Here is a 144,179-nt window from a genome sequence, read left to right as displayed (position 1 = left end):
TAAATATTTAAAGTGTATAAGATGGAGACGATAATTGGAAGATAATTGTTTAGTCTGATTGCAGCAATAGAGCCAGTCGGCTTGGGAAATGTCCTCACTAAGATCCTCACCCAAAGCCATCCTCACCCGAAGGCGCGATCGGTGGAAATGGAGGAGGGCAACAGAGTGATTGCATATAGTTTAGTCACCAGCTTCTGGGGGATCGGGGAGGAATAAATGAAGTCGAGAGTGGGCCTTGACGTAGGAGACTGGGGAAATGTGGAGTGTAACTCTCTGCAGATCGCCCGCAACTGATAAAAGAGCAAAGTATCCAGAGGGCCAGAGGAAGCTGGAAGAGAATAGAAAATATTTCCAGGATATAGATCTGCCAGTGTCGCCAGTCCCAGATGGGCGGCGTGCTTAGACATGCCAGATGGTTGTAGAGGAGGGAACGTAGGGTAGCGTACAATCGGCATAGCATTAACTGATAGCATAGGGAAATTGGAGAGGCAACGCAGTCCTAGCCAGGCCCAGTGCAGTGTCTCGACCAGGTCCACCTCTGCTCGTGGGCGAACAGCCGGGGGGAAAAGGGCAGTGTTCAGTGGCCAAGGCGCCGCGATGTCAGCCTCGACCACGAGATGCGGCTGATAAGGGGAGGGGTGAATCCAAAAGTACAAGAAGCTGACCTGGGCGCATAAGGCATAAAGTTTAAAATTGGGAGCGCCCATGCCACCAACCGACATGGGGAGAGTAAGAATGACATAGACAATCCTTGGTTGCTTGCTATCCCAGACGAGAGATATGATCAAGGAGCGGAGTTTGCGAAAAAAGTGAGCAGTTAGTGGTAAAGGGATATTCACAAAGAGATAAAGGAATTTCAGGAGGACCACCATCTTGGAGATTGCTATACCACCAGCCAGAGACAGGGGGAGTCGATTCCATTGAGGTATTTTAGACTCAAGCCAATCCACTGTGCGTCCGAAGTTGGCCCACCATAGGTCATCTAAATCTCTGCTCAGCCAAATACCCAGATAGAGAGTTGGGCCGGAGGCCCATACGAAAGGAAAGTCTGGAGTAAATGGCTTGGTGGCATCTGTGAGCGGGAACAGAACTGACTTGCTCAAGTTCACCTTTATGCTGGAAAGATCACCAAACCATATTATCTCGCGCACTAGGGGGCTGAGATTTTCTCGGGGATGGCGGACATACAGTGTAATATTGTCCGCATACATAGAGACCAAGGGGGCACAGGTCAAGAAACTGATTGCCCTCTGAGTATGGTGTTGCCGGAGCCGGGCAGTGAGGGGCTCCATAGCAATAGCGAAGAGAATAGAGGAGAGCGGGCACCCCTGCCGAGTTCCGCGCCCCAATCGAAAAAAAATTGGAAATCTGACCTTTAATCTGAAGGCAGCTGGAAGGGCTGGTGTAGAGGAGTGATATCTTGCAAATAAAGACGTTGCTGAAGCCTAGGCGCAGTAGAAGAAAGAATAAAAAAAAGCCACTTAAGAGTGTCGAATGCCTTAGTGGCATCCAGTAAAGCAGCAACTGCGGGAAGGCTAGGATTAATCTGATGAAGGACGAGAAAATTGTCCAGAGATTGTGGGATGTGGACCGGCCTGGGAAGAAACCGACTGGTCCGGAAGAGCGTTGGTGGGCATGAGGAGGAGTCGGGAGGCCAGTAACTTTGCGAAGATTTTGTTATCAATATTAATTAAAGAGAGGGGGCGATATGAATCGCAGCAATCAGTTGGTTTGTCCGGCTCAAGTAAAAGCGTTATCATTGCCTCACAAAGTGATTGCGGGAGGAGGATATTGTCAAAAGAGTCATTATACATGGCGGCCAGATGCGTATCAAGAAGTGATTCAATGGTCTTATAGAATGGGGCGGGGAGACCATCTGATCCAGGGGCCTTGTCACTGGGTAAACTATTTATGGCAGCAAGTATTTCTTCCTTAGAGAAGTAAAATGTATGATGGCAATTCTCATGCCAAACCAATTCGATTGTATCGAAGTATTGGTTAAAATCCTCACGCGAGGGGGTGGAGCCCGCGGTATAGAGTTGCGAGTAGTAGTCCGTAAATCGACCCTTAATTTCCTCAGGGGAGGTGGTTCTGGTGGGGCTACCGTTCGGAGGGCAGTGATGTACGACGCACCATGAGGGAGATGAAGGAGGTTGGCCAGGGTCCTGCCAGGCCGATTGCCCTCAACAAAACAGCGAGCCCGGGCTTTCCTGCCAAGGAAAGACGGTTCCGGTAGCCTCCTCAGTGAATTCTGTACATTTTTCGTGCAGCCGAGTGAGAGTCTCAGGGCTTGGGTGTGTTGCACGAGCAGCGTCCAAAGCCTGAATCTCAGATTCAAGCTTGTTTAAAGTGGAACGGATGGAGCGAAGGACACCAGCTTGTTTAGAGATACACTCGCCGCAGATCACAGTCTTGAAGCCTTCCCCCAAAGTGAATGCGGAATCTACAGAGCCGACATTCAAGTCAAAATAGTTAGAGATTGCGGTTTGAATCTCGTCACAGAATATGGAATCACGGAGGAAGCTGCCAAGTGAAGGCACGCTGAGGAAAATGGGGAAGGCGGAAACGAAGCTGGGCTGGCGCATAATCAGAAAGAGTACGTGCCATGTTGTCAGCAGAGGTTAGCCAAGTGAGAATATATGGGGAGGTGATCCGAAGATGGATACGAGACCAGCAGCAGCGGGCACCGGTGACCCAAGTGCCCTCTCTGGCCACAGGCCGCATGTGAAGCCATGCATCATATAACGAGTTGTCGGTGAGTATTGACTGAAGGAGAGCGGTGGAGCGAGGGTGGGATAAGTAGGGGCCAGAGCGGTCCAAGACTGCTGAAAGTGTGACGTTAAATTCTCCCCCCAAAGAAGGGCCGCGAGACCCAAGGATGAAATTAGGTGCCATATGTTAGTAAAGACCAATACTAACAAAGGGGATTGATTCAGTTAAGGACTGGACAGAGGCTGGAATCAAAGTACATATGTGCCCAATGATGGGTATGGTTGTTTTGCAAATTGAATAAGAAAAAAGAAAAAATATAAATGCATATATCCCAACGGTAATTAAAAAAATCGGATGGGCAATGAGATGTTTGTCTAATTGATGGTGTCAGAGGTATCCCGTTGTTGCACATATGTGAGTAAAGATGTCAGGGTCCTCCGAGTTAGGGCCGCACACAGCAGATATCATCATAGGTTGGGACAACAGGGAGCCATGCAAAATGACATAGTGTCCTTCAGGATCAGTAAAAACCTGAGTTGTATTCCATGGGATCCCCCTTCTTATCAAGATGGAAACTCCCGGGAATAGGTGGAATAAAAAGAGAAGTGTGATTCCCGCTAGTAACACGATTGCAGTCTAGTAGAAGTCGCTGGGAGCAGGTGGGTTTCCTGTGATAGGTAGTAGGTGAGAGTGAATGAGCCTGGCTTTGAAATGGTCATTAAGACCGAGGATGTTCCAGGTCCAACATATGGTGTCAGTCATACTACGCTAGACCTGGGTAAAATGGGGTGCACGGCCGCGAGTTCAGTCCGCGACCGTAAAGTGGTGTGTGTAACGGGGCAAGCATACCTGGAGGAACAATGGACAGGACAGTTGCAGAAAACGTACTATGGAGTCAACCAGTACCTGCAAGTGTGAATGGTCAAGCTATGATGAAAATCACTAATAAGGAGAGCTGGGAGAGGCGGTCACTACCGGTCCAAAGAGTGCCAACCTATGAAAGGGTGAGGTGTATTGTGCAAACACAGTACAGTGATCAAGCATAGCAGTGTAGTGATGCATACTGAAGAGATACAGAAAATACAAACAAGAATACTTGAACCACCCCCTCCCCAACCCACTCTATCCCACCACGCAAGATGCAGTGCAGGAACCCAAGAAGGGGGCAACAATTCCCTAACAAACCCCAGTCCCATCTGCCCCACCCCCACAACCAAAAAACATTACTGAAAGGCCCTCCACCCCCGCACCCACTCCAACCCCCAATAATGCTGAGATACCACCCATTCCCACCCCACGAGCCCGCAACTTGGAAGAGGGAAAACCATGTTGAGTAAGGGAATTATTCAGTGAGGGCATAGCAGAGCTCGGCAAACTCCCCCACAATAAAGCAGGGTGGCAAAACTACAAGAGCTACAGACAACGATCAGAAAATAGTAAGCCAATAGAACACAACCAGTCAATCATTGTCACTGAGGTGGTCAGGTGCAGCAGTTTGAGAGCTAGATGGTTAGGCACGATGTGATTTAAACGTTTTTGCCTGTCGGACTCTCAGTTTGCTGGGTACGCCAATGAATAAGTGACTTCACGTTTTTGAAGGATACGTTTTGCTGGAAGGAATTCACGTTGAGCTGCCTGGACTGCAATAGTGTAGTCTGGGTAAAATGAGAGTGAATTGCCTTGGTGATTTATTTTGCCCCTGTCTCGTACTGCGCGGAGGATGGCGTCGTGGTCTCTAAAATTTAGAATTTTTGCAATGATGGGGTGAACCGGTAATCCGGGGCCAGGGCTTGGGCCGAGAGAGCGATGTGCCTGCTCGACAATAAAGACGGAGTAAAGGATGTCACCAAAGAGTTCCCTGAGGAGCTGCTCCACGAAGTCCTCCATGCGGGAAACATTGGTGGATTCGGGCACTCCTGTGATGCGAATGTTGCTCCACCGGGAACGGGCCTCCAAATCCTCATTTTTATTCCGAATAATGTCCAGTATTTTGTCCATCTGTTGTAGCTTATGGAGGTCCTGAGTTGCGGCATCCTCAGCGTCAGAAACCCGGGATTCAACGTGCAGGAGGCGGGAGGCGTGAGAGTCCACACGGGCCTAACCGAATCCAGGTGGGGGGACAGTTGGTCCAGTTGGGCCACGATACCGGTGACAGTAAACTTAACGTCAAGCATAATCGCCTTCAGGTCATCGTCGCGAGCTGGGGAAGCCTCCATGATGGTCGCGGGGTCGCAGCTATCCGATTTCTCATCTTCCTGGCGTGTAGATCTGCGCTGGTCAAAGGTGATTTAGGGCTGCTTAGGGTCAGTCCTCCCCATGGCGGTCGGAATCCGAAGAAGGTATCGCCAGGGAACAGAAGAAAGAAATTGTGCCCAATAGGAACAGCGATAAAGAGCCCTGTAGGTGGGGCGCGGCCACACAACAGTTTCAGGCTGAACAGGAGAGATGGCAGGGTCACCAGCACTAGGGGGTGGCAGCTAGTGGTGGGCGTGGTAATGCCGCAGTAATTAACTGCAGAGGCGGACTCAAACGTTCCAGGATGGCGGACCCTGGGCCTTACAGGGCTGCACACCAGCAGAGTCCCAGTGGACCTCGGGGCTGACGAAGGCCCGATCTGGGAAGGAGAGGAGCAGGCCCAAGGTGAGGTGTGATAGATAGATAGATATTGCAACAGAAGAATTGAAAAAACTAAACAGAGAAATTTCTGATTTAGAAAAACAAATCACAGACAAAAATACCACCCCTGAAGCAAAAAACTTTTGGATCAACTACAAAAAACTGTTGAGGATTTTCATAAAATTGAACTCAACAAAAAGACTACAAAAGTTAGAAAAGACATAAAAGGCTTTTTTCAGGAAAGAGTGTACCAGTACCTCGCTAAAGACTACTATACGAACCGCTCCTACAGTGGCCCACAACACCAGAGGCCTTGGGGCAGGTACAACAAAAAACAAAATGTTGTGGGGTTCACTGACAGCTCGGCTGACTCATCAGATAATTCTGATCAACACGATAGCCCAGGTCCCTCACACAGGAATTTTTTAGGAAGGGGACGAGGCCAACCGGACCTCACAGGGTCGGCAAGAGGCAAATAACCATCGAGATGGCCCAACCCCCCGGGCGAGCGGTTCACTCGTCGGCAGCACTACCGCTGGTAGTAGCATCTGATCCTACAGAAAACTATAAAACACCGGACGTAGAAGAAGGTCTTTTACCAATTTTTAATCTCACCCAACATTCTTTATCGGCTGATGTAGTCTCACTGCTCAATAAAGGCCTATCATTTGTGCCTACAATACGCCCAAATTTTTGGGATGCTCAGACCGAACTTCTAAGATTCTTTAGAAAAGTATGTCTACATAGTTTTTTCATTCTAAATCCCTCTCCAACTAAACACTACAATACCCCTTTTAAACCACCGTCTAAATTCTCCCCCACTGCAGGCATGATACCTCCTGAAATCCCCACTTTTGAAAAATTAGTCTTAAAAGACCTTGCAGACCTTGAAAATAAGAGATCATTTGTGCCTTATAACATTACCATCCATGAGAAAAATGCCTTGTGCACCCTAAAAAAACAACCATTCCCTCGTCATTAAACCGGCGGATAAGGGAGGGGGGATCGTCATACAAGATCTTGAGCTATCCAAAAAAGAAATCCTACGGCAACTCAGTAATACTGAGCATTATTGTAAATTACCTCGCAACCCGACCAGTGAGCTTCAGAAACTTATTTCTCAAGTCACCACGGAAGCCCTGGAGTTAGGTTGCCTATAAAAAAAAGAATACAAATACCTTAACACTAAGGCCCCACGCATTCCAGTAATCTACTGTCTCCCCAAGATTCATAAGAACTCAGAATCCCCACCCGGCAGCCCCATCGTCTCGGGGTGTGGTTCCGTCCTGTGACCCCTTGGACACGACATAGACTACTTTATCAAACAATTTGTCCCTGGGACCATCTGTTACATAAAAGACAGTATGGACATGATTAATCTGATTGAGGACCTCCCATGTGATCCCACATCCAGCACCATGTGCACGCTGGATGTGGAATCACTATATACCAACATTCCTCAATATGAATCCCTCCGTGTCATTGAGAAAGTGTTGGAAACACGTCCACACCCACATAATGTTCCCTCTGTTTTTATTCTCCAACTATTGGAGATATGTCTGACAAAGATCTTTTTCCTTTTTGAAGGGCAACTACGGCCAAGTGCGTGGCACATCAATGGGAGCGATTTTTGCTCCCAATCTGGCCATTCTCTATATGGACCACCTTGAGACAACTTGTATCCTTGACACGTCTAACCCTTTCCACAATGGCATTGCCTTGTGGAAACGGTACATATATGATATTTTCCTACTGTGGACTGATTCCTCTGATGGCCTGAAACAATTCCATCACTGGCTCAACAACAATAGTGGAGGCCTAAACTACACACTCTCCACTAGCAAAGAATCACTTCCCTTCTTCGATCTAGTGAGAAAACACACGGAGGGCCGTCTTACCACCTGTCTACATCGCAAACCGACTGAGCGGAACATTCTACTTAACTATAGTAGTCACCACCCACGCGCATTGAGAGATTCTCTCCCTTTTTCCCAGTTCCTTCGCATAAGGAGGAATTGTTACTTTAAAGAGGACTACTTCAGCGAGGCCAAGACGCTTAGCAATAAGCTCAGAGCAAGAGGCTATCCCCGCAAACTCGTGCGACGCTCACTTAAACGCGCATGGTACTGCCCAAGAGAAACTCTTCTAGAACCCCACCCAAAAAAATGCATGAGCGTCTCATTTGTGTTACTCCAGCATCCAATGCAATAGGAAAGAGTGTAGTAAAGCATTGGCCTGTGCTGAATGCAGGACAACTGAACCTTGAAAATCCGCTGTTCTCCTTTAAACGGGCTAAAAACATAAAAGATCATCTTGTCCGGGCATCTCTCCCTCAATCAACCTTGAAAACCACACTTAATGATGCATGGGGCTTACCAACCTTGACAGGGTATGCTAAATGTGGCAGCTGCGTATGTTGTGATTACACTGTTAAAGGAAAAACCTTCGAGTATGGAACCATCAAATTTGAGAGAAAGTATTTTTCAAATTGTAACTCAGCAAATGTAGTGTACGCTATTTTTTGCCCTTGCATGATGATTTACGTAGGTCAAACAAGCCAGAAAATTAAACTCAGGATCGGACAGCATCGCAGCAGGATTTGCTGCAAAACTGCTAATGCCCCCCTTGTGGATCACTTTACAGACAAAGGACACACTGAGAATGACCTCAAATGGACAATAATAACATTGATCAAACCGCCTCCACGAGGGGCTGACATATCGCAACTTCTTAACAAAGAGGAACTACACTGGATTTTAAGGACCAACAGCATTCACAGTGGCCTCAACCGTCTTGAGGACTGGACCTCCTTATTATAAAATGTGTTCTGTAATTTGTACTATAACATGTAATTAAGTCACATGCTGTGTCGCATTGCATGCTTTCGCCCCTGCATTTTTACCTCACCCCTCTGCACTGACAAGACTATTCCCACACCACCTTAAGATGGCTGCCGTTTTTCCATATTAACCCCTTCACTTGAGACTCCTTAGTCCTCCATCGCTCTCTGGTGATAGTGCTGCCTTGAGATTTCTTAGTCCTTCATCGCTCTCTGGTGATAGTGCTGCCTTGAGATTTCTTAGTCCTTCAACGCTTTCTGGCGATAGTGCTGCCTTGAACTATATACTGAGCCCGTAATCGGCAATTGCCAGTCTCTCGGGTTACACGGAAGTAGATGAAGCAATCTGGCTCACCACTACCACAGTAAGTGCTCACGCCTAAACTCTTACATCCCCAGCTAGCCGCTGTCACAGCCTGGCCCTCCAGCCTAAACCCTATTCACAATTTTGTTCTCAGATAATGCGATTGTGCATTTCCCACTGACTGGCGTCCAACATACGCGATTGCGCAGGGATGATCTGAGACTAAAAAGTGGAACTGGTAAATATGTGTTCTGTTTTTATTCCACCCACCACTGTACTCCAACATAGACTCCTTGTAACTTTGGAATTTCGCCCACCCAGATATCCTGACTGCTGGCCGAGCAACCCTTACTAACTCAATTGTGAAGGCCTGCGCGCCTCACAGAATGACGTGAGACTCGTTTATCACTCCTGCCATAGGTAAATCCCCGTTCACACTGCACTTTTATTTATTAGTATGCACTGCGCCGTTTTTAAACCACACGCGGTCTAAATGATTACGCGGTTTCCCAATCACCCCTCACTATGTACTGCGCCGTTTTTAAATTTTGTATAAGCATGTGATTATGATGAAACCCGTCCTCACTAGCCTAGTCCGGACCAACCCGCTTAACCTACAGGACTGGGTCACGCGCTTTATACTTGAGAAAACTATGTATAACCACCTATATAGCCCTTACTTGGTTCTGACATGATTCTCATATCTCTATCACCCGAGCATGAAATTGCCACAGCAATAACCATAAAAATCGCCGGTTTATTCACAAATGTCACTGATTTTATGCTGATAACATGCCTAGCTTATTTTTCTAAATATGCTTTACACTTTTTTCCCTCTTTTCTCCTTGTGTGTATCTTACCTTTTTCCCATGTCCTTTTAGAATGTAAAGTAACATAAAAAGGCACAGTATATAACTGTCAAGACTACAATGTATAATTCTATTGTCCTGAAGATGATGCCTGATATTTAATAGGGGCATCAAAACGTCGTCGACACTGAGACACCTTATGCACTAAGATTAAGCTGTATTAGAATGTGCAATGGTGTTTAAAAGTTGATATATGTCTGTGTAAACTGAGTACAAGTATACAGACCCATTTTGGCTTGCCTTTTGGGCAATCCCTTTCGTTGTTCTGTCTTGTGTTTTGTGGGTCACGGCTGTGCCCACTTGTTATTGATTGTTTCTTATACGCTACCTATTGAAATATGTTATGAAAATAAATTCTTGTCCGGCTGGACAAAAGTCATACTTTCTATCTAGTGTATGATTATCTCCCCTTGTTTATTATTTTTTTAGAATAGGGACCACTGTTCTCTATAATACCAAGGTGAGGTGTAGCAGCGGCAGAAGTGCAGAGCCAGGCACACCCAAGAGTGGGAGTCGCACCAGACACTTGAGGCAAAGGCCATAAAGGAAGGGTGTGTTAGGCCACGGAAGGAGGCAGCAGGGGTGGGTGCAGGCTCAGGGCCAACCGCACAGCAACCCAAAGCAAAGGACAGGTCCGGTTCAGGTCCGGTCCGCAGCAGAGGGCAGCAAGCCCGACACAGGAGACAGCCACAGCTGAGGGGCCCGGGGTGAGCAGAAATGGCACCCATCAGCAGGTACCAGGGGTGGTGTGGCCGAGACATAGTGGGCCGCAAGAGGAGACAGCAGAGGTGGGTGTGGGTTTAGAGCTTCCCACACAGCTCAGCGGGAATGTTGCCGGGAGCACGCGCCAGTCAGGGTCGGTCGTGGCGGGGAGAAACGGGGGCACACCGCTCACGTCACTAGGCTCGGGCGCTTGGAGCCGATGGCGTAGGTGCCAGTAAGAGCAGAACATGGTGCCAGAATCACACAGGGCCCTGGCCGGGCGGTACAGCTTGTGGGCCCCCTACCCTGCCTCAGAGAGCCCCCAGCGGCAGCTGCACTTCCCGGGTAAAACAGTCCGGGATCCTCTGCAATTCTTCAGGCGGCGCAGGGCACCAGGCAGCTCAGCCAGATAGCAGCGGAAGTAGGGCTGGGCCTCGCCGACTCGTGAGGCTCAAGCCTGGTGCCGCGAATGGACGGCAGCTCTCAGCCCTCACAAGACTCCAGGGAGCAGGAGCAGCACTGGACAATGCCTCAGGCACTTGCGGAGCAGGAAACGCTGGTTGCAGAAAGTAGATTTGCCGTTCTCTGCAGGATTCTGATGGATACTTGGCTTGAATGGGAGAGCCCACTTAGAGTGCGGCCATCTTGCAGCTGGCCAAGCCATGCCCCCATACTCCCACATTCCCAGATACCTTGCGCAAAAACTTGAAGTATCCTGTGGTTTAAGATCCTCAAGAAGCGCCACTACCTTCCTCAAGAAACCACTCATCCTTAGCAAAAAAAGAACATGTCACCGAGCCTTCTCCGGCGCTGCACCAAAGATTTGGAACTCTCTTCCACCAGAAGTATGCAGAATCTCTTCAATGAAGGCTTTCAAATTGGAAGCCAAACGATTCCTTATGAACAAATTCTTACCCTAAGAGGGATATGCTCACTTGCTCCGATGTTGATATTGCATTTATGTTATTCCTCCCATCATATTGTAAAGCACTCTGATATCCTTAGGGATCTTGTTCGCGCAATATAAAACTTTGTACATAAATAAAATAAAACAATCTTTAAGTACTTTCGGAGATGTAATTTTGCAAAGTTCGATAAATATGTAACGTCTATGCGTAAATACGCACCATAGCAAACAATGGGAAAAGGCAGAAAAATGCACAGAAATTAAGGCAATGCTGTCATAAAGTTCACCTTCTTGTTTTAGGTCAATGTCAGGACCAGGTCCAAAGTTCCAGCAGAAGGAGTTTCGGAGCATCCTGGATCAGCCGGGAGCAGAGTGCTGATCTCTTGGAAACTGGTGCACAAAGATGAAGGGGAGTACTTGAAAATGCACTGCACAGTTGGACTTAAAGGTAAGTAAACGGAGGACGTTGCAAGGGCCTGGGGACCATGGGAGCTGAGCTGGTTGGTCAGTGCTGGGGTCTCTGGGGCCACGTGCAAAGCGAACAGGTCACTGGAAATCATGCGTCTTGGGGTCCTTGCGGTCACAAGCATGCAACTTGTGGAGGTGATCTTGGGACACCTGGTACGCTTAGGAAGGTGGCCTCTGGTCAGTGGGTGCTTCTAGTGCTTTGGGAGTCCAGAGTGGACTCTTCTTCTCAGTGTTTGCAGTTGGAGATTTGTTAGCCAAGGTATTGGTACTCCGCCGTACAACCTCTACAGTCCACCACTAAAATAAATCAAACAATAACTATTACATAAATATACTAAAATAGTACATATACAATACAATATACTATTAATAAATAATGTAAATAATGGATAAAATTGTGTTAAAATTAAGATAAAAAATTATTTTAATAACCCGATCCACCCAATTCTCCTACAAAACCAACAGTCCACTCCTAAAATATTTAAAAATGTACCTAACAAAACATGCAAAAAAACTTGGATCAATTCTAAAACTACTATAATATTGAAAGACATACTGTTCGTTCAATTATACTTTTAGCACCAATATTAAAAAGAACACTAAAAAACAATATTCTTAACTGAAATATTCATGACCAAGATTGGTTTGTTATAATGGCAACAATATTCTTTTAAAATGATATTTACAACTTGAAATTCTAGTAATACAGTGTCTCATGTACTTACATGTCAGTATGTGGTAGTTCTGTCTCATGAACCAAGCTAAATAGGAATGGAATCCTGTACATTGTCAAAGACAAGCATAAAGTAAATGAGAGATAGGAGAACTAGCTGGGCTGTGGACCATTAATGCATTATGACTAGTGTTCTTTAAACACATGCATCTTCAATAATTTCCTGAACTGGAGAAGCATGTAGCAGTACTGATCAATATGGGATGTTGTTCCAGATCGTAGATGTATAAATGGAAAATCCTATTCCCTTGTTTTTCCTTATCACACTTTATTTGCATTTTGGTAGTGTTCTGGCTGCAGACTGCCAGAGATTGCAAACTTGTCCGCAAGATCAGCAGGGATGCTGATCATGATGGCATTGTAAATGATACAGCTATTTTTTTAGGAATGGTGCAGGCAGTAAGGGGAGCCAATGGATTTCCATCAGGCTGGGTATAAAGTGATCATCATATATAGAATTTATATTGGAGTCTGAAGCATACTGTCACACAATTAAATGAACTGAGGGCCTAATTATGAGTTCAGTGGTCCATCGGACAGCCGAACCCGTGTTGGTGGTCCCTGAACCACCAGATTGGTGACTTACCCGCTGTATTACAAATACGTAATTCATGTGGGATCACGTGGGATCATGGATCCCGCGGCAGTGGCATGGCGGTCAGAGGCCCTTATATGCTGGTGTGCCGCTGCAGTACCGCCAAGCATATTATGAGTTTCCTCACCGCTGCAGTTTTTGAGGTGGTGAGGCCGCCATGAAAACTGTGGTGGTGAGGAAACAAAGGGGGCCCTACAGGGTACCCTTCTGCCTCCGGGCCAAGCGGTGCCTGCAGAGTGGCACATGTTGTGCCCCCCTGTGTGCAGTCACCCATATCCTGCATTGGCATGGACTTTACAGTTCATGCCGTGCAGGTACAGGCTTTGGTGTTTCCATTGCAGGGCCTTTTTAATAGACACTGCCGGGAGAACGCCAAAGGATCGCCCACCAGACCACAAGATTACTCGTATTCTGACGGGTGGCCAGCAGTCAAGCTTGGCAGTCTTGGAGCAGGGCGCTGGCCTTGTGGCCCGCTCCAGAAGCGCCAAACTTGTAATCAGGTCCTGAGTCCCTTTGGTTGCAAAAAACAATGCCTTGTTTTTTCATTTATCTCCATGAATTTCAGACAGCTCTAATTGGCTCTCTGAGAGCCTGTCAGCTCAGCTGTGGGTCTCTACTTCCATAGAAAGCAGAGCTCACAGATTTGGGAAGAAGGGTAGAGAGAAACAGGAAGTCACATCTCTGGTTTCCTGCCAAAACCATCTTAAAAAGAAAAGGCGAAGCAAAACAACTTCATTTTGCATCATAGTGACATCTCTAGCTTCCCGTCAAACTGTCTTTAAAAGAAAAAGGCAAGAAAGAGGCCTTCATTTTTCATCACCCATCTGCACAGGAAGTGACATCACTGGATTTCTCATCATCCATCTGCACAGGAAGTGACACTACTAGATTTATCTCCTTTCACCTGCACAGGAAGTGACATCTCTTGCTTCCCACCATAACTGTCTTTAAAACAAGAAGCCAAGAAATAGGACTTAATTTCAAATCATCCATGTGGACAGGAAGTAACATCACTGTATTTCCCATTATCTATCTGCACAGGAATTGACAGCAATAGTTTCTCACCAAAAATGTCTTTAAAAGAAAAAGCCTAGCAAGAGGATTTTGTTTCCTATCACCCATCCACACAGGAAGTTACATCATCAGATTTTGCTTCATACATCTGCACAGGAAGTTACATCTGGTTTTTCATCAAAACCATCTTTAAAAGAAGAAGCCAGGTAGGAGGACTTCATTCCCCATCATCCATCTGCACAGGCAGTGACATCATTGGATTTCCCATCATCCATCTGCACAGGAAGTGACATCTCTAGTTTCCCATTAAAGCTGTTTCTAAAAGAAGAAGCCAAGCAAGAGGTCTTGATTTCATATTGCCCATCTGGACAGGAAGTGACATCACTGGTTTGCCACCCATAGCACCCTGTGCTCCTTCCCCCTCGCAGAAGCTACTCAATGGCAAACGCAGCGAAGGCACGCCAAAGGAAAGCATGTCTGTGCCCATCTGCATCTGAACAGTGCCCAGCGTCCAGACTTGGCAAGCACCCCACCCACTGCTAACCTGCTGCACTCCTCCATGCTCTCAACCCCAGTTGCCACTCGCTACACTGCTGTCACACCACGCAACACAGAAGGAGCTTTCAATTGCGCTTCCTGCAAGATCTCATGCATTCTTGCACACCCTGCACCCACCACTCCTGCACTAACAGCATCCCATCCACTCGTACTCCCACAAAACAGCCTCCTGCTCATATTCATACAGATCGAAAACCCGCACACAACATGTCACAGTCACATGCCTGCTCAGCACCCACTCGCTCATCACACACATCATGGAAATAAGGGACCTTCTCCGCGACCACACTCCAGTACTGCTCTTCATCACCGAAGCATGACTAAACTAAACCTCTCATCAGTCATCGCTACCTGCATCCCTGCCGGTTACAAGATCACCAAGCAAGACCGTCAGCACAAGCTCAGAGGTGGAGACACCATCAGATTAAAAAATACCATCAGCTGCACCACCGACATGGACACCCTCACCAGCTACATTGAACACCTAATGTTTAAGATATGAATCACATCCCACTTGTCAAAGGGCGAGACCTTCATGTACAGACCACCAAGCCTGCACTAGTTTCACCAGTGACACCTTAGACTTTGTCAGACCCTTCATCAGTGCCAGAACCTTCCTCCTCCTCAAAGACCTTAATTTTCACCTGGAAGACAGCACTGACCAAACTTTATGGCCCTGCTAGAAAACCTTGGAAACCTGTGCCTCAATCAGCATTTACCAATAACCCAGCCATGCTGGAAACCTATTGGATCCAATTTTCCCCTCTATCAGCAATATCAGTCAACAAACCAGCAACCATGACCTAGACAGGCCAAGCCCTCATCAATTTCAATATACCCAGTCTGCGACATCACCGACCTACTACCACTGAAACCACCTACATTAGCTGAAAAATCATAATAAAACAGGAGGGGGACTCCTCCCTCTCTGAGCACCGGCCTGAGCACACAAGTACTTGCCAAAAGCCATCAAGAACCTCAACGGCTGGATCACCCCCTGCACCTACACCTTGACTCGCTTCAAGCACAATGCAATGGCAAGAGCCCGACCACAGGTAAGTTGTACATAGAGAAACTCTGGCTGACGTAGCACCACTGCAAGTAACTGCAATACAAATGGAGAACAAGTTAAGAACCACAGATAAATATTTCTTCAAATCAGCCCTAATACGCTACCATCAGCAGATACAGAACATTATGCTCATAACTCTTGCAGATTGCATAGACACGAACACTAAAAGCAGAAAAAAATCTTCACCATCATCAAAGATTTCACTGCATATCCTGCTGCCTCTAGCAACATCACCCTCTCACAAGACCTCTGTGAGAAGCTCTCGAAATTCTGTAACAAAATCACCTCTCTAAGTGAAAAATGGAGCTGGTTGCTGTTATATTGCCCTCATCTGCTCCACACAATAATACAGCAATTTTTTGTAGAAAACAAACATAATAATACAGGACAACGTCAGGTACTGCTAAGCCACCCCTTCAGTTGGGAGTGACATAAATCTCATGGCTCTATGAGGTTTCCCTGGGGCCCATAAGAATTTGGAGCAAAGTGCCTGTAATTTCTGCAATTGGGCTGGCGAAATTTCTAGCGGTATTGCTCTAAATAGGTATAATACCCACGGTAAAATATTCATTTTTAAAATATTCGCTCGCCCAATCAAAGTAAAATGCAACCTCCATCATCTCTCCAGGGAGTCTGCAATATTACTACATAATGATCCCCAATTTGCATCCACTACTGCCGCCACTGAGGCCCTAATCTTCACACCCAAATATGTAGCTTCAGACACAACTCTTGGGTCATTTAATACCACAGTGTCAGTTAATACAAGCTGCGTCTTAGTAACATTCAACTTGTATCCCGACATCTGACTAACTTTCCCAGCCAACCGTTCAATCTCCAATATTGCAGTAGCCGGGTCCTCTAATGTGATCGCAATATCATCCGCATATGCGAATACTGTATAGGGGATACTACATACCACAAAAGGCTTAATTAACTGACTTCTGGAGAGCATTACTATAAAGGGGTTAATATATAAAGCAAAAAATAAAGGAGAACATGGGCACCCATGTCTCGTTCCTCTAGTAATCCGCACTATTTCTGAGGTTGATCCCATTATCGCTATTCTCGCTTCAGGTGAAGCATATAGAACTTGCAATGCTGTCATGAAGCCTTTCCGAAATCCGACGCTTTCCATTAATGACCATAAGTACTGCCATTCTACACGGTCAAATGCTTTTTCTGCGTCAAGCAAAATCAGCCCCAGTTTTCGCCTCTCTACCTCTGCTATGTCAAACAGGGTAAATACTTTGTTAATGTGTGACACCGTCCCCCGGCCGGGTATGAAGCCATGTTGATCTTGAGATACCAGGGAGGATATTACTTTGGAAAGACGGTTGGCTAACATTTTTGAATATATTTTTCCATCACAATTTAAGAGTGAAATAGGGAGGTATGAGCCAGGTAGCGCCACATCTTTGCGCTTTTTGCTAAAAACTACAATTGGAGCTTCATCCCACGACTTTGGTGCTGACCCTGTTTGAGCCGCCCTAAATGTAGCCAACATCGTCTCTTTCAACTGGTCAAAAAAAGTTTATATATCTCTCCAGGTAGCAGATCAGGGCCCGCTGCCTTCACTGCATTTGTTAATTCTTCCAACGTTATCGGGGCATGCAACATATCCGCCGCCTCTGAGTCTAATTTGAGGAGCTCCCTGAACAAAGACGGTATTATTTCCACAACCCCCCCTTGTTGGCTAGTATAAAGATTAGTATAGAATTGTTAAAAAATGGCTAAGATCTCTTTTGGGTCAGACCTTGAAACCCCTGCATTGTCTTTTAATGCAACAATATTTCGACTAGCTTCGTTCATACGCAATTTAAGGGCTAAGCATCTTCCCACTGATTCCCCATATTCATGACATAATTTCCTCTGGGTCATATACTTTCTTGCAATCTCCTTATCCCAAACCCCCATTATTTTGGCTCTTTTTCTGGCGACCTCATCCTCAAATTTGGCTATATTGATTAGCAATACCTTGAGTCAATGCCTCCTCAGCCTTCTGTAACTCAAAATAATACCTCTCCATCTCTCTTGCTGAAGAAGCCCAAAGCTTAAAGCCTCCCCCCGAAACAAGCTTTAAAGTTATCCCAAGCAATACTAATGCTAGCTGAATCCCTGTTGTTATCAAAAAATTCCTTTAGCCACCCGGACATATGTTCTATAAAATTATAATTCACACACAACTTCCGGTCAAAGGAGAATTTTTTAAGTATTCCCATTTCCCCCCAACCAGAAAGTATTAATACGACAGGAGAATGATCAGATGCAATTTTGGGGTAAATCGCCATTCTAACACTGGCCAAATAAGCGATACCCCAAAAAAAATAGTCCAACCGCACTTTCTTTTTATGGGGAAGGAATAAAAAGTATATCCGTGGTCTGTTGAAAATAGTGTATCTAATACATCTACCAGGCCATGGTCCTTTAAAATATTGGATAGAACTTTAAACACCTGTGGTTTTTGGCCTTTATAATTTTTTGGCCCTCCCACAAAATCATGACTAGTTAGACTAATGTTCATGTCGCTGCTAATAATTAAAGGGGTGGGCCATGTTGCAAGTTCTATATGCAGTTCTTCCAGAATTGCTGGCTCATCTATATTAAACCTGTAGATATTACATAAAGTAAAGGTCCTGAGCCGCCCAACACATTCTACTATAGCCTATCGGCCAAATGTATCTGCTAATTTTCGACGAGCAATAAACATATCCGTTTTTGCTAAAATGGCAACCCCCCGAGTCGTAACTGATTGTTGCGAAGCGACAAGAATAAAAAATCCCAACTCTGCTTACAGATGATGTTTACTCCATGGCTAATGTGTCTCTTGACTACAGACAAAGTCCGGATGAATATAGCGCAGCTCAGCGGCTACCCTCTTTCTATTATTGATATTATTTAAACCAGAAACATTTAGAGAACATGACCGAATATCTCTAGAGGCCATCACACCCCAAGTCAGATTCCCAATGAAATTGCACAAAGCTAAACAGTTCCTTTGCCCCACACCAACATTTTTGTTGCATTTGATGCTTTTTTGTTAACTCTCTTTTTTTAGCTGAAACTGTGGATTTGTTCCCCACTTTTACCCCACCACCGAAAACTCCCCTACCTCCGCTACCTCCCCGATACCCAAAAACCCAGACCCCCCTCCTCCCCTCCCTTCCCTTTAACCAGGCTTTGGGACTTATGGTCCTACAGATACCGTCTGGCAGCTTTCCTACCCTCACCCACAAGCCTTCAACAAACTATCCTCATTCTTATAAAGGAGAACTAAATCTATGAACAAATAGTGATCATCAACCATAATATCTTGTCTCCAGACATTAGGAAGTAAAAGAAACGACAAGAGAGAGTACCAAGTCTGACAAACAACATTACATAAATTGTATAGTCCGGGTTCAGATTTCAATCGATTGACAGGTGCTTTACTAAATACTATTAAAAAATTCTTTAGCAGGTCCAGCTGTCGTGAAAAATTGTGTGCATTCCTAATATATTATCTACAATTTTGCAGGGTTCATTAAATAAACTTGCGCCCCTTTAGCCTGAATCAGTGTGATTAATTGGCGAAGTTGCCAATGCTTTTCCATAGTATATCTACAGAAATCAGGTCTAACGAAGAACTCAAAACCTGGGCCAATTCTCCGCTTGTCTGCGCGAGCCAGTTTAAAAACATGCTCGCAGGCCAAAAAACTATTGAAAGAGATTAGCAGTGCCCTGGGTCTGTCCATGTTTTGTCCACCCGAACCACCAATGGTTTGACCTGTGCGTGCTCGAATATTGAAAGGGAAACGATGCGCTCTTTCAATTTCCCTGTCCCAATCCCATTTACTTAGCTCTGGAAAAGTGTTCTTAAATAAATCCACTATAAATTCATGAGCATCTTGACCCTCTTTTCCTTCTGGTACTTGTAGAACCCTCAAGTTGTTTCTGCGTGCTCTGTTTTCAAAGTCCGCTAACTTCCATTGCGTATCCTCCCTTATTGCCTGAAGTGACTCTGTCGCTACTTTCTGTTGCCCGACTACATCTTCTAGATTTGAAATGCGGGTCTCAGCCTCATTAAACCTAGATGCAAAGTCCGCCAATGATTTTGCTAATCTGAGTTTGAACCCTCTGGCTTTCTACCCTTGTCTCGTCGCGCAGGGACATTATAGATTCATAAATCAATGCTAACGATACACCCCCGTCCGATACCTCGGGGGAACCATCCTGGGATTGATGCTGGGTGCCATGTTCACCCTTATTGTCTGTCATTTTTTCTACATTTTTACACACTGTAGATGGACTATCTTCAACTATATTCACTGAATCATTCAAGCATATACTGCTACAAGGACTAGCCCCTCCATACTCATATGCTGAGTGTATTGTGAAACTAAATCCTCACAGGATGAAGGTAGTGATTGTTCCGACAAGGAATAAAAGTCTCCAGATTCCGCGTCCTGTTGTGTATTTTGATCTTCCCCCCCGCCTCCAGGTATCTGGGATTCATTATCATCAGAGTGTACAGCATCCCAAATGTGTTCATTAGGTTGAATGTCTGAGTTGATGATTGTATGTGGGGAAGAATTTACAGCAACCATCCCAGCCGCTTTCGAGCATACCGGACCTTTTGCAGCATTTGAAACTTTGTTACAATATAAACTGTTGTCTGCTAGAGCTGATACATCCATTCCTGCATTTATACCAGTTAGCCACATTTCTGCTCACCTCTGAGAGGGCTCCATTCTCCCCTTGCTCCTTTAGGCAGCATGACTCCTAGGCGCGCCTCGGCTCAAGTCCTGTATTACTTCTCACAGGCGAGAATGAAGAGAGCCGAGAGGGCAGTTAGAGCGGTCAGAGACTTCACCCCTCCGCAGCTACAACCCGCTCCTACCTCGCCAAATCACCGCCCAGCTGCACCGCCTGTGTTCAAACTCTCCGCAGCGATACGCTCCACAGCTGCAGAAGCCGACGGAAAAACCCACAGCGTCCTCCACCGCCAACCGCAGCCAGCAACGCTGTCGCCTCCACCGATACCACGACTTTTACTGGTAAATGCTTGCGAAGAGATTAACCCTCCAAACCCGGCAATCTTCCTCTCTTGCGTCCACGCTTTACTCCCTAAGTCGTAGATTGGCTTGTAGGTGAAGCAGGGAGCGGTCAGCCTACACGTTCACTCGCGTGGGCGCCATCTTGCCCTCGGTGCAATATTTTTTCCTATGTATGCATGCACGTATGTATGTGGTATTTGTCTAGAGCTTGAACCTAGCCAAAGAGCCTCAGATTGCTGTATGTCGACCAATTTTTGAAATGTTAACTGAATGTACTGAATGTACTCATTAACCGCATCGCTGCGGCGGCTATTCCGCCGCAGCGCTAAGGGGGCGAGGCGGCTGCGCGGCGGCCGCATGCTGGTGACGGAACCGCTCCGTCATCAGCCGCGGTTGGGCTGTGCTCATGACGGAGCGGCCTCAATAGAACGCGCCGCGCAGGCGCGAAATCAGCGCCGCGCAGGCACGGCGGCCGGGCCATGACGGAACCGCTCCGTCATCAGCACAGCGCGACCGCAGCTGATGACGGAGCGGTTCCGTCATCAGCATAGAAAGGGTTAATGCCCTTCAAGGTGTTATTTGTGGGCATAAGCATGAAGTCAGAGAGATTATCTATGATGGCATGGTTAATGTGATTAGTGATGTCAATTGCAATGCCTTGCATGATGTTGTGATGGACTTATTTTGAGCAGCAGGTGGTGGATTTCACTTGTCTAGTTCTCTTACATTTTTAATATTTATTTAAGGTTAATTTTTAAATTGCAGCTAATGAGTCTTTTGACACAATAGACAACTACTCCTTAAAATTTGTGATGTCAGTGCATAAAATGCTTTTATGAATTTGAATTCATCACAAGAGCCTTTACAAGATGTATCCATTTAGATTGCATTCTAGTTATGCTTATTTGATGAAAGAAAGCTAAATCCTTGGTTTGCAATTACTCTTCAACAAGGGAGAGACAAAACATATTGGTGCAGCAGAGACATTCGATCGCAGTGCGAAGATTATAAGAACATTATTTTAGTTGTTGTAGACGGTGCAGATCAAAGGAAGAACATGTTTATTAATTCAAAGGATATCGCTGTGAGAAAAAACACCTCTGAACTATATTTGATGCACATTGTGGTTAATTACTTAATCCCTGTGCGGTTCTGTAAAACAATCTATTATTTAATTGTAACAAATCTCTTTTTTCATTTATTGAGAGGCAGACAGTTTAGCTCAGCAATATATTGACATACGACTATTAGGGCTTAACGTCAAGGAAGTGCAGCTTCTAACTGAAACAAGCATTTACAAAGCAAATAGTTCTAATTTTTAAATGGCCATGGTATTGACTTTGCCAATGCTGTTGACATTGGCATGCCAACTCATGCGTCCGTCACACCACCGGCCCACACATGTCCAGCAACGTTAGTATAATTTATCTATTAAAGGAGGAGGGACATTGATGCTCATGCTTTCCCTGTCCTGCGTACGCACATATGTTTCACGATACATGCAGAGGTGTTCTTCATGACACAAATGCATCATTACACACGTTCATACATTCACTAGAACACATTCTTATGCATTTGTGGCATATGGCAGCCATTTTTAATGGACCGTTCTACCATGGCGGACGTCCAAGTTAGAATGATAAATGTTTTTTTTCTTCTGAAAAATAGAAAAGAAGCTCATGTAATGCATGGAAAGGAGGGCAAGAGACCCGTGACACGTCGCAGCTGCTGGGCCATCATTAAAAAGAAAATTAAAACATTGAGGGCCAGATGTAGGTAATTCTATTTTACCAATTCATAAATACCGAATTTTACCGATTCGGTATTTATGAATCGGTAAAATAGAAGGAGGGAGATTTAGGTAAAATCGGTAATTGAATTACCGATTCTGTAAAAATTGGTATTTACCGAATTGGTAAATACCGATTCGGTATTGCCCATTGATTCCTATGGGCCTTGAAGCCCATAGGAATCAATGGGCAATACCGATTCGGTAAATACCGAATCCAGCAAGGGTGCAGGGGGTGTAACTTTGACACCCTCTAGCACCCCGAATACAGGCATGTGTGCCATGTGGCACACAGACATGCCATAAGGGCATGTCTGTCTGTCACATGGCATAGGTGTGCATGCACACATGTGCATGCACACCTGGATTCGGTATTTTACCACCCAATTGGATTGGGTGGTAAAATACCGAATCTGAAAGGCCTTTGGGACTCAGAAGAGTCCCACCTACACCTGGAATTTGGGCTCCTACATCTGGCCCTGAATATGTAAATAATAACAAAGAGAGGATAGTGGAAGCAAAAAGATAGCCCAGGAAGTTAGGGGTTAAAAAAAGGATGGGTGTGCAAAGAGCTGGAAAGAAAAAAACGGGGCTTCTTAGCAATTGCCACTGCCAGCTGCCAGGCCCTCGTAAAAAAATAAAAAAATAAAAAAGCAAAAATAGCATATAAGAAGGGGCTATGGTGAATGGGGTCAAGAGTGAGAAAAGTGTGTATAGGGAGAGCGTATAAACAGGGCGAGAGGACGGATACTCGAGCTCAAAAAATACATATATAGTCCACTCAAGTATGTCGATGAAGGATACAACTCATCCAGTCAGAACACTGTGGACCAAACTGCACCTGGGCAGGACAAACACAAGAATAGTGAAGAAAGCCTTTAGATATCATAGTCATTCAATTATGAGCAAGAGCCTGACCCAAACTACACTCTAGGTAGAAAAACAAATATGGACTTATGGAAAAGCAGATTTAACGATCATGCCAATAAATTGCAAGATAATAATTCTTATCAAGGTACCACAACTCCACCTAAGTTTCTACCTTCACTATTCATAGACTCTAATAATATGCTTTGTTACCTGCCAGAAACACTTCATCCAGAATTGTAACTACAAAATCAACTCCTCTAATTCGGTGAACATGAATGTAGCAGATCCCCGGAATAAAACTAAAAACCCACTATTTGTAGTCTGCCTTACTTGAGCCAAGGGTTCAATCAAGAATCTGGGTTATTTTCTGCCCACATCTCTGTGTGCCCTATATGAGTTCAGTAGCCCACATGTACTGGATACTCTGCAAAACGACGTGTACTGATGTGCATGCCTTGTAATCATGTGGTTCGGATGGGATGCATGCCTTAAAATGTACTGTATCTTGTCTTCAATACATCACTCAAAGAATGAGGAATAGATGGTCAGGCATGTGGTCGTGCAGTAGGTCCCATATCTCCGTAGTTTACCTGCTGAGCAAGTGGATTGTGAGGATCACGCATGTGAGTGAGGAGTGGTGTGTGTGTGGTGGCTTGTTTGTATTTATGGAGATAGTGCTAGGTGTTGTGCAAGAGGGAGCGTTGATTGTGGAATGAGGTACGGTGCAGAAGAATCTACAGGAGGTGAAGGCATCTAATGGGTGGTGAGGTGCAGTGTGGCAGCAGTTCGGTGAATGGTAGCTAGCCATTGAATCACAGGTCCTGTCTCTGGGAGCAATCTAAGTGTAAATATGTGAGGAAGGGCTTATCTTCGGAACGCCTTTGGCACACCAGTGGTGCATCTGCCCTGCAGCTGCCATTATGTAGATCCTGGGAGGAGGGAGGAGGTCAGTCAGTGGTGGGTGTTGGGCAGGGTTTAGGAGGGGCTTCCATAAATCCTGGCCAGCTCCATCCCATCACATTTCTACGTTAAGCCATTTAATATTATCATTGAACCATGAATGTTTGATTATTTAAGAAGGGCAACCTGATGTAGTGTTCACTTAATATAAACAAATACTCATTGATGTTCTGAGGATAATCTGGAATACTACTCTCATTGTAGGTTTGTGCTTACCCATAGTAAGCAATATCTTGGCTGTTAAAGGTTTCTGTTCAGTAATAGTATTAAACGCTAGCATGCAGTATGCTGGACTGCAAATCTGTGAGATTATGGACAATATTCATATGTAAGACATGACTATTATTAAGGGTCATCCCTGGCTGACTGAAGGAAATAAAAATATGAAGATTGTCCTCATTATGACAAGTCATATGAATCACTGACAGAATATCGACGTCAAAAATATCGACGTCAAAAATATCGGAGGCGAAATATCGATGTCAAGAATATCGAAGTCCTATCTACATTATGGTAAGTACAAAAATATTGAAAAAACGTAACGTTAAAAATATCATTTTTAAATTAAAAAAATAATAATAATGTAAAATAAAATAAATAATACATCTATTTAAAATAAACATAGTTAAAAATATGTTTAAAATTCTAAGTAATATATATAATGTAAAAACAAATTTATACATATAAAATATAATATATATATACTTACTTAATAATATTTACAATTAATTATTATAATAAATTATAAATTGATAAAAACATTTTATAAATTATAAATACATACATACACATACAACAATAATAGGAATCAACATATAAAAACTATATATAACAAATACGAAAATAGTTTTTAGATGAATTATACACCACATTAACTAAAACAGTAAATATTGGCTAGCGTAGGGGTAAAAATTACTATTCCCTCTCCAGCGAGTGCAAAAGTAGGCAAAGTGTTGGATAGCATAGGGGTAAAAATTACTATTCCAACTCCAGAGGGTGGAACAGTAGGGAAAGTGTTGGATAGCGTAGGGGTTAAAATTACTATTCCAACTCCAGAGGGTGCAACAGTAGGGAAAGTGTTGGATAGCGTAGGGTAAAAATTACTATTCTAACTCCAGAGAGTGCAATAGTAGGGAAGGTATTGAATAGCGTAGGGGTTAAAATTACTATTCCAACTCTAGAGGGTGCAACAGTAGGGAAAGTGTTGGATAGCGTAGGAGTTAAAATTACTATTCCAACTCCAGAAAGTCCAACAGTAGGGAAAGTGTTGGATAGCGTAGGGGTTAAAATTACTATTCCAACTCCAGAGAGTGCAACAGTAGGGAAAGTGTTGGATAGCGTAGGGATTAAAATAACTTACTAATAATTAAAATATTCTAAAAAAAAATAATAATTTAATTATTAAATAACAATACATTAATTAACAATAGCAATAAATAATTACTTACAAATAATTACCAATTAATAATTAAATAACAATTGATGATCAATACAATTAAATAATAATCACCAAATTATAATTACATAAAAAATAATTACTTTTCAATACCAAAACACAATATTTATTAAAACATATTTAGCAATTAATAATTAATTAACAATAAATTATTGATAAATACCAATAAATTATAAATAATCAAATTTAATTACCAATTATAAATTAATGAGCAATACATTTATTCCCCAAACGATTATTAATTATTAAAAAGTTATTACCAATTAATCATTAATTACTAATACATTAATTTTCAATACTCAACAATAAAATAAATGATTACTTAATTATAATTTAATTACTTCCCACCCTATTTCCCTATAACCTCACAAAACACTTCAATAATAAATTAATACACTTAATATAATTACCAATTAACTACCAATTAATAAAAATGAATTCCCTATTAATAATTATTTAACACAAATTAATGATCAACACCAATAAATAAAAATACATAATTACTTAATTACAATTAAATTACTTTCCACCCTATTCTCCTACAACCCCTCAACCCGCTACAGAACTAAAACACAAAATGTATTTAAAAATATTTACTAATTCCTAATTTTTTAAAATTAATTTACTATAATTAAATTACTTCCCACCCTATTCCCCTAAATATCCACAACCTGCTACGGTAGTAAAACGCATAATTTACTGAAAAAAATATTACTAACTTCTAAAAATCTCATACACATATCCTAAAACTAGTACAATAATTAACAAAAAATATAAATACAAACATATAAAATACATACCAGTACTATTAATATCGATATTAGTAACATTGATATTTTTGCTATCGATATTACTAACTTCTATATTAACAAAAACAATATTTCTTACCTTCAGCTCGATATTCTGGTCGTCGATATTCTTGATTTCCATATTGTGTCCGTACGATATTTCCAACTTGATATTCTTTTAGGTCGAAATTAAAAACTTGATATTTAGAGTGTTTATAAAGTCATATATCATTAAAACTTTGATATCATAGGTACCACCAAGCACAAGTATGGACTGTGCAATGTGTTTGATGTTTTCCATTTTAAAAATGTATCCCAGAAACATCAAATCAAAATTATTGAAAAGCATTTACTCGCTGATGGGCACAATTTTGCTATTAGGGCTTCTAAAAATGTAACATTACTTAGTGCCATTCTACAAATTCAGAATGATTTACAAAGCATCTTCCTTGATTATCATGTTGGAGCAGAAATGTTTTTAACGTTATTTTTTGCAGTATTGTGCAGTGTAAGGAATTCTTGAGGGAAGCCGAGTGGAATGGCAGTCCTAATGCTATATGCAGCCAAATTTATTTTATCACATTTAAATAAAAAGTGTATTGTTTTGCGAGGTTAACAATATCAGTGGGTTGTCACTATAACAAAGGGCAATTTATTCAAGTCAGGGTCAGCAACGGGGATATCAGTTGCCACTCTCTGAGTGGGACATGTGAGCATGAGCACAGCTGGAATTAAAGGCTGGACATGAAATGCGGAAAAGATGATGCCTCACTGTTAATATCATCATTGATGGCTGGGCAGGAGTTATCATGTGGTAGCCTGATCACAGGTGTCTCCTGGCCCTTTGTTCTTCGGTGTACAACAACCTTGCTTTTAGAAACTACTTCCGTACCATCAGACCATGATCCATTGTCAAAGACCTCATGAGGATTGTTTAAAGCAATGCACCAGTAACCTAGAAAAGACTTATTCATGGACATCAGTTATGAGTATTCAGAGGTAGCAATACTACTCCCGGATTGGCCTTTGGTTCCAGTGACACTGCCCTTTCTGCTTTGGGTCACATGGATCATGAAGGCTGCAAACTAATAGAAAATAAACAGGAATCTAATCACCATCTTTATAAAATGGAAGTACTGGTCATCAGCAACAAGACCTCCCCATGGGATTCCACCTGGTGGCCTTCAGAGCTAGGACTAACACCCACAGACCACTGGGAAATCTAGGGATCATCCTAAACAACAATCTCAACATGAAGGTTCAAGTCAACAAAGGGTGCACCTCTGACTTCCACATCCTTTGCATGCTATGAGCGATCTTCAAATGGTTGCTTCAGAACACCAGAAGGACCATCTTGCAAGTACTCATCAACAGCAGGCTGGACTAGGGCAACACTCTCCATGCCAGGAATCTCCAGACAACTCCGAAACAGACTCCAGACAATCCAGAACACTGAAGTTAGACTCATACTCATACTCCCAGGCTGCACACACATCACACTGCATGTCATGAAGCTTCCCTGGCTTCACATTCACCTTTGCAGCCAATTCATACTTCTGACATGTACATACAAATACCTACACAACACAGGACCAGAATACCTGAACAGCCACATACACTTTCCCCAACGCACCAGACACCTATGCTCTGCCACACTCTCATTTGCACACACTACCCGCATCCAGAAAAACAAAACTTGAGCTTGCTCTTTCTCCTACATTGCACATGAAATGACCTCCCTCAACACATCAAAACCTTCTCCTCATTTTCTATATTAAGCAAGAAGCTGAAGACCTAGCTCTTCATATAAGCACATTGGGACCACACACCTACACACCTTGTCCCACCACCTGGGTACCCTCTTGGGTGATTAGTGCGCTATGCAAATCAACACAACATAACATGACATGACATACAATGACATGAAATTACATGACATTTAACATAACATAACCTTGTGCTGTTTTCACACCACACCCTTCCCCAGACCTATTATGAGCAAATAGAAACAAGTCTGTTGAAGGGCTAGGCCCGGGTCAAGGACTGAACACTTTAATTTCAGGGGTGGCGGGTCAAATTATGCACAATGTCACTTGCTCAACTCCTAGCATTTTTTATAAATTGAAATCCATATGTCTATCTTGGTTTACAAAACTGCCCATCAAATAAATCTAAATATTTGTTGCTTGTCTCCAAGTCTTAGAAATAAATGCCTCCTCGTGGACCAGGGGGTGTAGTCACATCTGATAATGACTTCCACACCCTGGCTGGTGAATCTGCAGAAGATGTGGTTCTAGAAAAATTCCCTAAGTCTCAAAATGGCATAATTGTGCCTGACAAGTCCACTAGTGTGTGATTGTTTTCACCCACTTCTGGGTGAACCAGTGCAGGAGCCCCAGACTAAAAATTGAGAACTTTGTGTGGCAGCACTGTCACCCTTTGACATGGGGCCGCTGGACTGCAGAAGGCTGTAACATGATTTAGCATCTAAGCTTAAATAGTAGTATGTAATATGTTAGAGATGTAACATGTAGTGATTTTCTTATTGGTAAAATTGGTATTCTACTCTAGAATGTAAATTGTTTGTGTTCAAGAGTGGGTCAGTTGGAGTAATGCTCCAGGGCCTTGTACACATACTTACTTTATGTGTTGTTCATTATAATAAAAGCATCATAGAAGAAATCCTGCTTGTTCCAGACATATATCTTCACCTGTTTGGCAAAGAGTATGGGATTATTAAAACTGTGGATGCCACGTAATGTCTCTCCCCAGTTGTTCTGGTCAATATAAAGACAAAGTAGTTGCCCTTAGATGTCTTAATAGTAATATTTGTGTACAGAATTTTGAACTTCCTAGCATCAAGGTCGTATTAACATTGGTAAGTCAATCTAAATGGCTTACTAAACTATTTCTATGTGCAGCTAATCACCAGATATAATTAGAAAGGGGCTCATGTCATCTCACTGCATTCAGAAAGTCATTTGGATTGGTCTCTGCAGCATCAGTATTTCAGGAAGTTATGACCAAAATGTTACATGAAAATCAAAATGTGGTGGTGTTTCAAAATGATGTATTGGTATTCGCTGAGAAGCTATAGAAACATGATGTTGTGCTCAATGATATTCAACATACTGTAATCGATAGTGGTATATTTGCAGTCAATTAAGTGGAGTACTTGTAGCAGCATGTGTTGACTGCTGGTGGAATCAAATGTGCAAACTCTATTCTAAATTTATGAAAGCGATACCAGCCTGCCTGAATGTTACAGAAACTTGTTGAAAAGAAATATTGATTTTATTTGCTCACAAATATGTCAGGAAAACTTTGAATTGATCAAACAGATGGTTATTTTGGCTCCTGCTTTACAAACTTATTCTGAAAGTCGAAAAACATATTTGACTGTAGATGCCAATATGTATAGTATGGGCTATTCTGTCTCAAAGGGATGGGTTAAAAGGAGAGACAGTTGAATTTGCATCCAAACGATTGAGAGGGATAGAAACTAGGTATTTTTTTCATGATAGAAAAAGAGATGCTGGTGTGCTCATAGGATGGGGAGACATTCAAATCAATATGGAGGGTATGAGCATTCTGTTTTCATACTGATCATCGTTTCCTAGTTGACATATTATCATGTGGTAAAAATGAGAAGACCACAGTCCGGTTGTCTGGGTTGTCAAGAAAATTGTTAAAATACAATTCTGAAGTGGCGCACATTCTTGGTGGAAAGAATATTAAGGTGGATTATTTTTTAAGACTGCCAGTAGATGAACATCATACATCTCTGGAGAAAGCGGTTGAAGAGTGGATTATTGCTAAATAGGACGATTGAGTTGCGTTGACCAGTATGGTGGAATGGTGCAAAGAGTTTGAATTCCATGAGAACTGAAGGAGGTGCTGTCATTTGTTATTGGAGGATCGCCAAAAGAAACAAATGTTGTCAGTAACTTTCCCGGCCTTCTGCAGAGTAGGTGATGTATTTCAGTAGAACGCTATCTTTCAGTAAGAGGTGACAAACTCATCCTGCCACAATGTTTTAGACAACATGTTTTAGGAACTGTTCATCTGGGTCAACTGAGTATGAAAGCAACTAAATGCATGTTATGTTATAGTTTGTGGTGGCCTGGTTTGAATGGGGTGGAGGAAGAGATAGGAGTTGGGTATAATGTTCTGGTAGGGGAAAGCATCTGGTCATGGCTGTTCCTAAACCTATATTATCTCCATGTCTTACCAAGGTGTGGCAGAAGGTAGCTGTTGATTTTCCTTGACTTTTTCATGTTTTCCTCGATACACTAAACTATTTTGTTGTGCCAACTGACCATTTTTCTTCTTGGTTTGAGATTAAGGGTGTGTGTGAACCCACCACTTGTAGTGTCATTGTTTTTTTTCTAGGAAATGCTTGTGAAGGAAGTGGTGCTAGGTGAGATTCCTATCGATAATGGACTTCAGTCACCTTTGTGCCCATGAAGAATTTCCATCACATATGTGGTACTAAGAAGTCTCACACACCTCTTTAGTACCGTCAAGTTACTGGCAAATTGGAAAGAGTCAATGAGGTACTAGTTGAGGAATTTCAGAGTAGGCCTTGGTGTAGTTCACGGAGTTGCGCTATGCGGAACTCTGCAAAGTCTCGAAAAAACTCTGCCGTACAACGAAGAGTTCCACTGGTGGTCGTAGTTTGTCTGTGCACCCATTTGCATTGCAATGGGAACGTGGAGTGTGTTCTTGCGTTACAAATCGTGCGTGAAACACATCACATGGTTCTCATGTGTGTTCTTGCTTTCCACATCATGTATGAACTGCACCACGCGGTCCTCATAGGGCAGACATGTTGTTTTTCTGCTCATGTTTTTTGTGTCTTTTTGTTTATTTCCCCTTACTTCCTTATTTATTTCTTCTTTTCTTTCTCTTTTTTTAATTTTTCAAACCCACTTACCACCATGGCAGAGGCAGGCCGGCTACGTTGCGGGCTGTGCCGCCACCCAGGATTGCAGCCCCAGGCAATCTTTGGTGAGGAGGAGGTGTCAGCATTGTTTTTGTGTGCAGTGCCATCTCCCCTCCATGCTGGTAGCAGGCAGCATGCCCTGTAGTAAATACCTTTTGCGGGAGCATCAGCGGCGCTGGAGGATGGTGCTCTAGTGTGTGCAGCACACCAGCCAGGTTCAGCACACTGTCCAGCAGCTAACACATCGCTGAGTGGATATTCTGGACTGGGAACAAGACCTGCTCGAACTGCTAGGTGTTGAGATTCCAGGGCTCAGTAAGCATTATTAGTTTATTTGTTGTGTTTGTGTTCTACAATGCTAACTTTTTTCCTGAATAGCATGCTGCTCACACTCAGAGGTAAGTTATGTTTACTTTACATTGGAATATTATGTTGTGTGATCCTGTTTCTGCTAGGTAGGCGCTCAGATCTGCCTAATTGTACTCTTTAATGGCGCTCGCTTTGGCTGATTAATTAAAAAGCCATTGCAGACTGTTCTCCGGTCACTATAGTGAATCAGTGATATCACTGAGTTCTATTTCTAGATCCAGACCAGCCCCAGAACAGACCTACGTATCACCCTTGCCTACAGACCTCCTGGACCACGAACTGTGTTCACCACAACCATGACTGACCTCATCCCACCCCACGCCATCGCCTCTATGGTCTACGCACTCTCTGAGACCTCAACTTCCATCCCGACTACCTCAGCGACCTCAATTCCTCCATCCTACTGGACAACCTTGCCAACATCGGACTGAAACAGCTCATCACCACCCCCTCCCAAAAGGCAGGATACACCCTTGAACCCATCTTCGCAGGAGGTAACAACATCCACTTCAGCCACACCACACAAACCCCCTGGACAGACCACCACTGTGTACACTTCTCCTTCGACAAAGCCATCGCTCACAAACCTAAACCACGCACTCTGCAAAGGAACTGGAGCAAGGTCATCGAGGAGCACCTAAACTCCACTCTCAATTACGACCCCCCTCCCATCTCGACCAACGCCAACTCTGCAACCAACGAATTACATATATGGATGACCAACTGCGCAGACAAGCTCGCCCCCCTCTGCAACCCCAACAAACATCGCCCCATGGAAGCCACCTGGTTCACCACTGACCTCAAAGAATCTAAACGCACCTGCAGACATCTCCAGAAGCTATGGAGGAAACAGCAAAACCACAGAAGATCGGAACACCTACAAGAACGCCATGACAGACCTCATCGGATCCACCAAAAGTACCTTCATCCAGAACAAAATCCTCGCCAACTCCAGCAACTCAAGGGAACTCTTCAGCATCATTTAGGAATTCACCAAACCCCGCAGTGAAGCCAGGGATGTCACACCCTCCCACGACCTTTGCAACAAACTTGGCTTCTACTTCCATCTGAAAATCAAGTCCCTCTACGACAACTTTAATGAACAGACATTGAAACCGCTCCTTCCTCCAGCAACAACAGCCAGCTTACCATCTTCACCTGGACCCGGGCCACCACCAAAGACACTCCCACAACCATGAAAAGCATTCACTCAGGAGCCCACACTGACCCCTGCCCACCACACGTCTTCCACAGAACCGCTGAGACGACAGCACCCGAGCTACAACGCACCATCAATGCCACCTACGAATCCGGCACATTCCCTGATGACTGGAAACACACAGAAGTCAAGCCCCTCCTCAAGGCGCCCTCTTCAGACCCGACGGACCTAAAAAACTACCGACCCATCTCTCTCCTCCCTTTTGCGGCCAAAGTCACAGAGAAGATCGTCAACGTCTAGCGAACAAACTCCATAGAAGACAACTCCATCCTCGACTCTTCCCAATCTGGATTCCGCAGCAACCACAGCACCAAGACAGCCCTCCTCACTGCCACAGATGACATCCTCACTCTTCTCAACCAGGGCCACACCGCTGCCCTCATCCTACTAGATCTCTCTGCAGCCTTTGACACCATCTCCCACCACACTCTCACCACCAGACTCCATGACACTGGCATGGAGGTAACCACCCCCAACTAGATCTGCTCCTTCCTTAATGACAAAACCCAAAGGATCAGTCTCCTGCCCTTCCTCCCTGAACTCACAGAGATCAACTGCAGAGTACCCCAAGGATCATCGCTCAGCCCCACGCTCTTCAACATCTACGGGGCCCCCCTCGCCGCCATCGTCAGACAACATGGACTCAGCATAGTATCCTATGCCGATGACACTCAGCTCATCCTCTCCCTCATCAAGGATCCCCACACTATCAGGAAGGAATGAAAGACATCATGTCCTGGGTGAGCAGCAGCTGACTGAAGCTCAACTTGGAGAAGACAGAAGTTCTCGTCCTTGAACCCACCCCCTCAGCATGGGAAAACACCTGGTGGCCCACTGCCCTTGGCAACCCCCACACTCTCAAGGACCACGACCGGAACTTCAGCAGCATACTCAATGTAGGAGAGTAGGGTCCACTTCCTATGGCCACCCCCACTTTTTGCTGTGATTCTCTGGTTTTTCGACTTCAGTATGGCTGTGGGCCTACTAATCAGACCCACAGCTCAGCTGTTCTCTCTCTAAATTGATACCATGTACTTTAGGTACATACCAGAGTGGTTACTGGGCCACCCTTGTGAGCCCCTGTATAGAGTACCACAGGTACCCAGGGCATAGGTGCACCCTAGGCCTACCAGGGGCTGCAGCATGTATTGTGCTACCCCTGGTTTGCCTTCCAAACTGACAACACAGGTCTGTTCACACAGCCTGGGTAAGGTGGTGTAATCACCCCTTACTTAAATATAGTATACCTATATCTACCTTTATATATAGACATATATACACCTATAAGCCACACCTATGGTAGACCTCGACATTCCTGGAGGCAGAGTGCTTGGTTTTATGTGAGAGGGTGCCCTAGCAAGAGCTGAGCCCCTCCGAAGATTTCGGAACCATCTCCTTATAGCTGTTCTATGATACAGCCATACCATATACTCCTAAGTGCATTATAATCCTCGTGGTTAATGCTAACTTTGGTTTGGATTTATCAAAACATGTCATGTAAGGTGTCAAACACTTTGGAATACTACCCCCCTCCCCGTCAGTCCTGGCGGTGGGGGTGCATTCCACCCATCTAGAGGGAGAAGACATGTAGTTACTGCTTTAACCCGGTTAAAGTTAAACAGAGCCTCAACATCACAAAATGGATGCTGCTGCCGTAGGCACGAGTCTGACCTTCTGCTGCTGGACGAAACTCCAGGAGGGGAGGCTTGGACAATAGGTTTCGTGTCCAGGGAGGTGACAGCACCTCCCCAGACAGGGTTTTGTGTATTGGGGCAGGGAGGGCTGCATCAGCAGATGCATTTTCAGACACTGCCTGGGGCACAGAAGGTGCTCCATGCATAGCCCGGTTCAAACCAGTTGCTGGGGCACTCAGGCCCAGCTCTGGCGCAAAACTGGACAAAGGGAAAGGGGTGTAACCACCTCCTTCTCAGGTCCACCCATAGGAGGGACCTTGTCATGCCCCGAGATTCTCGATGTACTGTCCCTTTAAGGGAAACCACTATAAATGTTAAATGAGCCCTGGGAGCGACGCTTTACGTTCTTGCGACTAGCTCCGTTGTTTACAGTTCCGTCTTGTTCCTGTGTGCCTGATTTCCTGGTTGATCTATTCGCCTGGTGTCTGAAGTCGCCTGGTGTCTGAAGTCGGAAGTCCTCTGTCCTTCGTGTTTTTGCGCATTGTACACGGCTTCCCCTTAGACTCTTGCCTTGTGCTCTGATACTCGTCTCCCTTCTGCTGCACCACCTGTCGGTCGGGCTTGTTCTCCGCCGTCCGGCCGGGCACTATTTCACTGCACCCAATCCTGTCTGCTGCTCCGCCCAACGGCCGGGCTTGGTCTCCGCCGTCCGGCAGGGCAATACATCCCTGCACTCTTCCATCTCCCGTCTGCTGCTCCGCCCGACGACCGGGCTTGGACTCCGCCATCCGGCCGGGCAAGATCTTCCTGTATTCTTCCCTATCCCATTTGCTACTCCGCCCGACGGCCGGGCTTGGTCTCCGCCGTCCGGCCGGGTGGTGTGTGTGTTGCCCCTTTCTATTTAGGTATTTAGGTTTTGTTTTGCATACCACCTGTATGGCTTGTTCTCCGCAATCCGGCTAAGTCCCATTGATTGTCCCTTCATTCCGTTACTTGGCTGTCTTACGGCTAGCCCCTTCATCATTCATTTCCGGGGCAGCATCCATTCGTATTTGGAGATACTTGCGTGGACTCGATTGGGGTGCAAGATTCCAGTTACACATCTAAGAATCACGGTAACAGCGCTGTGCGCTGCATTTTTGTTTATCTAAAGTATTAGACAGTTATAGATTTCTAATACATGTGTTTTGTATTATAGATTCCTTGCACAGTATTGGTGTTGGCATCGAATTATTGTCCAGTTTAATTTTGATTACCACATCCATCCTGATAGTCTTGTACAACAAACCAAGTGAGAGCAGTGTACTTTAGATGCCTAAAATTACATGTTCTTAGTCAGAGGAAAGTTGTCATTATTCTTTGTTCTATCACTCCAGTTATAGCTCAAGATGAATTCCCACACCTCCTACACATCTGTCCTGAGGCTTAGACAAAACATTGGTGGTATGTAATGTTTATATACAGAAACATAGAGACATATGTGTATTAGAAACTGTTGTTAGATAACTTGTATATTTCTTGCAGCCCCATGTCTACCAGAAATCCTTACAGTGTTGTTACACCTTCACGCAGAAGATTACAGTCAAGCTTTATTTTTTCCTTCCCAACCTTTCCTTGTTTTGTCTCCCTGTTTTCCCCTGGTGAGCCTCTCGATTCTCTAGTGTTTGATAGAGTCGGAAGGCCGTAGGGGAAGGCAGTGGATTTATCTTCGGATTCCTGACGCTCCTACGGAACCTGCCTGGAAATCATTACAGACCTTTTCAGTTAATCCAGCCCCCATTCTTAGTATAAGTATAGGAGCTGTGTCCCCAGGACTTTAGAGTATCCTGGATGAAGCTTTGAAAGACATATCTTGGACCTTCGATGTTCCATTCTGACTGGAAGACGGAAGACATCTCCCTTGTGGTCAAGGAGTGAACACCCTGTGCAAATAGGCACCAACAGCATCTTTGCCGGTCTGCAGTTTCAAGGCTCCAGCCGGAACCTGAAGACTCTGTGACACAAAAACTAAACTTCCAAACTTTTCTGACACCGACCCACATCCACAGCAAAGCTGAGACACATGGCAGACACGAGAGACGTGGGACTGGACATCTTGGACATCCTGCATTTTGCTACCTGCACTCCTTTCCTGAAGCCTCAGTAAGTTGTGCATTGGGGTACAAGAAGCCACAGCCACGAGCACCTTTTGCACTGAAGCCCAGGCCCCCACACTCCACGAGTGTATCGTGGGCCCCACCTTTGCATTTGAACTTGATGCATCTTTCTGGTTCCTAGTCTGTTGGCTAGTGAGCCCCCTGAAGACTCCATTTTAAATTTAACTTGTTTTCCTGCTTGCTCCAGACTTGCTCCAGCTTCCATGAAAAGGAGAAGCACCACAATCTTTGCTGGTCTGCAACAGAGTCAATCTTGACATCCTGCATGGGTTGCAGTTGCCAAGGTTTGTTGGGTCCAATCCGGATACCTACAATGCAGTCATCTAGATCCATTGTGGGACAGCTCGAATCCAGCACCTGGTCATCGTTGATGACTCCTGGACCTCGTGGCTGAAGAGACAAGTTTGACTTCTTCACCTTCAAGCACCCGACATCGCCTGGTTCCTTCATGGTACCTTCCTGGTCACTGGCTTGTGACCCAGACTCTGTCCCCTCTGCTTTCAAGTTCTTCACATCTCCAATCCACCCTTGGATCCACCTGGACACTTTTCCTCTGGTCGCCTGCAGCACTTCTTTGCAGCTCTCCATAGAAAACGATGACAAAACCCGACACGAAAAGACACCTATGCAGCCGGCTTCCCTGGTTGAGGTAACATGAGTACTCCGTTGCTCCCGTGGGTCTTGACTCTCGAAGTGTCCTAGTTTAAAACGGTTCCATCCCAGTCCACCTGGAGTGTCCTTAAATTGGGTATTTGTAACTTCTTCGTTTCCCTTAGAAAGTCAATGGTAACCCGCGTCTGTGTTTAGACACTGCACGCGTCTCCCGTGGGCCTCCTCCTTCCTATCCTTTGGTTGAGTAGAGTAGCCCCAGTGATTCCACAGGCCCCAGTCCTGCTTTCTAACTCTCACGTGGTACTTATACCAATTTCTTAGTATATGGTTTGTGAGGCCCCTAGGGCATAACTTATACTGTGCAACTTATCGTATATTAACGGTGTGACTTTTATTGTATTTTTACCTCTGACCTCATAAAGAGTGCAGAGGGGTTGTGTTTAGATTAAATACATACATATTTGATATATACCTTGTGTGGTGTCCTTTCATTTGGTATTCAAGGGATTATATATGGTAAAGGAACTTGCTTAACTCGCCTACTGAAGTCTAAGCCTGAAGACTGCTGGTTCATGTTACCACTAGGATAGCTTTCTATAAGGTTGACTTTACAACCACCATCAATAAGGGTCGGTTAGACTGGTGCAAGGTGCCCACTAGAACTAGTGGACATCATATGCCAGGCTAACTTCTCACATTGGTGTGCAGTGGTTGGGATAAGAGCTTGCAATTTGTTTTACCAAATAATCTTGAGATATCATCTGAAAGATCATTTCAAGGTACCTGTAGGTACATATAACTCAAGTTTTATATATACATAAGTTCTACTCAACTTAGTAGTCGTAGGTGGTAAGGGCTTAGCACACCCTGACTACAACTCCTATAGAGGTTCTAGTAGGAAACCAAATAGTGTAGGTATGTGCACACACCACACCTCACTAGAAATGTCCTTGGAAGCAGGGCCTAGTGGGCATCTGCCAGAAGACAACCCAAGGTTGCCTTCTAAATATGACACATTCACTTTCCAAGAACTGAGAAGTTTGTGTTCAGTCAGTAGACTGGGACAAGGACAACCTTTACCCACCTGGTAGATATCTTAGTGGCTCATGATGTAGAGAATGCATCAGACCCAGGTAACCAAGGTAGTAGAGAGGGGGGCCATCCCTCTACAGAAGAGAATAATACTGGGGAGGATCCAGTGGTCTCTGATGAGGAAGTGGATGCTGACCAGGATGAGGTTAATGAACCTGACCTGGGCAACACAGGACTATCTGGAGGTGGAGAGGGTCATGGTAGGCCCCCCTCTAACCTTCCAAATAGGCCTAACAGTGGAAACAGAAGGTGCAGATCACTGTCCAGTGGTTCTGATCATTCAGATTCTTCAGTAGGGTCCAATGCCTCTGCTCTGAGGAGGATGTCTTCCCCTCAGAGAAGAGAGCAAACAGCTAGGATGAGAGAGGCCAAGCTTAGCATCAAGAGGCAAGAAGTTGCCCTTGCGAAAGAGACCCTTGCTCTTGAAAGAGAGAAGAAATTGTGTGGGCTAGAGCCCATTGTTGCAGCATAATTCCTAGAGATAGGGAAAGGTCTCAGTTCAGTTCAAAGAGCTTTACATTGATAAAAAAATATCTTAAAAGCATAAATACATCTCGACAATTTTAGAACCATAAAAACAGTTTGTCAAAACAACCTTAATGACTATTACAGGATTAAAACAGTTAGAAAACTATTAGGAGGTGCCCATAATCCATTCTACAATCTCTACAAATAGTCAAGTACAGAAAGCTCGTGGTCTCCATTCATTATAACAGTATTAAAAACGTATATTAAACAATAGTCTTTAGCCTTTGAGATCTGATGGACCAAGCCCAACTTAAAAACTTTGCGATACCGCATACATAAAGTGAACGAGTATCGGATTTAAGAATACGGAGTGCCACAGAATATTGCCTAGTGCCTAATTCTTTACAGAGAGGCTTGAGCCAGCACTTCCTTGGTAATTGGTACAATGGGCACGCAAACAAAAAATGGGCCATTGACTCTACCTTCGTAATGCAGAAGGGACAGTTAGGTGTAGACTGGCAGGCGGACTTCCATCGAGCAGTAAATTCGCAGATTGGTAAAGTGCCAATCCTAAATTTAAAATACAGTGCCCGGTCGAAAGGTTTTCGGATGGTATCCAGATAGGGTTCACAATATGCAGCATCTTTGATCCCCATAAAACTTTCAGTAAGTCTGCCCAGGTTTGGGTCGGAACATTGTTTGGACGCTACCCAGTTCCAATAGATTCTCTTCAATACTAGCTTAGGGGGGGCAGATTTATTTGTCCAAGCGTCCTTAAGGCCCAAGTCACATAAGAGTGTTTTAACGGAAAGGTCTCATGACCAGAGAAACATGAACAAGATTGTCCCTCCCTATCAGATTGGGGGGACATCCACAAATAGATAACTGCTTTGGAGAGGGCTTGCAAAGTACAGCAGGTACCCCAAAGTCAGTGGGCTGCAATCTTGTGGCTCTTCCTTTCAGATAAGGCAGAGATAAGCTCCTAACAGTTAATGAACAGGATGCTGACAACTACTATGTCCTGAAGAGTGCTCTGATAGATGGGTTTGGCCTAACCACTAAACAGTACAGGTTGCGGTTCAGAGATACCCAAAAGACACAGACTCAGGACAGGACTGCTTTTGTAGATTGTGCTACTAAGGCTCTGGAAGGCTAGTTACTGGGCAGTAAAGTAAGTGACTATACACGATTGTATAACCTTATTATGAAAGAACACATTCTTGACAACTGTCAAAACCAGTTATTGCATCAGCACCTGGTTGACTCTGATCTGACCTCTCCCCAAGAAATGGGAAAGAAGGCAGACAAATGGGTCAGAACCAGGGTGAAGCAGAAGGTATAGAACTAAGGTGGTGATCAGAAGAAGCAAGACCAAAAGGGTGGGGAGAAAGCAAAAGACCCGAAGTCTTCTCAAGGTCCCCAAAAAGCTTCTAATGGGGGTTCCCAACAATCTAAGAAGAAAGAAGGCCCAAAGAAACCATGGCGCAAAGTTTGTAAAGTAAATACTCACTGGACTAGTGATTGCACCAAGAAGGAGGCAGCTACAGCCACCATTGCCCCTAAGGCAACTGTTCCCCCTAGTTCAGTTCCAAGTGGTGGTTCTCAACAGAAGGGTGTAGTAGGGTTAACCCTGGGAACTGAGATGGATTCTGGCCTAGTCAGAATACCAACTCAAGCTGTTTTGATCTGTGACGGGGACACCATTCTGTCCTCTACTGTGAGTCCCAATAACTTGGGCAAGTACAGACTAACTCTACAGGGACACATGTGCTAGTGTCACAATGGTGACGCCTGGCTTTGTGGACCCTGGACAGATCATACTAGGTGAAAATTACCCAGTGACCAATGCTAGCAATGTCATTACCACTCACAGTATGGCATTTGTTAAATTCTCCTGGGGAGGGGTAACTGGCCTCAAAAATATTGTGGTTAGCTCAGACCTCCCTGTAGAATGTTTGCTTGGAAATGACCTGGAGACTTCAGCTTGGGCTGAAGTCGAGTATAGGACCCATGAAGAAATGTTAGGGATATCAGCACATGTCCTTGCTGTGACTAGGTCACAGGTCAGAAATTTCAACACTGAACAAGCACTGGATTCTGGAACAATGGACCAGTTGCCTACCAGGAAGAGAAGCAGTAGGGTTAAGGCAGTGCCTTCCTCCTTGCCTTAGGAAGAGGATCAGCCTTCTCAGGAAGCTGATTGTGAGACCCAGGAGGAAACTGTCCTAGAAGAGCTTGAGCCTGACCAGGTTGTGTTTCTTGGGACAGGGGGACCCTCCGGGGCAGATCTGAGGCAGGCGCAGTTGGACTGCCCTTCTTTTGAACCCCTCAGACAGCAAGCTGCTGCTGCGGCTTCAGGGAATGCCAGTGGGACTCACAAAGTTTACTGGGATGATGGGCTCCTGTATTCAGAGGCTAGAGACCCCAAGTCTGGAGTTTCCAGGAGGTTGGTCATACCTTTGGCATTCAGGGGCTTCCTTCTCACACCAGCCCATGATATTCCCCTTGCAGGACATCTTGGCCAGAACAAGACTTGGGACAGGCTTGTCCCTCACTTTCACTGGCCTCATATGTCAGAGGATACCAAGGAGTTTTGTCGCTTCTGTGTCACCTGCCAAGCCAGTGGCAAATCATGTAGCACCACAAAAGGCCCCCTTATACCACTACCTGTGGTGGGGTTTCCCTTTGAACGTGTAGGGATTGACATTGTTGGACCAATGGATCCCCAAACAGCCTCTGGGCACAGATTTATTCTGGTGGTAGTGGATCATGCCACCAGATACCCAGAAGCCATTCCCCTAAGGACCACAACAGCACCTGTTGTGGCAAGAGCCCTCCTGGGAGTTTTCTCAAGAGTGGGATTTCTGAAGGAGGTTGTCTCAGACAGAGGTGCAAACTTTATGTCTGGATATCTGACTGCAATGTAGAAGGAGTGTGGAGTGAACAACAAGTTCACCACACCCTATCATCCACAGTGCAATGGTCTAGTTGAGAGATTCAACAAGACCTTAAAGGGCATGATTAAGGGTCTCCCTGAAAAGCTTAGGCAGAGATGGGACATCCTGCTGCCCTGCCTTTTGTTTGCTCACAGAAATATCCCACAGAAGGGGGTTGGCTACAGCCCTTTTGAATTTCTGTTTGGGCATCCTGTAAGAGGGACCCCTGTGTCTGGTGTAGGAGGGATGGGAGTTACCTCTAAAACCTCCCAAACAAGACATTGTGGATTATGTACTTGTTCTCCGCTCCAGGATGGCTGAGTACATGAAAAAGGCATCCAAAAACCTTGAGGCTAGTCAGGAATTGTAAAAGGCCTGGCATGACCAAAAGGCTGTGCTGACTGTTTACCAGCCGGGACAGAAAGTGTGTGTGTTGGAGCCTGTGGCCCCAGCAGCTCTCCAAGACAAGTGGAGTGGACCCCACACTATTGTTGAACAGAAGGGAGAAGTCACCTATTTGGTTGACCTTGGAACTCCCAGGAGCCCCCACAGGGTGCTTCATGTCAACAGATTGAAATCATATGTTGACCGGGCAGACATGGGCTTGCTCATGGCTACAGATGAGGGACAGGAGGAAGAGAGTGACCCTCTCCCAGACCTGCTCTCTCAGAACCCTGATGATGGTTCAGTTGATGATGTAGCCTTGGCAGGCAACCTCACTGACCAACAGCAGCAGGACTTCAGACAAGTTCTACAGTCTTACAGACATATGTTTTCTCTGACTCCAAGTCAGACTACATGGTGCACTCATGAAGTGGACACTGGGGACAGTCTGCCTGTTAAAAGTAAGATTTACAGGCAACCTGATCATGTCAGGGACTGTATCAGGACAGAGGTCCAAAAGATGTTGGATTTGGGAGTCATTGAGCCCTCAGAGAGCTCTTGGGCCAGTCCAGTAGTCCTGGTGCCTAAACCTCACACCCAAGATGATAAGAGAGAGATTAGGTTTTGTGTGGATTACAGAGGCATCAATGCTGTCACTAGGACAAATGCCCATACAATACCGAGGGCAGATGAACTCATTGACAGATTGGCATCTGCCAAGTGTTTGAGTACATTTGACCTGACAGCTGGCTACTGGCAGATCAGACTAGCTGATGATGTAAAGCCAAAGACAGCATTTCCAACCCCTGGTGGGCATTATCAATTTGTGATGATGCCCTTTGGTCTGAAAAATGCACCTGCCACATTCCAAAGGTTGGTGAACTAAGTCATCCCCGGTCTGGATGATGACTGTGCAGCTTATTTAGATGATATTGCTGTCTTTAGCTCCACTTTGGAAGATCACCTGATCCACCTGAAGAATGTTTTGGAGGCTCTGCAAAAGGCAGGCCTAACTAGCATGGCTACCAAGTGCCAGATAGGGCAGAGTCAGGTTGTATACCTGGGCCACCTTGTAGGTGGAGGCCAGGTTCAACCATTGCAGAGCAAGATCCAGACCATAATGGACTGGACTGCTCCAACCACCCAGACTCAGGTCAGAGCTTTCTTGGGCCTGACTGGGTACTACAGGAAATTTGTCAAGGGATATGGTTCCATAGTGACACCCCTTAATGACTTAACTTTCAAGAAAATGCCAAAGAAAGTTCAGTGGACAGTCAGCTGTCAAAAGGCATTTGATGACCTGAAGCAGGCCAAGTGCACTGCTCCTATTCTGCAAAGTCCAGACTACTCCAAAGAATTCATTGTCCAAACAGATGCTTCTGAGTTGGGGGTAGGTGTAGTGCTTTCACAACTGAATAAAGATGGTCAAGACCAGCCAGTAGCTTTTATTAGCAGAAGGCTAACCCCTAGAGAGAAACGTTGGTCAGCTATTAAGAGGGAGGCCTTTGCTGTGGTTTGGGCCCTGAAGAAGTTGAGGCCATCCTTCGACCCGAATCCCCAGTGGCCCCCCTTATTTGTGTTTTGGTTTACCGCCCCCCCCCAGCCCATGCCCAACTTCCCGTCAATGTTTGGTGACATGCTCTCTCAGTTGGTCATAAATAACTCAAAAATCCTGATCATAGGGGATTTTAACTACTGGCCTTCCGATGAAAGAGAGAGCATTTGTTCATCTACCTTTTCAGATTTTTTAGCTGGTATGAATTGCTCCCAGCATATTCACTCTGCAACCCATGTCAAGGGTCATATCCTTGACCAGGTCTGGACATCCCATTTGGATATCTCCACCCCCCTTATCCTTCCCTGCCCCTGGTCGGACCATTTTCTTATCACTTTTACCTTTGTTGTCTCCTCTCATGCTGGTCGCTCCCTTGAGAGCAACCTCTCAGCTAGGAACTGGAACAGGGTTGACCTTGGTAACTTTGTCACCCTACTTAAGGCTACCCTCCCCTTGAGTATGACTTTTTAGACCCCTTAGACACCCAGGCACTCGGCCTAAAGCACTGGCTTGAATCAGTCAGTGATATAGTAGCCCCCCTCAAACATGTCAAGCTAAAACGCCCTCACGACGCACAAAGATGGTTCTCAGAGGAACTTAAAGCCATGAAGCTTAAACTCAGACAGGCGGAGCGTTGTTGGTAGCAAGACTATGCCCCCGCCAAGAAGCTGGTCTTTGCAGCCGCGCTTAAAGAATACAAACAAGCCATCCTGCAAGCCAAAACCCTCTACTTCTCTAAGAAAATTGTAGACTCAGCCTCTAAGGCAAAAGATATCTTCTCCATCGTGGAAGAACTCTCACATCCAGACAGGGTTACCCTCAAACCTCTTCCCTCTCAGCCTCTTTGCGATTCCCTTAATTTATTCTTTGTTGAGAAAATTTCCAAAATTAAAAAGAGCATCCCCTCCCCTGTCCCCCCAGCCCCGTCTACCTCGGCAACTATCCCTGTTATTCCTAACCCCCATTCAGTTACACAGATACCCCTGATCTCGGAGAACGACTTCTTAGTTTTGCTAAAAAAGGTCGCCTCGGGATCTCCCACGGATTGTTGTCCTCCCCACGTCTTACGCAAGGCTTTCACTGCCTGTCCCTTCCCTCCCTTGTACCTTCTTAACAACTCACTTAGAGTGGGCCTGGTCCCTAGCTCCTTTAAGGCCGGTGAAGTGGTGCCCATCCTCAAGAAACCCAATGCCGACCCGTCCCTTATGAGTAATTTCCGTCCCATCTTATTACTTCCTTACCTTAGCAAAGTACTTGAGGCCCATGTCACCAACTTTTTGAGCTCATTTATTGAAAGCTCGCATTTCCTTGACCCCCAACAGGCTGGCTTTAGACCTGCCCATTCAACTGAGTCGGTCATTCTCTCAGTGATGGAGGAGCTGCGGAGGGGGGCGAACCTTAAGACTAACCAGGCCTTGGTGCTCCTGGATCTGTCGGCTGCCTTCGACACGGTCAACCATGAAATTTTGGTCAGCCGTGTCGAGGAGGCCGGCATCCAGGGGCTAGCCCTTGATTGGGTTCGCTCTTTCTTGAGCGACCGTTCCCAGGCTGTCCGTCTCTCCCACTTCTCGGCCGATAAGGTTAGGTTGACGTGTGGCGTCCCGCAGGGCTCCTCCCTTTCTCCCCTCCTTTTTAATTTGTACCTTACCCCCCTTATCCGCTTTTTACGAGGTAGTAATGTCACAGCGTTCAATTACGCGGGTGACATTGAGCTCGTCTTTGATATTGATTCTTCGGACCATTCTATATACAATTTTCAGTCTACCCTGTGCCACATTAGCGATTGGATGGGGACAAACCATTTAAAACTTAACCCCGACAAGACCGAGTTGGTCTTGTTCGGGGGTGCCCCAATCCGTGGAGCTCCAATGTTTGGCCTCCACGTTTGGGCCTTCCTCTTCGCCCCGTGGATTCCGCTAAAAGCCTTGGGGTTATCATTTGTAAAGATCTCTCAATGAAGCCCCAGATTAACGCCGGGGTTTCCTCTAGTTTCTTCCACCTACGTAAGATCCGCAAGATATCCCGCTTTCTTACCACAGAGGCTCTCACTCTTGCTCTTTTGGCCCTGGTAATTTCTAGGATTGATTACGCCAATTCCCTGTATGTTGGCATCCCGGCCTACCAGCTGAACCGATTGCAGCTGGTCCAGAACCAGGCTGCGCGACTGATCTTCCACCAGCCCAGGCACCAACATGTTCGTCCCCTGTTAAAACCCCTCCACTGGCTCCCGGTAACCGAGCGCTGCAACTTCAAACTTGGCTGTATTATCTTTAAAGCTCTGGCTGATCTTGGCCCAACCTTCATCTCTTCCCTTCTCTACCATTACGCTCCTTCCCGCAATCTTCAATCCTCCCATCTTGCCCTGCTCAGGACACCCACCTTTAAACGCAAGAAATATGAAGGGCTTAGATTTTCATTTCTCGCCCCCTCTTTCTGGAACTCACTCCCTTTAGAGTTTAGACTCACCTCCTCTTACTCCCAGTTTAGGCCTCTCCTAAAAACTCACCTGTTTTGTAAAGCACATGATTAAACTACTTTTGGCCCATTTTTTCTGCATCTCCGTTCTCTTCTTTCTATCTGTCTCCATGTGCTCATAGCGCCAAGAAACCGCTGGGTGTAAGTGCGCTCTATAAGAATTTTTACATAACATTTTACATAACATACTTGTTTGGTACTCACTTCAAGATTGAGACAGACCATAAGCCCTTCTTGTGGCTAAATCAGATGAAGGGTGAAAATCCCAAACTGCTCAGGTGGTCCATTTCCCTACAGGCCTAAAACAATGATGCATCCTTGCACCCCTACTTTTCAACCTGTATCTAGCAGATCTCCCTAAATGCCTAGCCGGATGTCGAGCTTTCTCCCCGCGAATTGAACTAACAAAGATCCACACCTTGCAGTATGCTGACGATACCATCTTACTCGATCAGACCCAGGTGGGCCTCCAAATATTATTCAACTCCCTCGTGCAGTACTGTAACATCAATATCCTGGAGATTAACATTGCCAAAACGAAAGTTATGACAGTTTCATCCTTGAAAACAAGAAAATGCACTTGGTTTATCGAGGGCAAGGCACTGGAATCAGTCTCCACATACAAATATTTGGGTGTCTGGATAGACCATAAGGGGAGATCGACCGCGCACATTACTGCAATGCAGAGTGTCGCCCGAAGTTTGGAGGCAGCGTTCATTAGAACAAAGAGCGCCCTCCATTCTCCAGATCTCGCCCCACTAATAAGACTGATAGGCGCAAAACTTCTGCCGACGATAGCTTTCGGAGCTATAACCTACAAAGACAAAATGTCCTGCTGGCTAGATAGAGCTCAATCAGCATGCTTCCGCAGAGTGTTTTTATTACCAAATTCGACCTCTCATGCTCAAATCCGAATGGAATTTTCTTTGTCCTCCCAACACTGGGTCATGAGTGCAAGGTTTATTGCCTATAGTCTAAAGACAAAACTAGCTCGCTCCCTTACTTTAAAGAGCACTATATGGTCATTATTCAGCAATCCGGATACATCTTGGAACAAATATCTGTCATACTGCTTGAACTCGCTAAAAGCCCAAGACATATGGTCAGCATCGCTACCAATAGAGACAACATCAAAACTCTTGACTAAACAAGCAAAAATGTTGTCCTACGAAAACGATGCCCCATCAGTATCAAAGCTCTTCCATGGCAGTTGGGCCTCTAAACTCTACGCTCCAAAAACATTACCGCTCTACCTTTCATCATCAATGAAACCATACATTAAGCACCAATTAATGCGGTTCCGGTTTGGCCTAATTCCACTAACGGTGTACAAATATGAACAAGGATATAAAAAAGGAATTTCTACAAATTGTCGTTTTTGCAACTTAGAAAATCTAATTCACATCTTGTGCATATGTCGACCTTTGATTGCCCTACGAGCCTTCTGGCTTCGTCTAATCTGGCTTTCTTTCAACATTAGGACATGTCATGAAGCATTAGAACTGTGTATAAGGGGCGACTCACCTCAGATGGCCACTCGCTTTGTAAAATTTATGTTAGGAATCAAAAATGTATTACCCCAAGAATGAACTTTAATCCCTAAAGTCATCTCCCTCTTCTTTTATGAGCCGCTTACAGTTTTCTTTTTTCTTTTAATTGCAACTATTGTCTGAACAAATTGCAATGATTTTAATAATTATGCAAATAAAAATACTTACTCCCTACAGGGGATGGACTTTACAGTGGAACATAGACCTGGGAGTGACCATGCCAATGCAGTTGGACTCTCCAGATATTTCCACTTAGAACATGAAGACTCAACTGGTCAAGGTTAGTTTAATGTCCCTGCATTTGGGGGACGGAGGGTTGTGTAGGAGAGTAGGGTCTGCTTCCTATGGTCACCCCCACTTTTTGCTGTAATTCTCTGTTTTTTTGACTGTGGCTGTGGGCCTGCTAATCAGACCCACAGCCCAGATGTTCTCTCTCTAAATTGATACCATGTACTTTAGGTACATACCAGATTGGTTACTGGGTTACCTTTGTGAGCCCCTGTATAGTGTGCCATAGGTACCCAGGGCATAGGTGCACCCTAGGCCTACCAGGGGCTGCAGCATGTATTGTGCCACCCCAGGTTTGCCTTCCAAACTGACACCACAGGTCTGTTAACACAGCCTGGGTAAGGTGGTGTAATCACCCCTTACTTAGATATAGTATACCTATATCTACCGTTATATATAGACACATATACATCTATAAGCCACTCCTATGGTAGGCCTCTACAATCCTGGAGGCAGAGTGCTTGGTTTTATGTGAGAGGGTGCCCTAGCATGAGCTGAGCCCCTCTGCAGCTTTCGGAACCATCTCCTTATAGCTGTTCTATGATATAGCCATACCATATACTCTTAAGTGCATTATAATCCTTGCGGTTAATGCTAACTTTGGTTTGGCTTCATCAAAACATGTCATGTAAGGTGTCAAACTCTGTAGAATACTACCCCCCAATAAGTCCTGGTGGCGGGGGTAGCATTCCACCCTTCTAGAAGGAGAAGACATGTTGTTACTGCTTTCCCCGGTTAAAGTTAAACAGAGCCTCAGCATCACAAAATGGATGTCTGACCTCCTGCTGCTGGACGAAACTCCGGCAGGGGAGGACTAGACAATAGGTTTCCTGTCCAGGGAGGTGCCAGCCCCTCCCCAGACAGGGTTTTGTGTATTGGGGCAGGGAGGGCTGCATCAGCAGATGCTTTTCCAGACACTGCCTGGGGCACACAAGATGCTCCAGGCATAGGCGGGTTCAAACCAGTGGCTGGGTCACTCAGCTCCAGCTCTGGTGTGAAAGTGGACAAAGGAAAAAGGGTCTAACCACCCCCTTCTCAGGTCCACCCACAGGAGGGACCTAATCAGGTAATCCAGCCCCCATTCTTAGTATAAGTATAGGAGCTGTGTGGGGGGGCCGAGCTTGCTCGGAGACGAAATGGCCGCCTGAGCTCTGAGCTCTCCCGAGGCATCACCCAATAAATCAAAATCCTGCAGCTAACGAGGCTGCTGTTCCCCTGTGTATAGCGCCTGAGCTGCGAATTAGTGTCCGGAGCTGTCTGGCGGGACCTGGCTGAAGATCGGGGTGCTGAAAGCTGTGCACGAATTACGGCTAGACTCGCGGCGACCAGGCCGCCGATCCCCGGCCCACAGTAGCGGGAGCAGCCGAGCGACGTCGCTCGACGTGCGGCCTTGCAACTATTGGAGGCGGCGGACGGAAGTTGGAGACCGGGAGCACCGTGGTGCCGTTATTGAGTGCCCCGAGGAGTAGAAGTGCGAGGCGTGTGGGCGCAGCAGGACTACGCTGCCCCTCCCTGGGGGGCTGTGTGGGTCGCTCTTGGAGCTCTGGCGAGCAGAGTACTGCGGTGAGGCCTGAGGAACCACAAGTGGAGGGAACATGGTGGACTGTGAGGCAGCTTGGTGAGAGGCGGTGAGAGGGTTGTTGCCCTTCGGGCCTGGTTGGGACAGAAGCGCATGCAGATACCCCGACTTGACACTGGTGTGCTCATTGTGGATTGAGGTCTGGCTGCCTGCAGGGAAATAACAGCTCCATGAAGAACAGAGGGGTTGGGATCGACATAGCCCGGCGTGGTGAAGGGTGTTACACATGAGACATGATTTTGTGAAAGCGGTTTACAGCCCAAGCTGACAGGACGGCTACGCTGGACCTTCCATGGGGACAGAATACGTGGAGGTAGTACTGGGTCCTTGTTGGCACATATAGGACTGGCTGACTATCTGTTTGGCTGCCCACACCCTGAACAGCTGGTGAGAAAGGGGGTTCTGCGCTACCGGTGGTCTATGCCTGGAGCCTTGGGATCGTAGCCTTCCCATTGGACGTGTAGGGGACGCATTTGTGTGGCGAGAACTGTGCCGCAACGGGTCAGGCCTGTTAGCATGGGTAAGGGTGACAAGACCCAGATGAACTTGACCTTTGAACAAAAGCGGGCAAAATCGCAAGACCCCGCCACAGACAGGGGGTCTAGGGGGGCATTGCAATCCCAAGATGAGGAGGAGCCTGCTATCCGCAGCATGCTGAGAGCCATGGAGAAGTCCTTGCAGGGCGGAATTACGTCTCTAGGTGCGAAAATGGAAGCCTTGACCTAACGTATGGACAGGATGGGGGAGCGCCTAGATAAACATGCGGAACGATGGACATGTCGGAGAGGCGCCTAACGGAGGTGGAAGAGGCGCACAATACTTTGGATGCCAACCACAAGCAGCTGGGGAAGGTCTTGAGAGTATTACAGGATAAGACTGAAGACATCGAGGCGCGTTCTCTGTGCTGTAACCTGCGTCCGGTAGGCCTGCCAGAGACGACGGCTACGGGAAATGTGGAGCAGTTCATGGAAAAGTTGCTGGTGACATTGCTGGGTCCAAGAGTCCAAGAAGCACGCAGACACTTTGTACCGCTCAAGTGACAGTTGCGAGATTTGGGAGTGGATTATGCGATGCTGTACCCGTCGAAACTTCGAGTCAATCGAAAGGGCAAATCACACATTTTCACGGACCCTTCAGCTTTGCAAAAAGCCATAAAGAACTGGGTGAAAGAGCGGGGGCCCTGCCCGGAGCAGAACATTCTGGAGGACCCGGAGGGGTCGACGCTGGATAAGCAGGACTGAGCAACAATGGCTGGTAGCTATAAGAGTGCTGAGTGTCATAGGGGGTGACAGGGCAGGAGAGCTAGCTTTTGCAGGGAGAATGTTCATGTGTACGATTGCACTAATACACTGGAAATTGTTGCAAATAAGTTGATTTATGAAAGGTGCAGTTGGGAATATGGGGACATCAGGGATTGGACTTACCTCTATCGACCCTGTGAGCCGGGAAGATTGGTACTTTGGTAACGTTGTAGCTGTATGGGCATGATGTGGTGGGGGACATGCCTGACATAGGCAAGGGTACAACGTTTGCACATCCGCAATATTATTCATTGTTTTGTTACATAGTGTGCGGGGAACAGTTACGCTGAGTGTTTGGGGTGACGTTTGCAGAGCAATAATCTGCATATATGGTATGATGTCTGGGGGGGCAGGCGCAGGGTAACTTAGCTGCTTCCAGTTGGTTTTCATTACCATTTGAGAGCAACCTCTGCTCACGCGTGCCTGGCACTGTTCTATTTACCTTATTCATGTTGGTTGAGAGTTAAGGGGGGTATGTGGGGTGGGGGAATTGGACTGGGGATTCATGCGGCCATGTTGGGGGAGGTCTGCTGTGGGTGGGGGTGGGGGGGTGTTGCAGGGGAAGCAGTGCATGGGTGACTGGTTTGAAGTGGGATGTTTGGTACGCAGTTACTGCATGCTTGGCTGGAATTTTCATATTGTGGCTGCACGATGGGTCGTATGGCATAGTTGATGACACGTGAAACGTCTGACTCTTATGAGTGCGAGGGCGGGTTGCGGGTTGCGGGTAATGTCCTGGAATGTTAGGGGGTTGAATGACCATCGAAAAATGCGTAGGGTCCTGAATTATTTCTATAGACATAAGGTGGACCTGGCTATTCGACAGGAGAGGCACCTCCCCAATACCAGTCCTATGCTCAAGCTGAGGGGGCTATAGGGCAACATAAATGTGGTGTGGTTTACCACTCTGCAAGGGGGTGTTGAGCTGGGCCAATCCTAGGTCGTCGATTGCTCTTAAAATGCTCCGAGAGGATTCGGATGGAAGATATGTTATATCTAAGCGTAGTGGGCGGGGTGTGGATTTTCTGCTAGTAAAGGTCTATGGACCTAATTATGATTGTCCCGAGTTTTTTGGTGAATAGGCAGGGTCTGTAGCGCTTCTCCTAGGATTATATCCCAGTATGGCGATACTCGGATACTGTGGGGAGGGGACTTTAATGTGATCAGAAACCCAGAGCTAGATCACTCAGCGGGCCGCCCAGACAACCTGCTGCAGCTGCAAGGAAATGATGGTGAGTCTGGATATGTGTGATGTGTGGCGTGCGCGAAATGTGGGGCGGGGGGGCTATACACACTACTCGGCGTTCCATGATATACACACACGAATTGACTATTGGTTCGCATCTACCTCAATGTTTAGCCAGGTACGGCAATGTACTGTGTTGCCACGTACTCTCTCAGACCACTCACCTTTGCTATTAGTTCTGAAACCACCTAGGAGGAGCATACCGCCATTTACGTGGAGATTCCCTCAATACTCCCTGATGGACCCGTTATTTAGAGAGGAGATAGCTGTAGCCATCGAAACCTTCTTCGACACCAATGTAGGCTCAGTGGACAGTTTCCTGACGATTTGGGAAACTGTCAAAGTGTACATCAGGGGCATAGTTATGTCCAAACATTCAGGAGTATTACGGGCGATTACGGGGAGCCTGGCTGAGCTTGAGGGGAAACTGCAGAAACTGGAAAAGGAGAGGGTAGACAGGGAGGTGAGAGAGTAGAAGACGAAATAAAGGTGCTCCTGAAAGAGTACCAGGAAACGGCGGATCGTGAAGTGAAACACCTAGGCAAGTATGCCACGGCGCGTGCATACGGGGAAGGGGAGAGGCCAGTCCTTGCTCGGCTGATGAAGGCCAGGCGTGGCAAGATGCAAGTGTCAGAGATTATTTTGGACAATGGTGACCTCCTGACAGAAGAGGGGGATGTGGCTGAACGCTTTAGGCAGTACTATGCAGATCTCTATAAAACCAGATCAGTGGGGATGGATGACCAAATTAGGGAGTACTTGGAGTGTATACAGCTGCCATTGCTCCCAGATGCCCACATGGAGTTGCTAAGACACCCAATAGAGAAGGACGAAATGATCGAGGAGCTGAGCAGCATAAGAGCGGGGAGTGCCCCGGGGTTGGATGGCCTGATGGTCACCTTTTATAAGGCATTCTCAGAACTGTTGCTTCCGCACCTTGCTGCCCTGTTTGAAGATATGTTAGAAACAGGCACAATGCCCCCGTTGATTAGGGAATCAATTCTAGTCGCTATTCCGAAGCCAGGCAAGACACCAAATGAATGTAGCTCGTATCGCCCGTTGTCCCTTCTTAATGTTGACGCAAAATTGTTTGCGAAAATCTTGGCCACTAGACTGGCGTTGATGTCTCACATCCTAGTGGCACCTGAACAGGCAGGCTTCGTGCCGTCCAGAAACTTAACGTAAAATATCCAGACTGTGTTCGGAACTATGCAACATGTCCGCCAGGAGAACATAGCGGTGGCAGTATTCCTCGACATGGAAAAAGCTTTTGATTCGGTGGAATGGGGGTTCTTACGACAAGTGTTGATGAGAATGGGACTTGGGGGGGCATTCCTGTATATGCTGGGCATTCTGTATCATGAACCTACGTCCCGAGTGCGTATCGGAGATTTGGTCACTGCCCCGTTCAATATCACTAGGGGCACCAGACAGGGCTGTCCCCTCTCCCCGCTCCTATACGCCCTAGTGGCAGAACCGCTAGCCTGTGCTTTAAGGGAATATCTTGGGAATTAGGGTATCGGGTTCCCCACCTATAGAATTGTAGTGTCTACATATGCGGACGACACACAACTTTATGTTAGAGAACCTGAAGAGAACATGACGGCAGTTATTAGGGAAGTTGTTAGATTTGGCGCTCTGTCCGGTCTTAAAGTCAATTGGGAGAAGTCTTTGGTCTTTCCGCTCACGCCTGCTACCGTAGAATTCGAGATGGACTACCCCCTCCGTTGGACGGTAGACTCAGTGAGGTATTTGGGCATTCGTCTGCATACGGAGGCGGATATCGTATTCCGGGAAAATTACGGCATAGCCATATCTAAGCTAGAGGATGATGTGGAACTATGGATCCGGCTCCCATTGTCACTAATGGGACGTATATCTATTATGAAGATGGTTGTCTTGCCCCGACTCCTTTTCTCTTCACTAATATTCCCTTGGTTTTGCCGTGCACCTTCTTCCATAGATTGAGACAATTAATTTTCAAGTTAGCCTGGGCCGGTAAGCAAGCCTGGGTACAGAGGGGGGTACTCACGCTGCCATACCATCTGAGCGGTCTGGGTGCACCAGATTTTGAATTATATTATAGGGTGTCGCAGGGAGTGCACCTGCATGCCTGGATCCATGGTGGAGAGGGGGTACCCTACCTTCGGATAGAGCGCCTATTTGCTGCCCCAGTAGCCCTACTAGCGGTGATCATGGAGCAGGTACACCACAGGACTGGTATAGTGGACTCATTAAACGCTACGAGACATGCTTGGCATTGGCCACTGCAAAACCAAGCGGGCGCAATACTCTATTTGCCGGTCATGCTGATTGAATGGATGCGATGGTTGGGTCCGTGTACAGAGAAAGGAGTGATACTAGCATTGCGGTCTATGAAAATAGAGGTGGCGGGGGACCTGTTTCATGAGGGGACAGTGCGCACAGTGGAGCAGCTTCAGGGTGCACCAGAGAGCGACACGCCACTGAATAGGTTTCACTTCCACAGAGTCAGAGTTGCCCTGCGGGCCTTGCTGGGGGAGAACATGGCTGAGCCCCCTAAGGTGCGGGAATTAACGCATGTTATTAAAGCTGACTCTCCTTGCAAGATGGTCACCGCTCTTTATAAGATTGCAGTGTCGCACAGAGCGCACAAATATACAGCGGCCAGGCTTGCATGGCAGTGCGACTTAGATGTCCATCTGGATGACTCCATGTGGTCTTATTGTTGTCTGAACACTAAAAAAATATCCCTGCATGGTAGGCATGGACTGGTGCACTTTAAATATCTCAACAGGACGTACTATACTCCGGAAAGGCTCTGTAGATATGGTTTGAGAGAGGACGCATAGTGTGAGAGGTGCAAGGTGGAGGTGGCGGACTTCATGCATTTGGCATAGTTGTGCCCGGGGGTGCATGCGTTTTGGGAGACAGTCTTCGGAGAGGTTGGCAGAATAGTTAAGGTTGCATTGGATTTGGACCCACTTATGGCTCTCTTGGGATATACCAAAAAGCTACCAAAGGCGATTCGTAGGTTAGTGGACATGGGGCTACTTATGGCCAAGAGGAGAGTTGCTATGTGCTGATTGAGGGGGCCGGTCCCGACACTGCAGCAATGGTCTAGAGATATGCTATACTGCTCTACAGTGAACTGCTTCCTCCTAGAAGCAGACCTAAGAACTTTTGGGGACTTTACGCTGCATATATACAGAGTGCGCAAAACGACAGTGGGGTGGAGGCAAGGACTGACGGGGACGCGGGTGGCGCGAATGGCACTGATCCGGAGGGGATCGGCTGAGATGTTGTGCGAGGAAGTGGCGCTTCGGGATAGTAGGATGCGGGTGAGGGTAGGGGCGGCTAGGGGAGGTGAATGGGACAGCATCTGTGAGTGGAATATTCGAAGGGATGGGAGTGGATGTTGTGAGCGTGGGTTGCAGTGGTGCATAGGGGGCGTATTCACATTATACTTGGGGCCCGAGCTATCAATACTGATACTACTGCATAATGCAGGGAGGTGTGTAGGTCCTCGCCGCCTGCCCGTTCAGGAATGTTGGCAAAACGGCTGTGTTACTGACTATGCCATTGTGATTTGTGTCATTTTAGATACAGTGTTATCTTGCTACGCCTTGCAATGCCTTTGACTGCAGTTAGAACACTGTTTAATATTTAATAAAACTTAAAAAAAAAAGTATAGGTGCTGTGTCCCCAAGACTTTAGATTATCCAGGACGAATCTTTGAAAGACATATCCTGGACCTTCAACGTTCCATTCTGACTGGAAGACGGAAGTCATGTCCCTTGTGGTCAAGGAGTGACCACCCTGTGCAAACAGGCACCAACAGCATCTTTGCTGGTCTGCAGTTTCAAGGCTCCCGCCGGAACCCGAAGACTCTGCGACACAAGAACTGGACTTCCAGGCTTCTCTGATCCCTACCCACATCCACAGCAAAGCTGAGACAAGTGGCGGACACGAGAGACGTGGGACCGGACATCTTGGACATCCTGCATTATGCTACCTGCACTCCTTTTCTGAAGCCTCAGTAAGCTGTGCATTGGGGGTACAAGAAGCCCTAGCCCCGAACACCATTTGCACAGAAGCCCAGGCCCCCACACTCTGTGAGTGTCCCGTGGGCCCCGCCTTTGCATTTGAGCTCGACGCATCTTCCCGGTTCGTAGCCCATTGGCTAGTGAGCCCCCTGAAGACTCCATTTTGAAGTTAACTTGCTCCAGCTTCCCTAAAAAGGAGAAGCGCCACAGACCTTGCTGGTCTGCAACCGAGTCAAACTCGACATCCTGCGTCGGTGGCGGTTGCCAAGGCTTGTTGGGTCCAATCCGGATACCAACACCACAGTCATCTAGATCAATCGTGGCACAGCTTGAATCCAGCGCCTGGTCATTGTCGATGCCTCCTGGACCTCGTGGCTGAAGAGACAAGTTTGACTTCTTCACCTTCAAGCACTCAACATCGTCTGGTTCCTTCCTGGTACCTTCTTCGTCACTGGCTAGTGACCCAGACTCTGTCCCCTCTGCTTTCAGGTTCTTCACATCTCCGATCCACCCTTGGATCCACCCGGACACTTTTCCACTGGTCGCCTGCAGCACTTCTTTGCGGCTCTCCATAGAAAGCGACGGCGAAACCCAACACGAAAAGACACCTATGCACCTGGCTTCCCTGGGTGAGCTAACACGAGTACTCCGGTGCTCCTGTGTGTCTTGACTCTCTAAGTGTCCTAGTTTAAAAGGGTTCCATCCTAGTCCATCCGGAAGTGTCCTTAAATTGTGTATTTGTAACTTCTTCGTTTCCCATTGAAAGTCAATGGTAACCGGCGTCTGTGTTTAGACACTGCACGAGTCTCCCGTGGGCCTCCTTCCTATCCTTTGGTCGAGTAGAGCATCCCCAGCAATTCCACAGGCCCCAGGCCTGCTTTCTAACTCTCACATGGTACTTATGCCACTTTCTTAGTATATGGTTTGTGAGGCCCCTAGGGCATAACGTATACTGTGCAACTTATCGTATTTTAACTGTGTGACTTGTATTGTATTTTTACCTCTGACCTCATAAAGAGTGCAGAGGGGTTTAGATTAAATACATATATATTTGATATATACCTTGTGTGGTGTCCTTTCATTTGGTATTCAAGGGATTATATATGGTAAAACAACTTGCTTAACTCGCCTACTGAAGTCTTAGCCTGAAGACTGCTGGTTCATGCTACCACAAGGATACCTTTCTATAAGGTTGACTTTACAACCACCGTCCATAGGGTCGATTAGACTGGTGCAAGGTGCCCACTAGAACTAGTGGACATCATATGCCAGGTTAACTTCTCACACTCAACTCCTCCATCACCATGACCCGACAGATCAATGCCGTCACCACTACCTGCTTCAACACCCTCCCCTCTGCATCCTCCGCAAGACCTTCAAATGGACCCCCACGAATCCAGACCATCACCCATGCACTCATAACAAGCAGACTGGACTACAGAAATACCCTCTATGCCAGAATCAACAAAACCCTGCTTCGCAAACTTCAGAACATCCTCGGAATCCCACGACATGAACACATCATGCAACAACTGCAAGACCTCCACTGGCTTCCTGTTAAGAAGAGAATGACCTTCAAGCTACTCCCTCATGCCTACAAATCCCTCCATAACACCGGACCCCAATACCTCGACAAAAGGGTCTCCTTCCACGTACCCAAGAGAAACCTCACCCTCGCCGAAACCCCACGCTCCACAGAGCCAGAACAGGTGGAAGAGCCTTCTCCTACATCACGGCAAAGACCTGGTACGAGTTCTCGATCAACATCAGATGCTCCCCCACTCTGTACACCTTTGGGAAGAGCCTCATGACCTGGCTCTGCGGCTGACTTGGAGTTGCACCCCCCCCCAGCGCCTTGAGACCCTCAACGATGAGTAGCACGCTTCACAATTCTCTGATTTATTTAATGATTGAATGATTGAGTGAGTAGGGTGTTCTCTCTGTGAGTTGTTTATGTAGCATATACAGTTCCAAGGTATTTCCCAGCGATGTGTGCTAAAAAGGAGACTGAGTTGGTCCATGAAGGGGTTTGAGAAATGGGAATATAATCAAATATCATTCACTGCAATGTGTTAGTTCTAAATGTAGTTTTTGTTAAGGAAATCGGAATAGGGATTTCATGATCACTATGGGCAACTCAATGATAGTTGATAGACATTAAAACTGGTACTAAAGGCAATCTGTTTTAGAGAAATACAATGTGACTGCGTTTGCATGTCATAAAACCTTTGTGGAGTTTAACAGAATCACTAATCAATTTATTTATCGTCTTCATTTCTTACATCAACACTCAATGGCAAGAAGAGGAACACTGTTGAGGGTCCGGGAGAAGCTGGTCAGGAGGAGCCGAACACAAGCGTTGCTGCTTAGGGCTCTGCTGACCCCAGTAAGTCCTATTATTTATTATTATTATTTGCCTAATGTTGGCTTTTATGATTGTTGTGGGCTTAGGGTAGGATCTTGGGATGTTTGAATGTTGATGATGGGTTCTAGGATGGGACTTGCTGCCTGGAGGCTGGTGTGGCTGGTGAGAAATAAAGTTTGTCTGACACCCTTACCACCTGTCTTCCTTCCGCCTGGCAATGAGGACAAGATACTAACCCACTTGTGCAAAGCACCACAGATTAAATTTTTGTTTCATGCGCGTTAAGCTTGCATTATATTTTTTCCTTTATACTAAATGGTTTTCTTTTGTGGTATCTGAATTTTCTGGTCGCTACTCTAGTCACTAGTTAACTTATCTTCTGCTTTGTTGGTAATCTTTCCCTCTCTCCTATATATCTTGTGGTACTGTTAGACTAGGAATAACACATTTTGGTACTCTACTGTCTAGCATGAAGAATGCAGGCCCAAGGAAGCTAGTATTATAAATAATATTCACATATATGTTTGTTGAGGGAAAGCTTTCTTTTTCCTGCTAATATTCTAACAATTGAGTTCAGAAGGGAGAGGCCATGGTCATCATGGATCACCCCTCCAATGTAGTGTGCTGCTGTCTCATTCATTTATACAGTATACCAGCAGTTACCCATGACAGTGCAGCATGGCTGGAAAACAAGTATGAGGTTCCACTCTCATTGCATTAACCAACCACCACCATATGTCTTTTATTGACCATTATTCAACCGCTAGCTTGTCTAATTTTGTGAACCAATCATATGTCCAGAGTGATATTTTTGTTGGAAGATACAGCAGTGGTAACTGAACGGTAGTGATGCATTGCAGTTGTATTTGGGGTGGCGTATCTGGCATCTACAATACGTATAATGTTTTATTCTAGCCACACAGAACACCACTGTTGCTGGCTCCAGTGCTGCTGCAGGAGGAGACAAGTCAGGGGAGAAGCGATAGCAGGGATGGGCACTGGTAAGTCACATAATTTCTTGCAATTAGTATCCTCGCTAGCTAGTACCAGGGCATCATTAACATGTGTGCTTTACCATCTGCAGTGGTGGTTTCATTATTATGGCCTCTTCTATCTGCAACTCACCAAAAGCTCACATAATGAATATTGATGGCTTGAAGAAAACATGAAAGATCGGAAGGTTAAAAGAAAGGAAATGGTATATAAGTGAAAGGGTGGGTGGTAAAGAGATTGGCAGGCGAAAGGATGGCTAGATAATTGAATGAATGGATAATGGATTGAAAATGTTGGTGAAAAACTGGATGTAAGAAAGGAAAGCTTATTCATGGTTGCTATGGTTGAATTAGATTGAACGGATGAATTAATACTTGGATTGTTTGGATGACTAAGCGAGACAGCTCTTCTCATGAGGAGAATGATGGTGATCTACTTTGCTTACTTTATTTATGTAGGGTTATCAAAGCTATGGTTCAAAGTGGGGGGTATGTTTTAGTTATTGTTCTACTCCATTGACTCACTGTATTTGTTAAGTGAGCCAGATGTATCTCACTCATCGTTCATCACCCTCTCCCCGACTATGGGATTTTATTACCACCTAGTACCAAAGTACAGTATGAGTCAATTTGTGACTGCAGTGTTGGCTGTGCAATGTGCATCTACTTCAGTTAATGCAGCGTTTACAATCTTTTCAATGCTTTGCAAACCATACACAGAGGGCCCCATTAGGATGACGGGCGGTCATTGTCCGCCCGCCACCCTATCGTAGAACGGGACCGCCCGCCATAAGGGCGAGGTCCCGTGGGGGGAATTAGGATGTGCCCGCCACAGTGGCGGGCACATCCTGTAGTTTTAGCATTGTGGCGGGCGGTGCACTCTGCACCGCCCTCCACAATGCTAAAAATGATTTTTCGCATTTGCATATGCAAAGCGGCTGGCACCGCGCGGTGCCTGCCACTTTGCATATGCAAATGTCGGGGGGTACCATAGTTAGCCCCCAGTCCTGCTCCATCTCTGCCTACACCAGGGGCGCCCGCAGGGGCCCCCCGCAGCAAACACCGCCTGCCTTTCCTTGGTGGCATTACCGCCGCGGAAAGGCACCTATGTCTCAGCATCGTAATATGGCTGGCGGAGTCCATTGGACACCGCCACCATATTATTCCCTTTCCGCCACGGTCGCAAGGCGACCGGGGCAGAAAAGCGGCGGACGGTCTTTCCGTCCGCCGCGGTCCCCCGCCATACTAATATGGCGGGGGGAATCCAGGTAAGGGTGTTGGGTGGATTGCCTCCGCAAGGCCGGCGGTGGCCACCGCCAGCCTGGCGGAGGCAATCCGCCCGACATCATGATGGGCCCCAAAGTGTGTTTTTCCATCCCAGCCTACCAAATTGGAAAATCCATTCTTGGCATGTGCCACATTTTATTTTATAACCATATGAAGTGAAGTGATTGTAGAAGCTAAATATTTCATGGTTTCCCATCACATATTTATGTTACACCTGTTCAGAATTTTCCCTTTTGACTTGTACAGTGACTGAATAGGCCAAAGAGGACGAATCAACGATCAGTGTAGTGGCCCCTCTATTCTATATGAAAAAGCTCTACCCTACCAGTCTAATCCCTCTACCCTACCCTGCGGTGGAGTAAGTCAAGTTTCCTTTCCTTGCTTACTGCCCAGTGAATTAATTTGTTGGAAATAATATGCGGTGGTGGGCGAGGCATCAGAGTAAAGTTGGAGTAATTGCATGATTTGATGTCAAGTTTGGTATATACACAGTGACAAATGTGCCAAATACAATCTATATAGCACATCCCTTTCCGTGTAGTGCAGGCCACCATTTTCCCCAAAGTCTACTTGGATAGTCAGACAGGATAATATGAATATGTATATCTGTATTTCATACATGAGGTGTGTGACGTAGTGTCTTATTTATTGTTCATCTGTCTCTTTGGAGTCAGGGTAGAAAGAGAAATGCATTTGAAGAAGAGAAGGGCCATTAGAATTAAAAATAGATAATTGTCTACTACAGCTGCCCCAGCTGCAGACAGTGATACAAAATCAACGGGGTTTGGGCATGTCACCCTCCTGTACCTGGGCAAACAAACTACACATTGTGTAAAAAGTTGGTATGAAGGAAAAAATATCTACCAACTTACTAGATCATAGGTAACATCAAATTACCCTATAAATGGTACAATGTCCTATCCCAATTTTTAAAACAATATAAGAAATGCACATACCGCAATGACTTCCTTTGAAAAAATCAATAATTATTTTTAGAAATTGAAAAAATAAATACAGTTACACATATATAGACATCTGCATAACAAACATATATAGACATAGACATAAACCAATTTATTTTTTGTTGCCTATACCCACATATTTTACAATGTTCAGTGTTCGTGCGCAGAATCTAGGCGATACACTGTGAGGTAATCCTATTTGCACTAAGCATGGGCGCAAAATCCGTTCCGCTCGCGGATTTTGCGGATTTTCGGCAAATTCGCAATCCGCGAATTCCCGCGAATTTGCGGAAAATCCGCAAAGCCGCGAGCGGAACGGATCCGGGGGGGAAAAAGTTCAAGCTTCAAGCTTGTAACTATTTCAGAATGGCGCCTGCAAGCTGCCAGCGCCATTCTAAAATAGTTACTAAGTTAGCTTCAACAGGAAGCACTAATAGAAGCAGGTGCTCGAGTTTAACTGAATTCGAGCACCTGCTTTATTTTATCTATTAGTGCTTCCTGATGAAGCTAACTTAGTAACTATTTTAGAATGGCGCTGGCAGCTTGCCGGCGCCATTTTAAAATAAAACAGGAGAGGGGCAGAGGGCAGAAGGGCACAACAACGAGTGGGGCAGAGGGCAGAAGGGCACAAAAACGAGTGGGGCAGAGGGCAGAATGGCACAAAAACGAGTGGGTCAGAAGGCAGAAGGGCACAACAATGAGCTGCCTCGCACAAAAAAAACCCGCGAACACGCAAAGCGCCCCGCGAACACGCATATCGCCCCGCGAACACGCAAAAATAAAAAATCCGCAAATTCGCCCGAATTCGCAAATTTTGCAAATCGCGAATGCGCAAGTCCGCAAATTCGCGGATTGCAAATTCGCAAAATTCGCCCATACTTAATTTACACATGAGGTTTCTACACCTCTACAAACATTTTACTGAATGTGCCTCGAAATACGATATCATATGGTTCATTTGGCCTCCAGTACCATAATGTGTACTAGGCTTAACTCAACAAACATTTGTGTGGCAAATAGTGCATACTGCAATGTGCTCCACCTCTTTGCTAACTATGAAAAAGTCCCAAACTGGAGAGGAGCACTTTCTTACTGTGCCACTGCAAATGCCTGAAGAAGAACTGGAGGTAGGTGGGTGTATCATTGATTGCCTCTCTGCTTCTCCTGAGTTAGAGGTTGGTGCAGGTCTTAGCTGGGACTTTGAAAATATGGTGGCGGTGCTACCTGTGCCACATCCCTTAGAGCAGGTGGAATAGCAATGTCAGACTCCTTTGTGTCACATTCCACCATGACTGCCTCATAGTCGTCGTCCTTCTCATCATCCCCTTCCATAACACTAAGTCTTTCAGGAACATTTATTTTGTTGCTTCTCCTTTTGTCTCCTGGTCTCTGCTGGGGTTCACTCCTCGTTCCTATCATCATCATCAGAAGTGGTGCTTGGAGAAAATGGTAGTGTGGTACCCTTCCTTTTTCATGCTGGCAATCTGGTGGCTAATGATTCTAAAAGAGGAGGTTCTTGTTCAGAATGAAGTTCAACATCCTATTGTTCTCCAGCATTTGTCAAATATACTATTGTTGGCTGGGGCTGCTGTCTACTTTGCTCTGTTACATGAAACGATTGTGTACTACTTTGCGAAAGGGACAAATCCAATTCAACCTCACTACTCATTGGCGTCAACATGATTGCAGTGGCTGCCTCACTGACAGACATGGGCCTGGGTTTAGGTTGAGGTGGTGCTTTTGATGCATGAGTGCTGCTCTCAGCTTTCTTGCCAGAGGCCAGAACGGCAGGCGCACAAGGTTGCCCAAAAAGATTCTGGTGGGCACACCAGTGGTGGAAATCTGCTTCTTCTCCTCCACACTGCCAGTTTCTTGGCAGCACCTTTCTTTGGGGCCATCTTGAAGCTGTCAGTTGGTAGTGGCACTTAGCTTCACAAGCTGAAGAGATGTGCATGTTGCTTAGTCAGTCACATATCACATCATGCACAGGCCTTCTGTCTGGCAGTACTGTGGGTGATGTCTCTTCTCTTGTGCACCTAAAAGCAAACAAGCAAGACGAACATCAGTGAAATGTGGCTGTGTTGCAGTTCAATTAGTAGTACAAACAAACAATATCATTTAGTATGGTTACATAGGTTATTATAATTAATTAACAATGTAGTATATCTATTCGTGAAACCATACTAACATAAACTTTCATGTTGTAGACTATTTGCTTTATGTGCATCAAGTTGGGATGTGGTACTCAGGGAGGTGCAGGTGACAATGGAATAATCCTTAGACAATTAATGTTATTGTGTGCCTATAGGAGACATGAGCTTGATGCTGGATGTTAGAAAAATGGGGGGAAATAAAAAAAAATGAACATAAAAAAATGTTCTATTACAAAAAATAAAAAAAAATAAAAGTACAAAATAAATTACATTAAAAAATGACAATTAAAAAACCTAAAATAAAAAAAGTAACAAAATTGAAACAGGTGAAATTATCCTCAAGCATATAATTTGTATAACTGCTATCTCAGCCATCTATACAAGCCTATGCCAAAGGGGCACACTGGCTGGACACACAAAATGGTTGCCAGCCAGAGCCACATGTTCAACAACAACACTGAGCAAGTAGGTATGGGGAACAAAAAATACATGCATTCCTAAGGCAAAAGCACAATGGCTGCCTACACAAAATGGCCGCCAGCCACATGGTGAACAACAACAATCAGCAAGGAGACATGGCCACAACAAAGAAGACATGCAGGCCTATTAACAATAAAGACTGATTGGTTGATTGCCAAGCAAGCAAGAAGGCATGGGGAACAAATAAGACATGTAGGCCTATGGCAAAAGCACACTGGCTGCATACACAAATTGGCTGTCAGCCATATGGTCACAACAACAAACAAACAAGAAGGAATGGGGAACAAAGAAGACATGCAGGCCTATGGCAAAAGCACACTGGCTGGCTGCAAAAAATGGCTGCCAGTCACATGGTCACAACAACAAGCAAGTAAGAAGGCATGGGGAACAAAGAAGACACGCAGGCCTATTGCAAGAGCACACTAGCTACCTACACAAAATGGCCACCAGCCACATGGTCACAACACAAGCAAGAAGGCATGGGGAACAAAGAAGACATAAAGGCCTATGGAGAAAGTGCATTGAATGCCTACACAAAATGCACACCGACTACATGGTCAAACAGCAAGCAAGGAGGCATGGCCACAAACAAAGAACAATTGCAGGCCTATGGGAACTGACTATACAAAACGGCACCTGGCCACATGGCAAGGGGAACAAAGACAAATATTGGCCTATGGCAAACACACTCACACACTGGCCAGACAAAGGAGGCATGGTTTGCTAGCACAGGTAAAAGAGCATCAATTCAGCAATGTCAAACATGAAAATTAGATGGGCTAACAGCCCACATCCTCCAGAGGCATCAAATATAATTATTCCACCTTTGCAGAAAAAACGGAAATACCCCCAAAAACACATGTTGTCATTTAATCCAATGCCATCCATAGCGGAAATGATCTTTCAATTCAACAGACACCACAGAAACAGTTGTTTCATGCACCCATGACTAGTACTGGTCCTACTGGCTGGAAGGCCCATTGGCAGACTAGGCCACATAGTGAACTAAATGAATATTCCAAACTTATTAAAAAATCTGGAGAAAATGTACTGAACAGTGCAACATTTTTCCTTTCCAAAAGAAGAAAAATTGCTTGCAAAAAATAACTAGGCCCCTACTAAAACTGCAGGCCACTCATAATACTTTATGAAAATCAAATAAAAGTACAAATACATCCTGCTGCAGGCCCCTAATCAAACAAACAACACCCTTATACATCAGTTTCTCAACTTGTGAAATCTAAAATACAACGTTCTTAAATCCAATGGATACAAGGTCAGACAAGGAGGGTGAGCCTTCAGTTTCCAAATCCAACAAAAAGTGACCAGGGGAGGAACAAAGCACTGGGAGGAGCCTGCAGGACAGCAACAGGAACTTGGAGTCTCCGGGGCAATTCCTTCCTTTTGGAAAATAAGTTATAAATAAGGCTTCTCGCACAAAAAAAGAACTCCAGCAGCCAGTTCAAGAAACAAATCCACTCCGAAAGCCACTCAGTTGCAAATCGAGCACAAATGCTGCTTGAGCACTCCTTTCACGATCAACACTAGATTGGTGCTATCGCGGCTGGAAGCTGTGCTAGTGAGCGCAAAGTCTCACAGGAGCTTACTAGCAGTGCGAGAAGTCTCAGGAGAGCTTGCAAGTGGCCTAAAAGTATCTTGGCACTCGCAAGTGAGTGTCAAAACAAAACTCGAGCGCCTGAAAGGAAAAAAAACTCTGCTTCACACCTGAAAGGCGAAATTCACACGGGCCTATTTCAGAGTGCAATTAAGTCAAGAAAAGATTTTACAGAACCATTAGAGAATTGCTGTGTGACGTTTGCACCACAACTCACTCAGTTACTGGAGACATTCCATTTGAGATGAGGGGGAGGAGGGTGGTTTCTGGTCTTTCACCTCTCTGGAGGGTTGATGTCAGGCATCATAGTATTGAGGTTCAAGTTCTAGTAGAAGTGTGAAGTATAATAGTGATCAGAACATCAAGTGCATGAGCTCTTTCAAGCAGGAAGAAGAGTTCCAAGCTGTGTGGGGGGGACTAATTTAAAGACCTTGAACAATAAATTGGTGAGCCACATTGTGGAACACTATGGGGATAATGGAATGGACTTAAACTCAAGAAAAAAAGAAACAAACAAATTCAGGACCCACATGTTTGCAGGAGTGTTCGCACAAGGAAGGCTCCTTGCGGACTGACAGTAGATGGTGCTGGTGTGAGTGATTCCCTTCCAGCCTCCAGGCCACTTTCCGAAATGATTTTGACCTGAGCGGAATATCCAGCGTGGTGATCTGGCGTCTTCAGGGCGTATTCCTGTTCTTACACCTTGGAAATGGATGAGAAGAGACAAACTGATCGAGTGTCTTAAGCTGCTGCCCCCACGAGTATCGGTGCATGTCTGGTGCAGGAACGGAAGAGCTGGTGCACGCATTTGGACCACTGTGGTTTGGCGTGTTTTCCTCAATACCGGCGCGCTTCCCATTGCTCTATTCAAGACGCTGTATGCCGGAATGCTGAGCACCGAAGACTCTGTGAATTTTGTGAAGTTGTTTCCAGCTGAACGGGAGTGCGCGAAGTGTGTTCTCTCATCTGGTAGACGGAGATACAAAGTGACCACACGCGGACAGAAATTGCTTAAAGGCAAAGACAAAGAGAATCAGTGCCACGAGGAACGAAAAGAAAATGGGGACAAGGAGAGCTCGGAGAAAATCGTGGAGAAGGCGGAACCTCCTAAAAAAGGTAAAAGGGAAGATGGGGGGGCAAAAAAGTCTAGTAAAAATGCAGGGGTGAGCAATTTGAAATACATTGCTTTGGTTAATACTGTCCCTGTTGGAAGCTATCCATCGATAACTAGACATTTCCCAGCCATCAAGAATCCCCCCATTCTTACCCCTGCACCCGACTGTGTTTTGACCTCAAAAGAACTAGGGAGTGAGGCAAGAGGCCTGTCTTGCAGGGAGCTTGCTTTGGCTTCAGATGTTGGGCCACAGCCATTATCGGTACCAGTACAACAGACTGCTCAATTAAAGGAGTCAATACCACCTGGCTCAAACTGTGGGGATCAGACTACCATATTAAGCAATAATTCCTTGATGGATGAAGCTTTATCTGCACTTCCCGATGCATGCAACATGACTGACAATGGAGCCACCAGTCACAGCAAAGGCCAGGGAGACACGACAGATGGAGATAACCCTGAGGATAACCCTGAGGCCTTGATTCAGTGCTCCACAGACCCTCAAACTCCAGACCTGGGGAACGAGAATTTCTTCTCTATTTCAGATGGCTCTTTGTCAGGGTCGGATGACGAACCCGTGAGCTCACTTGAAAGCAGCAAGTCCGAAGAGGGCCTAAATGACTCGGCAATGAATACAGTAAAGAAGAAGAAAGCCCGAAGCAGAAAGCGGAGCCAGCCAAAATGGGATCACTCAGATCCACAGGGGACACTGCCCTCTAGTACCGCCAGCCTCCAGCAAGGGGTAAACACACAGTTGAACACCAAAGGTACAGATGAATCATCCTTACTTTCAATTCTGGAATCCATTAAACAGTTTCGAGAGGAAGCCAAAGCTGAGAGCCTAGCTGCAAAAGGGGCCTCTAAAAAACTTCAGGGTGGCATAGTAAATTAAACAAAATATGAACGGACATCGGAGACCGGGTTGCCATTGTAGAAGGAAGAACAAAGGTCCTGGAGACGGAAATGGTGAAAGTAAAAGAGCAATCTGCAACCCATGAGGCCTGCCTCACGGATATGATGACTAAGCTAGAGGAACAGGAAAATCGAATGCGGGGGAGTAACCTCAGACTGCTAGGAATACCGGAAGGATCCGAAGGGGCTGATCCCAGAGCATTCATCGTGAAACCTCTTCGGGCTGCTTTCCCCTTGCAGTCCAGTTGGAATTGGGATCAAGAAATCCAAAGGGCTCACCGATTTCCTTTCAATTTGAAAGTACGACGAGGTGGCAATAACTCTAACAATGATAAACCAAAAGCCTTTCTAGTCTTCTTTTGCAATTTCCTTCTGAGACAGCTGGTATATGATCAGGCTAGGCCTAATTCTCTCACTGAAGTCGATGGGATAAAGTTTTTTTCCAAACCAGACTTCAGGACTTCAGGCAGGCTACGGTAGAGCGGCGGTGGCGGCTCCGCCAACTGATAACACTACTACAACAGTTGGGGGCTCAAGCATACCTGATGAACCCGGACAGACAAAGAATCATTTTTGAAGGCTCATCCTGAGTATTCCTGTCAGAGGTCAAAGCTGGAGAATATATGAAAGAATTATCCAGTAGGAAGAAAACCTGAGAGGAAAAACTTAGGTCCACAGAACTTGTATTGTGTCCTGGACTTAACTACTAGTAACTTTATCCCAAATGTGAGACTTTAACTCTAATGTGATTAGTAATGTTTCCTTTTGGTTTCTCTCTTTTACTTTTTTCTTCGTTCCGGATGTTTTGCTCATTTTTTTTCTTCCTATCTTGTATATAGTCCCACATATCGATGGGAACTTGTCTGCCCTATGCTTTCAATAGGTCTGCGAGGGCCTCGAGGGCCAGTTTACTAATTGAAAGGTCACAATTGGTGTGGAGACTGAGTCCTCACATTTGCTCACCATCATTCAGGTTTTTCCTGACTGTCTATTTCTGGGGGTGGGGGTGGGGGGTGGGTTACTGGATCCCGGGTTAAAATAGTTTTAAATGGTGATAGGCTGAGTATGATTATGCCTAAAAAAAGATTTATCATTTATTGTACTGTAGCTCAGGAAAATCTCCCAAGCGAGTCTTTGGGTTGTGGAGGCATGGGATACATGACCGGGGAGGGAAGGAATCTTGTGAGAGGGCAGGCTTATCTAGAGGGGTGGCATTTTCTGGCAAATACCAGAATTAAAGTTATAAAATGGGATCATTAAATAAACTCAAGATTATTACGCTAAACATCTGTGGTTTGAATGACACATCTAAGAGACAGAGAACTGCACAGATATTACAGTTAATGGCGGCAGATATAGTATGCCTCCAAGAGACACACATTGAAGGGGCCCAAAGACATTTGTTAAACTCTCTTGGGTTTCAAGTTATTGGTGCAACGACACAAGGAGTAAAGATGAAGGGCGTTGGGATACTGATCCGTAAAACTTTGTCGATAGTTGTCAATCTAGTTGAAACCGATGTATTAGGGAGATGGGTCATAGCATGGTGCACCTTATTTTCTAAATGCATCTTTACGATTTGCTCTCTGTATGCCAGTGACCTAGATGAACCAGGAGTTATACATCAAGTAAATGAAAAGCTCGCTGTCGTGTTGGCCCTTTAAGTTATATTTAGAATTGTTTTACTTTAACATTCCTTGTAGTCACAGGATTCTCTTCCAGCCTCTGTGCTGACAGTTGCTGGGGAAGAAGACCTGTGTAGGTTGTATCCTACCCTGCTCCTGTGCTTTCCTCCTAACAAATACTCTTTATACTTAATATTGAGTGGACTCAATACTACAATTTTGGCGATGAGGTCCAGGAAGCACTAGGAAACCCCTTGAACCCTGATAATTTCAATTTTAAGAATTTTCAATTTTTACCTATTTACAAGGAAGAAGCGTTTTAATGAAGAATCAATTCTACTCTGATTCCATCGATATTTCAAAGATCCTTTACTCCAAGGAACACCTAATTCGGTTTTTACCTCAACTGCCTCTAATTCGTTTTACTGCCTTCTTCACAGTACCATGTGAGTAAAGTAACTGTTTATTTTAATTGACCCCTAACCCCTGTTTTATGTACAATCGTTTAAGAGACATTAATCAACTTTTATTGTATTTGCTCTGGGTCTACAGTTAATTCATTCGTTACAAAACTCCATGGGTGATCTGTGCATCTTTTAAAATCGTAGTGAAGTTGTGAAGCGGTTACCTTCAAATTGGATCGAGCGCTTTCATTCTTCCTCGCTCTCCGATTCTCCGACTTCCTTCCTACGTTGGATTCTGATGTGCATCATACCACGACGCATCACGCACGTCGCGTGATGACGCAAGACGCAAGCGGCCATTTTGAGGTTACCATAACAACACTACCAACAATTCAGCGTCTGTGCTTCGTTACTCGGAAAACATCGATCAACAGTGTTATTTTCGTCATTCAAAGGCAGTTTTCAACAACGTTTCCGTATATCTACTAATTCACTACCCTCATAATTAATTCCTTCTATTTTGCACGGAATTGTCGTGATTCCAGTTTTCATCAAGTTACATTTAGTAAGATTTTTTTTCTCCATTAACTGTTTGTGACATTTCATAATTCTCTATGGCTACTCAAAACTTTACCATTCATTCACCTCAAGCCTTTTGGCCTTCTGGCACAGAACCTTGCATGAAATGGCTTCAATGGAAAGCTTATTTCCTAAACTTTATTGATACCATCGACGAAGAAGGAAAAATGAAACCAGAAAGGAAAAATAAATTATTTTTACATTCTCTTGGTGCTGGGGGTTTAAAAGTGTATGAGGAAATGTCAAAATGTACTGGTGGTGGGGAATCTAATGTTTTTAATGATATATTGAAGGATTTTGATAATCACTTTTCCCCCAAAGTGTGTATAGGTATTACCAGGTATAAATTTTTTCGCAGGAAACAACAGCCTGGAGAAACTATAGATGTCTATGTATCTTAACTGAAAAAGATAGCAGATGATTGTAAGTTTGATCACCTTCAAGAACAGTTTATAAGGGATCAGGTTGTAATGCATGCATCTGATCCCTCAATCCAAGACAGACTTTGGATTAATGGCGATTCAGACCCTAAGGATGTTCTAGCTATCGTTAGGAAAGCTGAGCTTTCTGGCCGTAGCGCTAAAGCTATCAAAATAAATGACAAAGTTTCTTCGGATTCAAATGTTGTTTCCGAACATACCATTTCTAGAGTTCAAAGTAAATCTAATTATAAACAGAAGTACCAAAGTAAACCGAAGCCTAGTGATGTTAAAAATTCTGAGAAGCTCAAGTGCTTCAGATGTGGTAGCAGTTCACATTTAGCTAATTTTAAATTGTGTCCAGCCATTAAAGAAAAATTTTCCAATTGTGGGCTAATTGGACATTATTCTAGAGCTTGTTATAGGTCTAAGAGTAAGAAAGTTAAGGTGATTTGTGATTCTTCTTCTAGTGATGACGAAGATATTGTTAGAAAAGTTTTACATTGTTCTGTTGAAGACGAATGCATTAAAAAGTTCACACATTGCTCAATGGAAGATGAGTGTGTTCAGAAACCACTTGAGAAAGTTCATATTTTAAACATTAATGACTCCATGAAAAGAAATATTCTAAAAAAAACAATTTGTAACATGTTAATAGGCGGAGTTCCCATTAATATTTATGCTGATTCTGGTTCTCCCTATACTATAGTTAATGAAAAAGTGTGGAATTCTGATTTCGCACAATATTTGGGACATGAATTCTACACCCCAGATATCTCTCCTGAAGGATATTTGGGGGAAAAGATTGAAATCATTGGTTTCAAGCCTTTAAAGTTTAGATTTAAAGATAGGGATTCCCTAGGGAAGCTTTATGTGGCCAAACGGGGTCCTTCTGTCCTTGGATGGAGAGATCAAAGCGATTTAGATATCATTTTGAATCCCAATAGTCCTGAACCAGTTTTAGTAATTAATGATGGTGAAAAAATTGGTGATTCCATGCTTAAAAAGTTTCCCACAATTTTTAGTGGCAAAATTGGTAATTTTCATGGATTTTCTCATCGCATTGTCTTGAAAAGTGGTGCGAAACCTAAAAATTTTAAAGCTAGAAATATTCCTATTTTAGTTCGCAATGACGTTGAGAAGGAATTAGAGAAATTGGTTGGAGAGGACATAATTGAAGCTATAGAATCCTCTGAATGGATTTCTCCAGTTGTAATCGCAAGACGTTCTAATGGCAAAATTCGGCTATGTGTAGATCTTCGCCATTTGAACGAGAATATCGTAATCGATACATTTCCATTACCCAAAATATCTGAAATGCTATCTTCAGTTAAAGATGCCTCTATTTTTTCTACTTTGGACCTTTCTGCCGCTTACCATCAGATTTCCTTGGATAATGACAGTAGGCACCTCACAGCGTTTATTACTCCCATGGGGTGTTTTCAATTTAAGAGAATGCCCTTTGGTTTAGCTTCCGCTGCTGCCATTTTCCAACGTATTATGCACCAGCTTTTTGGCAAACACCCTAAAATTAGATTTTTTCAAGACGACATTTTAATTTATGGGAAAGATGAGGCTGAACACATTTCCATTCTTGAAGAAGTTCTTAGTATTCTTGAAAAGAAAGGTTTGACAATTGAGTTTTCCAAATGTCATTTTGGGGTGAAATCTGTAACTTATTTAGGTCATGTATTATGTTCTGATGGTGTATCAAACCCAAACTAGTTGATGCTATTAAAGATGCACCTTCCCTGACTAGTAAGGATGATGTTCGATCATTCCTCGGGATGGTAGAATTTTATTCTAAATTTGTTAAAGGTTTCTCTAGTAAAGTTTTTAACATCAGACGACTATTGAAGAGTAAAGTCAAATTTGAGTGGTCTGCTCTTTGTGAGAATGAGTTTAATGGAATTAAATACGACATTATCAATGCCCCAGTGTTATCCCCTTTTGATGTGGATCTTGACTCTGTTATTACCGTGGATGCCAGTAATAAGGGTTTGGGAGGTGTTCTTTCGCAAATTGACAGTTTTGGAAAAGAACACATTGTTGCTTTTGCGTCTAGGGCTCTTTCTGTTCCTGAAAGTAAATTCTCGGTTATTGAGAAGGAAACCCTTGCTGTTGTTTGGTCTTTAGAACATTTTCGAAGTTTTGTATGGGGCAAAAGATGTGTAGTTAGAACTGATCACAAACCTCTCACCAAGTTGCTTTCCACCGATGGTCTTTACAATGGCACCGCTAGAACTGCTAGGATGACTATGCGTTTACAAGACTTTATAGTCAAAATTATATATTTTCCAGGCAAAAGCAACGTAATTGCTGATTTTCTTTCACGCATGCCCTCTGATTTGCAAGAGTGTGCAGTAAATGAGTGGGATTCCTTTCAAGTTGCCCTTATTCATGATGAAAACCCTTTTTGTATTGAAAAAAAAGTTTGGATTGAAGAGTATGTGAAGGACAATGTGTTGGTCTCTGTTTCTTCCATTCGTGAAGGTTGGCTAGAGAAGAGTAAATTGTCATCTGATCACAAACCTTTTTGGGAGGTTAGGAATGAACTTACTGTTTTGAATAATACGATTTTTCGAGGTGACAAAGCTGTTTCTCCCTTATCTTTGAGAAACTCCATTTTAGGTTTATGTCACAAGGATCATTGTGGAATTGTTAAAACCAAGCAGAATATTAAACAATGGTACTGGTGGCCTGGTATTGATGTCATTACTGAAAGAATGGTACGTGACTGTGTGGTTTGTTCAAATTTAGATAAAGTACTCAACACCTTAAAACCTGAAATGTGTGTACTCATAGTTCCTGATGGTCCTTGGCATACTGTTGCAATGGATATTATGGGGCCTGTAGGGGACAGTCACAAATTTGTCATTTCTATCATTGATATTTTTTTTCTAGATGGCCTTGCATTACCATTGTAGATAAAGTCGATTCAGCCACTGTTTTGGAGTTTATTGGTAAAGTTTTTATGGAAGAAGGTCTGCCTACTCAGATAATTAGTGATAATGGTGTTCAGTTTTTGTCCAAACTGGCTAAATCTTATTTCGATAGAACAGGTATAATTCATAAAACCACTTCATTATATAATCCAAGTGGTAATGGTTTATGTGAAAGATTTAATAGGGTTCTGAAGAATGCCATTCAAATTGCTAAGTTAAAAAAAGAGGATTGGGAAATTTGTGTTCACAAAGCTGTTTGGTCCTACAGAACCAACACTCATGACGCTTTGAAGATGTCACCTTTTGAAATTATGAGCGGTTGTGTTGCTAGGACTAAGTACAATCCTAATTGGTTACATAAAAAAAATTGTGTGGACATATGTATGAATGAAATCAAGAGCAATATTTTTGAGAAACATCTCCAATATAAAAAGAATTTTGACAATAAATTTGCCTCTAGATCTACGAATGTTGAAACTGGCATGTTGGTTAAAGTCAAAATACCATGGAAGGTTCGCAAAGGTGAATCTCAATTTTCAAAACCTTTGATGATAAAGAAAGTTTTACGAAATGCTGTTCTTTTGAGCGATGGGAAAGTATGGAATTTAAAAAGAATAGCTATTTACAAAGGGAAGAAAGAATTCTGTACTAATTCAATTAATTCTGCACAATTTTCTAATATTGCTCCAGAATCTCAAATTGTTCAAAATGAGGATCATGGTGGTTTGCTCTTTTCTGAAAATGTTTCTGTTCCTGTTAGTACCTCTACTGTTGAAATTCCTGGTGGTATTAACAATGAAGCTATTTCAGAAATTGAAAATGTTTCTGTTCCTGTTAGTACCTCTAATATTGATATTTCTGGTTGTATTGACAATGGAGCTACTTCAGATGTAGCTAACAAAGAAGGGTTGGTTACCACTAGAAATGTTAGTGATACTCACATTACTGATGAAAGTTGTTCTTCTAATCAAAACTTCAACAACACCACTGTTAAAGATTCCAATTCTACTAAGGATACTGTTATTGGGAAGAAACGTGTTTGTTCTAAACCCATATGGTTACAAGATTTTGTTTATTAATGATTCTGTTTTTTTTTTGTTTTTATAAGGAAGAAGATGTGTCGTGTTGGCCCTTTAAGTTATATTTAGAATTGTTTTACTTTAACATTCCTTGTAGTCACAGGATTCTCTTCCAGCCTCTGTGCTGACAGTTGCTGGGGAAGAAGTCCTGTGTAGGTTACATCCTACCCTGCTCCTGTGCTTTCCTCCTAATAAATACTCTTTATACTTAATATTGAGTGGACTCAATACTACACTCGCCCATTGGCCACTCCCGTTAGTTCTGTGTGGTGACCTGAATTTAAATTAGCCTAGCACATGGGATTCAACAAGGACATGGGCCTATCAGGGTCGAAAACCAAAAGTGTTTCGGGCACTACGTGATTTAATTAGTACTCATGGATTAAAAGATGTCTGGGCCTCTCTGAAGCCGGACCAGCCTGTTTTTACTTTCTTCTCCGCTCCCCATTCATCATTTGCCAGGCTTGATTATTTTCTTGTGTCTCCAGCCTTAATTCACGACTGCTGTATTGATATTGCCCCCCGTTTCCTGTCTGACCATAACCCCCTCATTCTAACTATGGATGGCTGGGGGAGACAGGAACCAATTTCTCAAAGGACATTTGAAAAAGCTCTGCTATATAATAATAACTATCGTACACATATGGTCAGATGGAAACAAGATTGATTGAACATAAATAATGGGTCGGCTTCCACTATGGTTGTCTGGATACCCTTAAGGCAGGCATAAGGGGGAAACACTTCAATTCTCCATAAGGAAGAATAAGGAAGAGAAGGTGCAAATTAGTCTGGCACAGGGGCGGCTGATGGAAGCGGAGAGGAAACTAATCTACGCGGTTTAAGCCGGATCAGAAATCGTGGAGGCACACTTGGCGGTCACGGTGGCTAAAGTAGAGATGGGAGCAGTGCTAACAGAAAAAATAGCTTCGAAATAGGCAGCTTCTAAGGAAAATGTTATGAGCTCGAGGAGCGCATTGGTCATCAACTCGTCATTGCAACTAGACAGCAGATTACGACCAACACCATTAACACAATAAATATAGATAATGTAGGAATCTCAGACCCTAGGAAAATAGAGTGTGCTTTTAGGAAATACTACAAGGAACTCTACACGGAGGACATAGAGGGGACACATATTGAGGTGCAGACCAGAATAAGGGAATACTTATATAGCATCCCTATTCATAAACTTAACCAGAGTGAGAGTAAGTCAATAGAAACTTCCCCGACCTGGAGTGAGATTTTAAATGCACTTACTTGCCTCCCGGATGGTAAAGCTGCCGGGACTGACAATATTCCTGTAGAATTCTACAAGGTTTTTTCATTACAAATTAAAGAAATATTTACTGAGGTGGTTAAATCTATCTTTGATGGAGTCAAGCCCCTGGAGTCCTGGTCATCCGCCAAAATAGTCATCTTTCCTAAAAAGGACAAATCACAGCTGGAAATGTCATCGTACCAACCCATAACTTTATTTAACACTGATTCCAAAATTTTCTCCAAAATCATTGCTATCAGGCTTTCTACTAATATTGAATCTATAGTATCTAATTGGCAACACTGTTTTATACCCAAAAAAGGGACCACAGAACACATCCGCCGCTCAATTACTTTATTCGACGCCGCAGAAGTGTCAGGGGACCTGGTCTCGTTGATTCTCTTGGACGCAGAAAAGGTGTTTGATTGGGTCTCCTGGCAATTCTTATGGGCAGTAATGCGGCGGATCGGTTTTGGCCCGAAAATACTGCAGGCAATCCAGGCACTCTATCAAGATCCAACTGCTAAAATTCTCATCAATGGCCATTTGACAGAGCAGATAGTGATTACAAGAGGGACGAGACTCCCCCCTGTTATTCGCCCTACACATTGATCCTTTGATAAAAAGAATTTAACTAAATCCTCTAATTTTACCAGTTACCAGGTTTGGAATGAATACAAAAATCATGGCCTACGCTGATGATTTATCTATAAATACTCCAGAGCCCGAGACTGCTATTAGGGCCCTTGAATCTGAAGCACATGAATTTGGCTTAATCTCAGGTTATGCCCTGAACAAATCAAAGACACAGGTAGTTGTAAATCGGCAGATAAACTGGGTAGATAATAGGATAGTGGAAAAGGCAAAATATCTAGGAGTCAATATAGTTTCTGATTTAGATACCTTAGACACCAAAAATTTGACCCCTCTTGCCATCACAATGGAGAAGACACTTCGGAAAATCGACCACCTCCATTTAACCATAGTAGGAAGATGTAACCTTTTAAAGATGACGTACTTTCCTAAGCTCCTTTACTTCTTCCGGACAATCCCACTCATATTTAATAATCACTCATTAGCCATATTTAAGCGAATCTTCTCACAGTTCATATGGGCATATACACAGCCAAGGAGAGCGTTTAATCTTCTCTCCCTGCCCCAGGAGAGGGGAGGTTGGGCTCTCTCTAATTTAAAGTTATATTACTGGGCTGCGGCATTACAACACTCTCGCGAAATGTTGTTTGAAGATTGTTTTTAATAACGTCCGTAAGATGTTTGGTATATCTAAACTAAACTACTATACCCCTATCAAGTGTAACGATAACTTGCCTTTGATCTTTCAAAATACTTACATACGACAATGGTATACTACAGGGATCGGCAAATTAGGGGACTTCTTTAGCTCTGGTCAACTTCGCTCTTTCAAGAACTACAAATTGGCTACAAAGTGGGGAATAACCAGATTTTCCAATATCAGGCCATTGCAAGGTACTTAAGGCACAAAACAGGGGGGTCCGCTGGCATCAATGCCATCGGATTGATTGACAAACTGGTGAACCCTAATCTCCCAAGGATAGGAAGCATTTACTCCATCTTGAATGAACAGCGGCCAGATGACTTGAATAAAATAGACGCTAAATGGCAGGTTAAGCTAAATATTCCACCAAATGCCTTTTGCTCTGCCTTAGGCCAAGCTCAAATTTATCTTTTATCTTCCAAATTACAAGCGCAGTTTTTAAAAACTGCTTTTTTCCTGTATATCACACCCTCCAGAGTTGCCAAATGGACGTCAGGCCCCGGGGCAAATTGCCCGCGATGTACAGCATACAATGCAGATGCAGTACATATTGCCACCTGCCCTAATCTTCAACCACTAATACAAGATGTACAAAAATTTCTGAGTAAAGTATTATTTTTAAATATTCAACTTACTCCTTGTACTATCTTGCTAGGGCTATACGACCATCTAGATCCAAAGACTGGAGGTGCATTAATTTTTGTAGCAATGACTATTCTTCGGATATATATCGTTTCTTATTGGAAAGATCTGCATCCCCCATCTTTTGGGCAATGGCAAGGAAGACTTCTGGCTACATTTAGGTTGGAATGGGCTATTAACGCCAAGAAAGGACGAAGGGTAAAGCAAAGGGGCTTAGTAGTTTGAAGCCCTATGGCCAACTGGCCGGAGGCCATGAACATCTAATCTCTCCCTTTTTTTCCCTCTTCTCCTTTCTCCTTCTTCTTTTCCTAAAACCCTCCCTCACAAACTATCCTGAATTTCTCCCACTCAGTATTGCTTACTGTATTAGATTTGACTCGCTCTTAGGCTTTCTCTTTTTAAAAAATTTTTTTTAGCTACATTGGCTGATTTCGGTTGACGTTTAAGGATGTATAAAACAGGATATTTGACTATGCTTCTTGAAAATGTAATTTGTAACCATATGTAAATATTTGTCTTTTTATTCTTTTGTTTAAGTAATCCTGGACCCAGGGGGGAGGGAGGGGGGTGAGTCCAGAAAGTTGCAAATTTGTACTGTGAACTGTTGAACCAAAAATAAATAAATAAATAAATACATTTAAAAAAAGGAAGGCTCCTTGCAGACCTCTGGATTAAACCAAGTGTTCTTCATCTATCTTTAGCACCTCTCTCACAAGTATTTCATTTATCTTATAGTGCAACACATACCAGTGTCAGGTGTCAAAGCAATTTACATCACACACACATAATACAAAGACAATGAATGACACATGTAAATCAATGTATAGGAAATGTTTTATAGGACAATGAGGACTAGAATGTGTACGAGACACGTCATCCATACTGGTGAGTAGTATATTTTAGCAGTGCTTGGTCTGGAAAAGCACACATTCTGAATCTAAAATGTAACAGTGGTTAGGATTGGCTATACTAATAAAAATGTATTTCCTCATAAACAAACTCTCTTTAGGAACATTAGGATAACAAAAGACTGGGCAAAACACATAGGTCCAGATGTACGACCCTTTTTAGCGGTCGCAAATGGGAAATTGGTCCATTTGCAACCACTAAAACAAGTTGTTTGTATGTGCAAACACAATTTTGTGAGTTGGTAACCTATCACCAACTTGTAAAATTGGCCTTGCGAGATACTATTAGGAAGGGGCGTGCCAATGGTGTCCCTTCCTAAAAGTGAATCGCTCTGGTATGCACAAATGCAGTCGCAAATCAATCGTAGTGACCATCTATTTCAACATACGCATGCAGGTACCGCCATAGGGATTACGATGTTCATTTCCCAAAGGTTTTTCATGACAGTCTGACTGTCGTGGAAAGGCTGTCCGGAAGGGACTTTGGGGCCCCTAGCAGGTCCCCCATCCCCCATAGGCCGCCGCTATGTGGCCTGGGAGGGCACATATGGTGACCCCAAAACTTCCCTGCACCATTTGCCAGGCACCACATGGCCTTTTTCAGCCCATAGCACAAGCGTCATCAGAAAAAGTGATGTTTCCAATTGACTACACAGCAGTAACATCATTATCTGGCAGGTGAGACTTCCGACTACTTGTCAGGCGGTCCTACTCCTGCTGCGATGGTGGGCGGACGCTCGTCTGATTGCCATCGTAATAAGGCCTTAAGTGTCTTCAAGATATAGATCTTGATTGTACCTTTCCTTTCTTAGCATTCTTGAAGAAACACACAAATACCTTGGGAAGTAGCTTAGAGGATTAATGCCTGCAAGTCTGAGATTGCTCTCAAATGAGTTTACTTAGTGATTCAGCTTTCCGAGGTTGATAAAAAGTGTACTATTTATGGAGCATAACATCTGTTACAAGCCAAAAGGCACGGCAGCATGAACTATGTACAAACTGGCTATTGTTATATATCAAATAAACGTATATATGAAGTTGACAGAGTTTTTTCTTGACAGCTTAAAATCAGATGAAGTTAAAGGATCATTCATAGTATGCACCTTTCAGATAGATTACGTGCTGGATTAGAAGCATTTTCCACGTCATCTGACCTTTAGGTTTAGGTTGTCATCCTTCAAATGTGGTGCCATGATTCTGAAAGCTTCTGCTCTATCCTGCCATTTATGTGTAAACAACTCTGTGACACAGATCACATGTGCATAATGTTTTATATGTTGCAAGTCATTTGAATGCCAGCTAGGGCTGTGTCCACACCAATACAAGCCAAGAGAAATAAATAAAGAACTAATAGTAGATGCAAACAAGTTTTCTGGCTTGATCCTAAACCTGCATATTTGTAAATTCCTAGAATTGTTGATTCCCTGGGTAAACCATTAACCCTGGCTTATCGGTGATCATTTGTAGCATTTTGGGACCACTCATGTCATATTGGGGTCCCCCATGGGAGAAACAAGGCTCCTGGCATATTGGTTCTAAATCTTGGCATTCTGGGGAAATTGGGCAAAATGGTGATGATAGCATATTGGGGCCACCCACAGCCTGATGGTTGGAATTCCTCACTTTATTTACCCTATTGTGATAGTGGTAAATTATGGAATATTCATGGAATCAATGGAATGAGGTGGTCATACATGGCAATTAAGGCAGAGTAGCACAGAGTGGCTGTAGCACGTGTGAGGAATATATGACAATGGTACATTTTTATTTGGGTGCAAAGCCTGTAGTCACAAAAATTCAAAGCTGGTGTTTCAAGACAAAAACGGGTTCATCAATAAAATGTGAAGCTTTTGGTCAAGTTTATTTTTTCTAGACAAAAAGTGTGCAATTGGTAGACAAATCTATGTATTTCCATTATAAATATAATTATGATTATAATTGCATTTTGAAATACATACATAAAGCAGATATTTCAGTGGTAATCAATATCGCTGTTTGACCACGGTGAAGAGCCTGTAAAATTGGTCTAGCGTCGTAATGTGCTGCCTGAGATTCCCGAAATGTGTACTCTTTTCACTCTATTCCATTTAAGCTTCATTATCAATTTAATATATGATAGAGGATGTACTTGAAAGGGACAGGATGTACAATAAAAGGAAATTAAATTTTGAAATGTGGTTTGATGCTGTTGTAGCTGATTGTTGCAGAAATTAGTGTTCCCACAGCGGAGTAATTTTAATAATGAACTTTTTAAGAAAGCAATCCCATCTTTTTTTATTCCTCTCTTTTTAAGCTATTTTCACTGGGTTTACTCTCAGGGCATCTACGATGCCAGGGAGTTGGACCGCCGGCCACTATTGCAGCAGTTGGGAGACCGCTCGATGAGCATACAGGGGTCTGACCACCATATTTTGATTTGACTGCTGGGCTGGTGGTCTGAAACCCATCGGAACCATGGCCGGGGTATGCTGTGGCCATGGAAAGGGTCCACAGCACCTCCTCCTGCACGTCTGTACAGCGTGTGCCATGCACCATGTCATACATGGGAAATGGTGCACAAAGGGGAGGCTAGGTACTTCATGTGCCCCCAAGGCCCCTTTCAGTGGCCTACGACGAACCATGGCCGGGGCATGCTGTGGCCATGGAAAGGGTCCACAGCACCTCCTCCTGCACGTCTGTACAGCGTGTGCCATGCACCATGTCATACATGGGAAATGGTGCACAAAGGGGAGGCTAGGTACTTCATGTGCCCCCAAGGCCCCTTTCAGTGGCCTACGACGACCAGGGGCCCTTATTTAAAAGGCTGTCAGAAAGGGATATCGTAATTTCAATGGCAGTGCCTGCCTCCACACCCCTGCCATTCAGGGATGCCCCATCGGGATCTATGGTCCTGGCGGAGCCGGTGGTCTTGCGTCCGCCAGCTGTGATTCCGACTGCAAGTATTATTATACTGAGGTCGGACCGACGGGCTGTCGGAAGTCGGACCGCGCGATGGCCTTTTGGCGTTCCGACCACCAACATTATAATCAGGCCCATAATTGTCAACATCAATGCAATAAGTGTTCATCCACATAGGTGTCGTATACCAGGCACACATGTATATACAAATATTGATTATCTCTTTGTACAAAGAATGAAGAACTTAAAAAACAGCATTATTTGGTTTTGAATATTTTGGCAATTGGACATAAAATTGAATCAAAAATATTGTGTAACATAACTATTGTATCAACAATATCATGATAAATCAGTATCATGAATATGACTATCGTTGTCTTAAATATTGTTTTAGATGCTGATTAAAATTTTGATTTAATTAACATTGATGTAGTTTACATCGTTGGCCGTAATATAGTTTTTTAGTGGTAAATAGTGTGCTCTATATTGTATTTGTTTCTAATATATATTAATATTCTCTTTAATGTTATATCGTTTTTAAATATATCTTATTCATAAATATGTTTACTTTGTTTTTAGTGGTAGAGAGTGTATTCTAGATTGCATGTTCTATTATATATTTATTAATATGTATTTAATGATATATCATTTTTAAATGTCTTAGTTATAAATATGTTTACTTTGTAATTTAAATGTTGTTTTGATATGTAAAAATATGTTTTAGTAGCATGATGTTGGATTTATCGGGGATAAGGGTGGGGAGATTTTTATGAAATATGTATTGATATTTACTTTGTAATTAAATTCCTTATAATTTTTTTAAAATGTTAGAAATACATTTCTATAAGCAGGAGGTGGGGTTTATTAGAGGATAGGGGTGAGGAGAATTTGAAAGAATATGTATTCATATTTATTTTGTATTTTAATTTTTATAATTTTTTTACATATTAAAAATATTTTATTTAGTAGCAGAATGTTGGTTCTACAGGAGGTATGGGTAGGGAGATTTTTAAACATTTTAAAATAATGTTTATTTTATAATGTCATTTTTATTATTTTAGTTTTTTTATTATTAGCCTGATGTTGGGTTTTTAGGTGATAAGGGTGGAGAGATTTTTTATATATTATTTATTAATATTTTATTTTATAAATACTATAATATTTTTGTATAGAAATTGTTGTATTATTGAATGGTTTTAAAAAATTAAGTGAAAATAATTAAAATAAGTGTATTATTTTTATGTATAAGTATGAAATATTTTTTGGGGGAAATTGCAGATTTGAAATTGTATAAAAATATTAACTTTTTTTAAGAATTTGTAAAATTGGATTAAACGTATATGCTTTGTTTATTTGTTTATTTATTTACAAAAATATTACTTTTGTCATTAAAAATAATATTTAAAAAATATAGCACTATAAATGATTAATTAGTGTATGAAATGTGTAAAGAGTGGAGTGGAGTAGAAATAATAAATGCATCCGCTTTAGGGGCTGATTATGATCTTGCTGGGAAAACCCTCTGTACGACTTGGATCTGGAAGGCTTTCTGAGTGAATCTTGCTCTGGGAGTCCGAGCGACCGACGCCGATGCATCCGTAAAGTGATGGACTCCCATTGAACTCTACGGGAGCCTGTAAACCGTACATGTACACAGGCTCCCATAGCAAAAGGGATGGGTGGGGAAAAGCCTGCATCCTGTGGCAGGCACCAAGTGTGGCAGGCACCCCTTGGTGCCTGCCACACTGTGCATAGCCTGAAAGAGGGAACCCAAAAGTACCCCCATGGGACCGATTGGGAAGGCCACGGGTGAAGGGGGCCTGTTACAGCCCCCTCAAAGTCCAATTCCGCCAGCCATTTTGTCTTGGCAAAACTGAGTCGATACAGCTGTCCGAATAGTGCATCGTACTCACTCGTTCGGAAGCCAGCTCCATTGCACGGTACGATTCAGCTGCGAATGAGTCTGTTATATTCTATCTTTCATGTTTTAATGTGTACTTCCCAGTCACATGTAACCTTGCTTAGATACTCACTCACAGATGACACTGTCTTTATGATGTCACTGCATCTGGTCAAAGGTGGAATGTCATGTTTCAAGACTGTGGATTAACTGACCAGGAGTTTGATGTGACCTGCAGATGATGAGCTGTGTAGTGCTTTCTACAAATAAACTCAAATTGGAACATCACCCTGTTTCCTGAGATTACTTCAAAATTTGGTGACGAGGACTCTACGCAGCTGAACCCACGTATCAAATATTTCAATTTCAAAGAGGAAGATTTATCATCTGCTGTCACTCTCTCAACTATCAACTTCATCCAATCTAACTTTAGATTTCCTCATCACCTTGGATTATTTGAAGACATGCACATCTATTGGACACTTCAAGATAAGTCACTTTATATTATTTTATTTTCATGACTTATTTATTATCTATATGCTCTTTCTGGCGTCGTTTTTTTGTTTGCTTCATTTTCTGAAACCGGCATTACAAAGGAGCATTTTTCATACTGAGCACGCAAGTTGTGGACATTTTCTTTGACAAACGTCGCAAGAGTGAACTGTTTGGTTTTCCTTTGACCACCATATGTGTGCCACAGATTAATGTTTCTGCTACTGCAGATGTTGAGGTGTTCCGTTTCTCGTTTGGCAACGTTGCCGAACTTTGCCTCATGACTTTGTGCTTATTTAATATCAAAGGATTATTTCTGCTGGAATTTTGCAAACGCTTCGATTTAAAGATTTAAAAAAATACTTACGTGACTGTTGTTGTGTCACGCGAGCCAAGTCTCACTCGCGCATCGATCTCCTGTTTGTGAGTGGCCGCGAGATTTGAGTCTTTCAACTCTCGCGCATGCTCTCCGATTTGCCAACCACGCTGAGCTTGCGTTGCCAACCACGTATTTAACCACAAGCGCAGGTATAACGTTTCCAACCACGTATCTTTTGTTCAATGCTTTTCTGTGACTCAAGCGCATACTGCCTGCCAACCACGTTCTTGATCCTTTTATCACTGGATACAACGACGTCATAATACCTATCCAGCTGGGAAGACATTTCTATTTCAACTATTGGAGATTACAACGTCATAATGGTCGTCTGACAAAACACATTCCGATTACTCCACAAGGAAGTTCTTTGACATAATAGACTTTTATTTTTCAGGAAACTATTATTTTCTACTATTTACTTGTTTTGTACAACTTCTCTTGTTTGGCATCTATCATAAGTGGACTACGGTGGTCCACACACCAGATATTATTCTATTTTTTTTGTACTGCAGAATTTTTCATTTTATATTTATTCAAGACTATATGCTGTGTTTAGCACATTTTAGGTGTACTAGCGCATTAGTTATTTACATAATTACAAGTGAATATATATAGTTATTTACATATTTGCAGGTGAATATATATATCCACTGGTTATTTACATAATTACAAGTGAATATATATATATATATATATATATATATATATATATATATATATATTACCTACTGGCGGTCGCCAGTAGGTAGTTATAGTTAGGATCGTTTTCCATAGGAAATCCGCAACATTCTATTGGGAATAACTTTGGCGCCGAATGAGGGATCTGCCTGTAATTTTCCTTAACTTTGCCTCGCTGCGCTCCGCTCCTTCCCTGAAAGTTTCGGGGGGATCCGTCAAGCGGTAGTAGGTAGTTATAGTTAGGATCGTTTTCCATAGGAAATCCGCAACATTCTATTGGGAATAACTTTGGCGCCGAATGAGGGATCTGCCTGTAATTTTCCTTAACTTTGCCTCGCTGCGCTCCGCTCCTTCGCTGAAAGATTCGGGGGGATCCGTCAAGCGGGGGCCGAGATAAAAGGGGGGTCCAAAACGTGTTTTCCCCATGTTAATTTCCATAGGGCGGTTGGACTCACTTTTAGCCCGAACGGCTGAATGGATTTCCACCAAACTTGACAAAATTGTAGGGACTGGTACCCCGATGTGCCTTTGCTATGTCTCAAGATATATGCTCCAGTGGTTTTTACGAAGATTAACTTTGAAAAATATATATTGGGCTACATTGGGCTATATATATGTTAGAGCCCAAATGTAGTCCAATGTAGCCCAATGTAGCCCAAAGATGGCCACCAGAGACAAAAAAAACAAATGTAGCCAAGATATCAGCCCAACTATAGCCCAATGACAGAATGTCCCAGAGTGTTCTAAAGAACAACTAGAGCGCTAACAGTCTTACTTATGACAAAAGTATGGCACACCTGAAGTCATCTTGATTGGAATAAAGTGTTAACACTTAAAACATTTAATTTGCAAAGGATCAAAATGAGGGGGTTCATTTTGCCATAGAAATTATGATTAGTGCTTAAGAAAGAAAAATTAGGGCACATTTTGAATGACTTCTCAAATCCTCGTATATTTCATTAAAAAAAATCTGATATGCAGTCTCCCAAGATGGCCACCAGAGACAAAAGAGCCCAAATGTAGCCCAAATATCAGCCAGATGTAGCCCAACTATAGCCCAATGACAGAATGTCCCAGAGTGTTCTAAAGAACAACTAGAACGCTAACAGTCTTACTTATGACAAAAGTATGGCACACCTGAAGTTATCTTGATTGGAATAAAGTAGTAACACTTAATACATTTAATTTGAAAAGGAACAAAATGAGGGGTTTCATTTTGCCATAGAAATTGTATATATATATATATTCACTGAAAAAACCGTAGGTTACACACCAGTTATAGTTAGGAATTAGCATTTAAAAAACCTTTGAAATTCACTGAAAAAAACATAGGTTTCACACCAGTTATAGTTAGCTGGAAATTTTACTCGCATAAAACCATTGAAATTCCCACGTTATAGTTAGTTGGACTCACTATAACTTGCACGTCTGCAATGCACTGCTGATGACGTCACATATTACATCACTCATGCATATATTTAAATATTTAAACATTACTCGCTAATATATGTATTCACTAAGCTACACTTAATAAGCCAGTTAACCAATCAATTTTTTTTTTAAAAAACACTGTCATGAGTGATGTAATATGTGACGTCATCAGCAGTGCATTGCAGACGTGCAAGTTATAGTGAGTCCAACTAACTATAACATGGGAATATATATATATATATATATATATATATATATATATATATATATATATATATATATTTCTTTTCTTTTTTTTGGTACAAAGGACGCCGCACTCAGCAACTTCAGTTCACAGATTTATTGAGCAAGGCCGTCAGGCTGAAACGCGTTGGTGTTAGACTGGGCACTAAAATAAACCTGTGAACTGAAGTTGCTGTGTGCGGCGTCCTTTGTACCAAAAATAGTTTTTGGGCCATTGGTCAGGCCCAACGCCGGCACCCGCTGGAGAGCGATCCTGTTACAAGACCACATTGCACCAAAAAAAAAATATATATATATATATATATATATATATATATATATATATATATATATATATATATATTACCTACTGGCGGTTGCCAGTAGGTAGTTATAGTTAGGACCTAGTTTCCATAGGAAATCTGCAACATTCTATTGGGAATAACTTTGGCGTTGATTGATGGAATTGGCTGAATTTCTCCAAGAAAATGGCCAGCTCTGCTCCGCTCCTTCCCTGAAAGTTTGGGGGGGATTCGTCAAGCGGGGGCCGAGATAAAAGGGGGGTCCCAAAACGTGTTTTCCCCATGTTAATTTCCATAGGGCGGTTGGACTCACTTTTAGCCCGAACAGCTGAATGGATTCCCACGAAACTTGGCAAAATTGTAGGGACTGGTAGCCCGATGTGCCTTTGCTATGTCTCAAGATATGTGCTCCAGAGGATTTTGAGTAATTTAGGTTAAAAAAAATATATATCTATAAGCACGCCCCGGTACGCGCACCGGGGCGCGTACCAGCGCGCTACGCGAGCTGTGTGCAGAAAGCTGAAAGGCTCTCGGGTGTCTGTCAACATTCCAAACAGTCCGGAGCGTCCGCCATCTTGTGTCTCGGTAGGATCGAGACACAAGAGGTGGCAAAAACAAAGGGGGAAATGATCAAAAGGGGGCAGGGTAGACCCCCCCTGACCCCATAGGTTTGATGTGGGGGCCATAAAAGGGCTTCGCGGGGATACAAAAAAAATATTTTTTTTTCGATTTTCGCGGGGGTTAGCCCGGTACGCGCACCGGGGAGCGTACCGGGGAGCATACCATGGGGAAAAAAGAATGACAGATTTTTAAAAAAATGTAGCCTTTTTTTATAAATTGGAGGTAGTTCTAAAAATAACTGTTTTTTTTCTTCTTTTTGTTGTTTTATATTTATTAAAATGTTTTTTTGAACATTTTGTACTTTTTTTTGGCTTTTATGAACTATTTTATATTTTTTTGGTTATTTTTATGGGGAGAAACGGGGAATTGTAAACGGCTCAACTGGAGCAAAGAAAAATAAGGAAAAAATTATGTTTTTTTGGAGCAATTGTGGTTGTCACCAGCACGGTTGATGAGCTTTATGCTCTGCTCACCATAGGTGATGGTCTTACCACAAAAAATACAAGTGATCTTGAATTCACCAAACTGTGGTTGTATATTTGGGACCATCTCCCTTGTCTCTGGTCCCGATGGAGTGGGTTGCTTTCTTTTGGAGGTGCTGGGTGAAGATTGGGGAGGGTTACTGGCCAGTTCTCTCACCTCTGCCGCAGCATAGTTGTTGGGATGCTTGCGCTGCATGTGCCGAATTATGGTGTTATTGCTAAATGAATATTTCTTATTAGGGTTCCCCCTTGAAAGTTCAGAGCCACAGATTTGGAAAGTCACCTTTGGCGCATTCACTTTCTTCTTGCCCTCTGGGATGGAAAAATCTCCCATACAATGTGCTGCTTTGGCCTATATGGGGTATTTTCTTCTGGCAGGAATGTCCTACTCCCCTCCTCCTCCTCCTCCTCCTCCTCCTCTTCTTCTTCTTGACCACCAATGTGATGTTGTGGTGGTCGTCTTGGTGGTGGTGTTGGTGGTGGTGGTGCAGATGCTCCAGCTGCTGCTGCTACTGTAGCCATTTTAAAGTACAAAATATTAGTCACAGATCTCCAAACAGGTCTTCCTCAGTCATAGGACAAAGTCTGAATAAGGAAAAAAGGTGGGGGCTTTCATCATTTGGAAAAAAGAAATGTCCTGGACCAATGAAAAGTGTTATTTTCAGGTCACAAGACCCGGGCTTTCATCATTTGGAAACCAAAACTGTTCTGCACCAATAAAAAGTGTTATTTTCAGGTCACATGACCCGACGCGCTTACGCTACGCGCCTCCGGGGCGCGTCGCATAAGCGCGTCGGATGCTTACGTTGCGTGATCGTATGCGCTCGAGTGCTTCCGGGTGCGCTTACGCCATGCGTATCACGCGGATGCGGCTACGCGATACGTCACAATGATGTTTGGGCGCGCCCCGGGGCGCTTACCTAGCGCCTTCGTATGCGCGTGGGTGCTTCCGGGCGCGCTTACGCCGTACGTATCACGCGGACGCGGCTACGCGATACGTCACGAGGATGTTTTCGTTCGCGGCAATAGCGGTAACGGGACGCTCCCCGGTACGCGCCCCGGGGCATGCCGCAAAATTGCACTGACCGGGGCGCTCCTCGGTACGCGCCCCGGGAGCGCTTCACGGCAAAAAACAAAATTTTTAAAAAAATTTTCATAAAAAAATAGTATTATATAAATATACAATATAGGATTCATTATAAAAAATATTACACTTCATAGGTTTGAGGCCCTATATATAGTTAGGAATTAGCATTTACAAAACCTTTGAAATTCGCTGAAAATACCATAGGTTTCACACCAGTTATAGTTAGGAATTAGTATTTAAAAAACCTATGAAATTCACTGAAAAAACCATAGGTTTCACACCAGTTATAGTTAGGAATTAGCATTTAAAAAACCTATTAAATTCACTGAAAAAACTATAGGTTTCACACCAGTTATAGTCAGCTGGAAATTTCCCTCGCATAAAACCATTGAAATTCCCACGTTATAGTTAGTTGGACTCACTATAACTTGCGCGTGCAATGCACTGCTGATGACGTCACATATTACATCACTCATGACATGGTCAGTGACATCACTCATGACATCACTGATGACACCATCCTTGTGACAGAGTAACAGACCTCCTTTCACTGAAATGTAACCCTTGAAACACATATTCAAAAATAAAAAATAAAATGTTCAAAAAAATGGAGATAGCCATACCAGTTACAACTACCAATTCAATTATTCCACCATCTATATACTCATGCACTCATTCACCAACAGTTCTATATAGTCACTCATACATATACTCACTCTTCATATGAAGTGATACACCTATACATCCTCTTACACACCGACAGTCATCCTAAAGATACTCTCACACATACTCACACATGCAAATAAACTATTGAATATCCATTTATTTGTATATACAGCTATACACACACTACCACTTTATTTCTAAGGAAACCTACACATACTTACTCTTTTAAACAATAACTTATAGAAACACATACTAATTTAAACAGGAACTCTTACAATTCCTCACTCTCACAAATACTCACTTATATACATCAATCTTCACATATACTAGATTAAAACATATGTAGTTACTGATAAACACACTAGTGAGACAGTCATTCACTCACTAACACACTCATCCACCCATACAGTCCTGCACATATGCTGTCTTCAAAACACATACAAACAGAGAGTCAGTCATTCATGCATCTATGTGCTAAGTAATACCCCCACCAAACCATACAAACACTCATACTGATACTAAGAAAAACACCTAATAACCCATATACATACACATGTAGCAACTTACCAACCCATGCAGGCACTTATACACAAAGTGAAACACTAATACATATATTTGAATATTTAAACATTACTCTCTAATATATGTATTCACTAAGATACACTTAATAAACCAGTTAACCAATCAATTTTTTTTTAAAAACATCCATGTGAACACTTATTTAAACATTTATTCTTCCATCAACTTTTACATATACATATATAACACATATTTATTTTTTAAAAAGACACACATTCACTGGATGGTGTCATCAGTGAGGTCATGAGTGATGTCACTGACCATGTCATGAGTGATGTAATATGAGACGTCATCAGCAGTGCATTGCACGCGCAAGTTATAGTGAGTCCAACTAACTATAACGTGGGAATTTCAATGGTTTTATGAGAGTAAAATTTCCAGCTGACTATAACTGGTGTGAAACCTATAGTTTTTTCAGTGAACTTAATAGGTTTTTTAAATGCTAATTCCTAACTATAACTGGTGTGAAACCTATGGATTTTTCAGTGAATATATATATATATATATATATATATATATATATATATATATATATATATATATATATATATATATATATATGCAAATCCACCTCCAGGGAAATCTTATTGCTGTAAATCCAATTGTAGTTTTACTATTTTTAGTCTTTGGAACAGCAAAGTTATTTATCAAAAATATCTTCTATGCAATCTATTAATGCTCCTCCTTCTTTTCTTGAAACTCCAGGAGATCCTCCTGGGAAATGGGATATTTGGTTCGACACATTTGAGACTTATCTTGGTGCTATTGGAGCTATCAGATATCGCCCAGAAAGAAAAAAAATTCTATTATTACATTCTTTGGGATTTGAAGGGAGATCTATTTTCAAACACTTACCTGACCTTCCTGAGAATGGTGAATTTATAGATGAATATCAAAGCACTGTTGCTAAACTTAAATTATGTTTTGATAAACAACCCAATTTAATTGTATTCAGACATAATTTCTTTAAGAGAAAACAGTCAGAAAATGAGGACGTTGATACTTATATTTCTGTTCTTAGGAAATTATCTTCTGTCTGTCTTTTCGAGAATTTTACTGAACAGCTTATTCAGGACCAATTTGTTGGTCATTGCAAAGACAAGCAAATCAGACAGAAACTACTTTCCATGGATAATCCTTTGCTTGATGAAATTATTAAGGTAGCTAAGAGTATCGAAACCTCACACATTTCTCTAAGAGAACTTGAGGACAACCCAGTTGAAACTGTCAATTTTGTAGGTTTCTCTAAGAAACAAAAAAACAAAACTATGAGAAACGGGAACAATATTTCTTTCAAATCCGAGAATGATAATTCCATACCCAGCAATGTTTGTTTACGATGTGGCAGTCCCACTCATGGTAAGGGGTCAAAATGTTCAGCTTCGAATTCTACGTGCAACTATTGCAAAAAAGTTGGACACTTTGCCTCAAAAAGAAATTCCAGAGGAAGACTATAGCTTGTGTTTTAGAATCCGATGATGATTCAGAAGGAGAAATTGTCTCCGTTTTCCATGATCACACTGATTCTGACATGTCTTCAATTCCACTCACTGGAGACCCATCATCTTGTGTCGATCCTATAGCTGAAATACTTGTTGGTGATAAAAAACTTAACCTACTTGTAGATTCAGGTGCCAGAATCACCATGATAACACAAAAGCTGTTTCAAGAAACATGGGGTGAAAGAGAACTATTTCTGCCTGATTGATTGCCAGTTTCTTATGAAGGAAGGAAAATTGAGTTATTGGGATTTCTTGAGGATTTCTTAGTATTTAAGGGCAGGAGAATAAGAGGGAAAGTCTCTGTAGCGGTCAAAGGCCTAAATATTCTAGGTTGGTTTCACCAGGGGTTATTTGGAATGCAATTAAAACCCGGTGCCAAAGAACAAGTCATGCTAGTCACTTGTGGGAAGGAAAGTACCAAGTCGATCAATGAATTTCCATCTGTTTTCAACAATGAATTGGGAAAAATTGTTGGATTCAAACATAAAATTATTGTTAAAGATGGAGCAACACCTATCAAACATAAACTAAGGAGTGTTCCTTTCAGCATTAGGGAAGACCTTAACAAAGAACTCTCTTCTTTATGTGAGAAGGGAATTATAGAACCTACTGATTCTTCCCTATGGTTGTCTCCCCTTGTTGTTGCCCGGAAACGGGATGGCAAACTGAGAGTGTGTGTGGATCTCAGAACTCTGAACAAAGAGATCTGGGTTGATTCTCACCCGTTACCCAAAATTACAGATCTATTTACCAGCATCAAAGGCGCTAAAATCTTCTCTAAGTTAGACCTGGCTAGCACCTATCATCAGCTAGAACTTCATCCTGACTCACGCTCTTTGACAGCTTTTGTGTCTCCTCTTGGAACCTTCCGTTACAAGAGGATGCCGTTTGGGCTAGCCTCTGCGGCATCAGTGTTCCAGGGGGTTATGCAAAACATGTTGAGAAATGTAGAGCGAGTTCTTGTTTTTCAAGGTGATGTTTTGATCTATGCAAAAGATGATGAGACACATGACAACATTATCAGAAAGGTCTTAGAATTCTTAAAAAAAAAATATGGTATTGTGCTAAAGACCAAAAAATGTAAGTTTTCTTGCGATTAAATAGAGTATCTTGGTCATCTACTATCTCAAGAGGGGATCAAGCCCAGGTAAGGTTTGATAGATGCTATCATGAGTACTCCTGTACCTCGAGATGAAACTGGAGTTAAATCCTTGTTGGGGTTGTTGGAATATTACTCAAGGTTTGTTCCAAGCTATGCATCTATGGTTAGACCTATTAGTAATCTGCTTAAGTCTTCCATTAAATTTGCATGGTCTCCGGAATGTGATCGTGCGATTGTGGAGGTCAAAGATGCATTAAAGAAAAGTGATGCTCTTACGCCATTTGATCCTGACTTACCATGTTTCATAACTGTGGATGCTAGCAAAGTTGGTTTAGGAGCAATTCTTACGCAATGGTCTGGTAGTCAGGAAAACACAGTTGCATTTGCATCTAGGGTTCTTAGGTGTGCTTAAACTCAACACACCTACAATTGAGAAAGAATTACTAGCCTGCTTGTGAGCTATTGATAAGTATCGCCCATATGTTTGGGGAAGACAGTTTAATTTAGTCACAGATCACAAACCTCTTGTTTCCATATTGTCTTCTGGTCCCAGCAAATGCTGCACACCAAGAATAACCAGAATGGTCAGTAAATTGCTTCAATATCGATTCGAAATAACACATATTGCTGGTGGTAGGAACACGAGGGCTGATTTCCTTAGAGTGGTGATCTTAGTGAAGGGACGAGTTTCCGGGATTTAAATGATGAGGATAATGAAGATTGTTTTGTGGCTTCTGTAGACATTCCTATCTTAGCTGTTGGAACAGAAGAAGATTGGAGGGAACCTTTTTTGGAAGATAAGATTTTACAAGAAGTTTGTATGTTTGTCAGAAATGGTTGGCCGAAAGAGAAATCTTTGTCTTTTGAATTACAGCCTTACTGGAAGATTGAATCTGAGATATCAATAGAGGATGGGTTACTTATGAAATACAATAAGTTAATTCCACCCTATTCCCTTAGATCTGCTATTATCAAGGAATCTCATGAAGGACATTTAGGGATTTCTCTTACCATACGGCGTGTCCGTCAAGATTTATGGTGGCCCAGTATGGACAATGAGATCAGGACTACTGTTGAAAATTGTACTGTGTGTTGTTCTTCAGAGAAAACACTCAAAGTTGTTGTTCCGCCTCTATCTCCAATTGAATGTCCATCTGGAGCATGGGTCAAGGTGGGTGAGGACATCATGGGTCCATTTGAGGTTTTACCATTGGGGCTGAGTTTTTTTTTTTGTTCTGATGGACTACACATCCAAGTGGCCGGAAATCAAGGTAGTCAGGGAGGCTAGTTCCTCTAGTGTTATCAAGTTTCTCAAGGAGGTGTTTTTAAGGGAAGGGTTTCCTCAGTTTCTTGTTTCAGACAACGGTGGTGTCAAGCATCTTAAAAGTTCTCTATACTACCCACAAACCAATGGCCTCGTGGAGAGAATGAATAGGGTTGTAGGTGAATGTATCAAGTGGGCTGTCAAAGGCAGAGATGATGTTTTTGCATCTCTTGAGAGTATGTTATGGTTCTACAGAACCTTGCCCCATTCTTCCACCAAGTTTTCTCCGTTTGAGGTTTTAAGGGGAAGGGAGGCTAATACTAGTTTTCGACCTGGATGGATGTGCAAGTGGCTTGATTCTCTTTTTAATGTAGAATCACTTATGGAAATTGTTAAGACCAATGTTGATGCAACACAAGAAAAAGAGAAAAAATTGTTTGACAAGAAAAAAGATGTAAAAACTGTTTATTTGGGTGTTGGTGATTTTGTTCGAATCAAGAGTTCTGTACATACAAAAAATGGAAATTCTAAATTTGGTGAACCTATCAAGGTCATCAGAATTGGAAATAACGCTGTTCAGGTAGAAGGAGGGTGTTGGTGGAATCTTTCTAAAGTAGTCAAAGCTAAATCTTGTTCTTCTTATAAAAGTCAAAATTCAAGCGAACAGTTTCTTGAACAAAGGAGGAAGAGTTCTAGGATTTCCATCACTCCTCGAAGATTTCGTGATTAAAGGAAAAAGTGTTTTTAGGTTTTCTTATGCTCTTTAATCTTGTTGTTGCATATTGAAGGGAAAGATATGTTACAGTATATTTTGTTTCTTTTTTTATTTTTGTATGTTACTAGTTTCTAAATTGAGTTTCTTTTCATTATTTTGAAGACAGGGAGGTATGTTATATTCTATGTTTCATGTTTTAATGTGTACTTCCCAGTCACATGTAACCTTGCTTAGATACTCACTCACTCACAGATGACACTGTCTTTATGATGTCACTGCATCTGGTCATAGGTGGAATGTTATGTTTCAAGTCTGTGGGTTAACTGACCAGGAGTTTGATGTGACCTGCAGATGATGAGCTGTGTAGTGCTTTCTACAAATAAACTCAAATTGGAACATCACCCTGTTTCCTGAGATTACTACAAAGTCGTATGGTCAAGATCGAGTTCTGAAACAATTCGGTCGACGCGGATGAGATCTTCGCATCGTACTTGGTTGTTCGGACCGGGGGACGATTCGGTCTGATACAGCGGGTCTGAATCGGATGTGCTTGTTACAGATCACTTTAGGAGCCCTTCCTAACGAGATCGTAATCAGCCCCTTAGTGTCCAACACCTTCACTGAGTTTGTTTGCAGTGCAGTGGGAATAGTAAATGTTACTGCTTTTGAGCCAAACACCTTCTCTGACTTTGTAGTGCAGTGAGAATAGCAAATGTAGTCCCTTTAGTGTTCAACACTCCCTGTGACCTTGGGCCTGATTAAGAGTTTGGCAGACAGGGTTACTCCATGACAAATATGACAGATATCCCATCTGCCAAATTACAATTCTGTTTAATTGTATGGAACTTGTAATTTGGTGAATGGGATATCTGTTACATTTCTGACGGAGTATCCCATCCTCCATACTCGTAATCAGGCCCTTAGTTTTTGTAGTGTAGGGGAATAGTAAATATTACCTCTTTTTCGCTTAACCGTGAATTTCACCGCAGTGCGGAGGTTTGAGCGAGTGGGCGGTGCAGCGTCGACCAACGGATGTGCGCAGCACTACCGAGGTAGACAGTGCTCGCGGCGGCCGTTGCCCGCCATGCGCAGCGAAGGGGTTAGTGTTGAACACATTTCCCTTGTTTGTTTGTAGTGAACTGGGAATAGTTGATGTTATATTTCTAGCTTGAAATAGCTTGTAGGAGTTTTTTTGTATTGGTATGGGAATATATATTTTATTTTTGTTGTAATAATATTTATATATCATTATGTATAATAAAAAATCAAACATATTTTGAAATTGTTATTTTTAAACAAATAACATTTGTGCATTATTTTTGTGCTTAATAAATACATTTGTTAAAGAAAATGGAAGTAATTTTTCATGTAAATGTATAACATAATTTTTTGGGGAGTTAAAACACAATTAGAAAAAAACAAGGGCGATTATGAGTTTGGTGGTCCAGCCGCCCGTGAACCATGTCCGTGTCATCTATGCCACCACTGCTCCGCCGTTCCACCACCTGTCGTACTATGAATTGTGCTTTCTGAAACACCATCCATGGCCAAGGTGGTCCACCCGGTGGGACCGAGGTGGTCTGCCACTGATGTGGCAAGGTCCATAGTCCACCCGCCGAGCGTATTAAGACTACCCAGTCATACTCATGGTCTCCCAGTAGTGATAAACACATGATGGTTACCCAACAGCGGTTGACCACCTTGGTACACACACAGAAAAACAACACACCAGTTACCACTGGATGGATTTAAAAACTACACACCTGTGCTTTGACAAGTGAACACACCTGCAAATCACACTATAAAACACACCCTTTCCCTGACCATTATCCTTTGCTTCAAAACTTCAGCCCACAAGACAGGCACAAGCATTTTTAGATAAGGCATCTCTGTTTTTCATCTTTCCATTTAGCACTCCCCACCACCTGTAATATTTTGTTTTGCACCTTTTCACCTCTATCACTTTTTTGTTTTTCATTCATATACTCTCTCACATTTTATTTTTTCACCATGCTCGGGAAAAAAACAAGCTTCTCTGAGCAAGAATTGACGGTCTCGGTAGATGAAATCATTAGAGTAGAGCCACAAATTTTTGGAGCCCAAGTCTAGCAGACTCCTGTCAGTAGGAAAACTGAAATGTGGGGCAGGATAGTCAACAGAGTGAACACTGTTGGTACAACCCTGCACACACAGGGTGACATTAGGAAGAAATGGAACACCCTCAGGCTGAAGGTACATATCAAATACAACAGCGACCACCTGGAGACTCAGGAGACTGGTGGTGGCCTTCCCAGCACACCGTTACAATGATTTCCCTCGGAGGAGTAGGTCTGGCCATCCTGCATACTGAGGGCTTGACAGGAATAGAAGGGGGAGTGGACTCTAGTAAGTTACACTTCAATAACTGGTACAATATCAAAATGTCCTGTTTGCTCCCAACTCTACTTTTGCTATTGTGTTCTCAATCTATTTTCCTTACATGCAATATGCAAAGTATCTGAGAGGTTGGCTGGTCTGAGGCAATTTGTATTGCTGCATATAAGAGCACATGTATCCAACCCCAATACATGCAGCATGTTGCAATGCTGTCTGTAAGTGCATTACCATCACAATACCTATCCAGAACCCATGACATGGGTTCAAATGTAAATGTATGGTCTAACACAAATGCATGTTGCCAGCAGCTATGATACACTAAACATTCATCAAGTGTTGGTAAAGTGAAATTAAAGTAACTACAACTACCACAAGGCCCTCTCACTCAAATGTTAACCAAGATAAAGAGTGGGCAGAGTATGTGTAGTGGAGCTCCGCGTAGCTCCACGTAGTAAAAAAAAAACCTCAGTGGAACTACACAAGGCTCCGCTCCGCCCCGGGGCCCTTCAGCAATATAATAAATATAATTAAAAAAACACTTATCTTGTCTTCTGCCTTTCCTGTTACTTGCCGCGTCCTCCTTGCGTTCCTGAAGGTATTACGTCTTCCGTGAACTGCGCATGCTCAGTTCATGCATGACATAATACCTACAAGGCAGCGAGGAGGAGGATGCCAGAAGAAGTGAGACACTCCAGCGAGAAGGAGGGAAAGCAGAAGACATGGTAAGTGAGGTTTTTGAAATGTTTCTATATGGGGGTCTAGCCTCGTACTCCGCTCTGCCTCGGAAGAGGAGATTTTCCCAATTTCGCCTTCCCAGTGGAGCGCGGAGTTGGTAAATCTCCACAAACTCCACTGGCGGAGCGGAGTACAACGTCCAGGGTTAACCAAGATGCTACACTTCTTTTGCCCCTTCTCACTTGTCTGCCATGTCACTCTTTATCTTCACTTGTCATGCAGCTTACCATTTGTCAAGTCTTACTAAGTTCAGATACAAAAGCTACCACTACTACTATGAGACCCTCTCACTTCAACTCTAACCAAGATGCTAGACTCCTATTGCCCCTTCTCCTTTGTCTGCCATGTTACAACTGATTTACACTAGTCATGCAGGTTACCATTTGTCATGTGTTGCTAACGTGACATTGAAGTGACTACAACTACCATGAGGCCTTGTGACTGTAACTCTGACCAAGATGCTAGACTCCTTCTGCCCATTCTCACTTGTCTGCCATGTTACAACTGATCTACACTGATCATGGCAATGGCCAGACAAAGCTCCACTCATCTATACGCCTGTACACTGTGTTGACTTGTGGATATTCAATCTATGACTGGCGCCATCACCCGTACCAAGAAGGATTGGGGATGTTCATATGGCTATATGGAGTCTTGTGCTGTGTGAATTCAGAGTATCTATCTCCCAAATGATTGGACCTCAAGGCCTCATTTATGAAAACTGTCAAATCGATGCATGAAAACAGCGATGCAACAGTTTTCACTACACCCTTCTTGTGACATGATGGATGCGATGTATTTAATGTAAGGCACACCATGTCGCAAGGAGGTACAGCTACATCAGTATTACTGACGTATCTGTAGGCACAAAAGTGATGCACTGCTGGGATGTGTCAGAAAACAGATGTAACTCCAGCAATGTGTCCTTTCACTTGGGGCAAATCCCATGTGAAAGGGCCTGCATCAGCCTTTTGCCTGCTGTGAGGCAAACGTAAGGTTTTGACGCAGTGGCGTCCTAGAAGTGGTACAGTGAAATCTGATATTTTTCACTGCACCACTTCTACGAGGCTTGTTGATGGGAAATGCCCCCTGACGCAGGTATAATGTAGCACAGGGCTTTACAAAGTGACGCATCTGCTTCGATGCGTCACTTTATAAATAGGGTGCAATGTGGCGCATGTTTTACGCAGCCAGTGCATCACAAAAAGTGACACAACAGCAGCGTAAAAGTGTCACAAGGCCTTATAGATAATGCCCTCAATCTTTTAAGGGAACCTTATATGGTAAATGTGATACAGAGCAAAACAACATGTTTACAGCTTTTATTTGACTTTTTAGGTAGTGGACATCTGATGTGATTTTGAGTGCAAAGTGTCATCAGTGTGCAATGAGCATTTGCATGTGATATGATGTCTGCCACAACACTAATTGGTGACACATTGATGTTGAACTTGATCTTCAGGACATCATGATATGTTATGGGTTATAGGTAGATTTGTTTCAGTCTGGGACTTGTGTGGGCATTGTGTAAATCTCAAACTTGTATCCATCTTATTTGGGACAACATTTCACAGTGGTATAGTATAAGTGCCAAAATATGCAAGGTGATCAACTATCTTAGTATGGACATATGGATGGAGTGTAGACAACTGCAGCGATGCATTTGGCCTGTCTGGGGTTATGACATGAGTGGCCCCAACACTTTGCAGGTTATGTAGCAGGCATGCATGCATGTGCTCATGTTCACTTTGAAGCCTCTAGAGAGAACCATGAAGCTTGTGTGATGTGTGGACTTCTTCAATGCTTTCTGCTGATTTGTGTTGGCCAGGTATGGCAACGGAGTGTTGTATGTCAGTCAGTCATATATCTTTATTTGATTCAAAGAAACGATAAAAGTGAACAGCATAAATATTAAAACACAATAAAATACATGTCACAGTGCAAAAGCATAAAATAGAATTTAGTACGTTTTACAGCATTTCATTCTAATAAAATAGCATTTGATTAAGACAAACCTGTGAAAACTAAAACCTCTAAATAGTCCATAAAAGATCACATAAAGGGTCCACCAAGTTACTCTGGATGTCAGTCCGGAAAATATTTAGATAAAATTATCAGTAGGTTTTACTTGGGGCTTGTAAAACTGAAATGGCGAAAAGCATACCACTTGAGCAAAACGTATTATAATAAGCTACACGAAAAAAACCAGTACAAGGGAATTAAAGATACATACAAGATAAGATTAAGAAGGATCAATATGTAAAATGCATTACAAGGATACCTCCTGTTAAAAATGCTGCAGTTATGTTGAGCCAATTCTATTTCAGAAAATTTCGAATTTTCAATACCCCACAGATAAAGCTAGTAATAGCAAAGCAAAAATATTTTGATTCTAGTCATAAAAGAAAGAATAAGCTGGCATTATGACTCCTAACCCCAAATGACAGCTGGATAGGTCGTAGAAAAGACATTCTGGGTTGGTAATATAACCTGCAGAAAAACATAAAGTGCACCAGAGATTGTTTTGCGATGCTATCGCAGGGACACAGGGGTAATCTGTAAAGCAATTAACCTTGTTGGGGGTAAGCTAAGAAAAAGTGGACTGTGCCTAAACGGGTAAAGTAGAACCTAAGGGCCCGATGTAGGTCGCCAATTACCGGTCGGTAACGGCCGATTTCGGCCGTTAACGACCGGTATTTGGGATTTGACATGTAGGTAGGCTTAATTTACAGAATCGGTATATTTACCGATTCGGTAAATTTACCGATTCTGTAAAATACCGAATCGGTAAATTTACCGAATCGGTAAATACAGATGTAGGTGGCACTGAAAACAGTGCCACAGGCCATTACCGAATCGTTATTTACCATGTAATACTATTACATGTTAAATAACGAATTCCAGTGTACATGCACATCTGTGCATGTACACCTTTGTAATGTGGCACACAGACATGCCCTAAGGGCATGCATGTGTGTCACATGGCACACAAGCCAGAAACAGGGGTGCAAAATCGGTAATTTTATCGATTCGGTAATTACTGAATCGGTATTTGCTATTGAATCCTACGGGCTTCAAGGCCCAAAGGAATCAATGGCAAATACTGATTCGGTAATTGCCGAATCGGTAATTAGCAAATCTTACAGATTCGGTATTTTTCCCGATTTTTTTAACCTACATAGCAATTACCAATTAGTAAATACCGAATCGGTAAAATTCGGTATTTACCATTTGGTAATTTGCTATTACCTACATCTAGCCCTAAGTTCTGTATTGGTGACCCAAAGTAGATAGCGTTCAGCCCCCACCTCTTGTTCGAAACCAAAATAGCATGAAATAGAGGCTGAAAAATGCTGGTTGTAAAATCTCAAACTGCGTTCTATGATGGCATAAAGCTGTTTTTGTCTCATCTTTTGTACTTCCAGAGAGTTCATTTGGAGAGAGAAAAAAAGAAATGGGGAAGATCTAGGTACATAAGATATTTTCTTACATATGACAACCAGGGGATGGCTTTAACTTGTTCTAATTGTAGGCAGTCCTTCAAAAGCTCTTTGGTGAAGTAACAAAATGGGGAAGTCCAAACTTTAATCCAAAGAGCAAAGGGGCAGCTAGGACTGCATCTTCAAGAAAAGAAAGGCCACATTCCAGATGGGAGATTAACCTGGCAGAGCTCCGGGAGGGTGGAGGGGGAAGAGGGGGTGGCTAACAGCCCACAAAGAAACGTATTCTCAATTACTTGTAAAAGACTGAGAAAAGTACAGCGCCAAACTCCTGCTTCATAGGTTCCCAGAGGTATGCACTTCGCCTTGTACAAGGCGATAAACTCCTAGATCAGTTTATGGCCTAATTTTTTTTAAACAGAATAGGTCCTCTATTGACCCTTCCATCTTAATTAGTCTTACTTTCTGGAGTTTCTATCATTTTAAGTCAGAGGAATCCAAGATACAAAGATAATTAAAATGTTATGCTCTAGTTTTGGGAGTCCCAGGAACAGTATGTATACGAGAGGGTGTCTTTTTGGGACCACAAATCATGGGGCAAGATTTGGCATGGTTGATTTTTGATTTAAACTCTTCATAAAATCATTAAAAGTATCCAATAGAAGCTGAGGCCTATTCGCGGTACAGGCTAAGAGGACCGTGCCTTCTGCATAAAAAAGCATAAGGATGACGCGGTCCCCAACCCGTGGGCGATCTTTACCACTTAGAATCAGTGTTTTCTCTAGGGCATTTATGTAAAAGAAAAAAGAAAAGGTGCCAGGATACATCCCTGTCTGACGTGTTCACTGTTGGAGTCAAAACTGACCCATGTCTTTGTTTCCTTGTGTAATCAATCCAAAAGGTTGATTAATGATGGGTTTACTCTGTCTTTACCCATCATTGTCCATATCTTCTCCCTGTCGACCAGGCCGAAAACGCTGAATAAATTCATAAAAGCCATGTGAATGACCCCCCCAGGCCTGAACATATTTGCTAGAGATTATAAGGAGCTTGTTTGACGGTACCAACCCCAGGCGAAAGCCAAATTGGACCTCCAAATAAGAAATTTGTGTCAATAGCCAATTCCTTGGGAAGGTGGAGGATTACCCTCCCATAATTTAAGCTGAGGAGTCGAGAAGGGATATGGACCTACTACAAATGGGTGAACTTCTGTTGCCCTTTTTAAAAATTGCCACTATAGTAGAATCCTTGCAGGAGCATGGTATATAGCCTAGGATCACACAATGAAAATCATTTGTTAAAATATGCACCCAGAATGCGAGGTTTTGTTTACAAAATCAATGGGTACCCCATCTGGCCCTGGTGCTTTACCTGAGGAGGACTTAAGGCTAAAATTGTTATGCCAACAGTAATGTTGTTACTTTAAGTTTGGACTTCGTCAGTGGAAGGGCAGACCGTTTGTTTGTCTTTGATTAAACTAGAGTTACTAAAGATTTCTGAGAAGTGGTGCAACCAATCAGCAGCTGGAATATAACATTTGATCACAGGAGAGTTAGTGTCACTAAAATAAGATCTATTAAAAACTTCCCAGAACGCTTTGGAATTGCAAAACACACTTGCCCTAAGAAGATCGTCCCAGGCCTGGTCCCTCACTTCCTGTTTCCTGAAAGCAACTATTGTTTTATACGTATTCCTGAGAGATTTAATTTGAACAACATTTCGTGTTGATTTCTTAAGTGCATCCTTGAGTGATTTTAGGGCTGCTGTACATTTAAGGGAAAACCATTTAAAAGGATGTCTCTCTTTGGGTTTAGTCTGAATAAAAAACTGGTATGCGGCTTGGTTGCAAATATTCTTGCAACTCTAGACAACATCAACAGGGTTAGTGACCCCTGCCAAGCATAGCATAAAGTCTGGTAACTCTGAGAAATTAAGTTATTCAAAAAATCCCTCTGGTCAATTTTGGCCCATTTTAGACAGGTGTTCTTAGTGGCTGAAAAATGTATATCAGTGGGGCAATTTGACCCCAATTTTTTAAATGATGGACCTGAGAGAACCAAAAAAATGGGATTGAGATCGCTCAGAACTGAGGGCTTTGTATATGAGTCTAGAACATATGGTACAAAGTGCGGGCAAAGGAACATAAAATCAATTATAGAACCTTTTCCTTTACCGTAAATGTGGGGCAGAGAGGCCCCTGGCCCTCTGACAAATCAGTACTGCACTGATGGTTGAATTTTATGATACACCGATTCAGGGTATCTCCGGTAAGGGTGTGTAAGAAGTTGGTTAGATTCTTATTACTGCCTTCTGAAATGCCGCACACCTCTTGTCCCCTATGGGACAAATTGAGAAATTAAAATTGCTCACCCATAGAATTGCCTCCATAGCTGGGTGACTCAATAAGTACTTGAAGACAAAAGTGGCTAGAAATTTCTAGGCACAATAGTTGGCAGCATAATGATCCCCATAGCTTCTTCGCTTTTAAGAGCCCAATTTTTAAGGAAACCAAAATCCCCAACTCCCCCTTAGCTCAGCCTGAAATAGATGGTACAGCCAGAAAACAGAAGGATTGAAACCTGTTGATAAAAAAGTCCTCCTGGGACCAAGTTTCTTGAGAACAGACCTCATCAATGCCCTTGATGATTCTAGCCAATATGGATTACTCAGCTTATTTTTATACCTGCAACATTTCATGAAATGAAGTGTACTTGAGCTGGCTCTGGCCTGTGGAGTTGGTACATAACAGGAGGAGGTGATTTAAAGGTAGGCATCTTTTGTAGCCAATCTGACAAACCTTCTAAAAACATCAAAACAGTTGGTATGATGGAAAGATGGAGCAGATTTTTGGCTTCCAGATCTCAAGGGCCTTCTAAAGAGAGGGGGGAATAATGTTAGAGGCTAAAAGCGCAAATAGAACTTGAGGTTGAGCTAGAATTTATGCACTCAAAACTTTTTGAAAGATTATTAGGCTTATGTAAATGGTGCCGTACAAGATTGGGGTTTCAGAAATTTATCACCACACAGTCCACTTTATTAATTTTTTTGAAGGCCCACACCCGTTCTACTCTTCTGGCCATGATGATATCTTTTACAAAACGTGTTTGCCAGTCCAAATTTCCAGTACACCAATGGATGGCCTTGTTCTTCAAGCTGCACCAGTTTTCTTGGCCACTTGATAACATAAGGTGTGCAATCAGGTGGGTGTTGCAGGTGATCTCTGCACCTCTCCTCATGGGCCAGGTTTCCACCAGCTTGTTTTGCCAAAGGATCGCCCTCCCGGTGACCTATGTCTATGGTAATTAAAGGGTGGGTGGCTATAGATGAAGATTACTGAGTCCTCGAAATATGAGACAAGGGTAATACTGTTAGAGGGGCCCAACCAGATTCGGATGGTTGTTTCTCTGTTGAAATTAAAGGTATAACAGTGCCTGAAAACGACGGCTGTGATGAGGTATGAACGCCCAGAGCCAAAGATGAAATGACACATTGCACCATAAGTACTTGAACTTTATCACTCAAAAGGCGCAACTGGTTCGAGATGATATTTGGAATGTCAAACAAAAGAGATTCAAGGTTTGAAAAGAGGGATTGCATACCTTTAAAAGGGCAGCCTTGGGGCGTGGCCAAGATGGCGGCAGAGTAGCAGCATTATTCCAGAGTTCCGCTCGCCAAGGCCGAAAATCAACATCTAACAGCCATCCTTGGACCCCAAACATGACTGAAAATGCCCTGTGATCTGGAGAACATATAAAGAATAAATAATATGATCTGCGAGCAGCGGCGGAGCAGGGTCTGCGACAGTGACACCTTGTCAGATTGGCCCAGTGGAAGAGCCAGAGAGAGGGGAGAGGCTGCCCCCCGGACCTCTGTCCACGATGGAGCGGGTAGCGAATGCAGGCAAGGTGAAATGTCCCTTGGAGAGACGGAGACGGTGCCTGGTACTGGCAAGAGTGCTCTGCAGCGTCCGGGCTGAGTAGCGGAAGGAGCGGCCTACCAAGCCGAGACCCACCCGGGAGTGGCAACTCGACATGCGGCCTAGTAGATGGACCGTGCCGCAGCCTGACTCATGGGAAGCGCTGCAGCCTCAAGAAACGGCCGGTTGACTCCCCGTGCAGAAAATGGCCGTAACTGAAGGAAATTGGTCCGTGAGTGGCGCAAATGAGGTGAGAGCCACAGGCTCGAACTAGGCCCCGGGTGGATGAGAGGGCCGCAATCCAGGCATTGAGGCAAAGGAAGGTGGCACTGGGGACTCCATGAAGCGCCCTCCAGGGTCAGGCACCAATATTATCAGCAGACTTCACCCGGCTACAGGACCGAGCCCCGTCCCCAGGTGCTGATGTAGACACAGGAAATGGAGTGGCCCAAGAGGAAAGAGCAGGCGGTGAAGTCCCCCCATTGCCTCTCTCATTTGCTGGCGGTCATCTGCTTTACAGGGGGACAAGAGACTAGCCCAGTCACTCCAAAACATGATGTGGTGCATTGCCAGATGAGCGAGGTCCTAGCGCTGAGTTAGTGGGCTGGAGCGGGCCTAACAGGAAACTGCTGCCCACGGAAAGGAGGTCAGTGTCTGGTCCCAAGTCTGGGGTACAAACCGAGGTATTAGGCCTGTAACTGTGCTACAGGAATGACCGGCACAGAGAAGACACTGTTCTAGGGCTACGGGGATGCTGCAACACCCAGCGGCAACCCCCAGACCCTGAATGTGAAAGTGGGCCTCAGCGGCACGCCGACACCGGGACAAGTAAAGGAGAGATCTGCAGACCCACTAGTGGGCCTGAGAGCCGAGAACAGGCCGGTCTGAACAACCGCATTGCTGGAAATCTAGTGAAGGTGCTCTGTAGAGATGACCACACACCGAGCAAGAAAGGACCCAACAATCAAAGATCTCCTCCAGAAACCAGGCACCAAAAAAGCAGAGGGACGGGGCTCTGAGCAGCAAGGGGCCCAACCCCAGAAGAAAGATATGGACTCACCTGGAGAACACTCGGAGGAACCAATCACCCGCGGATTCCTGGAGCAGCTGTACGGGACACTCAAGAGAAGACTTCACAGGTCTGAGACAGGATGTCACATCCGATATCAAGCAGATCAGGGCAGAGATCCAGCAAATTGGAGTCCACTCCCTGGAAAGGAATGGATACTACAGAAAGAAGGAGATCACTGAACAGGCCCGTGAGTTGCTGGAGCTCAGAGACTGAAATGAGGAGCTCTACCTCCGCCTTGAGGACCTCGAAAACCATTCAGGGAGGTTTAACATTTGTATTAACGGCGTACTTCTCCTAGTGGATGGGGGATAGCTTGGAGGAATGGGTGATTTGCTTCTTCTGGCATGCTGCACCGGCACTCGGAGACAAAGATATCATCCTGGATCGCACACATCATGCCGGACGGCCAGCCAAAGACCTGGGACAACAACAGGATATCCTCACTTGTCTTCACCCCTTCCAGTAGAAGGAGATCACTATGGCAGCAACTAGAGATAAAGTGACCATTGCCTTTGAGGAGCTCTAAGTTGGAATCTACCAGGACTTGTCACCACTCACTCTCCAGAGATGTAAAGCCCTGAAACCAGCCACAGCATACCTGCGCGATGAAGGAATCTGCAACCGCTGGGGGAATCCCTTCCGGCTTTCATTTGTTTGGAACAAAGAATTGCAGTCAGTTCAGACACTAAAAGAAGCGCAGGAGGTGCTAGGTCTTGACTTGGAAGAGGGGACCCTACGGGTTCGTCAACAGATGATGCCTCTGCACGTGGATCGCTGAAGCCAAGAAGATGACGAGGGTCCAGATGGGAGAAACCTTCCAAACCTTCAGCGATGGAGAGCCAGAAAGAGAGGCACTTCTCCAATACATACAGAACCGAGACGGAACTGGAGAAACTTTGACTGTATGAGCACATATGCAGCAGTTGCCCTCTATCCTCGAACCGCCGCAGAAACTAACAGACGTGTCCAGGAAAGAAGAAATGGGTCTTGGTGGAAGGGGCTCACTCACGTCGATGACATGACCAACCACCGGACACATGGAGCCATGCACGATAGTGCGATGTATGTCAAGTTGATGGCACTTGTGTTTGTTAATTTATCTGTCTCCTGCATCTCTGATCTTTTCTTCTTTCTCTTTATCTATATTCAGGCCTATGGCTATCATCACCACAGGTGGGGAGGACCAACAATCAGATGGTCAGGGGATACACAGAACCATAGCGGGAGGTAAAGCAAGAGCAGGGGAGGTCGAAACCAGGGAAAGGGGAGGCATCTCTATTCTAGGAGGCTCGATGCTCAAATCCATGGGTCACTAAATCATGCTCTGCATATTCTTTCAGACAATGAGGGGGGCTTTGACATGAGGGGCAACCTATCTGAAGGGTGGGATGACGGTGGAGATGAGGTGGAGGAAATGCCTCTGTTTTGGTGGCATGCCACCACATGGGACCTGGATCAGCTGTGAGTGGAGGGGCAGACCCCGATCTTCACAAAATCCTAGATGAGAACCACTGCGCATCCCCATAACTACCAATATGTCAACATTTAAGGTCAGGATAATGGCTTCAACGTCCGAGGAGTCAATACACCCGGTAAATGGTGCACACTCATCACAATGCTTAATGAGCCTCCCTTCGATATATGCCTATTGCAAGAGACCCACTTGCTACGTGCAGACTGGAAACGCCTCCGGTCCAAATGGTATGATAGGCAATACATTTTCTCGACCATGGGGAAAAAGGCGGGGTAGCCATTCTCATATCTTCACAGGTCCCGGGTACAGGAAGGATCTTGGCGCTGTGAGTTCTATTGGGACCCCACACATACACCATAGCTTCCATTTACAGCCCTAATGAACACCAGGAAGTCTTCCTCCGAGGTACACTAAACACCGTTCTAGACTCTCAAGACGAGGACTTATTATTAGGGTGGATTTTAACATGGTACCTGACTCATAGCTAGATAGGTCAGTAGTACGGATGAGACACTCAGGATCTCTCTCAGCTTCTATGCTCTAGAGACTTGGGGAAGTGGGGTTGACAGATGCCTGGAGATACCGGTACCCCACTGCCCGGGAATACACCTATTTTTCAGCGTCGCACCAAACCTATGCGCGGATCGACTTATTCTGAATTTCTCCCTGGGTTACTGGATATATCAAAGTTGTTACGATAGGGACGGTGGTGTTGTCGGACCACTCCGCGATATCTCTGGTGCTATACATACCCAGAGGGTCCACTCGTCAGAGGTTGTGGAGACTCAACCACAAGCTACTCACATACAACTCCATTGTTACTGACGTACGGGCTATGATACATGATTACTTGGAAATTAATGAGAACGGCTTGGTCCCGCTTCTTGAGGTGTGGGACGCCCCGAATGCTGTCATAAGAGGCAGATTTTTGCCCATCACGGCGGGACGGAACAAAGAAAAGAGGGACAAAAGGGAGTTACTTGAGATGCAGGTCAGGAAACTGGAAGGGGTTCATTGCCACACGGGCGTGGTTCAGACAAAAATACATCTTAATATTGTACGGAAGCAGCTGAGGGCTTTAGTCTGTGATTGTGTGGAATGCACACTTCTATGTACTAAGCAGAACTACTATGAAGGGGGAAACAAAGCCGGGAAACTCTTAACACACTTACTGAGGTCCCAGATGAACTTATGCCACAATGCAGGTATAAGGACTCCCTGGGGAGAGACCCTCCAGAGTGACACAGATATTGCAGCTGAATTTGAAACATTCTACACCACATTGCACACGGCAGAGCACCTGGATTCGGTTGTGGCCGAGGACTATGTCCGCCGGGCACCAGTGGCATCACCCCACCCAGATGCGGAAGCTATGGATGTGGATATTTGCCCAGATGAGGTTATGTGGGCCATTCAGATTCAGAGACTCACAGTAGGGAAAGCGCCAGGACGGGATGGTTTTCCAGTAGATTTCTACAAAGCTTTTGCCCCGGAACTTACCCCGCTCCTTGTTTGCCTTTTTAATAGGTGAAACAGGAACCTTTACCCCCACAATGTCTATGGCGGAGGTGGTAGTTATACTGATACCCGGGAAAGACCCACAGCAGTGCATCTCGTATCGCCCGATATCTTTACTAAATGTCGATCTAAAGATCTTCACAGGCGTCTTGGCTGGCCCACCTTGCTCCACACATGCAGGGCCTGGTGAACCCAGACCAATCGGTTTTATTCCCGAACACAACTGCAGCGACAGGACAAGGCGTCTCTGTCACCTAATAGATAAAACTCAGCGCACTCAGCAGCCTACGCTGCTTCTGTCGGTCGACGCCGAGATGGTGTTTGACCATGTCCATTGGCCATATTTGAGACACGTCCTACGCAGGTTTGGGATTGGGGAACGATATCAGAGATGGGTGAACTGTATATACAAGGCCCTGAAAGTATGCATTAGAGTGAACGGTATAGCTTCCCGCCAGGTGGTAATAGGGAGGGGCACTCGTCAGGGATGCTTGCCCTCACCCTTGCTCTTTGCGGTCTATATGGAGCCATTTGCTGAAAGAGTCAGAAACCTCCAGACGGTCTCTGGGATTCGGAATGGTTACAGGGAGCACAAAATATCCCTGTATGCGGATGATGCAGTGCTCTTCCTCACACAACCATCCCTCTCCCTGCCCCCCCTTAGAAGAAGTCACCATATTTTGCTGGGTATCTGGATTCCAAATCAATAAACAGAAAACAACGGCACTCAGCCTGACCCTCCCCAGAGCTGAACACGAACAACTGAGCCAAAAATTCCCTTTCCCATGGGCGTCTCTTACTTAGGACTGCAGATATTTCCCACAATGGAAAAGACAGTTAAGGCTAACTATTTGTCCTTATTGTTATTAGATGAGACCTGACGTGAGCTCCTCACATGGAAGAAGCATGCAATGTCATGGCTAGGCAAGCTGGCGGCCATCAAAATGACCCTTCTGCCTTGCATATTATATGTAATGCAGACGCTACCACTGTACCCTCCACCTTGAATATTAGGCAAATACGACATCTTATTGGAAACATTATTTGGGAAGGGAATAGAGCACCCATGGAGTCCTGCACTTAGAGATTTATTTTCAAACAGTGCCACTAAGGTACATGATAGAGTGGTATAAATTAGAGTCTGACAAGCACTGGTGTTTCATTGATCATGCAATTGGAGGGATGCATATCTGGAATGTTCCCTGGCTCCTTAGAAGGCACAGACTGGTTGGAGTGTATGTCTCGAATGAAATAAAACAACCTAGGCACTATGGTATTACAAAATGTCAAGCTAACAGATAAAAAAGAGGTGGGACTACACAGGGTCAGTTTCTAACATTTAATAATATACATATTAAAAACAGCCAAGGCTTTAGACAGAACAATCTGAATTAAGACCTTGAGAAAATGCATCACAATACAGGAAAATTAAACTTAAAATAAATCAATTGACAAAACACTATCAAGATTATCACAAATATAAAAAAAGTGGCAGAATTAATATATTGTTCTCGACGCACGTTTCAGCGACCAGCGCCTTCTTCTGGAGGAGCCACAGTATATTCTTATTCTAAAACGTATTGTAGAGCTAGTATGATTATCGATGATTTTATTTAGGATACAGGCCTCAGGCTCTTAGGTGAAAAATGAGTAATTCTTCGTACCGGAAATTCTAAGATTTTAAAACGTCAACGTCAGCGTTCCGAATTACGAGTGCGGTTGAATTCATCAGCTAATCAGAACTCAACCATATAAAACATCGTTGAAAAATTGAGCTAGGCTGATTTCGAGAGCTGATCAGAATTTTAGCCACATCAAAATATCCATGAGACATTTTCATTCCTACTGCCGTACTTGAGATAATTTCCGGTACGAAGAATTACTCACTTTTCACCTAAGAGCCTGAGGCCTGTATCCTAAATAAAATCATCGATAAACATACTAGCTCTACAATACGTTTTAGAAGAATATACTGTGGCTCTTCCAAAAGAAGGCGCTGGTTGCCGAAAAGCGCGTCGAGAACAATATATTAATTCTGCCACTTTTTTTTTATATTTGTGATAATCTTGATAGTGTTTTGTCAATTGATTTATTTTAAGTTTAATTTTCCTGTATTGTGATGCATTTTCTCAAGGTCTTAATTCAGATTGTTCTGTCTAAAGCCTTGGCTGTTTTTAATATGTATAATATTAAATGTTAGAAACTGACCCTGTGTAGTCCCACCTCTTTTTTATTTGTTAGCTTGACATTTTGTAATACCATAGTGCCTAGGTTGTTTTATTTCATTAATTTTTCCCTGACCTAGGACTGGTACATTTTTTCCTTCAGGGGGTCCTTGTTACTTAACCGCTACCGCGCTAGCGGGTTTTCCCGCTGTGCGCTGAATTTTGAAAAACGCGCGGTTTGTGACAAAGCCAGCTCGTCATCCGCGTAGCGCAGGTAACGCCCATGACGAGCTGGCTTTGTCATCCGCATCGAAGGGGTTAATCATATATGGAGTGTATGTCTCACCAGTAATGTGGGCTATCATTGTGGTGTTGGATAGAGTGCAGGAGCCCTTGGCCTCTCGACCCCGTATCTCCGCTGACCCCTTTCATTGGCAACCCAGACTTCCCCCCAGTGATGGAAGGGACCAGGTATCTGAAATGGCAAGAAGCCAACTGCAAAAGAATTGGTGACTTATTTGATGAGAAAGGAATCATGGATTTTCCTGTGCTGGTGTCGGGTTTTGGAATTCCTAAAATACATTTTGGCAATATTTAGTAATGCACCACTGGGTAATGCAACCTCAGATGCAACCCCACGCTACCTGCCCCCTCACTAAATTTGAGCTATGGTACATAACACACACTTCAGACAAGCACCTGCTGTCAGATATTTACTCCTTCCGAATAAACCCAAATACATTGTTAAGACCCCAGCACTGTGCAGATGGGAATCGGAGATGGAATGTGAATTCTCCCCTAAAGAGTGGCAGGATATAATCCACAGTGCCAGAGCCTCCTCCTGTAGTACCACAGGAAACAAAATGTTTTTAAAGATAGCACACTACTGGTACTATACCCCGGTTAGAACCGCAAGATGGAAGCCGGTGGCATCGATTTGTGTTGGCACAACTGTGTGTAACAGGGCACACTCACTCATATCCTTTGGCAGTGCCCAACAATACAGGCCTATTGGGACACAATTATGCAACACATCAATTCCATTCATCACACAGAAATACCCAGATTTCCCAGTTACACTCTGCCGAGACTTCCAAACCCTCTTACCTACCCTCTTAAATCAGTTAGGGGACGGGCAATCACTTTAACATTAGGCGCCGCTAAACGGGCGCTGCTGTCCTGTTAGGGAACTGCAGTGGTTACAACCAAATTAGACTGGCTGCACAAGGTCTGGGAGATAATGGGCATGAAGAAGATCACAGCAGGCTTGTCTTGCACCTTAGCAAGATTTGATCAAACATGTGGCACCACCATCGAGTGCCTTTCCTCCGAATCTAGGGAACTCACCTGCCCAAGATACCTCCGAGTACTATGGCTTCTTACCATGTACTCCCACCTGGAAGACCGTCCCCAGGAAGAAATATAATCCCCCTGTGGCTATATGCTAGCAATACGTATTCAGGGACCCTCCTTAGGCACCATAATCTTTAACCTTTCTTCTTCTATATTTCCACTTCTTTCCTTTCTCTCTTGGTTTTTTTCTTGAAAATGCTTATTTTCTTATTGTTCCCCACCAGCCATGGGCTGTAGGTGGCGGCTAAAATTAATCTATGCATCTTTAAAATCAGTAACAAGATTTAACCATAAAAGGGCAGCTTTAATATCCAGAATGTTATTAAGGTCTGGGCCAGCTTGAGGGATACATGGTTTTGTTTGAGATTTTTTTACTCGAACAGTGATAGTTTTAATGTCATTACACCTTTTTCTTTTAACTTGGGGAGCTTTGGTAGCCTGAGAGATTACTTCATTGGGAGGCAGATTTTGAAGAGGGGCATCTGGGGAGTGTGTGGATTTTGCATGACAATAATTGGGTCCAACAGTAAACCTGGAGTATGTGTTTCATATAATTTCAGATACATCCAGCAAAAGTGGAGGAGGAGGGGCCAATGTTGATGGGGACACAGCTGATCAAAGCAGTTCCAGATGTGAGATGTCATACATGGAGGGACCCAGTGACTAGGAGGGTGCAGTGTGTGCCTCGGAGGAAAGCAGCTCAAGCTCTACAACTTCTAAGATATCTCCAGTGGACACTCCCTAGTCATAGTGAACCCCACAGGATCATTACCATCTTCATCCTTGTCTGCTACACCCAGTCCCATCCCCACCATCCCGGTTGTCCTCCTTAAAGTTGACCATTCCCTCTCCCCTAAGAGGGAAGCAGTCCCCTTTGTTCCAGACATCTAATCCCCTGCTCCTGTTAGCCCCACCGCCCTGAGTGAAGAGACTATTGATCTCCTGAGGAGCATCTCTGTGGGTCAGACTGCAGTCCTGAATGCCATCCAGGGGCAAGGTAACCAGATGACCCAGATGGTGGTCTAGCTGGAAGGCATTCACACTGCAATGTCTGCCCTACAAAGATCTTTTCGGACCCTGGGATCCTCATTCACAACACCCCTCCACCTATCTCAACCTTCCACCCCACCTCCTGCCCCTTCCCTATCCACATTTCCTATTCTCATTCCTTTCTGAGGCATACACACACCTAAGCATGCACATACTTCATCAAACACGAGCACCACATACAAACATAAAACTTCCAAAAATCAAAAACATGCACGCACAAAGCAGACACCACCCCAGCATACCCCAGAAACCACAGCAACAAACCCTGAGCCCTCCACTGGCACACCCACATCCCCAGTCACCACAGCAACACAGACACACCCATACCTGCAGATGACACAACACACCAGAGCCACCCACAGACACACCCATATCCACAGACAACACAGCAACACACCCAGAGCCCTCCACAGACACACCAGTACCTACAGTCAGCACAGCAACACACCCAGACCCCTCCACAGACACATCCATACCTGTATACCTGCAGACATCACAGCAACACACACAGAGCCCAAAACAGACACACCCATACCTGCAGATTATACAGCAACACACACAGAGACCTTCACAGACACACCCATACCAGTAGATGACACAGCAACACACATAGACCCCTCCACAACACCCAGAATGTCCACAGCACACACAGGCACAAAACACAAACACTCAACATCACCCACACAAAAGCTACCAACACAACACTCAGTCCAGACAGAAGATTCAACCTGAACTCCATCCAAAACACCCTAACAGTTTTCACTGTGAGGATGTCATGTTTACCCCTGCCCTTTCTTCTGTAATACCCACCCTCTCTCAAAGTGCCAATTACCTCTCCCAACCCAAACCCATCCTTTCGCCTTCCCACTCCACCCCAGAGAAACAGCATCCCCACTCCCTTAACCCAGTCTCAAAAAACAAAAAACCCTCCAAAAGAAAACCCCATCCCTTTCACCTCCCACTCCACCCCAGATAAACTGCATCCTCATCCCCTGAACCCAGCTCCAAACATAAAAAACACCTCCCAAAGAAAAACCTGCCCCTCCCTAGATCTCAGCGTCCCTCCCAATTCCCATCTTCGAGGTGCCCTCTGTTCCCAATGGATCGCTGTTTGTGAGGAGGTTCCCTGGTAGTGTCACTGAGAGCATTTTTGGTTGCACAGCATTGTGGTGTGAAACATTTTGTTAAAAATGGACTGGCAATTGGCCATTGTTTATCTTGACAGCTTTTTCGATTTGTATTAAAAATGTTCAAAATTTGGAAGACACTGCTCAAGCCATTACTTTTCTAACTATTTGATGTACTTGTATTGTAAGTGATGTTTGACTACAGTCGTGTTTTTTAATCCCTGATTGCTGATCCATTTGCAGTGGTTAGTATGACGTGAACTTAGGCCCAGTGCCAGACTTTCCCTGGACAAGGGGTAATGTTGGATGGATGTATATGTGGGATGAACTCTGATTGATGCAGACATTGCAATGGGTGTTATATGATATGGTAAGTATTTTGGGTGTATTGAATTTAGGGGCATATTACCAAGGGCCTTATCGCTAAAGCGGCGATAATTTTATCACCCTATTACCTAGCTGTCGCTAACACCAGTTAGCGACAGCTAGTAGGAGATAGCGATCATCTTGGGGCCCACTTTGCATGTCAGCGATATTTATCGCTAATGACAGGCAAAGTGGGCGTGCCAAGATGTTAGCGACTGGAAACAGTCGCTAACATCGCTATCTCCTATTACCTACTTTTAGAAATAATCGCGCTAGGCGCGATTATCTCCAAAAGCTAACGCCTGCCCGGAGCAGTTCTTAGCCATGTTATCCAATGGTAGGTGAATAACATGGCTAAGAGCATTTGCTCGGTAATGCATGAATATCGCTGACTTTACAGCAATATTCATGCATTTCGGCCAATTTTTATCGCTTAGGAGATAAACCTTGATAATTGCAAGGTTCCTAAGCGATAAAAATAGGCGAAGCACAGCGATAAAATTATTGCCTCTAACCAAGCTTAGCGATAATTATCGCTTATTCTTGGTAATATGCACCTTAGATATTTATTTCTCCACACATGGTGGGTGTTAACTTGTCATACCTTTGTGAAATTTTTGCATGGGCATGTGTCCATTTTCCTGTGTAACTTACCACTTCTTGATCTAGATGTGTGACACATGCTGTTAGTTCTGTGTTTGCATTCATGAGTTGCACTTACACATACCCCACACATGCATTGTACTTGGTTATGCTATTGGTTGTCCCCGATATACTTCCATACACAGGTCCAGTGCACATTGAGTTTGTCAGACACATGCAAAGTGTCCTATGCCCCAATACCCCAGCTTTTCAGGTTTTCCCCGGTAGAGGCATAGCTATGCTGCAGAGAGTTTGTCCATTGTGCCACTAGAATGATTCTCACACTGAATCTACATCATCTAATTGATTGACATTGCTTTTAATGTGGGTGATTGGTGAGAGTCCAATACGGAGTTACAGCACAGTAGGTGTGTTTCACTTTAATGACACATCCTTACAGATGTTTCTTTGACATCTAAACCTGGGATGTTTGCAATATGAGTGTGTCACATTCACTGTAGCATCTTGGTTTGAGTTGCTGTCACACAGCCTCAAGGTATTTGCAGTGATTCCTATTTGTGCTTACCAAGACTTGACAAACGGAAATCTGCATGATAAGTGGACATCATTTGTGACATGGCAGACAAATTAGAAGGGGCAAAGTGAGTGTAGGATATTAGTTAGAGTTCCATTCACATGGCCTCATGGTAGTTGTAATGACTTCAATCTCACTTTAGAAAGATTTGACAGATGGTTAGCTGCATGATAGTTGAACATCAGTTGTAACTTGGTAGAGAAGGGGCAAACGTTGTCTAGCATTTTGATTAGAGTTCCAGTCACAGGGCCTCAATGTAGTTGTAGTGATTGCTATGTGGACTTACCAAGACCTGACAAATGGTAAGCTGCATTATAAGTGGATATCATTTGTGACATGACAAACAAGTGAGAAGGGGTAAAGGGAGTCTGGCATATTGGTTAGAGTTACAGTGACTGGGCCTCTTGGTACTTCTGGTAGCTTTTCTATCTCACTTTAGCAAGACTTATTAAATGGTGATCTGCATGTTAAGTGAACATCAGATGTAGCATGGCAGGCAGATGAAAAGTAGCAAAAGGAGTCTTGTGTTATAGTTCCAGTTCCAGTCACAGGGCCTCATGGTTGTTGTAGTCACTTCAATCTCACTTCAGCAAGACTTGACAAATGGAATGTGTCACTGACATTAATAGGTGTGATATTGATGAGGAGGTGCTGTTGAGGGATACACATAAATGCAGATATCACTTTCACTGAATATGATTTGTAAACACATGTCCATTTGTGCTCAGTGCGCCTGTGCAATATCAGTGTTTTGGCCAGGATGGCATCCTACTGATGTATTTTTTTATAGACATGTCGAACAATCCCGGAGAGGGTCCCAGCAAATATGTTTTACTTGGGGACCCCAACACCCTTGACTGGTCAATGGCGGGGCATCATTTTGCTGAGGAGTCCATGGAGGCTGGTAGTTGTATGACTTACCGCCGTTTTTGTCCATGATGGAATGGGTTTTGGACGTTATCGAGCAGGTACAGCAGCGGCAGGACATGTACAATCAGCTCCTTGGTGGTACAAGACATGTAGAGGTAAGATTCACCCTTATATCTCTCCCTTTCAACCTTCTTATGTGGTGGTTGGACTGCCACGGTCAATCCGGCTGTTAAGTTACTCAAAATTGGACTGGCAGTTTCACTGACAGTCTGAGTCTCCCACAGCCTCTTGGCCTGTTCTGCGCTTAGAAAAAAGACAAACTGAACCCATTGCTGTTGTTGGGGATGAAGAAGTAGGGGAAGATATGATCGTGGTGGAAGGTCAACAAGAGGGAGACATTTCTAGCCCTCTCCCCAGCAGTGTGGTGGTACCGCCCACATCCACAGCACCATCTCAGTGGCACCGCAGTAATAAGAGTCATATTCAGTGGCAGGCTAAGACACCAATGCAACTGAGTACTGCAATTAGAAAAAGTGCATCGTCGTTGAGCCTAACTGGGTTCAAGAAGACAGCTGCATCACAAACGAAAATATTCCAGCCTACCATTTACAGCATGCTTAGGTCGGAGGGGCAGCACCAATGCAACCACCCAACGGCACTGTTGTACAATGCGAATGTGGCTAAAATGTTAGTGCTGGACCTTCTCCCTTTTTCATTTGTGGAAGGGGTGGGTTTCCTCAAATTTGTGTCAGCCATCTGCCCTAAATGGAATGTTCCCAGCCGGTCCAGTTCCAGCACTACATCACGATGTGCTGGAATAGGTTGGACACACTTTGCAGCAGTGTGCTGTTCACAATATCCACCTGACAACAGACATGTGGAGTAGTTGCCAAGCCACCGATTACATGTGCATCACTGCACACTGGGTTTCTTTTGTGGGGGTTAGAGAAAAGCTATCTGAAGTAGGTGTTGTTGACACAGCTGAGATTTTTAATGCTACTCGTAAACATGCAACTGTAGCCATGTTCGTCATGGAGAAATCTCATACTACTGAAAACATTTTGGAAGAGTTTAACAGCAAGGTCTTTGAATGACTGCAGCCAGAAGGCTGCCAGGAGTACCGATGGAGAGGTCATCTCAACCTGCACCAGACCAGGCAGCACGGGAGGGGGACCGGCAGAGTCACACAGCACCTCATCTTCATTGTAGAGCCCACCCAGCACCGTGATGGAAACGGCAAAGCAGACCCACACTACAATCCCCAGGTGCCCCGGTGGCAGAGGCGCACCTGGGACGTCACAGCCTGCGCCAGGAGGCGCCTACAAACATCGGAGCACCGACAGCTCCTTGGGGGGTCACACTCGACCTGCACCAGACCAGGCAGCACAGGAGGGGGACCGGCAGAGTCCCACAGCACCTCACCTTCATTGTAGAGCCCACCCAGCGCCGTGAGGGAAACAGCAAAGCGGACCCACACTACAATCCCCAGGTTCCTCGGTGGCAGAGGCGCACCTGGGACGTCACAGCCTGCGCCAGGAGGTGCCTACAAACATCGGAGCACCGACAGTTCCTTGGGGGTCACACTCGACCTGCACCAGACCAGGCAGCACGGGAGGGGGATCGGCAGAGTCCCACAGCACCTCACCTTCATTGTAGAGCCCACCCAGCGCCGTGAGGGAAACGGCAAAGCGGACCCCACTACAATCCCCAGGTGCCCCGGTGGCAGAGGCGCACCTGGGACGTCACAGCCTGCACCAGGAGGCGCCTACAAACATCGGAGCACCGACAGCTCCTTGGGGGTCACACTCGACCTGCACCAGACCAGGCAGCACGGGAGGGGGACCGGCAGAGTCCCACAGCACCTCACCTTCATTGTAGAGCCCACCCAGCGCCGTGAGGGAAACGGCAAAGCGGACCCACACTACAATCCCCAGGTGCCCCGGTGGCAGAGGCACACCTGGGACGTCACAGCCTGCGCCAGGAGGCGCCTACAAATATCGGAACACCTCCTGTCCCCGCGGGATGCGCGCGGGACCGCCGGGCAAAGCCCGGGCAAAGGGCGGGCCCTCTACGGCCCTCAGAGGCCAGAAGAGGACGGGACGGGCCACCCCACCTGACATTCCCATAGGAGGAGGTATAGAGACACACTTTACTATTGACTTGCACTGTATTGCTTTCTGGCGTATTGTATACAAAACATGTCCATCTGGGAGGAGCTTAATGCCCTGTGTGGCACTAAGAATGTCCCGGATGTATCACCCCCCCCCTATTCTGGGCAGTATTCCAGACAATTCAAACGGTACTCCGCGGGATCCACCTCTAAATATAGACAAAACTCAAGCCAATGCACTGCCTCGGGGTCTTAATATTAAAAGGAAGCATGACGGGGAAAATGATAACGAGAACCAACCTAAAATCCAAAAATTGTGCACCAGCCCTACATTATCCCCCTCTAACCCAACCACATCAATGGTGGATATGGCTGTGGATAAAATAGATGACCCTGTATCGTCCTCCCAACCGACTTTACTGGCTCAGCTCGAGCAATTGTTACTATCTGTCATATCACCTTTGGTTATAAAAATTAACGATCTGGGGGACAGGCTGACTAGCATTGAGAAAATTATTAAAAGGAATACTCCGCCAATCAAGAAGATGGCAATTCCCATTTGCCCTAATCCTCCCATTACCCCCGAAAAGTTTAAGTCAATAATACGTAAGAATGTCCAAACCCAATTACTACCTCTTAATACACCTATCGCAACAGGCCCTAAAGTAGCATTAAAATCCCCGTTAATTAATCACACAGTGGCCAGAGCCGATCCAGAAAGAATGCCACGTATTAACCTACCTCCCGAAGCCGCCCCATATGTGACTGTCCTTTCTGGGGTCCCTGCACTTAGCCAGGGAAAACACGAAACACATCAGGAACTGTTAAATAAGGTTATTTTTTGGCTACAGAACAACAGAACATTTGCCACCTGATCTAGATGGTGGAATCCTGAGCGTCAGGAGGGTGGGGTGGTTAGGTACGCTGCCCAAAGACACCCCTGGGGACCTGGTGTTAATTAAATTTAAGAACAGGAACATTGTCCCCTACCTACGATTTTGCCAGCCCAAAGGAGGAGATGGCCCCATTTGCATTTGGGACTTGCATGACTTCTATCCGAGACTAAGATCAACGGCAAAGAAATACAACTCCTGGGGAAGGGGATCTTGTGCACCTAGCGCCACTAACCTTCTAGCCTCTAATAGATTTGAACCACTGTATAAAAAGAGGCCACCCATGAGCATTAGCTTAACTGACACGGTAGTATGCAATCAATAAGTAAACTGCTGATATAGGTTTGCCTGATGTTCTCCCCCTGAACCTTAAGCCAATTTGTGGCACTGTATGCATGACCCTTTTGTTTTTAGAGTTGTCCTATTCGATAATGAAATGTCTCATTTTGATTAGCTGACCCGTCATACCTATTTAATCTTGTTTTAATAGTCGATATTAACTTTGTAATGAAATGTTAAGGTGTTTACTTATGTATTGTTGCTGCTTTTATGATTTTAAACCAAAATCGAATAAAGCTAATCTGACTGACTGACTGACTGCGCCCAAGTGGGATTAACATTGGTTTTGTTGCTAAGGATAATGGCAGTAATGTACTTAAGGCCATGGAGGTTGGTGCCTACTTCAAGGTCCCGTGTTTGGCGCACAGCATTAACATTATAGTTTAAGACTTTCTGAAAAAAGAACCCATAGTCAGCAACTTTTTGACTACCAGCCACAGAATATGCACTAATTTCAGCCATTCTTTTAAAGCCTGGAAGCAGCTGAGGATCATTCAATGTGACTATAGAATGCCAGGCAAAGCACTCATCTAGGAGGTGGCAACACGTTGGAACTTGACTGTCTGTTTGAGCAGTACAAACCAATCAGTGAATATGTAATGCATTCCACCATATCCCAATGCCTTAACTTATATTTGATCCAGGGAAAATATACAATTGCCCGTCAGGGCACCCTTTACATGGCCTTCACTGATTTATCCTCCGCTTTTGACTGTGTCAATCGGAGGAAACTGTGGCAATCCATGAGGGCCATGGGGGTAGAGGATAACTTGGTTGGATTTCTCGAGGACCTGCACAGGGATACCAGGGCAAATGTTAGATACACCAACGACCTTCGGGTCTCCAGGGATTTTAATATAGAGAGGGGTGTTCGGCAGGGTTCCATCCTGGCCCGTTTTTATTCAACCTTTACATTAATGACCTACATAAGATGTTGGTATCAACAGGGGCCGATTTTCCTTACGTGGGTAGTCGGAGTCTACCCGTCCTGCTTTACGCGGATGATGCAGTACTTATTGCTAGAACCGCAAAGGGTTTGCAGACCCTGCTTGATTCATTCCGGAGTTTCATGGAGAATCTGGATTTCATGCTACGAATTCCGTGGTTGAAATATATAAAGAGTTGTTTTGAGGAGTTAGGGCGGCCAGATTTATTTTTAAAACCTGATCTCATCACAATGGAGGATGTGGGTTACATTAAGAAGACTTTTACGATGACCAAGAAGCTTGCGAGAGATCACATTGAACTGGGGAAACAAAGTGTTCGCAAGTATATGATGCTAAAAACAATCCCTACCATGGAACCATACCTTCAGTGGCCATTGTCTACCCATGAGCGGTTTTTATTGATCAGGTTTCATTTGGATTGTTATCATTTGCTTTTAGAGGTCCCAAAGGGCAGCTGCAGGGACAAGTGCTAGCACCCTGCGGCTGCGACGTAGTGTCTCCACAGGACCTGCTGCACTTTGTGTTTTTCTGCACTTTTTACCTTGTCCCCCTTAGATATTTTTTAACATCATTATTTAAGAAACTGAATTTTAATCAGGTTCGCCCTGCTCTTTTTTATTTACAATTGTTAAAACCAGACTGTATCCCCTTTGTAGCAGGTTTTTTTAAATCGTCCCTGCGATCTAGATTATGTATGGAGCACTGATAGTCACCATCTGTATTATCACCTTTCGCCTCATGAGTTTGTATTTTGCACATTGTTCGTTTGGCCTGTACTTGTTTTATAACTTGGTATTGGTGCCTATATTTTAACCTCATTGTACTGTAATCGGATTTTACTGAAATGTCTGTAATTTTTTCAATGGTTGTATTGTGTTGTGAAACTTTTATGGTTTTATGTTTAAAACCGAATAAAATATTTTGAATGAATGAATGAATATGTAATGTGAAGGGCTGATGCTACTGTGAAAGGCATGACCCTTCAGATGGACTAATGGTGCCTAGTAAAATGCCTGACAAAGATGCTTCTTCCTTTCGAGGTCTTCACACTTGAAGTCAGCAAGGAGGACTGTACTGTGGGCCAAGCTATCCCATTGTTGCACATGCTAGAGCAACAGCTGAAGGAGGTGTCTGACGCGTACATAGGTTTGGAGCAAAAAAAGAAGCAAATGAGTTGGTGGAGAGCTTATCATGTCGCTTAACTGAAAACGCAAGGGTGCAAACTAAGATTTTGTCACAAGAACGTTACATTTGTGCCACAATTCTGGATCCACAGTACAAATCGGCACTGACCAGAAAGACATTACTCTCTTTTTCAGAAGTGGATGTTGCCCGGTACAAAACGTGGATAGCTGAGGCAGCCAGTAAATTAGAAAATGTACAGCTGGAAATTAAAGGCGCGCTACTCGAACCCACAGCAAGTACTGTAGCAGGGCATCTGGTGTCAAGTTCAACTTCAGAGCCTGAGGACAGTGCGTTTGGCACACAGCTGTCACCAACACCAACACTATCGACAACAGCAAGAACCGGATCATCAGCCCCAGTAAAAATGGCACAGGATTGGTATTTACAGCAAGGACTTGCTAGGTCCAGTGCTGATGCAAAGACAAAAGTGGCTGAACAAAGTGTAGCACTCCTGAACATTGAGCGGATGGTCCAGGCATATCTGGATGACCCAACAGAGGTCTACATTGATCAACACCCATTACGGTATTGGTATGGCAAAAAGGGACAATGGACAGTGCTCATCAGGCTGGCGATAAACCATCTGGCTTGCCCTGTCCCAAGTGTCTCTTCTGAACTCGTTTTCAGTGCTTCTGGTTCCATTGTAACAGTAAAAAGGACCAGTCTCACACCCAAAAATGTGGACAGATTAACCATGATCAAAATGAATCAGCAATTTATACCACCGAATTACACAATACATGAATTAACGCAGAAAGATTAGGACAGCGGCTAAGGTGACAGAAGTAGCATGTTAGATGATGATTACCTACTTCTGGTTGAACCCCCAGAAATTGAGGACAAGTTATACTTCCCTGACAACTAGGCTTCCACTTCTCACTGTCTTCCTACCTTATTTACTCTTATTTGTGTGTCTGTCTTTCTGGTTGGAAACTTCGAATCACAACAAATCCATCACCACTGTCTTCTAGTCTTTTATTGCTGTATATGAGTTTAAGCTGTCTGCATTTCAGTCCACTCCTCCGAGTCCTGCTCCTCCATCCTCCTGAATCACCCTATATTGTCCTCAAGCCAGATGATGATTGGATGTAGCATAATAGAAGAAAAAAGAAAATCTTGCCTCGTTATTTATTTATTTATTATGCATCTTGTATTGCGCGAACTAAACCCGGAGGTGTCAAGGCGCCTAACAAAAAGATCGAAATGCAGTACTCCAAAAGAAGTGGAACATAATGATGACTACTATTGCTAGCCTCCTTTCCGGGCTGAGAGAGACTGCCCATTAACTGAAGATGAGAAGGAACAGGTAATGAATGATGACATGAGGTAATGAATGATGACATGAGTGATTTGTGTTGTTGTTGTTTGTAGTGCATGAAGTTAATTCATTGTGTACTATTATCTAATCTACACACTAAAAGTAACTCAAGGCAATGTTTGTTTCCCTTCTTGTTTTTTTATTAACACGTTTGTACTTCTACTGCAGGCTGATCCATTGCATTTTGAATATGGAAAGGGGACTCAATCTGTACACTGCACACTGAGTTGGACAACACCATGATGATGACCACAGTGACATAATATCTTCGCAGTCACTCAGTAGGATCCGAGATGATTGATGGAATAACTCATGGCGTTTTATGAGTGGCATAAAAGGTAAACAAGTCAACAACAACCACTGCAGACCTACATGTTTGTGTAGTGGTGGAGTCGAGTGTTGTGGTATGACTGACGGCGGTGCATTGATTTAGTCACTTAATATGTAAAATGCTCGGTTGCTATATATGTGCTTTGTCTGCCTATGTCAAAAAATTTACGCTAAATGGAGGATTGGTCACAGGTGCCGTGGGCCTGCTCTGTCCTATTGTTGTTGGAGGTTAATGCTGGAAACAGACTAGAGTAATCAGTTCAAGAAAAAAGTGACGCAGTGCACTCCTGTTTCATCATTATTCTTTTCTTTCTTTCGTTAGCTTTAGTTTCTCACATTGATAGCGTGCTACCGGGAAATGTGGACAGCCCGAGCCACGCTGTTTATGAATGTCACAAAAAGATGGAGTGGACCTCCCCTCCACTCCGGATGCACAGCATTTTTTAGTTGCATATAACAACATATCACAAAGTTATTTGTTTCTCATTTGTATTTCTTTTTTCTTTTTTCTTTCCAACGTAATCCAACTTTTCGCAATATTCGTAATTTTCACATGTCATAAGAGAAACGCCCATGTCTTCACTCAACTCTTGAAGTTACAGAAATGCCCATCCAGGCCTTATCCTGCACCACCACTGTGAACATAAGTTAATCCACGATCATTGTTCTTAAGTTACCCAATGCATTTCGGGCCCATTCTCTGGTCCTTCATCAGGGGTTTTCTACAGATAAAACACACATCAATTTGATTCTGTGTTAAACATCAAGCACAGGTAAGAGAAGAAGGTTGGGGGGGCATAATTAATAATGGAAATGTTTTCATTAATTCAATATCACACACCCCTTTGAGTCCAGTTACAGAATGCATAGACTAGGAGGGGAGACTAGTAGGGCAAGTCAGTCTGTGAGGGGTACCGCATCTATCTGTTTGTGTCTTACAAGGTCAGACAATTATTTAAATCAAACACTGTCTGTGGCCCTGTACCAGCAAGGAAACAGTGTGATGTAAAACAGTAACCCCACCCAAAAAACATTAACAACATCATATATAAAGTATAAATATATAATTGAATCCTCTAACAAAAATAAACTATGTAAAAAATCCCACAACAACACCTGACCCACCCCTCTCCCTAACCCCAACCACTGTCCGGAACAAAAAAGTCCAACAAATTAAATGTCCAATTGTACAAATAAAGTAAAAACCCCAATGCCAGATTCCCACCCACCAAAAGAAGCAATAAAAAAGGGTGAATGAACAGGGTCTGTTCATCGGCGGGCTTGCCTCTCCAGGACACGAATATGCTCCTCTAGGAGGCCCACGCGGAGCTTCAATGCGTGGCAATTGCATCCACAGGAGGGGGCAGCAGTGCTATTAAATAAAGTGCGGTGGTTGGCGGCTGCCAGACGGTGACGCCATAACACTGGAAGGGGGTAGCTGGGGCCTGGGGCATTGGAGGAGGCTGCAGCTGCTGCTGCCTCCTGCTCCTCCATCAGAACCACCAGCCACCGGTATTCCGTTTGTATGGCCTCCAGTTTCCGGAGCCGGGCCTTGGCTGCCAACTCCTTCCTGTCTGGTTTCCATTTGGAAGGAGTAGCTATATCAAGAAGAAAAATCTAGACTATTGTAAAGTATACTTTTAGCAAAGCAGTAAGACAACTTAATTCTACACATAGTGGCACAGTAGCATTAGCAAGCACAGTACGTAACATTTGTGGTATGTATCTATCTTCCCACTTCCTCGGCCTCTAACATTTGTGGGAGTTTCAGGCATTCAACCAACCATGCATCTGATTCCTATCAGCCCCCTATGCAGGCATACATCCCACGTATCCTTCTCTGCCAGTCATAAATATTAAATCTCGCCCGACCTTCCTCCTTCCACCCTTCTTTCGCTTTTCGTTCAACCCATCCATTAAGGTCATCTGATCTGACTTTTAGTCTTCTCCATAAAAATTTCACAGCTGAGTTGAAGTCAGATAGAAGAGGCCATTGGTTACTCAACACTCCTGCCGCTAATGCTATTGCTAATGCTAAGTGAAGGGTGTCAACTTCAACCGTTCACAGCAACTTCTTACTTAATAAGTGTCAACAGTACAGTATACAGTGCACCCTTGCAGCGAGGTTAATGTCAATAAGTAAGGATTAGGAATAGAACTTACCACCGCCTGCCACTGCTGCTGGCTCACACCCTGCTGGCTCACACCCTGCACCTCCTCCTGTAACTGCTGCATCTCCTCCTGCACCCTCATCGGCCACGTTACCTTTGCCGCTAGCCCCGGCACTGGTGGTCGGTAGTACGCCTAGAAAAAAAGACATTACATATTTCTTAGATGCCATATACACCTTCCACTTTTTTTCACTAGCAAGATTGAAAAAAAAGTAAATACATACATATACAACATATACAACATACATCACAAGTACAAACCAGGTAGTAGAGTAGACAATAGTAGTGTTAAATAGCCCCTAGGGTCATTCTAGTCTTTGCTAAGTTAGCCCGAGCCATGCAACCATTTTAGCTTTGTGTCTTTTATTTTTGTGCATGTTACCTCGCAGCTTGTTGTGTAAGACTCCTTTGAGCCCACATGAGCTCATACTGATACTGTCCGAGCGCTGCATACAAGGTTGAAAAACAAGCCACTTTCTTATGGAGTTCTGGTGTTAGTCCATGATGCTTATCCATAAAAATGCTACACTTTTTGGCACGACTGAGAAATGCTTGCAATACACTAAAGTGCATAATTTTTCTCAGAACAGACTGAAAATTCCCTTATATGAACCGGAGCTTTGCAGAGCTTATGATGTAACCAGTACTAGGTTCTTCTAAGGTGAGGGGTCCCGAGAATTTGCTCAGAGATCTTCATGTGTCGTAACAATCACAGCAGATTTTTAAACATAATATACCTGCAATGTAAGTAGCAACATTCTTGCTGGTTGGAAAAAAAGATATATTCGCAATATATAACACAGAGCAGAAGAACACAAAGTAGTAAAATTAAATAGCTACTCACCAAGCCCCGGGACCTCCACTCCTAGCAGGTCCAGCAGGTCCTGCTCCCGGTCCAGAATAACAGAGCACCGGTGCGTCAGCTGGTTATGGGTGCGCCCCACACCAGAGCACCGAAACACTGCCCAGCGCACCTTTCCCCACCGCTACCGACGCATTTGGAGCCCCTACCCAGACCCAGGCCTTCCGCCTGCTGCCAGGGCTGAGGGGAGGTGGCACCGCACAAAAAAACCCAGTGCGGACACCTCCACCTCACCAAATAAGGACCGTGCCGGCGCCCATTGTTGGCGCCGCCTTCCGCGAGGAAGAGGGTTGCGGCCCTGGCTACGGCTACGAGTCCTGTAACTCTTTGTCGTGGTCTGGGTAGGCCGGGGCGGAAAAGAAAAGGTAGGAATTAAAAAAGTAAGTAAAAAATGAAATAAGCAGGTAATAGAAAAAGAGAGAAGAAGTAGTGAAACACATAGGAAGTAGAAAAAAAACCTAAACTATAGAATCAGGAAAATAGAGAGATAGATAATAAATAAAAAAGATCAAAAAAAGTTTCCAGAAACAATTATTGAAAATATAGAGGAAGGATTGAAAAACAGGCCCAGAACCATAGGTATAGAGTGAAAAACAAGATGGCCGCGCCCAATGCGACCACATGGGCAAGTTCACGCGATATATTTCCCCAGAGCAGGCAAAAAGCATCGCAAACACGTAATATGCGTTCCTAAACAGGAAATACTTATCGTGAACTGGCGGGAGCATGCAATACGCGACCCAGAAAAGGAAATAATCATTGCGAGCGGGCAAGGCAAGTGAAAAACAAGATGGCCATGCCCATTAGCTACCGCATGGACAAGTTAGCGATATATTTCCCTGTGAGCACGCAAAAACACATCACGAACGGGTGGGACAAGCAACTCCGCGTCTTTGTGGAGTTTCTGCGTGCTCGCTGAGATTCTTTACAATTTCGCAGAGATTTGCGTAACACGACTACTCAAATTTTGCCCACCCCTAAAACTTGGATTAAAAAAGATACAAATAATGTTTTTCAGACTTGCTGGTGAGCAGTCAGAATCTGGTCTTTGGCTTCCAGACTTTACTCTCCATCAGAGATAAATGTATTTAATACCATGCAGTATAGGGCAATGCTTCTGTACAAAGGATTCATAGCATGGGCCAGGGCAGCAGAACCATCAGTAGTAAAAGCATCCCTAGGCTGGATACTGTGCAATGGTGCAGATGATGTGAAGGCTTCTTCATCGTCCTGATGTCTCCTTTTCGCCACATTGAGCTATCTCTTGAGCCAAGCATTAAGATGCTTTGTCATTCCTAATGCAGCCAAGATTTTTTTTTTCTTGTACCTATGGAAAAGTCGCAATGGCAGAGCTTTTAGGTGACTACCTTCACCAAAAATTTATTTTCCTCCTTTTCTCCTTGCAGAATCGGAAAAAATGTCCATGGTCCTTCTGCTATTTCTACTCTTCCTGGGACATATCCTGCCTCTCTTTTTCTTGAGATGACATATTTTGTTCTTGGTGCAGTCCTAAAACAATTTAGTAAATACAAAACAAAAAACCTGCACAGCTTAAAAAGGTTGTGAATTATCAGATATGCCACTCATTAGTAACAGTAAGAACACAGGAATTTCATGATACTACATCAACATAATGACATAAGCTAATGAGATGTATTTCAACTGTGAGCCATAGGTAGCGCAGTACCATTTTCAGGTACTGTGGTATGGCAGCATCAAAAAACAAGGATATTTCATTCAAAAATTCAACACATCTTACTTTTTTGTGACTGTGGGGATACCTCTCAGCTCAAATCCTAAATAAAAAGTACGCATTCAATGTGAACACAATTTTTCTAAAGTTCTGGGTTCTGCAGAAATCCAGTGGGACCCAGAAAAGGAAGTTAGGGCCCACTGGAGTGACGCAGCACTTTCACTAGCTACAAGGGTCCAGCGGGAGCACCAGGATACCTTTAGGGAAATCAAGAATAAAAATACAAAGTAAAGCAGCAATTTGATTGGGCAGGAACTAAACAGTAGTTAAAACAAGCCCCAGGGCTATAGAAAAAAACTCAGGAAAAATGTTCCTGAATACCAAAAAAAAACTTTACAGATTGTTTTCTAGTTTGAAAAGGGAAATGCAGAAATGCAATAAATGATTTCATGTATATAATATAAACAACATTCTTGTTTTAGTATGTAATTTGAAAAAAAATATTTATACAAGATTTTTTTATAAAAATGAAATTATAGTGCATTATGAAATATATTTCACATTGTACTCTTTATTAGTTGTACCATTCAGGGAATAGATTGTGCAATAGTATCCACAGTAACCATGCTGCAGTAGATTGAGTTTTGCTATCCTGGAAGACTGAACAAACATTACAGTAAGTTCAACTAATTGTTTTCGTTTCCAGTAAATTTGTGAAAAAAGCTTACTCTGAATGAGTGCAGAACTACAAGCCCTAGTATAGATATATCTCTTACATAACCCTTGAAAGCTGAGTTTATCTATGACTCTTCCTGGGACATATCCTGCCTCTCTTTTTCTTAAGATGACATTTCTTGTTCTTGGTGCAATCCTAAAAAAAATTTGTAAATTCAAAACAAAAAACCTGCACAGCTTGAAAAGGTTGTGAATCATCAGATATGATACTCATTAGTAATAGTAAGAAGACAGGAATTTCATGAGAATACATCAACATAATGACATAAACTAATGAGATGTAATTTGACTGTGAGTCACAGGTAGCGCAGTACCTTTTTTAGGTACTGTGGTTTGGCAGCATCAATAACAAGGATATTTTATTAAAAAATTCAACACATCTTACTTTTTTGTGTCTGTGGGGATACCTCTCAGCTCAAATCCTAAATAAAAAGTCTGCCTTCAATGTGAACACAATTTTTCTAAAGTTCTGGGTTCTGCAGGAATCCAGTGGGACCCAGAAAAGGAAGTTAGGGCCCACTGGAGTGACGCAGCACTTTCACTAGCTACAAGGGTCCAGCGGGAGCACCAGGATACCTTTAGGGAAATCAATAAAAAATACAAAGTAAAGAAGCTATTTGATTGGGCAGGAACTAAACAGTAGTTAAAACAAGCCCAAGGGCTATAGAAAAAAACTCAGGAAAAATGTTTCTGAATACCAAAAAATACTTTAAAAAGTGTTTTCTAGTTTGAAAAGCGAAATGCAGGAATGCAATAAATGAATTCATGTATATAATATAAACATCATTCTTTTTTTAGTATGTGATTTGAAAAAAAATATTTATACAAGACTCTTTTATAAAAATGAAATTATAGTGCATTAGGAAATATATTTCACATTGTACGCTTTATTAGTTGTACCATTCACGGAATAGATTGTGCAATAGTATCCACAGTAACCATGCTGCAGTAGATTGAGTTTTGCTATCCTGGAAGACTGAACAAACATTGCAGTAAGTTCAACTAATTGTTTTTGTTTCCAGTAAATCTGTGAAAAAAGCTTACTCTAAATGAGTGCAGAACTCCAAGCCCTAGTATAGATATATCTCTTACATAACCCTTGAAAGCTGAGTTTATTTCTGACTGGTGTGGAGATGAAATAGCTGAACTCTCTTGCTAGCTCTGATCTTCAGAGCAGACATTATGTTTTATATGTGCTACAAAGTGCTTTATTATCCGTATTTCTGCATACAACGTCTTTTACAGGTATAGAACATATATTAGCAGTAAAGCTTGGTATGCGTGGTTTGAGAAGATAATACTGTATTGTTGTAAAATATATTTTGAAATTATGTATATGTTGATATTGTGCTTTTTGTTATTTATAAAAGTATTGTAGTTATTTGTAAATGACAGTGTCTTTCCCTATTTATGGACTTATGGGTGTTTAAAAATGTGCAAATTAATGTACTGTGGGGCATATTCTCAAGGAGCTATTGGCGAGTTAATGGCACTTTATCGCAGCCAAAGTCGCTATAAATGTGTCACCCCATTCACAAGCTGGTGCTAACAGCCCATGGAACCATTTTACCTGCGATAGCAGCCGCGAAAAACATCGCCACAGCTGACCCCCGCAGCTATCGCGGATGAGATGCAGAGTAGGCGTTCCCGTGCAAAAAGCCGCAGCAACACCACTCCGCAACAATCTCAGCGACAAGCCAGATCTGCGATACAACCACAAAACATGCGATAAGGCACGTTAGGAGCAGGAAACTAACACCTGCTCCAACCTGGTGTAAAGTTGGTATACACCTGTTACAACGCATTTTTTACTCCGCACTACCATTACAACGCGACTTTTACTCCGCATACCATTACAACGCATTGCGCTGGGGGGCGCTCTAGGATAGGGAATAAGTATAATTTACTATCCAACACCTTCCCTAGGGTCCACGGGGACTGGAGTTAGAATAGTAAATTATACTTACCACTATCCAGCACCTCTAAGCGCTATGCGTTGTAACGGTATGCGGTGTAAAAGTCGCGTTGTAACGGTCTGCGGAGTAAAAGTATGCGTTGTAACGTCATACATCCGTAAAGTTGGACCGCAGTCTGCACCACAAAATGGGGCCAAGGCCAGAGCCACATCTGAAGGGCAAAAGATGCCATGGAGCCACTGATCATGCAGGCCGGACCCCTAAGACACCCACTGCCACCACCCCCAGGACCCCCCACCTATTCCCCCCGACCAAAGACATACCACATCTACTACACGGAATCATGTACTAAATAATCTGCCTGATGTCGCACAATCACATATGGTGACATGCATGTGTCATCACAAAAAAGAGCATCACACATTTACCTTCGAATCAACAAATGAAAATGTATTCAAAGAATCACAGAACAGAAATTAAGACACATGGCGGCTCCCCTCAGGACAATCCGTAGGTCACAGCCCGCAAAACAAAAATCATGATAAGATGGTGTGTCCTGCGCACATCAAGGGACAGAGAGAGAGCGATGGAGAGAGAGAGAGAGAGAGAGAGAGAGAGAAAGAGGGAGAGAGAGATAGATGGACAGAGAGAGAGAGCAAAGGAGAGAGAGAGAAAGAGAGGGGGAGAGAGATAGATGGACAGAGAGGGGGACAGATAGAAGGACAGAGAAGGGGAAAGAGAGATAGATGGACAGAGAGAGGGAGAGAGAGATAGACGGAGGACAAAGAGGGGGAGAGAGACACAGATAACAGAAGAGATGGACAGGGAGAGAGAGTGCCAACACTGCGCACCCAGGCTACACTGCTCACATGCTGCCACCAGTGTGTCTCCAACCACGTGCCGGTATGTAGTGCAATTAACCAGGTCCCACATCTGAAACAGCTCCATCATCTGAAACATAGTCCAGACACAAGAATGGCAAAGTACATACAATTGCACACAACATCATCAACTGTCCGCCCCTGTGCACCCAGGCAGTTGCACCCCAGCCCTTCCCACTGCCCAGTGGTGAATGCCCGCCCCTGCGCACCCAGGCAGCTGCACCCAGCCCCTCCTGCCACCCAGCGGTGCATGCCCGCCCCTGCGTACCCAGGCAGCTGCATCCCAGCCCCTCCCGCCACCCAGCGGTGCATACCTGCCCCTGCACACTCAGGCAGCTGCACCCCAGCCCTTCCCACCACCCAGCGGTGCATGCCCGCCCCTGCACACCCAGGCAGCTGCACCCCAGCCCCTCCCACTTCCCAGCAGTGCATGCCTGCCCCAGCTCACCCAGGCCTCACTGCTCACCTTCCACCACCGGCGTGTAGAAAATAGGGCCCACCACGTGCCGCTGCAAGCCGCAAGCCCGGGACCCATGAACATGCCACCCTCCACATCATACAGCCCCGCTCCGCAGGCCACCAGGTCTCAATTTTGGTGCTGGGTCTTGATTTCGCCATGGCGGGGGACATACCAGTGCACAGGGCATCATCGCAGGCTGCACTCTCGCTCAGCCCTTGAGGTGCCACTAACTCTGTGACCCACGAGGCCACACCAAGTGGCAGTAGGCCCTCGCTGTCCACTGGCTCAGGCCTACACTGTGGTCCAGTAGGGCACACAAAACCTGAGCAGTCCGGAACGCCGGGATGGGGCATCATCGCAGGCCGCACACCCGCTCAGCACGTAAGGTGACCTTACCTCAGTGCAACAAAAGTCACCGTCCCATGGCGGTGTGCCTGTGCCTGCCGCAGTGCATCCGGTGCCACCAAGTCTGTGCCCCGCAAGTCATGGACCCTCTATGATTGGGTATCGTGGTGCAGACACCATCATGTCACCTCTGGGCCGGCGGAATGTGATGTTGCAGGCCCCTGAGCCCCCATGCCTACATGTACACCACATGGATACACCCCGAGAGAGGTTGGAAATGGCATCGAGCACATGCGCCTGGCCCTTTTTATTGGCAGTGTCACATGTCCTGTGACGCGTGTCCTGGATGGGTGTGGTGTGGATGTAAACCAGCCATGAGGGAGTGGCTGTGGCATGCTGACAACTAGACCTGTGGTCAGCAGATCACTACAGGGAAGTCCTGACACATGTAGCGTTGCCGTCCATCCCCGTGTGCGTAAGCGTACAGGGCTGGCCTGGCATATGCCAGTCCAGCGTAAAGGTTTGAACGAGGACCCCGGGGCTCTGGGCATTGTTCCGTATGGGGCTGAACAAGGAAGAAACAAATGCGGGTGACGCTGTTGTTGCGTCGGCGCCACCCGGACAACATTTGCCTATGTGCCACCCTGTGACCAAAGTCTGATGACATGAGCCACATGGACGTAAGAGGAATTCACTGACCCTACATTCATCCATACTACCGCACTTTAAAGAGCATAGACGGGGGGCGTGGCCGAGATGGCGGGCTGAGCGGTCGCACCATCCGCGAGCTCCCGTAATCCTGGGCCCTTGAACCACTAGTCTTCGCTGATCTCCCCCCAAATGTCCAGAGATTGACGCCGGACACGGGAGAGCACGTAGCGACACTGCCCGGAGCTCTGTGCGGCTCTGTTACCGCAGTACGAGGCTCCAGAGTGTGCCTGGAGGCGGAGACGACTTGGGGAGCCGGCCGGGTGCTGAGGAGGCCAGGTTCCCAGAATAGCGAAACCACGCCGGGACTGGCTTGACGCGATGCAGATCGCCTGGAGGTCACGGTCGGCCCCCACGCGAGCCCCCAGCGAAGCACAGTGGTGGGGGTGCATGCGAGGACGGGCCGGCGTGGGATCCCTACGCAAAGCCGGGGACGCGGCCTGCAGGTGGGCCTCTGGCTGCACGACTTCCCCCCGTTTACCGATATTCGGCGTCGGGGGTGAGGACACACGCACGACCCACTCGGAGCCACAAAAGAGCCTCGACACGGCGCGACTACCCGAGGGCGCCGGCTGGCCCCCACACGAACCCCCGGCGAGGGCTACGCATGCTGAGCGACGGACCAGAGTAGGGTCGCTACGCAAGGCCGGAGACTCGGTGTCGGGGGTGAGGGCACACTCAATGACCCACCCAGAACCCCTGAAGTGCCCGGAACCGAACATCGAAGCCCCCGGGACACAGCTGAGTGTAGCAGCGGCCTGAGAAGGAGCAGGGCACGGGGCCTACGACAGGCCTCACCTGAAGAAAGAGTGGGCCTGTCTCAGCACCGAGTGGACTCGGCTGGGGGTGGCCGACTGAGAGAGAGGGGAGAACCATGCCGACTGTGGGCCCTGGCGGTACCTTCAGAGCGCGCTGCACTGGCCGAAAGCGCGTGGAACCGCGCGGACAAGACAAAGAGGCCCGTGGACGGCCATTCACGCCACAGACACAAAGCCAAACGGACACAGCGGCCAGGAACGTTCGGGCTGCACAGTCCTACCCGCCTGTCTGCGAGCACCCCCATTGCGACCAACCCTAGAGGTGGATTCTGACCACCCCCCGGTCAAGGTTCTTGGCCCATCCTGGGGCCCGGAGCCAGGAGTGAACTGATAGCCCGGACGCCCGCTGAGGTGACACTAGACCCGGGCCCCATGGGGGACGGCCCGCCGGGCAGGCGGTGCCCCCGGAACGGGACCACGCACCGCGGTCCCCACCGGAACGCTACATCCTCTGGCGTGCTTCCCCCACTCCCAAGATGGCCAGCAACAGAGGGGGCAAGAAGGGGGATTGGACACTGCTGGAAATGCTGAGTAGGGGTCCTCCGCGACAAGATAGAGGACAGCACTCACCGGGCTCCTCGCGCAGCTCCCGGGGGTCAGAAGGGGGGGAGCCTCCGGTCACCAGATCCTTCCTGGAGTCTCTTTTCAGTTCTCTCAGGGAAGATTTCCAAGCGCTGAAGCAAGAAGTGGCCGGAGAGGTTTGGGAAGTGCGGAGAGAGGTCGACAACCTCGGCGAAAGGGTGGCTACTGTGGAGGAAGACGGACACACTCGAGACGAAGAGAACGCGCAGCTGCAACAGGAAGTGTTGCGACTAAGGGACCAGCAGCTTGACCTCCAAGCGCACAATGAGGACCTTGAGAACCGATCCCGCCGCAATAACATACGGGTCCGGGGCATTTCATCTAAAGAGGAGGGTGAGGACGTTGCTGGATACCTGGGAGACCTGTTTAGCGAGATACTGGGCGAGCCGGGGGACTTCCCTATAAGGATTGACAGGGCACACAGAGTGGGCCTGCCGTGCCGGGCCTCGGCACCGCCCCCCGATATCTTGGCCTTCCTGCCGGACTTCCCTCTGAAGGAACGGATCCTCCGGGAGGCACGGAAGCAGCAGTCCCTACGTTTCCGGGGACACCAGGTGGCTCTTTTTCAGGATCTATCGGCGATCACGCTTCAGAAGCACAAAGCATTTAAAATAGCAACTGACTTCCTGAGGGAACACGATACGCAGTATACCTGGGGCCATCCTTTCCGGCTCATCTTTCGGTGGAATGGGACCTTGCACCAACTGCGCTCCCTCCAGGACACCTGCAGAGTGCTGGGAATCACCGCGACGGACGAAGATGCACCCACACCTCGCCGTAGACGCACCACCAGAGACGGTTGGCAGACGCTCCCCGGACATCGGTCCCCTTCTTCGCCCACGCGACCGGACTCCTTCACCATCCGGGCGGAAATGGACAGTGCAGTGCGGGAGGTGGCCAGAGACACGGCGTCTGGTGAAGCGGCCCTAACGGCCTAAGAGAACTCCGGGGGGAGATCGATACAGCTTCACATCAAAGCAGGTTCGGGGGTTCCGGGGGGGGGCGGTTGGGGGGTGTGTAGTGGCTGGACGTCCACTTGAGTAACTTTCCATAGACTTTTCCGTGATGGACCGGACTTGGACACTGGGGTTTTTGGGACAGTTGGGAGGGGGGGACGGGGGGGAGGAGAGGGAGGGGGGAAGTTGGGGACGTTTCGTGTCTGGGTGGAGGGGGGGTGGTTGGAGGGGGGAGTTGGGGAGGATTCGGTTGAGAGGGGGGAGTTGGGAGGGGAGGGTGGGTCGTCCAGTGCACTAAGAGGGCTTCGCTCAAACTAGCGATGTTTATGCGCCTTGCCCCACTCTGGGGGAGATCCGGCGCCTTTATTTTCACTCTGTCTCATGCCTCCCACAACTCTTAAGGTGGTGACCCTTAATGTCAGGGGCTTAAACAACCCAGTCAAGAGAAGAGCAGTGTTGTCTCTTTTGGAGAGCACCCACGCATATATTTGTCTTCTCCAGGAGACCCACTTGCTAGCCCACGACTCTCACAGACTCCGCTCCCATAAGTTCCCGACACAATTTGTTTCCTCTCACACCACTAAGACAGCGGGAGTGGCAATCTTTGTGGCACGACACTTCAGGGGCGAAATCCTACACAAATTTGCAGAACACAAAGACAGGCTCTTGGTCTATAGGTTTAGGATTGGAGGGGTGCCTTTTACAATCGGGTCCTTGTACAGCCCTAATGATCAGCAGGACCACTTCCTTCGTTCAGCCATAGTGGACGTCACTGCCTCACCAGATAGGCACATTATGATTGGGGGTGACTTCAACATTGTTTTTGACTCGGCTCTCGACAGATCCGCCCAACGCTCCTGACGGAGGTCGACCTCCACGGTCTCTGGCGCTCAAAGCACCCCACTGATCGGGGGTATTCTTATTATTCTCATGCGCACAAGACGTACGCGAGGCTAGATCATATTCTAGTCACGACTCTGGTGTTCGCTATGGTCTCCTCGACCGACATGGGGGTGATATCTTTGTCGGACCACACCCCTGTCGCCGCTACACTCTGTTTGCTGCCGATGTCCTGCCCATCCAGAGTCTGGCGTCTTAGAGATACCCTGCTAAATAAGAAAGTGGTGGTTACGCGCATAGAGGATGTGATCCGGGATTATTTATCTCACAATGATAACCCCGATACCTCCCTGGCGACGCAGTGGGCGGCCCTGAAGGCGGTCCTCAGGGGAGAGTTTTTGGCCATCTCCTCAAGTTAAGAGGGAGGAACTTACTCAACGGGTCCAAGAACTTGAACAGATGCACCGCCGGACTGGGGCGCCCCGGATCTGGAAGCAGCTTAAGGAGGCGAGGAAGCTCCTAACGGCCCTAGACATGGACCGAGCGGAGTACGCTGCACTTCGCTTGCACCACGCCTTCTACACCGGAGGAGACCGCTGTGGTTGGCTACTGGCCAACAAACTCAGAGTGGCACACCAGAGTCGCGTGGTTAAGGAAATCTCTGACCCCAACGGGTCGAGGGTCACGGAAGATGCCCATATTGCTGAAGCCTTTCGGAGGTTCTATACGGATCTTTATACCGGGGACCCTCCAGATGAGACTGCCATCTCGGATTACCTAGACTCGGTCACCCTCCCGTCCCTTACCCCCACGCAATTGGAACACATGGAAAGGGACATCCGAATTGAGGAAGTGATCTCTGCCATCGCTAAACTTAAGCATGGCAAGGCTCCAGGCCCGGACGGATATACGTCTCTCTTCTACAAAACGTTCTGCGTGTCCCTAGCTCCACTGCTTACCCGCCTATTTAACTCATTTGCCGCTCCGGGGGCCATCCCACCTGACCTTCTGAGGGCCTCCCTCACGGTCATTCCCAAACCGGGGAAGGACCGATCGCACTGCAACTCCTATAGGCCGATCTCTCTCCTGAATGTCGATCTTAAGCTATACACCGGGATCCTCGCAGCCCGACTGGCCACCCACCTACCGGGTCTTATAGACCCGGACCAGGTGGAGTTCGTTCCAGGACAGCAGACGGTGGATAACACCAAGAGGATTGTCCACCTCATAGAGAAGGCCTCCCGCATCCCTGGCGAGAGGATGCTGCTGGCGATTGACGCCGAAAAGGCGTTTGACTGTGTCCACTGGCCCTTTTTAGAACAGGTTCTACTGAAGGTGGGCATAAGAGAGAAGTTCCGCTCCATGGTCCTTAACTGCTATAAGTTCCCGACCGCAGTGGTACGAGTGAACGGCCACAATTTCAGAAGCTTTGCCATCGAGAGTGGCACTAGACAGAGGTGCCCACTCTCGCCCCTGCTCTTTGCCCTCTATATGGAGCCCTTTGACCAGCGGATATGCACTAACCAGGCAGTGACGGGGATAAGATTTGGAGGCTTTACCCACACCATAAGCCTCTACGCAGACGATGTTATATTGTCGTTAGATAAGCCCCGGACAGCCCTCCCGGCATGCCTTGAAGAGCTGGACTCCTTTGCTGCAGTTGCGGGATTCCGAATGAACATGGGGAAATCAGTAGCCCTAGACGTCTTCTTGGCACCGGCCACTAGGTCTTACCTGCAGGGTCCTCAGACTTGGTCCCCTACTTAGGGATCCAGCTGGCTCCTACCCTGCCGGCCATGGTCACGGCCAACTACGCCACACTAGGCCAGAAGATCCAAGAGGAGCTGGGGAGGTGGAACCGTGGTACCCTCTCCTGGTTGGGCCGGATAGCGGTTCTATACCTATTCAGGGCTTTACCACTTCAACCCCCTGCTGGGTGGATCCAGCAAACGCAGGTGGACATTTCGCGTTTTATCTGGCAGGGCAAGAAGCCCAGGATGTGTGGAACGCTTTCTATGCTGGCTCCCGAGGCCGGAGGACTTGGAATCCCGGACCTTTGCAAGTATTTTCAAGCGGCCCAGCTGCTCTATCTCATAGAATGGAGCAGGTGGGAATCGGATAAGCACTGGCTTTTCCAGGACCAGGCAGTGGCGGGCCGCCCCCTCCAATAGGTGCCGTTTCTGCGCAGACCTCATCGCCCCGCGAATTTATACGCCTCTTTCGTTACTAGAGTGCCCCTCCGTGTCTGGGACGCTACCAACTCCTTGCACAATCTTACTACGTTCCCGTCCCCACTCACACCACTGGTGGACAACCCGGACTTCACTCCGGGGATTGAGGGGGGAGCCTTTACCCACTGGAGAGCAGCCGGGTGTCGGGCCCTTTGCCATTTATATGGCCCGGAAGGGGTCTTCTCCTTTCTGCAACTCCGACAGGAGCATTCACTCCCAGAGTCTGACAGACTCCGCTACATGCAGGTCCACCATTGGGCTCTGCAGCCACAAGTGCGGGAAACGGCTGACAGGCAACTACTCCCGTATGAAAGGTGGCTCATGACGCGCAAGACTGATTCCAAACTGATTACGGACCTCTATCAGATACTGCAACCACCCTCTTTCCAATTTTATAATCCGGGGAGGGAACGGTGGGAGCGGGAACTGGGCAGAACACTGAGCCATAAAGAATGGGAACAGATATACTACAGGGCACGACACTCCGCTTACCATATGGGGCTCACTGAGACACTGACGAAGATATCCACCTACTGGTACTATACCCCGGTACGGATACATGAAATGGATCGGAGTAGTAGTACTGAAAGCTGGAGGGGATGCAAACAAGAGGGCACACTTACACACATACTATGGGATTGCCCACTGCTGGCGCCTTACTGGAAAAAAGTACTGGATGAGATAGACTCCCATTTTGACACTGAACTCCCGCGCTTCCCAGCGTACATACTCTTGGGGCTCCCGAACAGACTAATGTACCCACTCAAATACCGTAGAGGCAGACAGATAGCCATAGCATTAGGCTCAGCGGTCCAAAACATCTTAAAACTATGGCGCACTACTACACTTCCCTCTATCACAGGCTGGTTCCACCGACTATGGCACATTTTAGGCATGGAGAAACTATCACTCGCAGTGGCGGGGGATGCAGAGCAATTTGCAGAGATCTGGCAACCCTTTCAATCCCTGCTGGTCACCGAATTCAGGGAACTTACCTGCCCCAAATACCTCCGCCTTCTGAGGCTCACGACATCTACTGAACCGACCTCCTGACCGCACTCATGATTATTCTCCTTGACAGGGGGCGCCCTAGGTGAGCGCCAGGGATTCGATGCACTGGACGGGAGTGGGGGAGGGAGGGAGAGGGGACTTGGGAGTTGGGGCGGGAGGGAGGGGCGTTTTTGGGGGGTACAGAAATGCTGTTCTCTTCCAGCAACACTCTATGTTCTTAGCCGTCGCTGTGGACGGTTCTGCAGCCGAACTATCCTTTTTTGTAAAATGCAAAGTGAGAGTGTTGCCTGAACCGCGGTGGCCTTCCACCTCATACACCTTGAATGTTTGTTTATGGGTGTTATACCAATAAAATACTTTAAACCTAAAGAGCATAGACACAACACATCTGTGTTATTCGGAATGTTTAATGAACATTCAGTGGAGTGTTGCATCTGGAGCAGTACAGGGCCATGCAACCCCCACATGATGTTGGCTCATGGAGGGCCAGCCAGAGTCCTTCAGGGAATGACAAGTCCAAATGACAAGGAAGAGTTCAGTCCACAGTCTGATTGCTGTGTCATTGGCAATCAAACAGAATATGGCAGTCCATTGCGAGGTCCAAGGTGAATGTCGCAGAGTGCATCGGGGGACAGTGGAGGGTGATAATGCAGAGGGCAGAACCAAGCTGAAATCGGACATATGGCAGACATAAATTCTACTGCATCCTTCTTACCACAATGGCAGATTCATCCACATCTTCGTCCTTTGCTGTTTCATGTGCCTCACGTGTGGATTGTGCTGGCCTTTCTCCAGCACTGTGTGGCAGTGACACCTCAGGGCCCGGAAGTGTAATGTCTGCCGCACTGTGTGGCACTGACACTTCAGGGGCCGGAGATGTGGATGAAGCGGTAATAGCAGCATGCATCTGTGCCAGTCCTTGTGGCAGCAATGCCATGAGGATTGTCTTGAGGTCATTGAGGAACCCAGCTACCACTCGCTGGTGTGCAGCCGTGGCATCTGCTTTATCCACATTGGACCGCTCCATGGTCTCCATTAACCTCCGCATGTTTCCCAACTCTGATGTGACATTGCTAGAGCCACTCTGACTGGACAGTTGCTCTAATCTATGAGCAATGTCAGCCATGTTCCATTGGAGAGCATGAACCGTACTGTGGGTGTCCGTTAGGGACTGTGAGTGGTCCCTGATGGGACTTAGAAACCCACGTACGGCATCTAGTTTGTCTGCCATGCAGTCAAAGCCCACCTGCACCTGTTCAGCCAGCTGCTCCTGGCACCCCATGGTTTGAAGGCCATGTGTTCTTCGTGGGGGTCCTGGGAGGCAGCTGTGGTGGTGGGTGCTATCTGCTGTGTGGTCTGTGCAGGGGGTGGGGTGTCCTAGTTGCAGCTGGGTGGCCCTGCTCCTGGAGGTGGGCTGCAGAGGCTGTCAATGGACTCTTGGAGGGCATCTGACTTGAAGCTGTGGTGGTCCTCTTCGTCATCACAGAAGAGAGGTTCGGGAGATTCAGTTTAACAATATGTTCACATGTATGTTGTCACATTGTACATGTTTACATACAGACTGCATGACTGTGTACATCGTGGCTCTTTGAGTGGAGATGCCTATTTGATGGGGACAGTGGACAATTCTACAACAGACGTGTGTGTGTTTGTACATTATCAACGCACATTTCCCTGAAATGCCACTTGTGATTGGCCAGTGTCTACACCCAGTCAGCACCAGTTGTGTCCTGTGTTGATGTGCTCGGCATGTACTGTGTGTGTGCTGCATTTTGGGTGAGTGAACCTGCTGCTCAGATTTTGCTGCCCCTTATCCCTTTCCTGCGATGTGCCTTTGACTTCTGTGCTTCTACTGTGCTGAGATGTTGCATACTTGGTACATTGGTCTCTTGGTGGGAGTTGGGGGCTAGGTCATGGTTTGTCCGCAGATGTGCTCAGCTCAATTGTGCATATGTGTAATTGTGCCCATCTTCCCCGTCCCCCCAGACTCTGGTCGTTATTCACCCTGGTGCTGTTGTGTCCAGTCATGTTGAGCAGTGTCCAGTCCTCCGACTCCAGCCAGCGTCTCCCCACTGATGATTGTGGACACCATTTCCTCCATATCGTCCAGCTACTCCTGTCGCACAGGACTCCCACCTCCAGTCCGCATTGCTGCCTTCTGGTTGTTGGCGAGTTTCAGCTTTTTTTTGCGATTTATGTACTTCCAACGCCTCTTGACCTCTTCCATTGGCCTCTTCAGCACTCTTACTGCATTCACCTTGTCCATGATGGACTGCCATAGTCCAGTTTTGGTTGTCAATGACACAGTTGAGGTGATGAACAGTTGTTGATGGTGTTCGACCACCTCCATTATCAGGATCCTGTTTTCCTGCGGACTGAAGCGCTTCTTCCTACTCTTCTTCTCCTTGGCCTTTCCTGACCCAGAGGTCCCAGGCAGGTACTCCGGTAGGCTTGTGGTGTTCTGGTTCTCCTCCGTACTTGCTCCAGCAACATCCATTGTGCTTCGCTATTGTTTGGCATTTGTTTGTCCGTTTTTTGTCAACTTTTATGGTGATTTTTCCTGCCTGACGTGTGTGAAGTGCAGGCCTGTAGCTGGTTTTCACAGGTTTTTGTTTCGCGGTTGGCCATATTGCAGCATTTTTGCGGCGTGGCATTGATTTTAACAAGGTCAGTTGACGCGCTATCTGGAGTATATCGCATGGTGCCGCTGTGTTGAGAATGCTTTGTTATC

This window comes from Lissotriton helveticus, chromosome 6 (assembly GCF_964261635.1).
Source record: "Lissotriton helveticus chromosome 6, aLisHel1.1, whole genome shotgun sequence".
Lineage (NCBI taxonomy): Eukaryota > Metazoa > Chordata > Amphibia > Caudata > Salamandridae > Lissotriton > Lissotriton helveticus.
Note: the sequence above shows the minus strand (reverse complement) of the source record.